A 144,179-nucleotide genomic window follows, 5' to 3' on the forward strand; every position below is an offset into this window, starting at 1 on the left:
TCAGAAAACCAGTGGAGGGCCACTCCTCCAGAATACACTGAGTTGGCTCTGATAGGAATAAGGGACGGCCGATTATGGATGGGATTACAGGTGCTGTACAATCTGACCCTCGTGCTGCTCCTCTACGCAAGTAACACTGCTTAGAGTAATGTGCGATACATTACTATTTTAAGTTTTAGATATGGCTGACTGTATGTTCTGCAGTCGAGGGGAAATGCAGTGTCCCTGTTGAAGCCAGCACACACACACAGTCTCCCACACAGAGGTCAGTATGCAGCAGACAGAACACCAGAAACATACTTTATAACAGTTATGCTTTATATTGGCCTACTTTTATTTATTAGGGTGGAGGAAATGATGAAGACACTCTGTCTGTGTTCTGAGACAGTTGCTGAGGTGAATGCACTGGGCTTTTTATTAAGGCAAACATTTGAATGTGTGGCATAAAACAGGGACTGGCCCTTACACATCTCTTTTATTGTAGGGTTTTTCACAACCTGTCCCAGAAACTGAAGCCTCTACCTCAACAGGCTTCAGAAGAAATGTGAAAAAGGTAATGATTTAAAACCCTTGACATAAATTACAGGTGTTTGTCAAGGAACTTTTTGTGATTTGATTAGCCTCCAGAAAACTTGTATTGATCATGTTTGTGGTGGAATTATGTTTCAGGCGGAAACAGACTCAGTCAGGGCCCTTTACAAAAGGAGCCTATATAACTAGACTGCACACTAAAGGAGCCTATGGAGCTAGACTGCACACTAAAGGAGCCTATAGAGCTAGACTGCACACTAAAGGAGCCTATAGAGCTAGACTGCACACTAAAGGAGCCTGTAGAGCTAGACTGCACACTAAAGGAGCCTATGGAGCTAGACTGCACACTAAAGGAGCCTGTAGAGCTAGACTGCACACTAAAGGAGCCTATAGAGCTAGACTGCACACTAAAGGAGCCTATAGAGCTAGACTGCACACTAAAGGAGCCTGTAGAGCTAGACTGCACACTAAAGGAGCCTATGGAGCTAGACTGCACACTAAAGGAGCCTATAGAGCTAGACTGCACACTAAAGGAGCCTGTAGAGCTAGACTGCACACTAAAGGAGCCTATAGAGCTAGACTGCACACTAAAGGAGCCTATAGAGCTAGACTGCACACTAAAGGAGCCTATAGAGCTAGACTGCACACTAAAGGAGCCTATAGAGCTAGACTGCACACTAAAGGAGCCTGTAGAGCTAGACTGCACACTAAAGGAGCCTGTAGAGCTAGACTGCACACTAAAGGAGCATATAGAGCTAGACTGCACACTAAAGGAGCCTATGGAGCTAGACTGCACACTAAAGGAGCCTATAGAGCTAGACTGCACACTAAAGGAGCCCATAGAGCTAGACTGCACACTAAAGGAGCCTGTAGAGCTAGACTGCACACTAAAGGAGCCTGTAGAGCTAGACTGCACACTAAAGGAGCCTGTAGAGCTAGACTGCACACTAAAGGAGCCTATAGAGCTAGACTGCACACTAAAGGAGCCTATAGAGCTAGACTGCACACTAAAGGAGCCTGTAGAGCTAGACTGCACACTAAAGGAGCCTATGGAGCTAGACTGCACACTAAAGGAGCCCATAGAGCTAGACTGCACACTAAAGGAGCCTGTAGAGCTAGACTGCACACTAAAGGAGCCTGTAGAGCTAGACTGCACACTAAAGGAGCCTATAGAGCTAGACTGCACACTAAAGGAGCCTGTAGAGCTAGACTGCACACTAAAGGAGCCTATAGAGCTAGACTGCACACTAAAGGAGCCTATAGAGCTAGACTGCACACTAAAGGAGCCTGTAGAGCTAGACTGCACACTAAAGGAGCCTATAGAGCTAGACTGCACACTAAAGGAGCATATAGAGCTAGACTGCACACTAAAGGAGCCTATGGAGCTAGACTGCACACTAAAGGAGCCTATAGAGCTAGACTGCACACTAAAGGAGCCCATAGAGCTAGACTGCACACTAAAGGAGCCCATAGAGCTAGACTGCACACTAAAGGAGCCTATAGAGCTAGACTGCACACTAAAGGAGCCTATAGAGACTGCACACTAAAGGAGCCTATAGAGCTAGACTGCACACTAAAGGAGCCTATGGAGCTAGACTGCACACTAAAGGAGCATATAGAGCTAGACTGCACACTAAAGGAGCCCATAGAGCTAGACTGCACACTAAAGGAGCCTATAGAGCTAGACTGCACACTAAAGGAGCATATAGAGCTAGACTGCACACTAAAGGAGCCTGACTGTGAGCTGAGGCGGCTCCAAATAAAAAAATAATAATTGGAGATCAAACAGCTGGATTAAACTGATCTCAGTATGTGAACTTATTTAACCAAGTAATACTTTAGCATGAATATTTATTGATGCAAATTTATCTTGCTCTCTTTCTCCCCCCCCCCCATCCCACAAAACCAATAAAACAGTTTGAGACCTATCTGCAGTTTCAATGTGCTTTTATTAAGTGTAATATTGTATGGTGATTGCATCTACATCTGCACCAGCTGGGTGGTCAAGTTTGATCGGGTCAGTTTCATCGGGGAGAAGCTGGTTTTGTGGTGGTTCTCGGCTCTCGCTCCTTTCTATGGTGGCTATATTGTGCAGAATGGCACATCCAGACACTATCTGTGATGCCCGCTCCGGTGACTCTTAAGCGCTGAACACAGTTGAAACGTAGGATGCCAAAGGTCATCTAGTACAAGGTACTGAGGGCCACATTGAAGCGGTTCTGTGGCCCTGTCTGAGGGTCATGATAGGGGGTTATTGTGTAGGTTGCAAATTAACAGTGTTTTGTACTGTACCAAATTTAACTTGCTTTCCTCAAAGTGCTGACACAACACAGACTCACAGAAAGTAGATAATTGTTATATATTTCATTTAATTTCATTTCATTTATTTATAAAGCACAAATAAACACAACAGAAGTTGACCACTGTGCTGTACAAATTAAGAAATATAAAACAAACCACACACAATACAAGAATAACAGACAATAAAACACTATAGTTAAGGTTTAAAGAACCAAAGTTAAGAATGATATGCAAGAGTAAAAAGATAAGACTGTAGCTTAGATTTAAATTCATAAACAGACGTTGAAGACCTAACAGATAAGGGAAGACTGTTCCATATCCTAGGACCGGCCACTGAAAACGCACGATCACCTCGCAACTTCAGTCTTGATCTTGGATATGACAGTATAATGCTGTCTGAGGATCGCAAACATCTTGTTGACTTTTTTACATTTATAAGATCTGACAGATAGGATGGTGCCAGACCAATCAAAGCCTTAAAAACTAGCAACAAAATTTTAAATTGAACTCTATAACACACTGGCAGCCAATATAGAGATAATAATATCGGAGTAATGTGTTCTCGTCTACGAACCCCAGTTAAAAACCTGGCAGCGGCGTTTTGGACCATCTGAAGCCGTGACATGGAGGATTTGGGTAATCCAATATACAGAGAATTACAATAATCCAAACGTGATAAAACAAAAGCATGTGTGACAGTTTTAAAATCATTAAAAGATAGAAAAGTTTTAACTTTAGACAGCAGTTTGAGATGGAAAAAACAAGACTTTACCACAGAATTTATATGTTGGTCAAACTTGAGAGATGAATCAAAAAGAACTCCCAAATTTCTCACAGTGGGTTTGATGTAAGATTTTAAATAATCATAGTCAGTATTCGCGTTTGCTTTTCCCACAGAGGGGCCAAAAACAATTACTTCAGTCTTACTCTCATTTAAGTGCAAGAAATTCAAAGACATCCAAGATCGTACATCAGTTAAACAGGCAAGCAAAGTTTCTAAGCCTTGCTTGTCATTATGTTTCAAAGGGAGGTAGATTTGGGTGTCATCTGCATAAAAATGAAAGGACACTCCATGCTTCTTAAGAATTGAGCCCAGTGGTAACATATATAGTGAAAATAAAATGGGAGCCAGAATAGACCCTTGAGGAACACCACAGGCAACCCGTGCTACAGATGATACAGCGCGACCAATACCCACTGAAAAGGTTCTATTACTGAGATAAGATCGGAACCAACTAAGGGCAGTTCCTTGAATGCCCACACACTTTTCAAGACGCCTTAAAAGAATTTCATGATCAACTGTATCAAATGCCGCACTCAAATCTAATAGCACCAAAATTGCTGAGTTCCCGGAATCAACGAATAATAAAATATCGTTTAAAACTCTTAGAAGTGCTGACTCGGTACTATGTTTTTTCCTAAAACCAGATTGAAATTTTTCTGCAATATTGTTTGTTTCTAAAAAACTCTGTAATTGCACAGATACAGCATTCTCTAAGATTTTTGCCATGAAAGGTAAATTTGAGATTGGCCTAAAATGTGATAAGATATTTGTATCCAGACCTGGCTTTTTCAACAAAGGTTTCACCATAGCATGTTTGCAAAAGGATGGTACAATCCCAGAAAGAATGCTCTTATTTATAATTGCTAGAATCCAATCCCCAACACAATCAAGTACCAATTTAAAAAATTGGGTCGGAACAATATCACATGCAGAGGTGGTAGGCTTCAGCTTAGCAACTGAATCCATTAAACACAGCAATGTGATCGGCTCAAATGAGTTAAAAAACTTAGTGGGAATTAAAAAATCAACAGGGTCATCAGTACAAGGAATGATGGACTGTCTAATTGTATCAATTTTATCCTTAAAAAATGTCAAAAAATCTTCACACAAAGTTGAGGACTCCACTAAACAAATTTTGCCGTTTGGATTAAAAACAGAGTTCAAGATATTAGATAAGGCCCTGGGACTATTTGTACTTGTGCGAATTATCTCAGAAAAATACTGAGATTTTGCAGCTTTCACTGCTTTTTGGTACGTCATTAAAGATTCCCGTAGTATGTCATAGGATACTTGAAGTTTATCCTTTTTCCACCTGCGTTCTGCCCTTCTGCAGGCTTTTCTCAAACTACGTGTATTGTTGTTTAACCATGGTTCTATTTTGTTTTTATATTTTTTTAGTTTCATAGGGGCAATAATATCTAGAACAGTAGTGCATAAATAATTAAACGTATTAAGAAGCTCGTCCACATTTAACGCATTAACAAGATAATCTGAGGAATCACAGGTCTCTTTGAATGCCACTGAAAAATTTTCCATCGAGGTTGGAGCAAAAAGGCCAACACGTTATATATGTTAATGTTACTATTAATTTAAAGATTCATCTCACAGAAAATAATAATTTCACATGTTCACATCAGCTCTACCTGAACATAAGGGTGTGAAAGGACGTTCTATTAACATAATCTGCCTAATGTTCTCCTAGAGAAGTGGAGATTGCAACATGTGTGCAGTCTATTGCTCCAATGACTCTAGGGAATCATATCATAAGATTAACCTAATAATTAATTTTTTTTTTAAATAAATCTTAACATGTAGGCTACTGTAGTACATTTGTGAAATTTGCTTTTTGAAAGAAAAAAAATGTTCATGTGATGTCACCCTATCAATATATTGTTGCGGCAATTTTATAAAAGCCAGCTCTTTTATGGACATGGTGGTCGATATGTCCGGGGAACATTATTAATGAAACAATTACTCCTGCAGAGCGAGGACCACCTTGCGAATAGTTCGACAAACCCCTAGATTCTGTGCATCACCGATCGTGCAAGTATGTACCACTTACAAAAAACGCAACACAGTACCATTTGCGGTACAGTAATTAATTTGACGTGTTAAATTCTTTATGTGCGGCTCAAGAAGTTCGCAAAGATGATATTCCTTCCGCAGAAAATCTGTATCTTTCATACAAGTAACTATCAGGAAAGGCAAGGGGATTTTGTCCGGCTAAAAACTCTCTCTACGATGTGCTCGTCTAACAATTTGCGCTGAGATGTCCACAGGATTTGGAAGAAAATGTAAAGCCATTGCAACAAACACTGGGAATTAGTTAAGTCATATGTTTCTTTGCTCACAAACTTCAGTCTGAGATCTCAAATCCAGAACTTAACCTGCCCCGGAGCAGGCTAGCCGTGCAGCGTAAGATACCATGGCAACGAACACCGATTAAAGCCGAGCTACTTTCATAGTACCTAAAACCCAGGGTTAGCAGAGACTAGCCACCTAGCCACCTAAACCGGCTTCATGGTACAGGCCCCTGGGGCCTCATTTATAACCGGTGCGTACGCACAAAACAGGCCCAGAAAGAGGCGTACGCCACTTCCGACGCATAAGTTGTGATTTATAAAAACAAACTTGACGGGAAAATGTGCGCACCTGCACGCAAACTCTGACCCATGCGTACGAACGTTTTGGAGATGGAGCAGTTTGGCGACACCGATGGTGAGCTGGAGTTAAATGTATTTTTGGTCACTTTTAGACAGAAAATCGAAATAAAATGATACATAGGCCTATACAGAAATATAGCTGCAAGCAGCAATCACCGGGGCCAAGCGCAAGCAAGACGACAAGACATGCCAAAGTGGCTGGGAGTGTGAGACCCACTGCAGCAAGGAGCAATTAAAGACATTTGAAGATGAATTTTGGCAAAATGGTTGAAAAATCACATACAATAACTAAAAATATGATTATCACTTTCGACCAATAGGTGGCGCAGTTACGAAACTGATGTGATGTGGTCAGAGTGAAGTGACAATGACACATACAAAGTTTGGTGTCAATATGTCAAGGCATTGCAGATATAAAGCCTGAATAGTCATTTTGGCATCATGCCTCAACTTTGCCACTGCGGTATACGAAAACGGTTTTGTCTATCGACACGAAATCCATAACTTTTACTCGGCACAGTCTGGAGATGACACGATCCGATTTTGGTGAAAATCGGACGTTCGGTCTAGGAGGAGTTCGAAAAAGTAGGTTTTAAAAGAAAATAAAGATGGCGGACAGGAACTTTGATTGACTATGGCAAAATTGGTATCTATGTTTTCAGCATAACCCAAGGAATCTATTGAGATCAGTGTCATTACTATAGGCAAATTTATTCAAAAGTTATTAGCATTTTTGGAAATTTCATTATAACTTTTGACCAAAAGGTGGCGCTGTCTCATAAATTTTTGAGTACTTTTAGGGCGTTGTACTGATGACCCATACTGAGTTTCGTAACGATACGTTCATGCGTTCATAAAATACAGCATTTTAGCACATAATTCAAAATGGCCGACAGCCAAAATGGCCGATATGGGAAAATTGGATATCAGTCGACTCAGCACGATGCCCTGAATCTAACGAGATTTTTGGACAAACCGTTCAGAAGTTATAAGCAAAAATATAAATTCTTCATATCTCCGGACCAGTAGGTGGCGCTGCGCCGAAACGCAGCATGTAGCCTCAGGTCATGCTTGTGATGACATGTACCAAATTTGGTCTGAATCCGATAAAGCGTTGTGGAGATACGGCCTTACGTCTGTTTTTGCAAGCGCTACGTAAAATTTATTTGCGCGGTATTCGAGAACAGTAATTCGAATCAACTTGAATTCCATAACTTTTTGTCGTCATGGTCTGGAGTTGATCTGGTTCAATTTTCGTGAAATTCGGAGCAACGGCCTAGGAGGAGTTCGAAAAAGTAGTTTTTTTGGAAAATTCAAAATGGCGGGAAAACTATTATGACGGAAAATGACGTCATAGGGTGCAATCGAATCGTCGTGAGCTCAGGAATCAGAGGAAAAAAGAATTTTGTTTCTAGCCCTTGTGGTTCAAAAGTTATTAGCATAAATATGAGTGAAACTTTGGACAGCTGGTGGCGCTAGAGGGAATGAGTTGGAGACTCCAAATTTGCTATGGTGATAGTTCAGGCTGTCCTCTATCACTGTGCCAATTTTCATAAGTTTCCCGCAAACGGTTCTATAGGCTGCCATAGACTCCCAGTTGGAAGAAACGGAAGAATAAATATAGCTGCAAGCAGCAATCACCGGGGCCAAGCGCAAGCAAGACGACAAGACGTGCCAAAGTGGCTGGGAGTGTGAGACCAACTGCAGCAAGGAGCAATTGAAGACATTTAAAGATGAATTTTGGCAAAATGGTTGAAAAATCACATACAATAACTAAAAATATGATTATCACTTTCGACCAATAGGTGGCGCAGTTACGAAACTGATGTGATGTGGTCAGAGTGAAGTGACAATGACACATACAAAGTTTGGTGTCAATATGTCAAGGCATTGCAGATATAAAGCCTGAATAGTCATTTTGGCATCATGCCTCAAATTTGCCACTGCGGTATACAAAAACGGTTTCGTCTATCGACACGAAATCCATAACTTTTACTCGGCACGGTCTGGAGATGACACGATCCGATTTTGGTGAAAGTCGGACGTTCGGTCTAGGAGGAGTTCGAAAAAGTAGGTTTTAAAAGAAAATAAAGATGGCGGACAGGAAGTTTGGCTGACTATGGCAAAATTGGTATCTATGTTTTCAGCATAACCCAAGGAATCTATTGAGACCAGTGTCATTACTATAGGCAAATTTATTCAAAAGTTATTAGCATTTTTGGAAATGTCATTATAACTTTTGACCAAAAGGTGGCGCTGTCTCATAATTTTTTGAGTACCTTTAGGGCGTTGTACTGATGACCCATACTGAGTTTCGTAACGATACGTTCATGCGTTCATAAAATACAGCATTTTAGCACATAATTCAAAATGGCCGACAGCCAAAATGGCCGATATGGGAAAATTGGATATCAGTCAACTCAGCACGACGCCCTGAATCTAACGAGACCACTTTTGTGATTTTTGGACAAACCGTTCAGAAGTTATAAGCAAAAACATAAATTCTTCATATCTCCGGACCAGTAGGTGGCGCTGTGCCGAAACGCAGCATGTAGCCTCAAGTCATGCTTGTGACGACATGTACCAAATTTGGTCTGAATCCGATAAAGCGTTGTGGAGATACGGCCTTACGTCTGTTTTCGCAAGCGCTACGTAAAATTTATTTGCGCGGTATTCGAGAACGGTAATTCGAATCAACTTGAATTCCATAACTTTTGGTCGTCAAGGTCTGGAGATGATCTGGTTCATTTTTCGTGAAATTCGGAGCAACGGCCTAGGAGGAGTTCGAAAAAGTAGGTTTTTCGGAAAATTCAAAATGGCGGGAAAACTATTATGACGGAAAATGACGTCATAGGGTGCAGTCGAATCGTCATGAGCTCAGGAATCAGAGGAAAAAAGAATTTTGTTTCTAGCCCTTGTGGTTCAAAAGTTATTAGCATAAACATGAGTGAAACTTTGGACAGCTGGTGGCGCTAGAGGGAATGAGTTGGAGACTCCAAATTTGCTATGGTGATAGTTCAGGCTGTCCTCTATCACTGTGCCAATTTGTATAAGTTTCCCGCAAACGGTTCTATAGGCTGCCATAGACGCCCAGTCGGAAGAAAAAAAAGAAAAAAAAGAAAAAGAAGAAGAATAAGAACGGGAACAGATACAATAGGTGCCCGCACCTTCAGTGCTTGGCCCCTAATAATAATAAGAACGCGAACAAAAACAATAGGTGCCTACGCACATTCTGTGCTTGGCCCCTAATTATGATATTCTTACATCTTTTGCCCGTTTTTGTTTAGCAGTGGTGGTTGTAATCCAGGGCTGCCAGGAGAGTTCTTGCCTCGTACACCATTGGTAAATAGCTGAACCGCTTGCTGGCATACATAAGCAAGTGGTTGTGGAATGCCTCAAGCTGACAGGCTGATCTGTACAAATTATTTGTATTTATATTCTCATACAGAGGGTTACTCAAAACATACTGTAACCTAATCAGTATGTCAAATAAATTAATCCATAATACAGAAATAATTACTGTAAATTATTACTCAATATCATTTTGAACATTGTTGAGTAATGGAAAAGTAAAACATCTAAAATCAATTTGTCAGTAAGGAGAGTGCTTCCTGTAGTTACCTGAAAGGTAGATATCGGTGGACATCTCTGAGCCACCTCTTCTTCAACACTATAGCTTCCAGTGCCTTATGAGCATTCGAACCACTCTCCAGTAGGGTTGGGTATCGGTTGGGTTTTATCCGATACCAGTACCTACTCTGTATTTTTTAAAACGGTTCCGGTGCTTAAGCGGTTCTTGAACCGGTACTTAAGAAAGCAAAACCGCACACACTTTGTCAAAAAAATAATACCCTCTTATTTACAGTGCCAAACTGGACACAATATTAACTTAAATATTTTCTGATTTCTGATTAAATGAAAAATAGCGCCGTTTAATAGGCTATTGATGTAAAACACTTAAGATCAACATTTTGTCTTCACATATTATGACTTTTACTTTAAGCAGAGAAATATCTGACACTGAGCAGAAATATTGAACACACACAGTATAGCCTCGTATAAAGTGTTGGAACTTTGTTAAAACATTTTGCACACGTTGTCACACTCGCTGTTGAATGGCAACGGTGTTTGCTATCCTACTTGATATGCAAGATTTGCAGTTGGCATTAAAATAGGCCTACTAGACTTACCCGAAGAGGAACGGCTTATTCTGTGATGTCAGATGACGGAATCATCTGTGATGTCGCAACTCGATCACACTAAATGCGTCTCTATAACACGCAGTGTGTTTATCGTGTAATTTTTTCCACGGAAAGTTTTTACGTGCATAGGATGCACGCGAAAACTGCATATCATATACTCGCAAAAATTGCACAATAAACACACTGCGTGCACACTGAGACACTGGCAGCTCTCTATGTACTCTATGCAGTGCTCTGAGAATTTTTTTTTTTTTTAAAGGTATAAAAGGTATCACCAGCATAACGTGTGAATAAAGACTCTAACATAGCACATCGATGCACATGAGTAGGTGTATGGACATTATATAATTTTTTTTTTTTTTTTTTTTTTTTTATGAAAGAAATTAGATAATATAGCTGCAAGCAGCAATCACCGGGGCCAAGCGCAAGCAAGACGACAAGACATGCCAAAGTGGCTGGGAGTGTGAGACCCACTGCAGCAAGGAGCAATTAAAGACATTTGAAGATGAATTTGGGCAAAATGGTTGAAAAATCACATACAATAACTAAAAATATGATTATCACTTTCGACCAATAGGTGGCGCAGTTACGAAACTTATGTGATGTGGTCAGAGTGAAGTGACAATGACACATACAAAGTTTGGTGTCAATATGTCAAGGCATTGCAGATATAAAGCCTGAATAGTCATTTTGGCATCATGCCTCAACTTTGCCACTGCGGTATACGAAAACGGTTTCGTCTATCGACACGAAATCCATAACTTTTACTCGGCACGGTCTGGAGATGACACGATCCGATTTTGGTGAAAATCGGACGTTCGGTCTAGGAGGAGTTCGAAAAAGTAGGTTTTAAAAGAAAATAAAGATGGCGGACAGGAAGTTTGGCTGACTATGGCAAAATTGGTATCTATGTTTTCAGCATAACCCAAGGAATCTATTGAGATCAGTGTCATTACTATAGGCAAATTTATTCAAAAGTTATTAGCATTTTTGGAAATTTCATTATAACTTTTGACCAAAAGGTGGCGCTGTCTCATAATCTTTTGAGTACCTTTAGGGCTTGGTACTGATGACCCATACTGAGTTTCGTAACGATACGTTCATGCGTTCATAAAATACAGCATTTTAGCACATAATTCAAAATGGCCGACAGCCAAAATGGCCGATATGGAAAAATTGGATATCAGTCAACTCAACATGACGCCCTGAATCTATCGAGACCACTTTTGTGATTTTTGGACAAACCGTTCAGAAGTTATAAGCAAAAATAGCCTTTTTTCATATCTCCAGACCAGTAGGTGGCGCTGCGCCGAAACGCAGCATGTAGCCTCAGGTCATGCTTGTGATGACATGTAGGAAGTTTGGTTTGAATACGATTAAGCGATGCGGAGATACAGCCTTATGTCTGTTTTCGCAAGCGCTACGTAAAATTTGTTTGCGCGTTTATCGAAAACGGTTTGACGAATCAACTTGAATTCCATAACTTTTTGTCCCCACAGCCTGAAGATGATCTGGTGCAATTTTGGTGCAAATCGGACAAACCGTCTAGGACGAGTTCGCAAAAGAAGGTTTTTTGGACAATTCAAAATGGCGGCCATATTTTTATGACGGAAATGACGTCATAGGGTCCAGTCGAATCGTCGTGAGCTCAGGAATCAGAGGAAAAAAGAATTTTGTTGATAGGCCTTACGGTTTAAAAGTTATTAGCATAATATAAGTGAAACTTTGGACAGGTGGTGGCGCTAGAGGGAATGAGTTAGAGACACCAAAATTGGTGCAATTACTGTTGGGAATGTCCTCTATCAGAATGTCAAACCGGAACAACTTTCCCGCATACGCTTCTATGGGCTGCCATAGACGCCCAGTCGGAAGAAGCAGAATAATAATAATAATAATAATAATAAGAACCGGAACGAAAACAATAGGTGCCTCCGCACTTTCAGTGCTTGGCCCCTAAAGATAATACAAATATCACTTCACTCACCAAGCCTATCACTTGAAGCAAATATCCACAGCTTAAATGTCCGCGCCAGCGAGCGCGTTAGTGAAACTGGCGCATATCTAACGGCAGATGAATTAAAACTGTACATCTTCATTAGGGGCCAAGCACTGAAGGTGCGGGCACCTATTGTATCTGTTCCCGTACCAAAAATAATTCTTCTTCTTCTTCCGCTCTGGGAGTCTATGGCAGCCCATAGAACCGATCGCGGGAAAGTTGTAATGGTTTGACATTCGGATAGAGGACAGTCCCAACATTAAATACACCAATTTTGGTGTGTCTAAGTCATTCCCTCTAGCGCCACCAACTGTCCAAAGTTTCACTCATGTTTATTCTAATAACTTTTGAACCACAAGGGCTAGAAACAAAATTCTTTTTTCCTCTGATTCCTGACCTCGTGACGATTCGATTGCACCCAATGACGTCATTTTGCGCCATGAAAAGTTTTCCGCCATTTTGAATTTTCCGAAAAAGCTACTTTTTCGAACTCCTCCTAGGCCGTTGCTCCAATTTCCATGAAAATTGAATCAGATCATCTACAGACCATGCCGACAAAAAGTTATGGAATTCAAGTTGATTCGCTTAGCAATTTTCGAAAAAACCCACAAACAAATTTTACGTAGCGCTTGCGAAAACAGACGTAAGGCTGTATCTCCGCAACGCTTTGTTGGATTCAGACCAAATTTGCCACATGTCATCACAAGCATGACTTGAGGCTACATGCTGCGTTTCGGCGCAGCGCCACCTACTGGTCCGGAGATATGAAAAATGGCTATTTTTGCTTATAACTTCTGAACAGTTTGCCCAAAAATCATCAAGTTGGTCTCGTTAGATTCAGGCCAACATGCTGAGTCGACTGATATACAATTTTACCATGTCGGCCATTTTGGCTGTCGGCCATTTTGAATTTTGTGCTAAAATGCTGTATTTTAAGAACGCATGAATGGATTGTTACGAAACATGGTATGGGTCATCAGCACGATGCCCTGAAGGAGCGTGAGAAGTTTCGAAACAGCGCCACCTTGTGGTCAAAAGTTATAACAACATTTCCAAAAAGGCTAATAACCTTTGAATACATCTGCCTATTGAAATGCCACTGGTCTCAATAGATTCGCTGGGTCACGCTGAGAACATAGATACCAAGTTTGCCATATTTGGCCGAACTTCCTGTCCGCCATCTTGATTTTCAGTCAAAACCTACTTTGTCGAACTCCTCCTAGACCGTTTGTCCGATTTTCACCAAAATCGAATCGTATCATCTCCACACTGTACCAACAAAAAGTTATGGAATTCGTGTTGATTCGTCAAACCGTTCTCAAATACCGCGCAAACAAATTTTACGTTGTGCTACAGCTACAGATTTAGTGCAAAAGTACTACATCGCCCATAACTCCTAGAGTCCGTTTGTCCTAGACTCAAGTGTCTCACACCACTGTGATCCCTGGCTCAAGGCGGACAAAATGGCTATCTCCAATTTCGATTTAGGCCAGAAAAATTTTCTGCTATGTCGAATTTTGTACGAAACCTACTTTTGCGAACTAGCCCTAGGTTTTTCACCAGATCGGAACCAAACCAGTCTAGGACATTTCTCTGGACTCCCTAGATCAATAATTATCAAAAAAAAAAGTTGAACTTTTGCATTTGGGCGGCTGTAACAGGGTCATTTAGAAAAGGGGCGTGGCAAAATACACTAAAAAGCCTATAAATCCCAAATGAAAACTCAGAACTTCACCAAAATTGATGAGCATATGTGTCAGAACATGGTGAGGAAGCATGCAGAGTTTCATGGAGATCGGACCATAGGTGGCGCTGTAACTGGCAAAAAGACTTCATTCTTATTAGGGGTTCAAGCATGAAATGCTGAAACCCTATTGTAATTAAGGATTCGTAAAACGCATCGTGCAGGCCAAACCGTAAGGCCTAGAGACGTGGCCAGATGGTAGGCCTCAATTTGGGGACAACCTATCAGAGTATAACCCCGAATGGCCCATAGGTGGCGCTACAGCAACCAAAAGTTCAAAATTGCTCATAGCTCTTAGACCGTTTGTCCCAGGATCAAGTGCCCCATATCGTTGGAATCCTTGGCTCAAGACGGACAAAATGGCTATCTCCGATTTGCCCTTAAGGCGCCAATTTCGAGTAAATTGCATTTTTTTTAAAAACCTATTTTTGCGAACTTATCCTTGGTCTTTCGCCCGATCGGAACCAAACCACTGCAATAATATTTTCTGGAGTCTGACAATAAATAATCATCCAAAAAAATAAAATTTTTAATTAACGGTCGATAAGGGGAACCAAAATCTTTGATGGCACCAGGGTCACTTTTACTAAAATGGTTATAAATTGTGAACCGGAAGAGATTTTTTTGCTAAACTTGGGACACATCTTCGTGAGGTCAATTTGAGATCACTTGAAAAAAATCGCAACAATTGGCCTCTAGGTGGCACTGTAAAACGGTTATAACTTGTGAACGGAAAGAGATATTTTCGCAAAACTTGGGACACATGTTCATTAGCTCATTCTGAGATCGCGTAAAAAAAATCATGACAATTGGCCACTTGGTGGCGCTATAAAATGGTTATAACTTGTGAACGGAATGAGATATTTTCGCTAAACTTGTGACACATGTTCATAAGCTCAATCTGAGTTGACATGAAAAAAATCGTGACAATTGGCCACTTGGTGGCACTATAACAGTAAAAAAAAATCATGAAAATAGCAATAAGCGCACCCAACCGTTAGTCTACTGAAAATTGGCACACAGTGTCTTTGTCCAGGGTGCCATGATTGTCTATGAGAACATTGGTGTATCTAAAAAAACTCAGTATACGTCATTGGCACAAAGCCTTGAAGGACCCTTAGAAGTTTCAAGGAAGCCCGTGTTTTTTTCACAGGAGTGACCTCCTAAGAATCCTTGCCGAGTCCAACAATACCAAACATGCAAACAAAGGAAATTTGAAAACATTGGTAAATAGCTAACAATAACGCCAAAATGTTAAAATTATGATAGGAACTGACAAAAAAATTAATTAAATCCAATCAATTTCACCCATGGATCATTTTGATGCTCTCACATATTTGAAACGAACAATGATTGATTGTGATGAAATTTGTTTTGAATTGGGACTGACGAATCCCCGTCCATACTGTCAATGACCGGTCGCAAAGACCCGACCACTTTAGTTACTGTTGCTATGTCTGACAAGCGACGCCACTCTCACACCACACCAAGTTCTCACGTAGTGAAAAATACATTGCGGATCAGAAAAAAGACAGACATGTACTTTTGATATGAATTTACAAAGTCTCACCTTTCAAATGTAGTCATTTTTAGAGACATTTAAACAATAAATACCGTTTTGTGACTCCTTAATGTGTCTGACAGATCACAAGGTACTCAAAATATTTTGAAACAGCGTCATAACAAAGTTATAACAAAATAACTAAAACAAAATATAAAAAGTTATAACACAATTTTGGAAATTTTGTTATAACTTTTTATATTTTGTTTTAGTTATTTTGTTATAAAGGCTAATAACTTTTGTATAAATCTGGCTATTGAAATGTCACTGGTCTTAATAGATTCCTTGGGTCAAGCTGGGAACATAGATACCAAGTTTACCTTATTTGGCCTAACTTTATAGTCATATTGAATAGTTAATGTATGTGATTTTTCAACCATTTTGCTAAAATTCATCTTTAAATGTCTTCAATTGCTCCTTGCTGCAGTTGGTCTCACACTCCCAGCCACTTTTGCTCCTTGCTGCAGTTGGTATCACACTCCCAGCCACTTTGGCATGTCTTGTCGTCTTGCTTGCGCTTGGCCCCGGTGATTGCTGCTTGCAGCTATATTTATGAGTCCTAATCATAAATAGGCTACAGTTTATTTAAAACAATGATTTAAACATTTAGATTAAATATGCCATTCCCATTAACGGAGTTAAACACTTAAACTACATGACATTTAGGCCTACTGAGAGTAAAAAAAAAAATATATATATAAAATATATATATATATATATATATACAATAAAGTTGTGGATGCATTGCTTTTGAACACTTTTCCTTTGGCATGCTGTGTTTTAATGTTTTAACTACAGAGATTGCTTATCATGATAATAGCAGATTGTGCAAATATAATGCACAACAAGGTCGATATCTGCTTCCATTAAAAATATAAATTAATTAAAAAGACTATTTGGTCAGTGGAAAAGATTGAGAAAAACTTTCTCTGAAATGTATTTTACACTATTTGATTTATTTATTCAAAAACAAGGCAAGGATAGTTTAGTAGGCAACTACTAAATTATTTTTATTAATGTAATGTGACGGCACGTATTTCATATTTTCCTAATGTCTTGTACCGTTAAACATGTTATCACGTGGATGAATAATCATATGCAGATGAGGATCTGCATAGTAAAACTAGGCGTTGTAAGCTCCATATATGGTTATTTCGGGGAGGAGACGCACGTGCTCACAATCTTCCGCTGTCTGGGATTTATTAAGTGAATCCTGCGCAGGTTCTGGCGTACGCACGCTTTTATAAGTCTGAATATTTTTTTGCGCACGCCATTTTTGGCTTTTTGGCGCACGTACACTTTTAGTAAGGATCCTACGCACAGTTTTATAAATGAGGCCCCTGGTCTCCAGCAACTGCAAAACATGAGAGTAATTTAACCACTAAAACGCAGAGAGGTAACATTCTGGAAAAACAAAAACAAAACAAAAAACTGCTTAACCAGTTTCTTAACTTACCCGTCTCTTTCTTTGACGGTCCTTTGCCATGTTCTTTATAGCGTTTCTTTTCTGGGCCTTTTCAGGCTGAGCCAAAGAATACTTCCTCCGCAAAGTCTCAAAATATGTCTTGCAACCTGGTAAATAAACCATGAATAAATTAATGCCAATATAAGAAAGTAAAACAGAGGACATTAAAATGATTACAACATCTTTAAGACTACCTTTACACATTCAGGGTCAATGTCTGTAAAAGTTGTCCTTAATTCTTCAAATAGGTAAGTGGTCACAGCCAGGTTATGTGATTAATTTATTCTGGGGGAAAAATTTATTTCATGTTTGGCATTTTAATTCCATATAGTAACAGGTTAAACTAACATTTACAGTATACAAGAAGCTAACTTACCCGGTTTGTGGGTCGTATTTGTGTGGGTTGTTTTCTGAATTATGGAGGCGCCTTACAGATTCCTGTAAAGTTTGAAATTAAAAAGCGTTTAAATGGATTCACAATATGCACGAACCACAAAACTGAATCTTCAGTTTGAATAAGATGGCCATCACAGTAAGTTAACAGCAAGAGACAAAACACATAACTGTTATAAGGCTAATTGTAAGCGAACTAGGTTTAACATCAGTCACATTATAACAATAACTGAACTTACCGCAATGCTCCCGTTATGTGCCCTTTTTATTCTTTCGAAGTGTTGTTAGGCTCTTCCTGTAGTCTGTGCTGCTCATACTTATGCTCAAGAGCATCAAGACGCTGGATAGCCTCTCGAAGAAGATCAGACTGTGCATGCTGTGCAGCCATCAGAGTAACTTAGTACGCTGACGAGACATGGCATTCTGGCCGGAGATCAGCTGCTTCATCATGTCATTCACGCTGACTGGGCTTGAGCCTGCTTGCTCACCTAGAAAAGCTCAGGTTCCTTCTACATGCCATATTAAATCTATAGAAGACAAATGTTTCCAAACGTTGACACCAAAAAAAAAAAAAGAAACAAGAAAATCCGATCTCTGTACTTCCGGAAAGAATGCTGGCATTTAAAAGTATTTTTCGCGCGCTTGAAGCAATACACTAACCTTATTGGTTCCACCTCCATTACGTCACCACCTCTGTTGTGAGTGGTGGATTTCAAACCTCAAAACGCCCCCTTTTCTTGAAGCGTGTAATGAACATAAAGAAGAGTTGTGAGAGAATGAGGCGCATGTGAGATCCGCGCTTAGAGGGACAGTAGCCAAATAAAGCTTTCTGTCAGTAAAGTTAATCAAAGAACAAAGGAAACAGAGAAAAACACTCACTGCTCTTGACTAAAGAACATTTGTAACTTTAATAAGGAATAAATTATGTATAATTTAACATTTATGTATTGCAAACTGTTTGATAATCTTTTAGACAAATATTTAAAATATACTGTATGTTTTGTTTCTACATTAATTTGGAGATTAAATGTGAAATTATGACATTATTAAATATATTAAAAACATAAGGTTTTTATCGTGAGTAATCACAGAATTTGACATTTTTAACCAAGCCATCTGACAAACCCTTTAAATGTCTATTTATAAATCTATTTACAATATTATCACCACTCAAACCACGCCCTCGGTATGATGCGTTGTATCTATTTAAGTTATCTATTTGTGGAATGTTTCCACAAATCCTTTTATTTGTTCCATTAAATTCCTTTGTTTATTTCATTAAATATTGAGATGTTTTTTTGTGAACGTATCAGACAGGGTGCTTATTTTGTACTGTTTTAATAAAAATTAATTAAGAGACTCTTTTCATACAATGGTTTTAAGGCCCTGACATATGCGACGTAAGCCAACCCCATTGGCTTTAGTCATTGCTAGTTCTTTGATTTACATTTACATTTATGCATTTGGCAGACGCTTTTATCCAAAGCGACTTACATTGCATTATCCTATACATTTACACATAGGTATGTGCAATCCCCTGGGATCGAACCCACAACCTTGCGTTGTTAACGCAATGCTATTACCACTGAGCTACAGGAAAGCAGGATGAAGATGAACCAGAAGATGCTGAACCTGCTTAGGAACAATACCTCCCTAAGGGCCGGCTTAGGTCCGTATTCATCCTCCTCGCCCGGCCGCTACGCCGACCCAGTGAGTCGGAGGGGGGCCGGAGAGGGTGTTTTGTGATTGCCATAAGATGATGATGATGATGATGGGTTAGGATTAGGGTCCGCGACATGCACACTTACGCACCATTAACAAAACGATAGCCACACAAACAATGTAGAATAGCTTGAATATAGCGTGCGTCTCCCTCAGACTGTAAACGAAGCTCGGGCGCACCAGATAACACGTCATCAGCGTCACTGTGGAGTCGTGAACGCGGATTGACAATAGACCCGGAAGAGAATACAATGCTGAATAAAGTCTTATTTTGTGTTATTTTTGGACCAAAAAGTATTTTCGATGCTTCAAAAACTTCTAACTAACCCACTGATGTCACATGGACTACTTTGATGATGTCATTATTACCTTTTTGGACATGGACAGTATACTGTATATACAGTTTCAATGGAGGGACAGAAAGCTCGGACTAAATCTAAAATATCTTAAACTGTGTTCCGAAGATGAACGGAGGTCTTACGGGCTTAGAACGACATGACGGTGAGTCATTAATGACATTATTTTCATTTTTGGATGAACTAACCTTTTAAGTGTGTACTTTTAAATTATCTAATTCAAAACTAAAACAAATATTCTCTGTTTATGTAATCTAAAAGAGCGAGTTCTCATTTCAGCTCATTATAGCTAGTATCTTTTAATGTGACCACGCCCACGGAGAGAGCGCGCTATTCAAACGCAAATGATCTGAGGCAATACATGCAAACATGCAAACCGGCCACATCAGCTCGATAAAACACATAGAGTTTAATCAGATGAATGTCATCTTGCGAGTGAGGAATAATCCTGGGAAACTTACCTCAGAAGTGCTGGTTTCACTTCGAGGAGCAATGGATCCAGTTGAGGATTAGTAGTAAGTTTTTTATTCTTATATGTTTTGTTGTAATCGCGATGTGGAATAGTGTCTGTAAACTGCAAAAATACTGTTTAAATATGAATCGCGTTTCTGTGTGTGATGAATGATCCACATATATTCGCGCTGTTGTGTCTAGTTTTGGATAAACTATAACGTTTTTACTGTAAAATAGACATCAAATAAGCTTTTGTTAGCCAGTTTCTGCTCATATGTTAAATATATAGTATGTTTTGTCAAAAATAAACTCATCAACTATAGATGTTATAGTGTTTGTTCCAATGTAACGTTAGGCTATATCAAACTAATGAATCCTTAACTTTGAAATATGTATGATACTTTAAAAAAAGAAAGATTACACTTGAAATATTGTTAAAATTGTAATTGTTGTTGATTTACATGTGAACACTTTTTAATAAAATAGCAAAAAATATATTTACAAGGTAGATGTAAAATAATCTTTATAGGTCAATATAAGCCTTCTCATTAAATTATTTATTATTGTTTTTTATTATTGACACATTTGGGCAGAGGATGTATTCCAAAACTTTCTGAAAATACAGTATGAGAATTAACTGTACAATTACTAGAAATGTTTATCTTGGATATTATACAATTTGCATGTTTAAAAAAAGATGTTTGCAAAAAAAAAGAAAAGTTTCCAAATCTAACTTTGAACCAATTCTGTAGAATGGCTCATATAGCCTATTTGAACAGGATTTGTTTCCAGGTATGACTGTGTACTAAAAATGTGCTTTTGACTTTAATTTATATTTGGATTATATATATATATGTATATATATATATATATATTTTATTTCTTTTGTCCTCACATTCTTTCTTGTGTGACACACCTGAATGAAAGGCTCATTATGCAGGGTCATTAAGCGGGTCATTGTCTTCTCAGGTGTGAACCACTTACTATACATGCTGGTGTGGATCAGTCACGCCCTGCGCATATTGCCTTCCCAAACAAAAAGTGTTTTACAAAATGTAAATCAATGGCTGCGTCCGAAACCGCATACTCAATGAGTAGGTACTTAATTTCAATAAGTACATACTTAACCAGCGATAAAAGAGTAGGTACTTTATAGCCAAATCTCGTTAAGTTTGAATGCGAACCGGACATCTGCCATGTTGACGTTATCATGTGACCTACGACGCGTTATCATAAGTGCAACAACTTAAAAGATTTGAACGACACGTTTAATTCATCTATCTGTAAATACCTTTATATTGATTAAACTTGCTCATTTTATGGTCTTTTTGAAGAAACTGCTGCCCATTTATTTTGTGAATACATTTAGGGTTGATTTAAGTTCTTATATTTAACCCTACTCATGTGACCAACCGTTTTATCCTTAACGATATTATTTATTTCATCCCTCAGGCCTATAAATAACAAAAAATTTATTTTTAAATGTATTATAATTAATTATTTAAGAAAATATTAAGATATTCAACCTTTTTCCTGTGTATAAAATCTCATATTATGTATGCAAACCCATGATATAATATATATACACACACACCTCATAACATCAGTAACTCGACAGCCCTACAGAACGGTTTTCCTCAGCGTTTGTATGTAATGTCTGCACAAACACGTTGGGCAGCTGTGTGAAGATTCGTCTTTGGAGAAAACTGTTAATTTTATTAAAAATAAAAAATTAATATTACCCCAGAATGAATTGCATTGCTATACCACCCCTAAACATACAATAATAACAACGATAAATGCTGACCAATACTTAATTATATTACTTTTTACTGAAAATGATATAATTCAATAAAACAAACAAAATGTAATGTATGTCATATGACACAGCTATGCATGAATACACTCTAGATGTGTATATAGTGAACATATCTACATTTTCACTCAAACAATTAATTAAAGCATTAATTAAATAATTGAAATATTAATAAATGAGTAAATAAATTAATGAAAGTCACCATCACACAATAAACAAATGCATATACAAGTCAACACATGAACCAAAGCTTTATTCAAACTACAATCATGTATGTAGACTACAGGCACTGAACCACATCTACTGCCATCTCAACACAGCGGTTCCCATTCTGCGGCTTTATTCTGATGAACCAGTGGATCGCCAGAGGTGAGCCGTGCCGGAGGTTGTTGCGTGATGTGTTGTGCTTCACAATCTGAGGCAATAAGGGCCGGTGGAGTGATGGAGGGACTCATAAGGGCCGGTGGAGTGATGGAGGGACTCATAAGGGCCGGTGGAGTGATGGAGGGACTCATAAGGGCCGGTGGAGTGATGGAGGGTCTCGTCCATGGCACCATCTCCTGGATTCAGCTCTGTGCTCCTCATCCTCAGTGCTCACACCAGTCTGCTGACATTTCAGATCCTACAAAAATGCACAAACATAACACAAAAGCAGTCATTTTAACAGCACAATGTAATTTCTGTATTATTTAGCAGACAAGAACGCTTTTTTTCCACAAATGCCGCCATCATCTTTCCTTGCAGGTCCTGCTCCACCACAACAGCTGTGCAGCAAATGCACAGAAATCAAGAATCAGAAAAGTGCTGTAATAGCTCTGTTTGACATTACAATAATTAAAATAAACTACAACTTAATATTTAAATTATTATTAATTTCTGTAGTATACTCACTCAACGCCTTTGATGACAGCATCAGCTTCATGAGCCTCTCTCCACCGGATACACACATCTGTTCATCTGTCCCTGCAACATCCAGACAAGACTCCCATAACCTCTGTGATTTATGAGCTCAACACTACATTTACATGTTGAGGTTGTCTTAACTTTTTATCCAACATACATGTTCCTCAATTTATCAACAGTACTAATGGACAAATAAAATAGATAACTTATGTTTAGTTACTTTATAGATTTGTTCTACATAATAGCACACATACCACTCAGATGTATATTTCATGTTGTGATGTGCTCTTCTGCAATACTTATAGAAGATGTTCCTGTCAGATGTAAATAGACGTTTAAAATAAGCGTCTTTAAGATGTTTATGGTTTATGTAAATCCACGTTAGAGACGTAACTTACGTGTCCTTACTGGAACTCCCCTCTCAGCTAGAGCTATACATAATAAAACGTGTTTTTACAGCAAAATCACAACTAGACTATACTGTCTAACTCCTTTACACCTTCAACAGTTAAAACGTTTACTCTATAGTAGTTTAACACATGCAATTTTAACACAAGGAATCGTGTTTACTCACTTTTTCGCTCGCCTACTCTTTTTCCCTACTATATAGTAGGGAAGTACGCGGTTTCGGACGCAGCCAATGTATTGTTTTATGTGAATGATTAGTCAGGATGATTTTCAGATCATTTTGAAGGAAAAACTGTAGGCGACAACATCCATTACTCAAAAAGTATTGTGAACGCATATTTACTATGTGTTTTGTGGCGTCATTTCAGACTGTAAGGGTGTAGCCAAGAACAGGCAGGACAGGCAGTGAATGGATTGATTTATTTCTTCCAAAGAATAAATTATATACAGGGGCAGATATAATCAAAGTAATTTCAAAAATAAAGTCCATATAAAAATCAAAACTAAAGCTGGAAGTTAACTGAAACTAACAAAAATAAATCTCCCCTGTTAACAAAATAACAAACAAACAAAAATACTAAAGGTCAGCAGATCATGATGTTACTGGGTCTGGACTGATCTGCCCTCTGATACTTCCACCACTGCTATATATACCCCTTAGTCTCTACCAAACAAAAATAGAGGTAATCATCAAAAGAAAACGTTCCCCAATTAACAATAATATTTACAACAAAGTATACACTGTATCGTACCTAACAAAATACCATCAAGTACTTAAAGCACAATACACAACCTACTCCAAACAAACAAAACAAAATGAAACTAAATGAAATCAAATAAAAGATCCCCCTCCGATTTGGATTACGATGGTACAGTCCAATTTCCTCTGGAGCAGTACAAGTTTGGAGGCTGATGCCCCGCCTCTCCCTTTGTTTGGTGACACATGGAATGCGGCCGTTCACTCCATGGACCAGAGGAATCTAGGACTCAGGTAGAGTTTAACAGCAAAGAATATTAGTAGTGTGCACCCTTCTATATATTCAAACTTTAATAAACTGTTAACTTGATAAGTTGTCCTGTGTAAGTTGTCTTATTTCTTATACTAGGGGAATTAATAAAATAAAACAAATTAAACATATTAAATTAAACTTCAAAATAACCAATTTAAATCATGGTAGAGTTAAATATGTGAGGTGAGCTACGCACCCGTCACACTCTCCCCCACCTCCGGTTCCTCGCTCACATGGCGGGAAAGGAAGTCAGCAGTAAGGTTCTCTCGTCCTGGCCGGTGGAGAACCGTAAATTGATAGGGTTGCAGAGACAAATACCAGCGGGTTATCCTGGCATTAGTGTCCTTCATGTTGTTCAACCATTGGAGTGCTCGATGGTCAGTCTCTAAAGTGAAATGCCTGCCCAAGAGATAATATCTTAAAGAGTCCAATGCCCATTTCACTGCTAAGCATTCCTTCTCAATAGTGGAATAGCGCACTTCCCTAGGAAACAGTTTTCGGCTAATATAAGCCACAGGGTGATAGTTTCCCAGTTCTCCCTGAAGTAGCACTGCTCCTAGTCCAACTCCTGACGCATCGGTTTGTAAAACAAATGGTTGATCAAACTTGGGACTGTGCAACACTGGGCTTTCCTGTAGCGCTCCTTGAATGTCCTGGAAAGCTCTCTGGGCCTGCTCCGTCCACTGAATCTGATTTGGGCAATTCTTCTTAATCAGATCTGTTAGGGCCGCAGCTCTCGAAGAAAAATTGGGCACAAATCGACGATACCACCCAACCAATCCGAGAAAAGACCTCACCTGTTTCTTGGTCTTAGGTAGGGTCCAGGACTTAATAGCTTGCACCTTCCCCACTTGTGGCCGGATGACCCCATTCCCCAAGACATACCCAAGGTATTCAGTCTCTTTCTTTGCCAGGGCACATTTACCAGGGTTGATTGTTAGTCCTGCTTCTTGTATGCGTCTTAAAACCATCTGCAAATGCTTCAAATGCTCTTCCCACGTTTCACTAAAAATCACAATGTCATCAAGGTAGGCTGAGGTAAAATCAGACAAGCCATGCAATACCTGATCCATTAGTCTTTGGAAAGTGGGCGGAGCCCCATGCAGGCCAAAAGGCATAGTCTTAAAATGATGCAGGCCCCAAGGAGTCCGGAAAGCAGTCAATTCCCTGGATCTGGAACTCAAAGGCACTTGCCAGTAACCTTTACATAGATCAACAGTGCTCAGATATTTTGCATTACCCAGGCGTTCAGTCAATTCCTCAATACGAGGCATCGGGTACGAGTCAAATTTCGAAACTGAATTCAAATATCGAAAGTCAATGCAAAATCTTGTAGTTCCATCCTTTTTAGGTACTAAGACCACAGGACTGCACCATTCACTTTTGGAAGGTTCAATCACCCCCAAAGAACTCATCAAGTCCAATTCCTTTTTAAGGGCTGGAAGTAATCTTTCAGGTACACGATAACTCAGTCTCTTTGGAACGGCATCTTCTTTCAAGATGATGTCATGCTCTACCAGCTTTGTTCGACCAGGCTCCTCCTGGAACAATTCAGGATGACACAGAGACTGAAGTTGCTGTTGCTTGGACTCAGAGAGATGATCTAAATTGAGCACTGCAGAATTCTGAACAGGAAAATACTGCTCTTCCACCTCTTCCTCATCCTTCACAGACCGAATCAGCAGACATTCCTTCCGAGGGGACCATTCTTTCAAAAGGTTTACATGCAGAATTCTCTTTGAACGGGCTTGTCCTGGAGTTGAGATCTCATAAGTTGTAGGTCCCAATTGCTTGAGTATTTTAAAAGGCCCTTGCCACTTGGCTAACAACTTACTGGACACTGTGGGCAACATCACAAGCACCTGTTGACCTGGAACAAATGAACGAGTTCTTGCAGACTTATCATACCAGGATTTTTGTTTCTGCTGAGCCTCTGCCATATGCTCTTGAGCTAAATTTGTCATTCCTTGCAATTTTTCATGCATTGCCACGACAAAGGATGCAACATCTATTTCTTCCCCCTCTCCCTTCTCACCGGCCCAGGTCTCCTTTAACAGTGACAGTGGTCCTCTCACATCGTGGCCATATAACAATTCAAAGGGTGAGAAACCTGTTGAGGCCTGGGGTACTTCACGATATGCAAAGAGCAAATAAGGCAACCATTGATTCCAATCTGCACCGGTCTCATTGATGAATTTACGGAGCATACTTTTGAGGGTTTGATTGAACCGCTCTACTAATCCATCCGTTTGAGGATGGAACGGCGTAGATTTCAAGCCCTTTATGCCCAATAACTGGTAGACTTGCTTTAAGAGGTTTGAGGTGAAATTGGTCCCACAATCAGTCAGTATCTCTCTAGGAAATCCTACCCGAGAAAACAATTGAATCAAACAGGTAGCTACTTGCTTAGCTCCAATAGTCCTCAAAGGAAACACCTCTGGATACCTGGTAGCATAATCACTCACCACTAACATAAACCTATGCCCTGCTCTACTTTTCTCAACTGGACCAACTATGTCCATAGCAAGTCGTTCAAATGGGACTCCTATAACTGGAAGAGGATGAAGAGGAGCTTTAGAGGGGAGTCTATTAGAGGTCAACTGACACTCGGGACAGGTTTTACAGAATTTTACAACATCAGCTCTAAGGCCAGGCCAATAAAAATGTTTCTTAATTCGAGCCAGCGTTTTCTGCCTACCCAGGTGACCCGCCCAGGGAATGGAGTGACCCAAACCTAGGACTATATTTTGAACTGCCTTAGGTACCACCATCTGTAAACCATCTCCCTGTTGTCGATACAGCACGTTCTCTTGAAGAACAAACCTCTCTACTACTCTACCCTCTACAGACTTCACACCTTCTCCCTTACCTGTCAAAATAGCCTGTTGATACAGTGAAGACAAAACAGGATCAGTTTGTTGCAACTCAGCCATATTACTGGGAATCTTAAACCCAACCAATTCATCCAGCTTTCCACCCTGTACCTGACCCTCAGTTTCCACATATCTGTACTTCTCCTTCCTTCTCTGCCTTCTCGATTTCCTTACTTTAACTGGACCAGCTTCCAGCTCAGCGTCAAAGAATGGAAGACTCTTGAAGGTTTCAGACTCATCCATAGACTGCCTAACCTGAGCTCGGGTCATCACCATACTACAAACAGGGTTACCAGGCAAAAGGTTCAACAGCAGAGGAAAATCTTGCCCTAAAATCACAGGATATGGCAATTTTTCTACTACTCCCACTTTCAACAAATAAGGTTGCTCTTGTACCACCACCTGCACTTTTACTGTAGGGTAAATCTGCTCCTCACCATGAACGCATCTAATGACAACACTACCTTCATTCTCTTCTGAATACTTTGGCACCAAATGATTTTCCACCAGCGTCTGCATACTACCAGTGTCTATTAATGCATTCACCTTTTTCCCATTCACTTCTACCGGAACAGTCAGGCTCTGCGGTGGAGTCCACTTTTCTATTGGTACCGAACATATTTGGGAACTCTTCACAGATAGCTTAGGACACATTGGCTTTTTATGCCCTTCCTGTCCACAATAGTAACAAATGGGCACCTGACTAGACTGAGGTAGAGGCCTAGAGAACTGACTATCTATAACCTTAGGCTTCTTACAAGAGGAATTAAATTTACCTTCACCTCGACCAAATGTTGACGAACTCCTATTTTCCCTATTCCCTCTTTGAGCAGAATACCAAACTTGGGAACGAGAGCGAGCAGCTACAAAAACATCAGCCAAGGAAGCCGCCTGAACAGCTGTATCAGGGTTGTGTTCCCTTACCCATACCTGCAATTCTGGTGAAAGCATTCTCAAATACTGCTCTAAAATAAGCACTTCCCCCACAGCCTCAACAGTCTTCCCCTTGGGCTGAACCCATTTTCCATACAGTTCTCGAAGTCGTACATAAAGTTCTTTTGGAGTCTCATCAGGCTCAATCTCTAATGACCGGAATCTTTGACGGTAAGTTTCAGGATTAATGGCATACTTGCTTAATATGGCAGATTTTACTTTGTCATAGTCTAACGTCTCCTCAATGTCCATGTGCACAAAAGCACTCCTAGCTTTACCAGTCAATAAGGGGACTAACCGAAGGGCCCACTCACTTGTTACCCACTTACAGGCCAGAGCTATTCGTTCAAAGGTGGTGAGAAAATGTTCAATGTCATCTGAATCTTGCAATTTCTGCAACTTGGGCTCAATCATACCTCGAACAGGATCTGGAGCAACGACCACTGAGGCATTGGACACATTCTCTGGCATCTCGGAAGGAAGATCAGGTCCTAACAAGCCTCCAGGATCAGGGGTAGTGCGAATATCCACTTCCTCCCTGAGAAGGTTAAATTGATGCTGCATTGTTTTCCAGCGTTGCTCCTGCCGAGCTGCCTCCCGCTCCATTTGGATTACGATGGTACAGTCCAATTTCCTCTGGAGCAGTACAAGTTTGGAGGCTGATGCCCCGCCTCTCCCTTTGTTTGGTGACACATGGAATGCGGCCGTTCACTCCATGGACCAGAGGAATCTAGGACTCAGGTAGAGTTTAACAGCAAAGAATATTAGTAGTGTGCACCCTTCTATATATTCAAACTTTAATAAACTGTTAACTTGATAAGTTGTCCTGTGTAAGTTGTCTTATTTCTTATACTAGGGGAATTAATAAAATAAAACAAATTAAACATATTAAATTAAACTTCAAAATAACCAATTTAAATCATGGTAGAGTTAAATATGTGAGGTGAGCTACGCACCCGTCACACAGACACTTAAATTTTTTGTTTTTTAAATAACCACGCATAAACATTATTCTCTCAAAAATACAAACATGTACATACATGTTGCTCACATATTATGGTAGCCCTGTTTGTGCTAAATAGAGTGTAATTACACCTTTGCCATGAATATGTTTATAAGCAACTGAAAAAAGCACAAATGTCAGGGCATGTCAGAATATCTCAAGGACCCCAAAAACACCTTGGTCCCCAGAGGGTTAATGCCTAATTACCCACAATGTGCCACGGTTTGTTGATACACAAACAATTGGGGTTTAAGATTATGGTTTTATCGCTGTTACTGTATTAAGTGAACTGTTAAATTCGGGAGCTGAAGAGATTCAGAAGTTGATCAATTGAATGTCCCTCTCCAGTTGAAATTTGTAGATATCAGATAAAAACCTTAAACTGGGCCTGAGCCGGATCGTACAGACTTTAACAACGTTCAGGATAAGAGGATAAGAGGGTAGGAAGGAATGCAAGAATATTGAGGGATTAGTTAATTAAATAGGTGTATGCTTCACTTGAAAACAAAAATCTTTAAACTGAGAGAGTGTGTCCGAGTCCTGAGCAGTGCTGGGAAGACTACTCAATGGTTTGAGACCATAGTGAATGTGATAGTATTGCACAATATAAGGTCACGTAAGTAATGAGGGGCTAGACAATTCAAAGCATTGCAATGGCTTAAAGTGAGGAAAATGCCTGTTGATGTGAATGGGCATCCACTGGCTCATCTGAACACTATGTGCTTTACGACAGATTCTGCGATAAACTATGCAAAATACAGCTTGTTCCTAAGTTTTCTGGAAGAGTTCATTCTCAATGTGCTGAGCAGTTGTTTTCTCAAACGAGAAAAAACATCTACTTTCTAAATGCTATGAAGCCAACAAACATGTGTTCCTTTTGCGTAGTATGAACTCCCCACTACAATGTTGCAATAAACAATAGGTTTTCTGAACAACTTACCAAGCATGTTGGTTGCACTCAGGTTGTCCTGGCCAAGCACTTTCAGGTAACCATGTTTTGGCATAATGTTTGCATTCTGCAGAATTTAATGTCATTAGCACATTTATCGAGTTTTCCAAAAAATTAATTTGACACTGGTATGGGATGCTGACATTCTTTAATGCTAGAGATTTCATGTGAAATCATAATTAAAAATGAATGATGAGCCAAGTACACAAAAGGTGTCTGTGAAAACTCTGAAGGATGTAATGTCATACAAGACCTCCTGGGCACAACCATTCAGTGAAGCAATGGAAGAAAAGGTGATTGCTCTTTAAAGGGAGAAATGCTATAGGCCTTTGAAGAATGAATAGTCACTCTGCAGAAACATAGTTAGGACTACACTACCATTACTATGTGGTTGATTTCGATGCGTGTTGTTTTAGTTAGCTCTTCCTGTTTCATAGCATCATATGATTGAAATAAGAACACATTTTTGTAAAATGCTATGACGCATGGTTGCATAATTCAGATTTGTTTATAACTATTTCTCTCATTCCATGATTTCTCAGACTGTGTTTTTACTAACTGGCCTGTCTTTTTTCTAAAACATAAGTTACGAAGTATTAATTTGTTCATACAAATCAAACGTAGCTAGATAAAAATTCAGAGACCAAGAAAATTCATCAGACAGTTTACTGCATATTAAACCAAACCTGTCAAAATGTCAAGCAGTCAGTGACAATTGCAAAAGATTTAGAGAAATAATAATAGTACAATAATAAATTAAATAATTAAACAATATTAGTGTAATGTTAAGAAGATTGATCAACAAAAATATTATTGTCATGCTAACGTTTGGAACAACTTCATTAGTAACATACATAGTTAAGGGATACATATCATCAACACTCTTCATTTATGATTGACCTTTACAAATAATATAGTCCAGTGTTTCTTAAGACCAGACTTGGTCATAATAGGAATGCCTGTACCATAGTGGATTAATACAATCAAAAGTGTGCCCTTTTTAAGACAAAAAGTGGTTCACTGTAAACAACAGAAAAACAAAATAAATAAAAACAAAATATATAACCTAGTTCAACCAAAACTGATGCATAAATCACTGTTGCATTATACATTAATCTTATAGATTTTGCTTAAGCCATTTTACATAGTTGTCCACCATCCTGTGTCCAATATCAAAGTCTGTGGGCCACATAGTGAGCATTAGTGCACCATGAAATCCATCGGGGTAATGTTCATGTGTGACATCAACTCCAGCATTACGCAGACGCGTGACATACATCAAACCATCATCCCGCAATACATCATACTCACAGGTCAACACATAGGCCTTAGGCAGGAAACGCAACATTGTGTCCGGCACCAGCAATGGCGATGCTCGTGGATCTGCAAGCGAATGATGGGGACTAATCGAGTGCACTGGACTTTTTCTAATGACCACAGGTGGAGCACTGTAATTGTATGTCTGGCGATAAGAATCAGGCAAGTATGAACTCCAATTGACAAATTTAAGCAAAGCAGCCGATTCATGGTTATTGTGTCTGTTTGCCATCATGGCTCTGAAAAATGACTTATCGCTGGTGAAGTACTCGCTCCAAAACCTCACCATCAGTGTGCGAGGCAGTATAGGCATGTATTGGTTCTGCTGGTAGGAGGGAGTGTTAAGATCCAAGGCTTGCAGGACAGGGTAGATTAGAGCCTGGACCTTTAGCTGGACATGCTGTTGTGGGTCCTTCTGCAACTGATTATACATACATAAATATTATACATTACTCTATAAAAATTAAACTTCTTTTTAAAGTAAACTTTTTTTTTTAGATTTTACCTGCTGAGCCACTGCAGCTGCAAGGTTGCCTCCGGCACTGTCTCCAGACACAGCTATCCGTTCTGGATTGATATGGTAGCCCTTCAGGACCTCAACATGAAGAAAGTACTTCAGCACACGATACACATCCTCAAATTGGGCAGGAAAATGATAAGCTGGGGCCAGACGATACCTGCACAGAGCAAATCATGCTGGAATTGTTCTTCTTAATCCTATTTTTCTGTCAGGATAAATCAATTCGTCAAATATTGATTAACCTAAACATGAGTAGAAGTGATGTTGTGGATAGCATGGCTGTTCATAGTCAGCACAAACTACAGTTGCAGTTTTAATATATTTTAATAAATTAATAGAAAGGACAAAAAAAAGTAGCATCCAATATGTACTAGTGCCTGAGCTTCCCCTACTGGCAACTGAGGTCACTAAGCTTGTTCTGTGTTTGTTGTTGGTTTGCATGCTCCGACAGACTTTTCGCTTCTTGCTAAACAAAGCTTAGTAAATGTCTCTATTACTTGTGGAATCTTTGTAATCTAAATAGGGAAGGAGAACTGCATACGTTCCTGGCGCACTGAAAACATCCCTAGGTGTGACAATTGTATAAAGCCCATATAGAATTTATTCAGTATGCCGCAAGCTAGTTATTTTAGTTGATTAAGTTATACATATGGATATTTTTCTTACACAAATGCATCACTGCGCTTTAGAAGGCCTTTATTAATATCATGGAGCCGAATGGACTACTTTTATCATGGATGGATGCACTTTTTTGGGCTTCAAAATATCATCCTTCATTCACTGCCATTATTAAGCTTGGAAGAGCCAATAGATTTTTTTTAATACAACTTCAATTGTATTTGTCTGAAAGAAGAAAGTCATATACATATAGGAAGGCTTGAGGGTGAGTAAATCATGGGGTCATTTTAATTTTTGGGTGAACTATCCTATCCCTTTAAGACCCGCAGACTAATAGATGAATGAAGAAGCAGAATCAAGGGTTTCAATCAATATATGAAAATTTACTTAAAAGAAAGTTCTTTGCAATATCAAGACCAGCAGTCAACAAGAGTTTTTAGGTCCGATTGTACAAAATTAATTGAAATAGCTCAACATAACTAATGTTTCAAGTGGTTTCCGCAAAATCAACTAAAGAATGCACATTTTAATGACTTATGCAGTCTCAAAATTATTCAACCCCCTGAATTGAATCCTTCACAACAGCACAAATCTGCAAAACAGGTGTTGTCTCAAGCACACCTGATGCAACTAATCAAAGGCTTCATTAGTTACACCAGGTGTGCTTGAGCTAGAACACATGAAATATCTGAACTGGCTAGGTTGGTTGAGAGCCATATTTCTAACATGCAGTCAAATGTATGGTCCAAAAAGTTAAGAGCAGATATCATCACCCTTCGCAAATGAGGAGGCACTAAATGTCCCTAGAGACACCATTGGAAACATAGTTTGCAAGTTCAAAGGAACAGTGGTTACACTACCTGGAAGGGGCAGAAAAAAGGAAGCCATCAAAGGCTGCAACCAGGTTCAGAAAAACCCTTGAGTGACTGCAAAAGACATGCAGCAAGACTTGGTGGCAAAAGGCAAGAGGTTTCAGCTGTTCTAAACGCATGCGTACACCACTACTGAACCAAAAGCACAAGAAAAGTCAGCTCCAATTTGCTCAAAATCATATAAATAAGCCACATAGGTTTTGGGATTCTGTTCTGTGGGGCGGTGAAACAAAACTATCACTTTTTCTAGTCTTATGGATCAGCGTTATGTCTAGAAGAAGAAGAATGAAGCGTATGTTGAAAAGAACACTCTGCCTGCAGTTAAGCATGGTGATGCTCTGGGGCTGCTTTGCGTCTTCTGGCAATGGAAACCTGCATCATGTGGAAAACAAGATGGAAACATTGAAGTATCAGGAAATCCTAAGAGACAACGTCATGTGGTCTCTGAGGAAGCTGAAGCTTGGCCGTCATTGAACTCTCCAACAGGACATTAATCCCAAGCATACCTCAAATTCCTGGAGGTGACTGCCATCCCTGACGCGCCGCCCAGGCATCCTGCTCTGCTAGCCCTGCTTGCCCTGCCGGCCCCGCTCAAGCTGCTCGCCCTGCCGGCCCCGCCCCAGGCTGCTCGCCCTACTGGCGCCACGCCGGCGGACTGGCACGCCTGCCGAGCCTGAGCTTCACGTCACGCCTCTCCCTCGTGAAGATCCAGATTGAGCAGGGGGACCTTGCGTGCGCTGTAGGATTTTAATCCATGACGGCGTAGTGTGTTACTAATGTTTTTCTTTGAGACTGTGGTCCCAGCTCTCTTCAGGTCATTGACCAGGTCCTGCCGTGTAGTTCTGGGCTGTTCCCTCACCTTCCTCATGATCACTGATGCCCTATGACACGGGTCGGCAACAGGCGGCCCGCGGGCCAAAACTGGCCCGCCAGCAATATTTTCTGGCCCGCCGGATTATTTTGGAAGTCCGTTTTTTTTTTTTTTTTTTTTACTATAACGGTTTACAAATAGTGTATCATTATTATCATTCGTTCAATCGTTTTTTTTTTCTAATTAAAATAAAAAAATGAAAAACAACTTGTTTTTGAGATTCTGAAAACGAGATCTAAATTTTTAAAGCAGGTGAACACAGAGTGTATTTTAAGCGGTTGCTGAATAGAACCTTGTGGGAGCGGGACGAAAAAAAAACAGTCCCGCGCAGACCTGCTTAGGTGTGTAGCCTAGCTATGTGTGTCCCGAATAAATAATAATTTTAAAAAAAGGAATAAAGTTCAAAAGTTGGACTGTAAGCGAATGAGGCATGATTGCTATTCACACCTTTATTAAAATGGCTGTAATCTGTTACCACAATAGTAGGCCTACTACTTGATCTGTTTAAAATGATTTCATTGATATATATGGCATGCTTATTACTAAGGTGTTAAATTAAAAAGCAAAATTAAAATTTGACTAATCCAGTAATTAATTTTTTCTATTTTTGATCTGAGCACACAATCAGAAAATCATAAAACCCGTCGTTATTCGTTTTAGTTCAGGAAATAAATAATGGAAAAACAAGTCGTTTTTTTATTTTATTTTTATTTTATTTTATTTGAAAAAATTATTGTGAAACGAATAAAAAATGAACGAATGATGAACGAATGATACACGGACACATCATATTCCACGATTATAGGCCTACTGCGGGCGCAAACAGACAAAGAAACACCAGAAACACCATTTTTGTAGCAATTTTTAATGTCGTCTTTTAAATCTGAAATAAAGACAATGTTGCTTGACAAAAGATTGGATAGCCTATACTAGGCTAATTCAAAAGTTGGGGTAATTATTGAACGAATAAGACACGTATGTGTGGCAACAGCAGCTTAACAGTAGCACATATTTTGGCCACGGCGCGACACACATGAACAGAAACAAAACTATTCGGCCTAAAAAAACGGAACATGGATTATCCAGGTCTATCCACCTGAAACGACATAAGGAATAATATTTCAGAACAATTATAGTGACATTTCAAAATGCAATCTGACAATTAAATATAATTTGCTATCGATAGTTATGGTGCGTTCACACCGGACGCGAATAGCGCGTCAGGCGCGAGTGATTTCAATGGTAAGTCAATGCAAAGACGCGTTACGCGCGTAAAACGCCTGACGCGCTATTCGCGTCCGGTGTGTAGGGACCGTTAGGCTACTCACTTAATGTGAAAACTGGCATCCTTGCCTGGCATTCGTCACAATGCTTCGGATGTCTGGTGTTACAGTTGTCACTGAAATCCGCAGGCAGTTCTCGAGGTTTTTGTGCGTCAGTCGATTCCTCTCATACGTCTTTATTGCATTCATTGATGAGAAGGCAGACTCACATGTATAGGTGGAAGGGAACATTGTCAACACATAAAACGCAAGGTTCTTGATTGTGCTGTACTCCTCTGAGCATGCCACCCAAAAGGCACTCAGGGACTCTGCCGATCTGAATGCATCTTTGATCAGAGAGGTTGTTTGGAAATCAATTAACTCCATCTCAAATTTAGCCTCATCCAAGGAAGGGACGATTGTTTTGACCAGGGTGGAGAGTTCTCCGCTAGATCGGGTTGTGAGAGGGTCACGCACAAAAGCAATTACTTCATTCGGGACGGAGAAGTCCTCCAACCTAGAAGAGAAGTTGGCTCGGAGTTGCTTGATGAAGTCTACCATCAGTCCCGTCACTCGTCTTGCCTGTGTTTTTAGAGTACTAAAATGTAGGAGCCTGCCAGTTGATATGTCGGTCTCTAACAACCCCAGCTTGACGGTGAATGCTTGGAGCTTTTCAACCATGTCCACGATGGTTTTGTCTTTTCCCTGTAGCTGCATGTTAAGGTTGTTTAAATGGCCAAATATGTCAGCTAAAAATGCAACATTGGACATGAACTTCTCGTCCTCCAGAAAGGCAAGGTGATCTGCTGCTGCCTTACTCTTGCTAGATATAAGGAATGCCTTCACCTCACCCAGTAGCGCACAGAAGCGCTCCAACGCTTTGCCCTTGCTTAGCCAGCGCACGTCATTGTGCAGCAGCAGGTCGTCGTGGGTGGCCTCCTCTGAATCTGCCACAAGCTGTCGGAAAAGCCGATGCTGGGTGCTTGATGTACCCCTGACAAAATTGATGACACGCATCACTTTATCCATAACTACCTTCAGCTCACCACTGAGCTTTGCACAAAGTACACTCTGGTGGATAAGACAATGCAGCCCATGCATTTGGGGGGCGATCTCCTTTAACCTGCTCACCAAACCTCTGTGTTTACCCACCATAGCAGGGGCCCCATCTGTCACGAGTAGGTTGACTTTCTCAAATGACAATGAAAGCCGTTCAAACACTTTTGACAGTTCAGTGAATATAATATCTCTAGTGGTGTTCCCCTCCAAAGGAATAAGAGACAGCAAATCTTCTCTAAACTGCTTCCCATCAAAATACCTGACAAAGACACACATCTGGGCAACATCTGTGTTGTCAGTGCTCTCGTCTACCGCTAAGGAGAAGTAATTAGCCTTATTGAGATCACTGATAACGACTCCCTGCACAGCATCAGACAACGCCTCTATGCGGCGGGTAGCGGACCTTGCAGAAAGGGGCACCTGTTTGACAGAGGCAATGATTCCATCCATGGACTTGTCAACAGCCAATTCCTCCAACACTGCAACCATGACTTCTTTAAAAAGCTCTGCGTCGGTGAAAGGCTTGTTGTTTTTTGCGAGCAACCAAGACGCTTTTAGAGACGCACTTGTCGCTTTTTGTTGCGAGGTGAAACCTGCTGCCCTGAGCATAGCCTTGTGCCAGCGCTTCGATTTTGCGCTTTCGTGCCTCTGTTTGAAGTGGATAGGCAACCTTGAAGCTGCCATGCTTTGTCTCATGGTGCCGTCTTATGTTATATTCTTTGCAAACAGCGACAACTTCTTTGCAAATCAGACACACCGGCTTTGCATTTTTGAAATCCGGTAAAACGAACGCAAAACTCTCTTTCCATTCCTCTCTAAAGACTCTATTTTCATCGTCAACTTTCCTCTTAAGACTTTTGGACAAAGACATTTTATCCCAGCTACCTCTTAGCTAACTTGCCTACGTAACAACCAGGGTTCGAATTATAATATAATCTTTGTGGGGGTCTCTTAAAAAAAGAGAAAAAAGTAGCCTATGAGCAGGCGCGGTGTGTGTGAAAAAATAAATTGCTTAACACTGACGTAACTTTGTTTTAAAAAGTGAGTGAGTGAGTGGGGGTTGGTAATACAATGCTAAATCAGATATATGTACAATAACATGTCCAACAATCGATTTAAATAATACATGGGGTTTAATTTATCGTTAATGAGATGTATTTGTGGCATTTTCCGCGGCATTTTCTCGTGTGCTTAAATGGGCCAGTGGTAGAACTTTCGTCAAGTGTTTAAAAGGTTCAGGATTCTAATCTGCATTCATATAGTTTTTTTTTTTTTTTCATCAAAACCGATTATGCTCATCAGTGGTTGTATATCAAGTAGTAGGGACACGTTTGTGTGCATTATATTTTGTGCTTTCACCGTAACGAATAGGCCTATTCCATGTAGCTGGCCCGCCATCTACTGGATAAAAAAAATATTGGCCCGCGGCCAAAGTTACTTGCCGACCCCTGCCCTATGAGGTCGGACGCTATTAGTCGGACGATTATTTTATCGATTAGTCGACTAATCTAACGACTAATTGGATGATTAATATAACAATTATTTTTCTGTTGCTCGATTAATAAAAACCCTGGCCTGGACATTGCTTGGCTCCATTAATTGACATTGGTGAACTAGCGTACTGAATTATGATACTATAAGCTGGCTAACGTTAGTCTAACATTATGTATTTGACTCGTAAACGATCACAGCATGAGTTAACGCATGACTCGTGAGTTAGCTAACGCTAGACAGATAACGTTAAAAGCTACTGCAATCTGCTTGCTACCGTTAGCTAGATCTAGCAGCTGTGCACTTTAGTGGTGCTGGGCTAACCAAGGCATCTTAGCTCTGTGCAGTTTGTTCGTGCTAGGTTAGTAGCTACCGTTCACATTAGTTCAAAATCTGTTGGAACTATTTTTCTATTTTATTTAACTATTTGAAAAAAACAAACATTCAATTCAATTACTTTACTATTTATGACAGTAATCATAAGTAAATAATACATTGAAGGTTACATGCTGTAAAACGCAAATATTGAGAAATATTGCCTAAAAATAAGCAACCTTCTATGCACACATTATTATTATTATTATTAGTAGTAGTAGTAGTAGTAGTATTTTTAATACATGGAGATGTAGCTAAATCTATTGTACAGTAGTAGACTACTATCATTATTTCTGTAAAAAAAATTAAATTCAAAGTTAAACAGAACTTTTATTTTGACGGGTTACCGTGAAGACCTTTGAGTTTCTGTGTGTGTATGATATGATGATAGTTTTTCTCAAAACAGTAAAATGCTCATGAAACGACTCTCAGAGTGGCTCTGGAGATGAATTTCATCATGTCATCATATCGTGAGGCACCAGAGACTGAAAACAGTCACTCGCTCTGCGCCATTTATTCACACAGAGACAAGCAGAACATGCAGGGTTAATATTTAAATAGACTTTTTGCAGTTTAATATACACAGACACTATATCGTGGTATATATAACGGCTACAGTGCTCATAGTAAAAAAGTTTAATGCGACAACATTGACTGGGAGACGTGCCAAAGTAAATATGCCGACATACTGACCCTCTTTTTAGAGCACTACCCCAACGCATCTACCGATGGTTTTCCTCATCAAAAGGAGGACATTACCTGTGCCGTCCTCACAACCAAGCTAAAGGCAGTTCGGGTGAAATACAGAGATGCTGTGGACACAGGCCGTAGGTCTGGGCATGGAAGAGTAGTCCTCCTGTATTTTGAAATGTGCGAGCAGGTATGGGGTGGTTCGCCGGCCACCACCACTTTGCCCACCGGTGTCGAAACTAATGACCTGGAGCCCTCGTGTCCCAAGCCTCGCCTCAAGGCTCGTCAACATTGGATGTCATTGATTTCAGCGTAGAAGTTGAAGAACATCCTGATGTTTGCAGCGTAGTACCACCAGTGAAGGAGAGGAGAGATCTTCTAAACGTATGTAACGTTATACAATTGTCGTTAGTAGCCTAGTTACCTCTATGTCTGACCTCATCAGACGGATGTGTATATTGATGTGATGTGATAAGTTTGTGTCATTGTGGCCTACACTTATTTCTACATTCATTTGTTGTAAAAAAGCCTTTAAAAAAAAATGAATACTAGAATAGAATGGAAAAGTAATGTTTGTAACACTGTATTTTTTTACTGCAAATTATGCTGTTGTAATTAATTTTGATCTACTTTGTAAGGCCAAACTAAGAGGACACCGCCAGGAGCGTCTGAATAAACGGCTTTCAGCAGAGTCTCTGCAACAACGTGCTGTTGAAGAAGACCAGCGTATTAAAAGACAACTCCTTAACGTCATTGAGGCCTCAGAAAAAAGAGCCGCTGAGAACTTTTCTAAAGTTTCCAATACACTGGATAGGCTTACAACCTCAATTGTTCATGGGTTTTCTTTCCTGCGTGAAACACTCCATACACCACCACTAGCACATGTGTCACCACCACACTACCCCACAACACTAGCCCAGCAAGGTCCTATGCCATCACAACATTCATATCTGCCAAATAAAATACATCAGGTATTCCCACAAAACTCCTCAGGCAATAGAACACACACACACACAATGTAATGCCTATTACTATTAACACTGCAGATTTGTCCTTCATACCTGTTGAGGGCCCAGGGCAGTTCTCGTACACCCAAGCACTTTTCAAGAAAGATTGAAAATCTTACGGTTGTTTCTGCAAGCTACGGTTACTTTTTGATTGTAAAAAGGCAAGTATAATAGCTTGTCTAATGTACCTTTGGAATGTTTTATTTATATTATTGAGGTCAGTTGAATTCCGAATTGAGTTCATTTGAACACTGTTCGTATGCCCTATTTTTGAACAGTGATACAATTTGTTTATTGTAATGTGCTAGGTAACTAGGACTACAGTTTAAAATTAGCCAACTGGCTAACACTGGTGCATTTGTAGAAATGTAAAGTTTATTGTCCTAATCAAATAAAAATAAGCTCAAACACAGCTTTTGAAGCCTCTTGGAAATTTCATTTTCAATGCTATTTTATTTATTGTTTTGTAATATGTTAGTTATAAGCAGTACAGAGGCTTTTTATTTGTACAGTGTTTGTTCTCTTTAATGCCGTAATGACAAACAATTATTGTGTCTGACCAGAATTAAACTGGTTGAAAAGCATTCAGACTTGTGTCTGTAATTGTGTAAGACTCACACAGTGAAGTATGCTGGGGCAACTATAAAACCACTGACAATTTGTTACTGTAAACCTGGCCCACAAAACTATTGAGTATCAAATACAAATAACAAAATTGTAAAGAAAAATGCTTAAACACAAACATTAGCCTGTACTAAAATGTATAAATTTAAACAGAATAGGCTACTTCAACATGTTCGTTAAACCAGTTTAACACACACACACACACACACTTGAGGTCCCTTTATGGCTCAAGAAACTGTGTCAGGACTCTCTTGACCCTCTTCCCTTCAGCTGACATTCCCTCTCTGACAGTTGGTGGATTATCAGGTTGGTTGTCCCGGTCATATTGAATAGCCTCTGTAACCCTGGTGTCATCCACAGTGTCCATAGCAGCCTCACAGTAATTATGCAGGACGAAGCATGCATATACGACGAAACGAAGGTCATTAAGGTTAATGTCCATTGCTCTTCTCAGGGCTCCAAACCGGCCTTTCAGCCTCCCAAACGTGCACTCGATAACCATCCGTGCACGGCACAAAGACAGTCCAAAGTACTGCTCCTGAGCACTGGTCCCCCCCATTCGCATACTCTTTCATTAGGTATGGGAGCAGAGGATATGCAGGATCTCCAAGTAAGTACACTGGTATGGCCTCTTCATCCTCAACTATTTTCCTGGGACATGGTGGGATTTTTCCATCTTTAAGATAGCCGTTGAGTGTGGAATTTGCAAAAAATGCGGGCGTTGTGAACGCTCCCAGGCCATTTTACTACCACATCAATGAAACAATATTTATAGTCGCAGGTAGCCTGCACGTTCATACTGAACCTCCCTTTTCTATTGACATAGTCTGTGGAATTTACAGATGGATGCTTTATTTCCACATGTGTGCCATCCACAGCACCTATGCATTGAGGGAGTCCATGCATTTCTTCAAATTTCTGCACTAGTTTCTGCACAGAATTTTCGGATGTGGGCAGTTGTATGTACATAGGACCTAAGTGGACAGCTATTGCCTCACACACTTGCCTTACTATTATTGACACGGTCGATCGAGAAAGACTGAAAGCGTTGGTTGTCTTGCGCAGTCTACCCTCGTCGGTCAGGTAATATAAGGTGCAGGCAACTTTTTTTATGACACCGACAGGGGAGCGCATGCCGGTCGTCTCAGTCTCGACGTAGCAATTCGGAGAGTGACAGCAGCGATGACCTTGACTTTTCACGCCACTCATTCAGGACAACCACTTCATTTTCGAAGTTCTCCCACCAGACAGCAGTTCGCCCAGGTCGGACCCAAAACCGGCGGCGCTGGCAGTGACGCGGACTGGTTCTTTGTGTTGGAGGGAGGAGAAGTTGTTGCAAAATTGCTGACCTCTGAGCACTCATTCGTCTCTGCTCCTCGACATAATGGAGCAGCTGTATTTGCAAATGCAAACACACGAAAAGAGTGTGCACCAACATAAATGTGACAGCTACTCTGAACGCTTCCATGATCACCATAGCCGAATGAAAATGTAAACATAGGTCGCACTTTTTATGTAGGTGCGAGCTCTAGCGCAATCTGTGACGTTGGCTGCCTAAAATCCGTTTGTCTCAGTTCACATGCAAACGAAGATTTTCAAAATCTCCACTCTGGCCGGAGTTTTTAGAAAGAATCGTTTTCAGAGGAGAATTCTCCGTTTGCGTGTAAACGAGGGGCACAACCGAAGGGAAATGTCTCCGTTTTTCAAAATAACCATGTACGTGTAAACGGGGCCTAAGATTCCGTCTCTCACAGTTGAAGTGTACCTATGATAAAAATTGCAGACCTCTACATGCTTTGTAAGTAGGAAAACCTGCAAAATCGGCAGTGTATAAAATACTTGTTCTCCCTACTGTATATAAATCTACTTCAATAAAGGACAGGGAAAGATGGAGACAGAGGAAACACACGCACACTATTTTTTTTCCTCCAAGCCAAGGTGACGTTCGTCACAGAGCCGCTATTATCTATCTTTTTCACAAAACATTAGAGACAATTAGAAGTTTGAATTATATTTTTTATACTGATTCCTAATTCGTATTAAAATTTGAATTTTTAACATGAGAGGGACTAAAGAATACCTCCTTGACCTATGCAATGGATCAGCTAACAGTACAACAATTTTCATGTACATGCAGAAAGGGACATGTATGCTAGACAGGAACATGGGAGCCAAAATTACTTAAATCATTTGAAATCACTCTATTCTATATTTATTTTGATAAACTTACTTACTGACAATTACTGTTTAATATTGATTAACAAGCAGGTAGTGGGAAGATGATTGAGCACCCTCCCCTTTCAAACATTTTAACCAGGACTATTAGATACAAATTTTCATTACTCAACTATGTAATCAGGACCTCTATACTATATATATTATCCGTATCAATAACAAATCCAAGAATCAAGAGCCTTGACTGTATCAAGGTTTAAAGTATTTGTCTGGAAAACTGAGTTGAGTTCAAGTTAGTTCATTATCTGCATTCCTAGATATCTCCTTGTAATTTCAGTCACTATTTTTTCCAACATTAATTGGCCAAATAATGTTGAAGAACAAACAAAAATTAAAGCTGCAAGCAGCGATGAAAGGGCCCTCGCACCCGTGCCACCGCCACCCGGTGGCTTTAGGAAGACAGAGCACGGTGGGCAATGTGCATTTAAGTAGGTAAAAATAGGAGGAGTATGTCAAAGTCAGTTACAAAAATGTCCTTGATTACGGGGATAATAGCATGCGTTATAACTCAGATAAGTGTTGCTAGCATGTTTTAGCATGCTTCTAGCATGTTTAGAACTCAATAGCATATTAAATATGTCGCTAGTAATGCATCACAGTGTAAAACGTGTCACTTCCTGTCGACAGTAGGTGGCGCTACTACTTTAACTTAAAATTGTCATGTAGATGTGTTCAGGGCAGGACTCTTATCAAACGTGTGAAGTTTGGGGCAGATTGGACATTGCCTTCTTCAGTAACACCAACTTCCTGTTTCATTGCATTAGCGTGCTTTAGCACTTAGCTAAGAATTGCTAGCATGTTTTAACATGTTTCTAACATGTATATAACTCAATGGCATATTTAATATGTTGCTAGTACTGCATCACAGTGTTAAACATGTCATTTCCTGTTGCCAGTAGGTGGCGCTATTACTATAACTGAATATTCTCATGTAAATGTGTTAAACATGAGAATATTCAACCGTGTGAAGTTTGGGGCAGATTAAACATCCAATGCCTGAGTTACAGCAAATTCCTATTTAATTGCATTAATAGCATGATTTAGCACCTAGCTAATGTTTGCTAGCATGTTTTAGCATGTTTCTAGTATGTTGTTAACATGTTTAACACTTGCTGGCACTTTTTTGTATGTTATTAGGAGTCCAAAACAGTGTTAAACATGTCACTTCCTGTTGCCAGCAGGTGGCGCTATGACTTTAACTGAATTTGAGCATGGTCATGTGTTCAGGACAGAACGCTTATCAACCGTGTGAAGTTTGGGGCAGATTGGACATTCAATGCCTGAGTTACAGCAAATTCCTATTTAATTGCAGTAATAGCATGCTTTAGCACTTAGCTAATGTTTGCTAGCATGTTTTAGCATGTTTCTAGTATGTTGTTAACATGTTAAGCACTTGCTGGCAATTTTTTATATGTTATTAGGAGTCCAAAACAGTGTTAAACATGTCACTTCCTGTTGCCAGCAGGTGGCGCTATGACTGTAACTGAATTTGAGCATGGTCATGTGTTCAGGACAGAACTCTTATCAACCGTGTGAAGTTTGGGGCAGAATGGACATTGTTTGCCTGAGTTACAGCAACTTCCTGTTTCAAGGCGAAACATCAAAATTTGTCAGGCCGCCGAGGACACGCCCTTCGACGAAAACTCAAGATCTTCGCAATTACACTCACCAAATTTGAAGATGATCAGATTAAAACTGTAGGAGGAGCTCGTTAAAGTACGAGGCCTGAAAATGGCAAAAACTGCACAAAAATCAGAGAGGAAGTTCAAAATGGCTGACTTCCTGTTGTGTTTAAGGCTATGCTCCAAGAGACTTTTTTGTAGGTATTGGGTCATTACATGTATGTACCGAATTTTGTACACATACGTGAAACGTAGCGGGAGGCGCACTCCGTTGAACCTTTATAGGTGGCGCTATCGAGCCATTTTACCCCGCCCAATTCTGAAACGCATATCAGATGTCAATTTTCGCCAGTTCTGACGCGTGTGCAAATTTTCGTGAGTTTTCGTGCATGTTTAGGCCCTCAAAAATGCGATTAAATGCGGAAAATAATAATAATAATAATAATAATAAACAGAGCAATTCCAATAGTGTCCTCGCACCATCGGTGCTCGGGCCCTAAAAAGTTTAGTGTGTCCTGTTTTGTGCATCCTGTAGTCCACTATATATTCCACTATAGTTTCTGACAGTTGTACAATGGGCAACGGTACAATGGTACAAATTGTTTAGTTTCACAGCAGCAGGCAGTTTGGCAGCAGAAAGCCAAGTCTACGTGTATATGTATATCGTCGCTGTCGGGCGGAATCCTCGTATCTCCAAAACCATTATTTTTCAGGAAATTGAAAAAAACGGCATATTTTTTTAGTTATTAAACATTGTATCGTTAAAGTTGGTATTACACCTTATATTGCTATCGTATAATGTTGTGTACTAACATTAACACAACATTTCCCCAAAATCATGTTTAATCGGAGATACGAGATTTGTGACTTCAGAGCAGGGAGATACGAGATTACACTGTCATTGATAAGAATGGTACGGTACGGACACAGACGTCGCTGCTGCCAGCAGTGTTTTGACAAGAGACAATTCTTTAGGAGCTAATTAAAGCTAATGATTGTGGTTATATACAATACATCTTTCTTAACTCTATTTTAAAGGTTTAAGAGATTTAAGTGATGCAATACAAAAAACGATGAGCTGTCTAATAGGCGGACATTAGCCTAATATATGCAAACTTACCTTCATGGCTCACAGGCTTCCTTCTGCACCGAAGCATTACAGCGATTTTTAACAAAACAGGCCTACTCAAATGTATCTAACCTAACTATTTTCACTCGTTATTGTCTAAAAAACAGACAGAGTTTAGATAGGCTTACTAGTAGACAGCCCTTTTTTCTACCATAAATACAAACCTTGCTACTTAGGGTATTTTACATGCACAGTGCCAAGAGAGAAATAGTCTAGAAATAGGCCAAACAGCTGAACTTTGAGTCAGTAAAATAATAATAAAAACAATAATTTAATGATGGTATCCAAAACATTCAATTCAAGTATTATATTAGATACATTTTAAAACTTCAATGCACATGTATAATAAGCCTAGTAATAAGTAGATATTTAAAATAATTCAATAACTGAATTCAAGTATTAAAGGCGTTGAACAATTTTTAAACTAAGCGGTTCATTGAAAATAAATGGTTGACAGAAGAAGGTATGTTTATTGGGCAAGGGTAAATAAATAGGGTGGTGCTTCAGTGAGAACAGGGGCAATGGCAGGGTTGTATTAAAAATATATTTTGAAGAATGTCAGTAACCAAACAGTTAACTGGAGCCATTGACTTCCACAGTATTTATTTTTTTCCTACTATGGAAGTCAATGGCTTCAGTTAACTGTTTGGTTACTGACATTCTTCATAAAAGTATATGTATACAAATATCTTCCTTTGTGATCAGCAGAAGAAAGACATTCATACAGATCTGAAACAATTTAATTTAGAAGTGAACAATCCGTTTAAATAAATAAATAAATAAATAAATAAATACATTATGTCCCTTTAAGGCTTGCTTTACTACTGAGTGTATTTCCCAGCTAACAGTCTTTTGTCATAAGAACGTTCTCCAAATATTCAGTGCTGGTTCTGGGAACGTGAAAAATGTCCAGTTTTCTTGACGTTACAGGAACTTGTTTAAAAGGTATAATGTTCCTTTATAAATGTTCTTTCAACTTAATTTTCATTTCAACATTCCAAGAACATAAAAATGTCCAGTTTGCTTAATGTTAGAATGTTATTTAAAGGTTAGTGTGATGTTAGTAATAAGTGAAGCTGGTAATGCTGTTTGTGGAGTAGTTTAATCAGATCTTGAGAGGGTTAATATCTCCAGTTCATCTAAGGCTGTGTCTCAAGAAAGTTGTAGTTTGTGTTCTTAAAGGGTTAGTTCACCCAAAAATGAAAATGATGTCATTAATGACATCATTTTCATTTTTGGGTGAACTAACCCTTTAATTCTCTCTCTTTCAGTGCTTGTTCACAGCAGGTGTTTGAATGATTGAAAGAATGTTTCAGGAACATCACACTAACCTTTAAATAACATTCATGAAACTGGGCATTTTTATGTTCTTGGAATGTTAGAAGTCAATGTTCCTAGAATGTTTAAATGAAAATTAAGTTTTAAGATTTTCCATGTTCCCAGAACCAACACTGAATATTTGGAGAATGTTCTTATAACAAAAGTCTGTTAGCTGGGTTGTGTTTGTGAGTAGGCTGAGCCGTTGTCTGTGTGCATGTGTATGTGATGCTCTGTGTGTGTTACATTGCCATCATATTGACCGTGTTAATACTAATACTGCATCCTAGTGAAGCAAATTGTCATAAAAGCTGTGAAAGTCCTTTGGGATGACTTCCTTCAGGTCTTGGAGGTGTTTGAATTTCAGCTCTTTGATCTTCAGGCGGTCTGAATAGAGTGGGGTGACTGTGTGGCTGTCTGAGGTGGAGTTTCGGAGTTGGTGACTCGGATGTGGATGCCAGGCATCAGAGTGGTTGATTTTGAAGTCCATCGTTCCCATTGTTGTTGTACCTGCACAAAATATAACACAACAACATAATCACTGTAAGATTTCATAAAACAACATGCAACATCATAATGTCATGCCTACAGTATATTGTAAGACATAAGATTTACATTGGTAATTACCTGATGGCTCTGATATCATGGACAGTGGGGTCACCAGGCCCTACTCCAGGGCGCAGAGACTTGCAGAGCCTCAGCTTGGTGAAGTCTTGGAAGAAGGTGTGGTCGATGTACTTGACTTCATATGGATGAGGCTTCACACGGGCCCTCTTCATCAGGTTAACATACTCCACTGGGAGATACACATCCTGGTCCCTCAGACGCCTCTCGATGACGCTGTGAATGGAGTCGCATTCCATTTGAGTATGCCCCTTCTCAAGGTACTTCTGAATGACGACTTTGTTTTTCTTCATGGAGAAAAGAAGAAGTGCATTGCTTAGAACTGCATTCCGGTTCTGATACCCGCAGCCTTCACTCCACAGAATAAATGTGTCAGGCTCAGTCTGTGCAGAGAGGTAGTCGACTATGCATGTAACAAACTCACTGGCAGACAAGGATCCCTCGCCTTCATGCCAGACATAACATGTGGCACTGTGTGTCAGCATGTTGTACACAGTAAAATTGTGAACTGCAAGCTTTGTTTTGTAATACAAGGCAGAGGCTTTTAGCTTTGGGCACAAAAGGAGGGCTTGTAAGTCCATACATACAACCATGATGTTGTTGCTGGCCTTGCTTTTGTCAGACAACTTTTCGGCGCGGGCCTCTTCTTTTTGAAGGAGGTGGTGCTGCCACTCATCATCAGGTAAGTTGCCGGTCTTGAAAGCACAACAAATGTTGCACTGGTCCTTTTTTGGGTGGTAAAGGCCTAGGTTGAGACGCTTGAACTCATCTGTGAACACTTGCCTTGACAAAGGTGTCACATTCTTCTCTGCTGCAGCGCGACAATACACTGCATACAGATCAGCCATCGACTGAAACACAGGTTCCAGATACTGTTTGGATGTTGTGGATCTGCAGTAGTGTGAGGGCACCTTTGGGAGATCCTGCAAAAAGCTGTGAATTAATTCATGGCCAGCCACTGAACGACGTGCGTTGCTGTGTGTTTGTCCCTCTGTGTCTGCTTGCATGTGTCCCTCCTTTGCCCAGTTAAGGGCAGACCACTCGCCTATTCCTAGGGTAGACAAAAACATACTTTTGCAGACACGTCTTCTCTGCCCACTGACCCGTAAAAAAAAACACAGGGAATTTGATCTTCGTGAATTTTCAGCCCCCCTTCTCCTTTGCACGGGGACCACATCAATTAGACCATGCACATAAACCCTCTTCTCCTCCCAGGTCATATGTTGCCAAAAGTCATTGAAAATTTTATTCCTCTCAGGCTCGCCGATTGCACTGCAGTGATGTTTAGCTGACTTGGCACATGCTGCTGATGAACATCTAGGCCCTATAGCCCGTGGCTCCCTCATTATTTCCTTCTGCTTCTGTTTTCCAACATATGACTTCCCAACCATTCTTCTTTTCTTGTTGATGACTTTCTTCCAGGTGTTTTCAGCTCTCAGTCTTTTCCTTGGAGGTGCGTCTTCCTCAGCATTTGAGCACGAATTCTCTGCTGCATCTTCATTTCCACCATGGAAAACATTAAAATACACACACAAACCAAACGTGCATGAATGAGTTGCATCTTTATAAACTGTCAACAGTGAAGGCTATAGTAGAAGAACCTTATCTAATTTAATGAGAAATTGTAGAAAAGCATCTAACCTACCTGTGTCAAACTGCACCTGCTCTGGAGCCAGCAGTGAGGCCTCCTCTAACTCCAGACCACCAGATAAATCTTTTTAAACACATGATACAATTAGTGTGAATATTTTTTTTTAACAAATGTCTATTGTTGTGAAATCCATTTGCATGAAACTCATCCATTTTGGTATGTAAAATCATGATTATCTCTCATGATTATTATAGAAAATAACTATACCAGCATGTATCACTGTGTCCTCCATCTCTTCCTCTCTCTCTACACTCTCTCCATCAGAGCTCTCACTCTCTATTAGGGCCCTTGCCTGATCATATGGCACATTGACCATTTTGCATAGTTCCTCTAATGACACAGACATGGTTGCTGCAAAACATGAAATAAATAAAGGTCAAATGATCAACTTTCCCTAAGTTATACAGCATGTTTACGTATGAAAACGAAGCAAGAAGCCACACTGCAAAAAATGCTTTTCTTACTTAGTATTTTGTCTTGTTTCCAGTCCAAATACCAAATAAAAAATGATTAATTCAAGATTCCAAACACAAACACAGCTATTTCAAGGATATTAATTTTGATTCATTCCCCCGGAAAACAGGACATAATATCTTATAGTATTTTAGTCATCTAGTAATGCATCTTGATTTAATAATTTTTAGATATTTGGACTGGAAACAAGACAAAAATAGAAGAAAAGCATTTTTTGCAGTGCAGCATATAGCTTGCTTAAAGTGAAGAATATGACGGCAAAGGAAGCTACTTGTTGAACATGACGGCATGCCTTGACATTGAAAGCTACAATCCTGACATAGTACATTAAATTAACGTTATTATGTTGTTCCTCAGACGAGTGCCAGAACTAGCGGGGGTCGAGATTTTTTTCCTTTAAGCCCCACGAAAATCACGTTAGCTATCTCACCAAACATGACGACAAAACCAGGCTAACTAAGTCAACGGCAGGATATTTTTGTGCTTTAAATTCATTATCCTCGTCAGAAACAAAAACATGGAAGATTTAAATCAACAAGATAGCTAACGTTAACGTTAACGTTACAGTCCAATGCTAGACCTAAACCTAGAAAACCTAGAAAAATCTAGCATCCTCAGAAACGATAAGCTAACGTTACATTAGGCTTAGTAGCACTACCATTACTTCAAGATCGAGATAAAACTGTTATATATACTTATTAAAATTCATATAACTGAATCATGAATAACCAGTGTTTTGAGAACATTTACCTCAGGATGTGTTGCTCGATGAAGTGTTGCTCGTTCTTTCAATCTTGAAGAAACAAAATGCCGCGAAGCTCCCTCCCACGGAGTGAAGAAGAGGTGGAGTTACGAGGCTTCTCAGACAGTTGAAGTGTCCAATGGAGTTACGAGATTTGCTCTCAAGCTATTTTCAACACTTTAGATTGGTTAAAAATGTGTAAAAATAACAGACCCACGTGGGAACTGACCAATTGCATCGATTTGTGAAAAAATCAGAAATTGACTAAATTTGGACATACGAGGTTTCCGCCCGACAGCGACGATATGTATATGTAAAGAATGCATCAGACTTTTGGTCTGAAGGTTATCACTAAGTTTGTTTTGGGTTTTATGTTTGAACCATTGTTTCTGCTGCAGTCCATGATAATACAGGGATTCTGATTTAGAATGCTGAAGCGTTGTCACGTGCAGAGAGGGCTTACTCTCACTGCAGATTCATTGTTCATGGTTATCAAATCACAGCTGTCATCAGCAAATTCATTTCTGCCATTCCGACTTCCAGCTGCAGTAAAAATGCTGACCTCCGTGCACTCCTTCGCCTCTGCTCCTCGATATAGTAGAGCAGTTGTATTTGCAAATGCAAACAGGCCAAAAGCGTTTGCACAAAAGTAAAAATGAGTACCATCTTAACAGCATCCATGATCCGTAGACAAACTGTAAACATAGGGCGCTCACATGACGTTAAGCATTTTCTGGCGGGGGGCGGGGTGGAGGGCCAGGTCCATGGAGTGGAAGAGCTGGACACAGTCCCTGCGTCTCAAGGTCCATACTTTCTAGGGATGCACCGATCTGATACTCAGTATCGGTATCGGCTCCGATACTGCCATTTTTGCCGGATCGGGTATCGTCAGACGAGGCCGATCCAAATCCGACACCGTGCAGGAAGAGGACCTCTAGTGGTTACCCAGGAAGCACAAACCAGACACTGTGACAGTTCCTTCATCCAACCAAGAACCAGTGGATTAATTTCATTTTCTCTGGAAATGCGCCGACACAACTCCCCAAAGTTTTGCATGTCTGCGGCAAACATTTCACCAACGACTGTTTCCTCAACTTGGGCCAAAACAGAGCTGGCCTCGATGAACGTCTGAAAATACATCGACCGAGCTACCAAGCAACACTTTCTGATGTGTAATTGTTCAAGTTCAGACAGGTAATCTTTCTCTCAAATCGTTCAATACTGTTTATGCATCAGTAAGTCAAGCAGTGACTAAAATATCAACTTCACATCGTTTATTTTAGTAGGACAAAAATAATCGTATTTAAATTGTGAATAAATTATATACAGAAAGCGATCAAAGAACAATCTTTCACCACAGCGCGAGTTTATCTGGACACTTGCCAAACTCGTTATGAAATCAATGACACACGTTACACTCCTATTTTTTACAGTCTATGGTTACACTGCACAACGAAGCTCTTAGCTACTGTATTTACATCACCGTGAAAGCATGAGAGAGAGTGCAGAAACTGCATTGCAATGATAAGATCTTCATTCTTGCGATCAAAAACAGACTGTCATCTGCTCAATGCTCATCACGGCAACATTTTATGTGATGGGAATAGATCTTCTCAGCCTCCCCGGGAAAGTATATGCCAGGGTCCTGGAGAGGAGAACCTCGGATTCAGGAAGAACAGTGCGGTTTTCGTCCCGACCGTGGAACACTGGACCAGCTCTATACCCTCTATAGGGTGCTGGAGGGTTCATGGGAGTTTGCTCAACCAATCCACATGTGCTTTGTGGATTTGGAGAAGGCATTCGACTGTGTCCCTCGAGGTAGTAGGGTAGGAAGGGGGGATTCACCTGCACCCGAAAGGTATATTTTTTTAACCTATTTTTTTTGTAATCCTTAAGGTGTCTAGAAAAGGAATTTTGATGTTCCCCACGCAAATTTTTGTCCCATATGTGATTTTTTTGTATCATCTTTTGTGTCCGTGCTTGATTTTCGGCTGTGAAAAATGAAAACTTTAAATCTACATAGAATCTGAACAATACATCCTACAGACACAATCACCCCATTTTCTCTTCGTCTTTTCATGAGGAATTGATAGATATGAGGATTGTCATGATTAGATGATGTATAGTGCATAAAAACTCAAATAAACACCAAAAAATTGTGACATTGGATCGCTGGAACTCCTCCCCTATGGACCCTATTGATATATGTTTTCTAACTTTTGTATTTTTACAGTCTGTAAGATGTCTAATAAACAAATGTTGATGATCCTCACCTGAAATATTGTCACATGTATGTCTTTTCTGGCTAAATTGGTTGCCACCCTGGATTTCCAAAAGGAACACTCCACCGTTTTTTGAAATAGGGCTTATTCAACGTCTTTCCTACATTTAGATAGGTGGGCAAATACATTTCTGTCTCAGTGCATGCATTGTTTTAGTTTGGCAAGGTCGCCGCTAGCTTAGGTTAATGAATGGAATCCTTTGTTACCAGCTAGCATGTCCTGAGTAAAAGTGATAAATAAATAAAAAACCCACCTAATTACTTCTTGTGGCCTGCGTATTCACTACAAGTACAAATAGTGATGCAGATTAAGACTAGGCAATTTGCTAGGCAGATATTCACTTGGGACTATATTAGGGTGAAGCACAGGCGAAGCACTGCTACATGGGCGCAGAGATATCACACAGCACCTGAAATCCGTCAACATACCGGCGTATGATATATATGATAGCCAGTTGTTTCTAAATTGGCTACAAGACTCTCTGGAATTTGATTGCTCCTGTCTGCCCTACTGATGCCGAGTTGCTGAGCTGCTAAGTTGGTTTGAGTCTGTAAGCCTCGTATATATTTCTGTTTTGAATCTCTTTTTACTATCATTCAGCGTTGTTTAAGCTAAATATAACTTACTCAACATCACATATTAACCTGTGATCGCTAGCTTCAATCTAATTCATTGCTAGCACAAAACGCTAGTATTACGCGAGGATAGTAAGAATGCAAGGGCTTTAGATACTGCTTTGGATGTGACTAGTTTAGTGAACACTGTACATTGTTCGGTTCCGGCTGAAGTAGAGCCTGTGTAGCAGGGCAATTGGGTGACGGTACGACGCTATAGTCGCGGGACAAAACACCGCTCTTCCATTACGATTACCACAACAAATTAATTCTCCCCACTCAGTGAAACACCCACTGAGAATTCTGTTGAATGTGTCCTAGTTATTGGCGATTCTATTACACGGAACGTGAAAATAGAGACACCAGCCACCATAGTCACATGTTTGCCGGGAGCCAGAGCGCCTGACATCAAAGCAAATTTAAAAGTGCTGGCTAATGCTAATCGTTTTAAGATTTAGCTAAGATTATTAATCACGTCGGCACTAATGATGTTCGACTCCGCCAGTCGGAGATCACTAAAATTAACGTTAAAGAGGTGTGTGAACTCGCAAGTACGATGTCAAGCACTGTAATTTGCTCTGGCCCCCTTCCTGTTCGCAGGAGTGATGAGATAGTTAGCAGTTGTGTTCACTCAATGGCTGGCTGTCTAGGTGGTGTCCGCAAAATAATATAGAATTTAAGGGTGTAACGATTCATTTACTACATCGATGTATCGATTTAAATTCCTACGATCCAACTATATCGATCTGTACTCGGCAATTTGGCCTTCCGGACGTCATATATCGATCTAAAATCGTTTTAAAGGTAATAAATCGATTGAATCGATACTAGGAAATAATGCATTGGATTCAAGCACCTCAGACTTTATATGGATGTTTTTTTCCGTAATACTTTTAATGATAAAAGTGTTAAACGTTACTCGATTCAGGCTGCCTTTATGTGACGTCAACGTCACGCGCCAGCAGAAGCGCGAAGACAAAACAACATAGCATGGCGGATAGCAGAGGAGAAGCCAACGAGAGCGAGATTATCAAGCCACCATACCGGTCCAGTGTGTGGAAACACTTTGGCTTTTGTAAAGACGGGGGTGTTCTTAATAAGTCGCTTGCTGTTTGTAGGATATGCAAAGGTAAAATAAAGTACAACGGCAACACGACAAATCTCTCCAACCACCTACTAAGGCGCCATGGGATTTCGCACAACACCGAGCGTCCAGGCACCTCTTGCAGCGTTCCCGCTTGCACTTTGTTCAAATAAAACGTGAATGCATTCGCCATTAATTGTTGCTTACTTTCTTTTATTTATATCCATAATTCATTGATACCTGATTCCCTTACAAGAAACAACAGGAATCTTGGAAACTTCACCTGCACTGTCAGTATCCAAGTATTCATTTCAGTCACACTGATTAAAATTTTTGTCTAAAAAGTTACTGAATCGATATCAAGTCACTGAATCGGGTCGGATCGTATCGTTCTTAATGAACCAATATCGTCCTTGAATCGTATCGACAACCATGAATCGTGATACGAATCGAATCGTTGTTAAAACGAATCGTTACACCCCTAATAGAATTCATAGACAATTGGAAAAGTTTTTGGGGCAAACCTGACCTGTTGAAAAGAGATGGTATTCATCCCTCCTGGGATGGTGCTGCTCTTCTCTCTAGTAATTTGGCTCATAGTCTTAGAGATAAAACATGACAATCTGGGCCTCAGGTCAGGAAGCAGACATACTGGCTTAACCCTCTGGGGTCTAAGGTGTGTTTGGGGTCCTTGAGATGTTTTGACATGACCTGATATTTGTATTTTTTTCAGTTGCTTATAAACATATTAATGGCAAAGGTGTAATTACACTCTATTTAGCACGAACATGGCTATCATAATATGTGAGCAACATGTATGTACATGTTTGCATTTTTGAGAGAATATTATTTATGCGTGGTTATTCAAAAAACTCAAACTTACATTTTCTGATATAAGACCACATACGACCAACTTCACATATTCCCACAATACTTTTGACTAATGGATGTTCTCGGCTAGAGTTTTTACTTCAAAATTATCTGAAAATCATCCGGGCTAATCGTTCACATTAAACAATAGTTTGATTTAAATTTTGTAAGACACTTTTTGTTTGGAAAGGCAATATGCAGGTGGGCGTGAATGATCCAACAAGGTCATGAATAATGTCCTAATTCACACCAGAGAGAAGACAAAGACCTGCTAATGCTGCATACTAATGAGCCTTTCACTGAGTGTGTCACTGAGCCACAAGAAAGAATGCAAAGACAACACACATACACATATATTACTACAGAATTGGTTCAGAGTTTCCACAAACTTTGTATGCTTGCAAATTGTATAATATCCAAGGTAAACATTTCTAGTAATTGTGCAGTTAATTCTCATTCGTATTTTCAGAAAGTTTTCAGATAATTTAAAGAGAAGACTTATATTGACCTTTTAAGATTTTGTTTGCACCTTGTAAATTAGGTTTTGATGTGGCAGTAAAAACTTAATAATCTATCCAAAACGAAATGTTGTCTTTCATATTTCGTCTGTAACATATCGTCTTTTATAATATATATTAGGGCATAAATGTTAATTTGCAGTTTAATATGTTGCTTATACAAAGACATTTTATTTAAACGTATTCAGCCGATTTTTACTCATCTCAGTAGGCAATATAGATAGTTTGCTAAAAGCTAAACTAAGGGTTAACTCATTCACACACAGACACGCGCGAGCTGTAGTAAACAACAGCATGCATCTGTGCCGTGCATTCATTCAAACACAGAAACGCGATTCAAATTTGAACAGTCTTTTGCGGTTTACAGACACCATTTCATATCGCGATTAGAACAAAGCACTTACTGATGATCTGCAGCTGGATCCGTTGTTAGGCTACTCCAGCCCGTTTGAGGTAAAATTTCCAGGATTATCACGATATTATTATTCCTGACTACAGTGTGTTTTCCAGCTGTTGTGGGCGTTGACTGGTTTGCATGTGTTGCCTCAGATCTGCGTCTGAATAGCGCGCGCTCTCCATGGGCGTGTCACATTAGCAGAGTAATGAGGTGCCAGACCGATAATTAGAGTGGCTGATCTCTCGCTCTTTTTATATAGAAAACATAAACAGAGAATATTTGTTTTAGTTTTAAATTAGATAATTTAAAACTACACACTTAAATGATTATAGAGATATATAGCTCATGTCTGAGTGAATGGTATTCGCTGAGTTTTGTTTAAGTTTAGTGACGTGCACTAGAAAAAAAAGTTCACGGAGACGGAGAGGCAGAAAGCACTCCCTGTTTAATTTCTTTATTTTACAAAAGCACAATGTTTTATTTCGATTTTAAGTGAATCCATAAATAAGAAGACATTTAACAGTTAATTTTTTTCATATTTCTTAAGCCTGTATGACAAAAAATGACGGGAGTATTTTAAGTCTATTTTGCTGCTATGTGAAAAAAAACGAGGAAAACACACCGGCGCGTTTTTGGTCCCCAGAGGGTTAAGAGTAACTGCATTTATTTTTATCCACAGGCTTTGACGCTTATGGTTGATCATAAATACAAGGCCAGAGAGCAGTTGCAGAAAGTTGCGGCTATAAGCCTTATCCTCTGACAGGTGAAAATCCCTAAACGTGGATGCCTACCAAGCAGTAACTTGCTATTTCATAGATGACCATGACAAGCTCTACACTATTTTACTAGGTGTAGAGCATTTCCCTAAGAGCCAAACCGCTGAGAGCTTGGATACTGGACATATCAAGCTCATGGAGGAGTGGGGCATAAAAGATGAAGTGAAGTGCCTGGTAACTGATGCTGCAGCCAATATGATAGCATGTGTACGATCATTAAATGTTAGGCATGCCATATGGATTGCACACGCACTAAATCTTATTGTGAAGAACTCATTTGATGACATCAGTAGCTTCAACGAAATTCAATCCAAATGTAGGAATCTTGGTCAGCAAAAGAGAGACTTGCCTAAGTACATGAGCAGATGTGGAGACCAGGTCTGAAGTTGATCATTGAGCAGATGTGGAGATCAGGTCTGAAGTTGATCATTGAGCAGATGTGGAGACCGGGTCTGAAGTTGATCATTGAGCAGATGTGGAGACCAGGTCTGAGGTTGATCATTGAGCAGATGTGGAGACCAGGTCTGAAGTTGATCATTGAGCAGATGTGGAGACCAGGTCTGAAGTTGATCATTGAGCAGATGTGGAGACCGGGTCTGAAGTTGATCATTGAGCAGATGTGGAGACCGGGTCTGAAGTTGATCATTGAGCAGATGTGGAGACCAGGTCTGAGGTTGATCATTGAGCAGATGTGGAGACCAGGTCTGAAGTTGATCATTGAGCAGATGTGGAGACCAGGTCTGAAGTTGATCATTGAGCAGATGTGGAGACCAGGTCTGAGGTTGATCATTGAGCAGATGTGGAGACCAGGTCTGAAGTTGATCACTGAGCAGATGTGGAGACCAGGTCTGAAGTTGATCATTGAGCAGATGTGGAGACCAGGTCTGAAGTTGATCACTGAGCAGATGTGGAGACCAGGTCTGAAGTTGATCATTGAGCAGATGTGGAGACCAGGTCTGAAGTTGATCACTGAGCAGATGTGGAGACCAGGTCTGAAGTTGATCACTGAGCAGATGTGGAGACCAGGTCTGAAGTTGATCATTGAGCAGATGTGGAGACCAGGTCTGAAGTTGATCATTGAGCAGATGTGGAGACCAGGTCTGAAGTTGATCATTGAAGTAGACACCGACTGGAACAGCTCTTGTAACATGCTGGAACGGCTCTATCAGCTGAGAGAGCCAGCACTGGAGTATGAGGCAGTCCAAGATGTTCTTGCCCCTTTTCACTAGGCCAGTAGAGCTTTCTGGGGAGAAAAGGGTCTCTACCTCCAAAGTGATACCTTTGATGAAGATGCTTAATCATGCTGTAACGGTTAGGCTAGAAGGCCTCAAGTCCAATTTAACAAGGCAGCTGAGTGAGGCTGGTCCGCAGGGTCAGGGAAAACGCAGTATATTTAGAATCATTAAGTGTGATGACTATACCCATGGTAAAATTAATTGGATTCTTAAAGGGATAGTTCGGGCAAAAATGATATTAAACCCATGATTTACTCACCCTCAAGCCGTTCGAGATGCATATGTCAATCATTTTTCAGGACGGGAGATGTTTGCCGGCGTAGGACGTTGTGTAGGAAAGCGCTGTGACGTAGAATGAACGTGACAGCGCAGCCAGAGAGCAGAGCAAAACAAAACTCCACTCAGGATTTCCGCGATTTAAAAAATGTGTATTTAAAAGAAAATGTCGGAGGATTTTCATATTAGAGAAGAAGATATTGAGTTCTACGTCACGACGCTACACTACACGCCGGCAACCATCTCCCGTCGTCGGGAGTTCCGCGTGTTGACCGTTGCCGGAAGCCAGTTATTTTCATTTATAAAGTTTTAAATATGTATATTTTTACGACAAAACCACACGGATTACCCTCAGAAGGCCTTCGGAGCCGGGTGGATTACTTTTGTGAAGGATGCATGCACATTTTTGGGACTTGAAGGAGGTGGACCGCATAACTTGACATTATAACCACTGAAAGATCTAAGACATTTTCTAAAATAACTGAAAATGTGTTCGTCTGAAAAATGATTGACATATGCATCTCAAACGGCTTGAGGGTGAGTAAATCATGGGTTTAATATCATTTTTGGCCGAACTATCCTATCCCTTTAAGTCAAGGGAAACTTCAAGAAGCGATATTGAGATTAAAATCTGAATGCGCTACTGTAATCAGAAGTTCTGGTCTCCATTCTGCTTCCACCAATACAACCACAGCTCAGCTGCCAGCCTCTTCAGAAGGTGGTCAATCTACAAAAAACAGTAAGTAGTATGTTTCTTTGTTGTGTGATTTTTCACATTATTAGGGGTGTAACGATACACCAATGCCACGGTTCGGTTCATATCACGGTTTTGCAGCCTCGGTTCGGTTCGGTTGTTTGCTGTGGGGGCAAGGTTCCTGACAAGGCTCCAGCAAGAATAAAGAACACTATTCACTTTTAACTTAAAAACAACAATAATTTAACTTATTAACTATCTTTTTACTGTATTATTTATTAATCTTTGTTAATAAAAATACAGCTGTTCATTCATGTTACTTCACAGTGCATTAGGCTAACTAATGTTAACAACTTTTGATTTCAATATAGCTACTAGTAAATGGTGAAATTAACATTAACAAAGATTAATAAATGCTGTAGAAGTGCAGTTTATTAATAGTTAATGTTAACTAATGTAGTTAACTAGAGTTTAATAAATTTAACTTTATTGTAAAGTTTTACCGAATTGTTATACACCGATTCAGACGTCTGGTGAGTTCAGTGTTGGATAGATCAGCTGTTATAACCATTCATTAAATGGAATCGGTTCAAATGAGTCATTAGTGCGCGAATCGGAGGTGTTAGCGGACGTGTACGCGTTTGTGTGATTATCCCGGCAGTTTAGGACATTGCACAAGATTTGTCTCAACACAGAGAACATTTATTCACTGGATAGGTTTTTGGGTTTTTGAGTGTGGTTTGTCTCAGCTGAATGTGCGGAACGCTTTTCAGAGAAGATAAGGCAACGATTTTTTAGCACAATTCACCCAGCGGTAATTCAGGAAAAAAAAATCTTCCAATGGTCCACGTGAAACTTTAGTCTTCCGACCTTTTACCATCGTGTCAATTTTCAATTGACTCTGATTAATATGCGCGAGGGAGGGAGAGCAATACAGTTTGAAGACGGTGAGAGTGCGCGCGCGTGGCCGGAGAACTCGCTCGCTTGCTCTCTCTCTCTGCTCGTTCTTTCAGTATGCGACCTGTCACAAGCGCAGCAGCAGTCTGTCATCTTAGCGATCCAATAAAGCTTTGGTGGGATAAAAATTCACTTTGGCAGCCGCCAAAAAACGCAATATGTGGCGGCCGGTGTTGATTCTGTGGTGCACCAGTCTATGTGTGGGAAACGGTGCAGGCTAGCGTGATCGATCACCAAAAGTCACATGACATGCACTTGGAAGACAAAAGTTAGCGTATATTTAGTAAATAATATTTAGTAAAAAATACAGCTTTCATTTGTTGTTAGTGTAGGCTACTAATTACTATTTAATCAAATGTCAGAAAAAATAGTTTTGTGTCATAAGGAGAAGTGAGAGCTGGGGGTGGGGCAGCAGGGGGTGGGGCAGCAGGGGGTGGGGCAGTAGGGGGCGGGGTGCTTTCGGTTCAAAATGAGAGTATCGCGGTTCGTACCGTAGGTGGTGAATCGCCTTTTTTCGGTTCGGTTTGAATATCGTTACACCCCTACACATTAGTGATTAGTACTGTGTGTGAACCATTGTTAATGGAGTTTTTTTCTCTTTGTACCTCTATTATTAGGTGACCTTTGGCATCTGCTGCATAGCACGATTGATCACAGTAAAAGGAGCTCAAGTGCAACAGCAGATGCTACCGTTGAAGTAGCATTAGTATCCTCACTTATACCAGCGGGCACTGGCATTTTTATGTTGCCCTGCATCCTCTGTTCTTTGCTAAATAATCTTTTCCAAGTGTGGAGAGGTTTTGTCCAATACACTTCAAAAAATAAATTATAATCATTTCTTCACCTACCCCAAACCGCTTTGTTGCAGTTTGCTCCATATCCCCAGTGCCATAAGCACTGCACTAAAACTAGTAACAGTTCACTGCACACACAAAAACCCAGTAACAGTTCACTGCACACACAAAAACCCAGTAACTACTCTTAACTGTACCCACCACAGACTGCTCTGTTGCAGTTTGATGTATTACACTATTACATAAGCACTGCACTCAACTGTCTCACTTTTGTTGTTTATTCATACAGTCCCTATCCAAACAATTTATGAATAATTAATTAACTACTTGTGTAGAGAAAACGGTCACACACACAGTCAGACAGTGAATGATACACATTTTATTTTATACCCAGGCAATAGACAAATGTCTGCTCAGGTCATTGATTCAGGATTAATAGATTTGTTTGACATTTCTTTTGCACAGTGCTAGGCGTCACTAGTGAGCAATGCAGAAAGAATGTTCAGGTAATGAACCTTTTGGTAGGGATGGCTGACGCGAAACAGTCGTTCCGAAGCTTTGCGAGATCCCGAAGCGCAGATGTTTCGAAACACTGATCCGAAGCGTGATTCAAAACACCCATGACACGTGACTACGGCTAAATGAAGCTTCGTAGTGTTTCACGAGTGTTTCATCAGGTGTGATCCGCCGAATCAGCGCTTGATTGACACGGTCGGGAACAGACCACAAAATCGCACATCTGTATACAAGTGAAGTCAACGCATCTTGACCTCGTGGGTTTTTGTGAGAGGAGTTTGATTTTGAGATAGCGGATTTTTGGTGATATAGTGACATTTATAGTGCGATTTGTTTAGTTATATTTAGGCTTACATTTAAATTTACACAACACATTGACTGATAGGCTAGAGACACAGAGTATACATATAGTGACACATTAATAGATACATAGATATAAATATATATAGATTAAAGATAGGCTACATATCTAAATACATAGATAGATTATAGATACATATTATATATACATATCTAAATACATAGATAGATTGTAGTTACATCTAATTACATAGATAGATTAGAGATACATATCTAGATAGATAAAATGGAGCCTCCCCAGAAGAGATGCCGTACATCTGTGGTGTGGGAGCATTTCCATTTAGAAACCCCAAATAAAGTGAGATGTGTGTATTGTGATCGGCAGCTTGCCTACTGCAACAATACATCATCCATGATGCGCCATTTGAGGAGCACTCATCCTGCCATTTTGCAGGGTGCAGAGGATGGCATTCCCCCTGTACCTGGGCCTGCTACTGACACTGCTGGGCCATCTAAGCAAGGTATGCATTGTTTTAAATATAATTATTATTGAAATATAATTACAAACTTTTGGGACCAATCACAACTGCAGTGCCAATCATGTTAAAAATAGCTTTAATGTGAATATAGTATAATATAATATTGTGTGAATATAAATTTTATAGATCTACATACGAGTACCCAATATACTGCCAGTGACGACATCATTTTGGTTTTCGTAATTGTTGTAGTTCTACATTCCATTACATTTTTCTCTGCACACTGAGCATAAACGTTCATAACATAAATTTGTTTAGAAAGGTTTCCAAATAATGAACCAGTATGCTACTTTAGCTGTGCACTATTTGAAGCTGTATTTTTTCAATGTATTTGTCTGAAAGTATGTTTTATCTTCTCTTTTAAAAGGCAGACAGAGGGAATTGGATGAGGCTCTTCAAAACATGGTGGTGAAGGATCTGCAGGCCTTCACCATCGTGGAGGATGAGGAATTCAGGGCCTTTGTGAAAAATCTTGATCCAAGCTCCTCCCATCCCGGAAGGTGCTTAAAGCAATGGTCAGCGAAAGGTACGACAAAGCCAAGGAGAAGACAATGGAGGACCTACAAAAGGCCGAATTTGTTAGCCTTACGGCTGACATGTGGTCCTCCATTAATATGGACGGATATCTTGGTGTGACTTGCCATTACATAACACCAGAGGCAAAAATGGCAACTGTTGTACTGGGTGTAAGGAGGTTTTACCAAACCCACACAGCCCAGCATCTCATGGTAATGGCTCATCCCTTGCTAATGGCTGAGTGGGGAATAACCTCCAAAGTTCAGTGCATGGTGACTGACAACGCATCCAACATGATCCTAAGCACCAATTTACTCCACCTTCGCCGTGTCCCATGTTTTGCTCATAATTTAAATTTGATTGTGACAAAGGCCCTAGATCAGCGGTTCTCAAAGTGTGGTACGCGTACTACTATTGGTACGCGGGCTCTCTCTAGTGGTACGCAGAGGTACTAAATTTCGATGAGTAGAACGTGATCAACTGCTAAATTCTTATTTAAAAAATAAAATAAACTAATGTAATCATCATAAATATCATCATATCAATGCTATAGCTAACAAATTTGTGATTATTTGTAATAAAAAAATAAAAGCAGATAATCAGTCATTGAGTGTTTGTGTTCGCATGACACGCTTCACCATGGAAACGAATATATATAACGGTCGCCTTGAAACACGCTCTTTTTTTGTGAACAGGTTAAATATAAATTAATGTTAGGTGGATTAAACTTTAAACTATGAAAAGTTCAAAACTGTTATTGTGGCTTCAATCTGGCAAGAAAAGTTTGGATCAGGAGGAGAATGTTTCAAGTACAAGAACTGAAGAGAATGAGAGTGAACCGAGCACAAGTGCTTACGTTAACAACAGTGACAACTCCGGTGAAGGCAGCAGCAGCAAACGCTACAAAACAGTGAGAAAATACGACACGAATTATATCAAGTTTGGATTTATTTGGAGCGGAAGAGAGGAAGAGCCCAGGCCACAGTGTGTGGTATGCGGCAAAGTTCTTAGCAATGAATGCATGAAACCATCGCATATCAAACGGCATCTTGTAACGTTAACTAAACACACGGAGCTTAAGGACAAACCAGTGGATTTTTTTTTGCGAAAATGTGATGAACTGAAGCAGTCAAAATCCATCATTCAATCCTGTGGTACACCTATACTCAAAGCACAGGAAGCTTCATATCGTGCCAGCCTCCGGATCGCCAAAGCTGGTAAGCCGTACACAATAGGGGAACAACTGTGTCTACCTTTAGCAAAAGAAATGACGCGCATTATGTGTGGAGAGAAAGCTGCAAAAGAGTTAAACTTGGTGCCGCTTTCAAATGACACGGTGTCACGGAGAATAAAAGACATGGCTGACGATGTTAAAAAGACTGATTGAGCGCATTCAAAGCAGTCAATATTTTGCCATCCAGCTTGACAAGACTACGGATGTCGCAGATTTGGCCAATTTATTGGTTTATGTGAGATATGAAAAGGATGGTTCAGCTCAGGAGGACTTTATGTTCTGCCAGTCACTTGGGACCAGAACTACAGCAGAGCACATATTCCAGGTACTGGACGCGTTTATCCAAGAGAACGGACTGGACTGGAAAAAGTGTGTGGGAGTGTGTACTGACGGCGCGAGGGCTATGACAGGTCGTCACAGTGGAGTAGCAGCTCGCATCCGAGAGGTAGCACCTGAGATGCGCTGGACTCACTGCAGCATCCATCGTGAGGCGCTAGCAGTGAAGAAGATGCCTGGTGACCTGAAGTCCGTGCTGGACTCTGCTGTGAAAACTGTGAACTTCATTAAGGCCAGGCTGATGAATTCTCGTTTATTTTGTGTACTCTGTGAGGAAATGGGCAGCGAGCATGTCCAACTCTTGCTTCATACTGAAGTGCGGTGGCTTTCAAGAGGAAAGGTGCTTTCGAGGCTTTTTGAATTGCATAAAGAGGTCCATATGTTCTTACAGGACACAAGTTTCCCCTTGTCAGACATTTTCGAGGATACTGTGTGGCTCAGTCAGCTGGCATATTTGTCTGACATTTTTTCACGTTTAAACTAACTGAATTTGGGACTACAGGGACTCTCCATCAATGTTTTTAATGTGCAGGACAAAATCAATGCACTGCTTAAGAAGTTGGAATTATTTGAAATAAAAATCAAGACAGGTGATGTTTCAGCTTTCCCTGCTTTGGAAAGTTTTCTGTCTGACAATGACCTGACGCTTGATGGAAGACTCAGGGAGAACATCACTGCACACCTCGTGTCACTCAGACAACAGTTCCTTGATTATTTCCCAGTGATGCCTGAAGCTGAAGCTAGCCGCTGGATGAGAAACCCTTTCAGCATCGACACCTCTCAGATGGCTTCACAGGACTTAACTGTTGGTGAGCAGGAGAGTTTAATAGAGTTGTCTTGTGACGAAACATTGAAGGCAGCTTTCAGAACACAGACACTGCTGGACTTGGATAAAGCAGCACAGTGAATACCCTGTGCTTTCTGACAAGGCAGTGCGTTTTCTGCTTCCTTTTGTGACCACGTATCTTTGCGAGAAAGGATTCTCTTCACTAGTTGTCATAAAAACAAAGTACAGAAGCAGGGTGGATGCTGAGCCAAACCTGAGCTGACCTCCATTGACCCAGACATCTCAGGACTGTGTTCACAGAGGCATGCGCACCCATCACATTAAGCTCATGTTTTGAAACAAAAATTGACGTAGTTTTAAACAACATGTACTTGTTTTAAGTACAATACATTTTCATTTAATCTGTACACTTTTTATTTCACTTTTAAGTACAATACATTTTCACTTAATCTGTTAGTTTATTATTTCACTTTTAGGTGCAATGCATTTTAATTTAATAATTAAAAAACTACCTGTATGTAGGCAGCACACAGTGCAGTGTTGATGTTAAAACTGTGTTGCAACAATATGTTTAAAGTGGCTGACAATAAATATTCTTATTATAAATAAAACTGCCTGGTTTTTGAGCTGTGCATAAATGTAGCTGAATAGTTAGGCCTACTATTTTACTGTATTTTAATATTGGTCATTATGGTGTTACTTATTTTCTGAGGTGGTACTTGGTGTAAAAAGTTTGAGAACCACTGCCCTAGATGAATTCCCAGTCCTCAATGAAATACGCCAGAAGGCCAGAAAGATAGTGGGGTTGTTCAGATCCAGCTGCAAAGCAAAGGACAAGCTTGTGGAGATGCAGGGCTTGATGGGAAGACCAACTCTGAAACTGATACAGGAGGTTGAGACAAGATGGAACTGCACATTCGACAATGCTTGTATGACCAACGTGAGCCAGTGGCTGCTGCACTTTCCAACTTAAACAATGATACTGCTCCCCTGACAAGTCTTGAGTATGACATTATTCAACAATCATTGTCACTACTGCAACCATTCAAACTCGCAACAACAGAGATGTCAGAGGAAAAGAGAGTGTCTGCTTCAAAGCTAATACCACTGTAAGGGATGTTGCAGCACAAGCTTGCACAGAAAAAAGGAAATGCAACGCAGGAATCAACTGTACAATTAGGTAGGCCACAATGACCATACTACACATGTAATTGGCCATAACTGTCATATTATTGTCATTATTATATCTTTTTTTCCTCCTGTTTTGGCTCATAGGCTCACATCTGCAAGAAGGTCTGCAGTCCAGATGTGGAGGTTATGATAGTTTTGGCTACACTGCTGGACCCAAGGTTAAAAAATATGGCATTTGGAAATGCTGCCAAAGCCCAGGACGCTGAAAAGCACATGACACTGGAGTGTGCTTCACTGATGCGTTCAAACACAAATCCTGGTGAGCAGTTTCAATCTGTGTTATGTTATGTAATCTGATTCATGTAATATATACTTCATATGTGCCGTCAGTTTAGCATTTGTTACTAATTGCTGTTTTCATTTTTATTCAGAGCCAGAAATGTCAACATCAGACCCATCATCATCATCACCATCACCACCAGTAGAAACACAGGACAGTTTATGGGAACTTTTTGATACTCGTATCCATCAAACCCAGATGATACACAATGCTACAGCTGATGCCACAGTGGAAGTGAAAAATACATCAACGATGCGTATTTGCCCAGAACTCATGATCCATTAACTTACTGGAAAGAGAGAGCAGTAATCTTTCCTCATTTGTATGTCCTAGCTAAAAAATATATTTGCATGCCAGCAACAAGTGTCCCTTGTGAGAGGATTTTTTCAAAGGCTGGAGAAATTATCTGTAAAAAAAGAAGTAGGCTAAGTCCTTCCACAGCAGAGAAATTAATATTTTTTGAATAAAAATATCTAAAAAAGTGAGACATTGTGGCTTGATTTATTTCATTAATATTCATTTTGCAGGACCAAAATAACATTATGCACAGTGAGGAGCCTATAGGTTACAAGATTCACATATTAGAAAAGTACGATAATAAAAGAACAACAAACATTTTAATGGCTCGTCAAGGTTGTTTCAGATCAACACCTGCAAGTGACCACTAGGTGTCACCGTTGAGACGGGTGTCGGATTGATTCGAAGCCTCGATCTGCCCACCACTACCTTTTGGTGAAGCAATGGGCTGCGAAGTATCAGTGGTTCAGATAGCCTCATTTTGCCATCACTACCAAAAAGCCAGTCGAAGGTCAAAATACAGATAATGGGCACAGACAAAAAAAACAGGTAAAATCCAGAGAACATGCAAACGAACCAAAACCCAGGATATGGGAGAAACAAGATTCAAAGGCTCAGCATTGCAGCCTAAAAGACATAGCAAAAAAAAAGTGAGTGAGTGGATCAGGCTTTTATATACAGAGCTAACAAACTAATGAGAAACAGCTGTAGACAATCAGTGATAATGACACTGGGCAGAGGATGATGGGAAATTAGGTCCAATACTGAGTGGCAATAATCTGTGGTAGAGTGCCCTCTACTGGACAAACAGGGCACTTCATCTGGTGATCATGACAATATATTGTAAACATATTGAAGTTTTAGCATCTACCTCGTATTATAATAAATCAGAAGGGGTACTATTGTATTTTTGAAAACAGTTAGGCCTATACCTGCAGTTGAAATGTTTTTTACATATGTATTTGCACCAAATGTATATAAAAAAGCCAATCGATTGTTTGTAACCACTTCCTCCACCTGTTGGATGCTGGAAAAAAAAATCATAAAGTGATCTCAAGGTTTATTTGAAAGTGAAAGCGTCAAGAAGGTAACTTTACAAATAGTAAAAATGAATCAGGTGGATTGGACTTGCACAATCTCAAATTCTATACATAGGGATTCATGTTATGTTTTGGTTGAAAACATCGACCCACTAGTTGAGAAACACTGATAGACTATAGTGGTGCCACTCTCTAAGCTGATATCTACCAATAGTAGAAGATACCCACGCCTCTATGGACTATAGCAAGAGAAGTACCAGCCTTTTTAACCTTCCTCCCAAGAAAAATCTTGAGGACATGTCTGAAATGCTGAGCATTGTCTGCGGAGGGTTTCAGAAAGAGGGCAAAATGTATGTTACTGATGTCTTTTGCTGAAAAGCATAAAGTATAACAAATTATAGGTATCGGAAATATAAGTTATCCGATCCGAAAGAACCAGCTTGCGGAAAAGTATCAGGCTTCCCATCACTTTTGAAAAGAATATATGATGGATTCAACTGATGTTGCTAAAAATAACCATTTGTTGCCCATCACATTTTTTGCATATTTACAGTATGTGTATGTGTAGTATTAATTCAGATAAAGCTACTAAAAGGATCTGCTTAAAATGAAAGGGAATTCTATTACGAAATATTACTATTTTATTACAAACCGGGTTACAGATAATATGTATTGAGTTGACGATTTTGTGGCTGTAATAAACAACATTACATACTTACTCAACAGATACAATAACTGCGTTGAGTTCTGTAACCATGTGCCTGGCTAGGAGATCATATGGGCCCATACCTATGGTGAGAAAGAAACAAATCTTTTTGACTTTTATTTAATTTAGCCCATGAAGAAGTACTCAGGGATTAAAGCAAATATCTTCTGGATGTTAACCTTTTCCAGACTATGTCATATTCCTTTATCCATCACTTTATTTTAATATTTGAGACCAACAGCATTTTAATAGAAGATGTTTTAGAACAGCTTATCTACAGGTTGTACAGTTGTGAAGTGTTTTTTAATCTATGAAATAAAACTGATATTGCAATATTTGACACTTTCTTAGTTATACAAATAATCAACATATAGTTTGTTTTCAAGCATTACAAAAGCAAGATTTCACATTAGTTATCTTAGCAGCTTGAAAAACAAAAGTCATTCAAACTGGAAATAAATTGTATAATGAAGAGAGAAGAACGTTCTCATTACTGAAGCATTTAGTGACTTCAGTTCTGCACACGCACAGAAACTCCTGTTCTAATCCCAGTCTAACATGTCTGGTCTTTCCTGTGTTTTCATTGTGCTTTTAGGGTAGGTTTACACGACAACGATATGCTTAAAAATGCGTACACACGACACCATTGTCAAAACGGTCCCCATTCACACAGATCCACTAAAACAACTAAAAAACAACCATCGTCTTTAGCGTTTCGCGTTGTTGTTGTTTACATGGAGACCGTTTTAAAAAACATGGACTTTGAAACCATTTTTCAAAGGTTTGCATTTTTAGGCACCCACAACACTGTTGTCATGTTAACGAGCGGCAAAAACGCTTACAATGTTTTAGTTGAAAATGTGTGTACATTTGAAAACAGTGTCATATAAACAGCCCCCTAGTTCTGCCCTAGTTCCCCTGTTGTTAATTTGTCTCCACCTGTGTTCATTAATTATTTTTATCAAGCTTCTTTGTTAGCTCCACGTATTTATTCCCTGTGTTCTCCCTCAGGCCCCCGTTTACACATACATGTTTATTTAGAAAAACGGAGACATTTCCCTTCATTTACACGCAATTAATTCGCCTCTGAAAACGATTCTTTCTAGAATCTCTAGAAACTTAGTTTGCATGTAAACTTGAGTAAAACTGAGTTTTAGGCCGCCGACATCACAGTATGTGACTATTTTGGGAATCTGATTGGCTAACGTGGGCTTGAGCTTCTCGTGACACTGCCACCTACAGGTTTGGCATGCTCTAGACGGCATATACACGGGTTCGTGTAAACGAACACTTTTCTGAAAACTGACAGGTATACACAATGTTATTTTTGAAAACGTAGAGGGGTGAAATGTCCGTTTATGAAAATAGCCGTCCACATGTAAACGTAGCCTCAGTCTTCGTCTGTTCTCGTCAATGTGTATAAGGGTTTTCCCCTGCGTTTATCTGGTGTTTTTGATATTAAAGCCTGTCTACTTTAAGTATTCCTTGTCGTGAGAGTTTTACGTGACACCCTGAAGCTGTCTACACTGCAAAATGAATCATGTACATCATACCGGACTTTGTTGATTAAAATAATAGAATTTGCGAGAGAGCAGAATTCAGTCAGTGAGCGTGGTGAGCATACCTTCTTTGATGCAACATATGAAAAGTGTTAATTGCAGCATTAACATTTAGATCATATTTTCACATTTCACTCCAGTCTCGACAGTCATAATTTTTTTGCATCTTGAATTTAGGAGGCATTGGAATTTTTGCCCCAAGACCCCGTTGATTTCTAACCCTGATCTGCGCTGATCTTATACAATCCAAGAAATCGGTCGCAGCAACAGGAGAACTTAAATCCCTGAGTACTTAAATGACTTGAATAGAAATACATTTACCTTACTCTTAAGATATGAAAGCTAGAACATTGCGTTATACAGGAGTGTGTGGTTAATAATACTCACGGGAGCTGCCAAGACACCATCCACCTCCATGCAGGTAAATGATGGCTCTTCTCAGCTCTCCAGTTTCTTCTTGCTGGGTAGGCTGATACACAATCACCTCTACACCATCAAAAATCTCCTCTGCCACTTGCACCCTCTCATCTGACACAGTTACTACTCGCTCTGCAAAGGTGATGAACATCATAACTCTCCAAAAGTCCAGAAGTCCCACCTGCTCACTAAGTTCTGCCTGTGAAGACAGAAAAAAAAAAAATGCATTGAAACGGCAGTGTTTGGGTTATTTAAAGCTTGCCACATGATGCATGGCTGTATTTTCCCACAAAGGTTTTGTGTAAGTCAGACGCATGGTTGATCAGCTGAGATCATCTCACTAATAGCGAGAACAACCTAAACCTTTGGTTCAATGCACAACAGCCCTTTGTTAAGCCCCTTAATGTTAAATAATGTTACTCCAGCATGTTCACAGAAGTCTTTGATGCAGAGTTTGAGTCAAATCTCAATGGGGGTGGATCGTGAGGTTTCATTTCTCAACCCAGGAGTTTTGTTAAATGTTTTATTTACATTTGGTTGATTGAATTCCTCTTAAAGGTGCTGTATGGAGTTTTTCTACTAAAATGAATCAATTTTTTATTACCTGTGTGTGAAGGGGTTGTAATCTCACAATAAAATGATCCACTTGGCGGGTTTTGCTATTACCTCTGAAAGCAAGTATTCCTATTTCTATGTGAAGTCTCCGGGTCGGATCTGCCGCGAAATCCAGTGACGTGACTGAGACCTGCATGCGCGCTCCCGAGCGTCTCGCCTCGTCTACTCACTGCACTCAACAGCAACGACACTGCAACTTTATGACATGGGAGTCTGCTAATACTAGGAAACGACTAGCACAACAGACTCCAACACAAACTCCACATAATAATAAAAAACTAAAGAAAGCACGCGCACAAGCACTCGCTTGTAAACGTATTGGTTGCAATCTGAAACCTCACCGATAGATGCCGCTGAAAACTCCATACAGCACCTTTAAGTGTTATTTTGTTAACACTCTTGTGGTAATTGGTGCCTACGACAAGACTTTCTTTTTATTTTGTAAGTTACTATTTGTTATAATATATTCGTGTTATTGTTTGATCCCTCTTATTTATTTATTTTTGTCAATTCTTTGGGTAAGGGAACCTAGGCTGTTCGTGGGAATTTTACCATTCATGTAAGTTGCCATTGTCAGCCTAGGCACTCGGAGGTCCGCGCGCTCGAAATGGACGACACGAGCTGCTATTTCAGTGGTGCTGTAGACGTTTTCTAAAATCGCATATAAAGTAGCCAAAATTACCTTATAATAACATAGGCTCTCTGTGGACGCCTCTGGGGGTTCCAGCGCACTACGTGGAGGTCCACCAAGTGCTTTTGGGGTCCGCCAACTCTTCACCATACTCCTCCTCAGTACCAGGAAGAGCCTATTATGACCCCTAACCACCTATTTTCTCCTTCATTGCCACAAAGTGCCTATTGTGCCCCCTGACCACCTAAACTTCACCATAGTCTTCCTCATCGTCCACGAAATTGACACACACGTCCCGCCACGGGCCCCCGGGACGGGTCCTAGAGTTACGTGCCCAAAGTTGCTTGTTTGGCCAAAAAAGACCCCCTTGACCTGGAAGCGCCTGTCTATGTGTGCAAGAGAGCCACCATTAATTGGGCCATGTGCTCGGTGAAGGGTGGACAGAAAGGTCCGAAACTGACACACGCGTCTCGTCACGGACCCCGGGGGCGGGTTCTAGAGTTCCGTGTCCCTCTGACCTTTTCTCACGCTAATTGGCCACCAACCAATTGGCATTGAATAAGTTGCACGTGTGACGTCACATAAACAGGGGCCAAAAGGTCGCAGCAACCCCAAGTTCGACACGGTGGTAGTCCAGGGGCCGCCGGTTCTAGATCCCGGGTAGCAGGGTTCTAGATCGGTTCCAAGTGTGTTTTCAGTTTGACCTTTCAAGAGGGTATGTCAGTCTATGAGTTCACAATGAGTGCAAGAGGCCTGTGAGAGAAACTTGAACAAGGGTTGCAAAAAAATGATCCCTGAGTTCTAGTGACTCGTCCTCCTAATATGTAGTTTGGGGGCCCGAGGACTACCGACACGCAGTGTTTGGGGCCCGTGGGACCCCCGGGGGCCGAACAGGGGGCCCTGACACATGCAACTTATCCCATTCATTTTCATAGGTGTTACTTAAGGCATCACCTCCGGGTCGCAGCATCACATTGAGGATGGGGAGGAGCGAAAAGTTTTGTTGCGACTGGCAAGGGGCCGCATAAAGCTCCGGAACACAAGGTGTGGGATAACATATGAAAATGTGGAGCGCCATTTTAAATCGGGCCATCCAGAGCTGACAGTAAGTATAGTCTCAAACTAGCATACTTGTTTTTGTGAATTCATTTAAAAAATTTTTTTGAATAAAACTCTCTCTTCAGGGAAAATTGGTCAAGTTGTTGACCAAGGAGTTAGAGACAAAGGTAGCAGAGGAACAGATACAAACACTTAGGGACAGGCAACAACTTGACCCTCCAGTCCTGTCGGCTCTGGATGTCCCTGTTGAGAGCCCCCTGGCCATTCCAGAAGAGTGCCTTCAGATGGGTGCTGGGTAGGTTTTGAATGATTTTTTGCAATGGGAATATAACAGATTTTTTGCAATGGGAATATAACAGATTTTTTACAAGATGTTGAACAAACTATTTTGTGTGTGCCTGTGTGTTTATTGTAGAGGAGTTTGATATGGAAGGGGCTCCAAGCTTTCTTGGTAAGTGATCAACATGTAATTATGCTATATTGTTTATACAAGAACAATACATTAATAACCTTTTTTTATTGTAGCCCTTCTTATGGAGAGCAGTAAGCCTCAGCCGGAAGTGCAAAGCCTTGATAGGTATCAGGTGAACACTTGTTTAAACTTGTACTGTATTGTTTTTTCCATGAACAGGACATTCATTTAAAAAAAAAAAATACTTTTTCTTGTTCTTCCTAGATGATTTATTCAAGCAAATAAGCGAGGATGAACAGGTGTCTTCAGGTCCACAAGGTAAGTAATAGGTGATAAGTGTACATGCATGAAACCAAGTTTTGTTGTTGTGTTATTCATTTTTTTTTTGTTTAATTGGTTTTCTTTGTTTCCCTTTTCCTTTTTTCATTTGCCAAGTTCTGCAGGAAAGCACAGACCTGTGCACCGTAGACCTCAGCGACCTGCTTTATTTGTAAATAGTTTATGTTAATGTATAAATGTATATAGTTCAGATATTTTATGTCAGTTTTATATTTATTATGTCGTTTTATATATTGTATTTTTAAATATCATCTGTTTTACTTTTCTGTGTTCTGTTCGTTTTGTACTTTTATAAATCACGGTAAATAAATGTTGTTAAATCATGGTTCAAAAATTAAACATTTTAAATTATGGTTTTGTCTGTCTCATCTATTTCACCAACACATACCAACTATAGCTTATTTAACTTGATCCAGATAGGCTTGCCGTAGACAATGCATTTGTATGGATATCCATAATTTTTTTAAGCTGAAATGTACATGAACTTGTTATATGGTGTTTCCTGTGCATTGACCCATAGCTTTTCCTTAATAATATCATTATAATTATGAATTATGACCTATTAATGCATTGACCCTTCCCGTGCCCAACTGTAACTTATTTGACAGGGTCCCTATAAGCTGTTCATGGACATGCCATATTAAGTCTAATGATGCATAGTTCTGCTGATGGGACACATAGGCCATTTGTGGTCACACAGGAGGTCAGGGGGATGATTAGGCTGTTTGTGGTCAGTGTGCAGGGCCACAGGCTGTCACTTAGATTGGCCGTGGACGAACAAGCCGTTTGTGGTCACACAGGCGGTCAGGTGGACGAATAAGCTGTGACTTTGGTTTTATTGTTAAAGTACTGGGGTTGGGGATTGAACCTTACTGCCTCCACACATCAAACCATTTTATTCTGTTACATGTTCCTTCAAACCTAGGCTAAATAGGGACGTAACAGTTGGCGATGTCACTTCATAAAGAAAGACTACGTGCCCACACACATACAGTTGGTAGCAAGCGGCAACCTCCCTGTCTCTCTCTTGAAACCAACACGGAAGTGAATTAAACAGCAATTCATCGACTGGCCGCTTAATGCTGGCTGCAGAAGTGAGTCAGGTCAGTATCTCCCCCATGTTAAAATGCCCAACTTTACAGCAGACAAAAACATGTTTACAGCCTGGTTCTCTATGTGGTTTTGGTCTATACAGCTAATTTTGCCCTTCATAACAACTGTGAGGGGGGTGAATTTTTTTATAACTCACCCGTTTAGTTGATTAATATTGAAAGTTCTAGAAAATTAAGTGTGTGTCCACTTTTGAGTGACATGTGGATTCCCAATCATGTCAATGCTAGCCGGTTAGCCGTCACTTCACCTCAGCAAATTCCAGCTGCTGAACTTGCCATCTCTGCCGTGTTTGTGCTTTTATTCGGGTTTATTTCATATAATTTAATACACCCATTACTACACCCATTACTTCGCCCACGCCTTTGGATTCCGCCGTTGTCGTCGAGTGTCGTTCGAGAGAACCAGCGCTGTATTTCAGTGGTTTTCCTCTGTGAACATGCACTACTGGATGTCTGACAATTTCGTTGCTTTTAGTAGTTTTAGCATTTAGCATTAGCTCCCAAGCCTGCGCTAACTCCATAACGTCGTGCTAGGTGGGCGTGGTTTCAGATAGCCAGGCTCCTCAGCTCCGCCTCTTTGCCCATATTCTGTTATCCGGGATTGACGAGCGGTGACGCGAGGCCAAGATGGCGATGGCCGACTCCGCCCACTTTAGGCAGGTGGCGCAAAGGGACATTTTGCAAAACAGCAGCAATTGCCTCATTTTGAAATGTAAGTGGGGTTCATGTCAATTAACAGTAAGGATGAAATACTATCAAGTATCATGTTACACTTGCCATCTGAAACGTCGCGCATGCTTAAAGGGTTAAATTCTCTTGCACAGATGGGCGAACGCGAAATATGTCTTAGACTTTGAAAACCCCTGGTTTAAACAAACGATACATACATATAGACTATTATTTCACCGAACAGTGAACTATTATATATATCTGTTAGTAGGCTATCTGTTTATAAAAATAAAAAAAACGTTTCAGACTAGAACAAACTTTTAGAACAGAAAAAGGCAATCAAAAGTTAAAAATAAAGACGACAACAATATAGCCTATTGTGGCGAGCAGGACGAGGTCGAGGGACGTGAGAGAGCGGAGCGAGACCGGTGACGTGATTACTGATGAGCGACACCTGCGCGACCCACGGTCTCGTATCTCTCACGGAGGAGCGGAAGCATAAAAGGAGGAGCGACGACTGTGGAGATCGAGAGAGGAACAGGCCTGAGTTTGTTATGTTTTGTTTCTGTAGCCAGTAGTCGTCCGCGAGGGGCTGCTGGCTTATACTTTCATTTTGTATTTGTTTATTTTATTTATTAAAGTGTTGAATGTTCGCCGGTTTCCCTCTCCTTCCATTAACAACATACCTCTTTACACCTATATTTCATATTGTAGACGTCGATGGGCAACAAAATTACACCAAAAGACCATCATATCTCGCAGTTAGTGAAAATAAATTAGGTGCAATGACGCTAATTATTTTTACTATTCTATTGAGGAATGAAGAGCGCAAGGTGTGATTTGCCAGGGGGACAGGGATTTTCATTTGGTCTAAATATTTTTATAAATACAAGGCAAGGCAAGAATGCAAATCTTGCTCTAATTAAATGTAAATCGCCCTGAATTAAAATGTAAAATCAGATCAAATAATTTCTGTCGAAATGTTGCGATATTGTTTAATTTAGGTTCAATAAAAATAACCGCCCTCTGCTTAATTCGCCTTTGGCTAAGCCACACCCTAGAATGTAGATTGACCAATCACAGCACAGCCAAGAACGAGCTCCCACAGCGGTCCGACACTTTCTCACAGCGCTCCATTGACTTTAACACAGACTTATTTTTGGTCTCGGCAGGCTATTACCGTCGTAGTTTTATCAAAAATATGGTTAAACGTTGTGCCTGGGGCATTTGTAACACAGATACGTGTTTCCCAGAGAGGTTGGAGGGGGGTGTCGGTTTTTTTCCCTTCCCAAAACCGAAGTCAAATCCTGACGAGTGTCGTCTTTGGATTAAACTGTGTGGACTATTTGTATAGTCACAGAGTGTACAAAAAAATAAAGTCACATGAGACACAGACATATTTTAACCGTATAAATACTGGGAACTATATTCTCTGAAGGCAAAGCACTGCTACTTGGGCGGAGTGATAACCGCAGCACCTGAGACACGCCATTGTTTCTCCTGTCAACAAAACCAGCGTGACATCTCAGGTGCTGCGGTTATCACTCCGCCCAAGTAGCAGTGCTTCGCCTTCAGAGAATATAGTTCCCAGTATTTATACGGTTAAAATATGTCTGTGTCTCATGTGACTTTGTTTTTTGTACACTCTGTGACTATACAAATCACAACATGTAAATAGGAAAATGTTTGCGTTATTTTGTCACTTATTTGGATTAGTATGCTAGCTGCAACCATTTACATCCAGTCTTTGTGCTAAGCTAGGCTAGCGGTGGGTGCGTCAAACAGACTTATAGCACGCACGGAGATGAAAAAGGTATGTATGGACTTATCTAACTCTGGGGGATAAGGTGAATAGGCCAAAGTCCCAAAAAGTCGGAGTGTTCCTTTAACTGGGAGTATTAAGTTACACTACTAAAATAGCTATGCAAAAACAAATTCAGGTAATTTAGATTCCCCCCAATATGTTAGAATAATTTTTGTGCTTTACTTTTTACCTCATCAAAGCTTTTATTTTTAAACAATGACACTTAGTAACAGTGCACTTTATTTTTTGGACTCAGACCCCTCTAATTAGTTGTGTATAAATATAAAGTTGTTGTTTTTTGTATGCAAGGAGGGAGTGATTGTTGTTATAAATAAAATGGTTTGTTCAGTTCATTTGTGTTGTAATAATTGTGTCAAAAACAGAAGTATAACAGTAAATAAATATCGGTTCTGCATATCGGTTATCGGGCACATAAACATGCAAATAATCGGTATCGGTTATAAAAAATCAATATCGGTCGATCACTAGTATAGATATAAAAAGCTGTTTTCTTTATGTTTGACGCATATACAATAATTTTCTTCAAAATATGATCATTTTGAGCTTCTGGTACGACAATTGGACATTTCCTATCTGGCAACACTGATCGTACGTCACTTGCAAGTGCAGATATACAGTCGTGTGGAGAAAGTCCTCATAGTTCTGTCCGATGATGCTGAAGTTGTAATAAATTTCTTCCATGTTGAATGAAGAAGCAATGGAAAATTTGACGAGTTAGTTGACTATGTTCTGGTCGAGGAAGGTTCACATGGCTCGATGCGAGGCCAGATGAGGTCTCACATGAACAGCAATCAGGAGCAGAAGCCAGCGAGCGCATAGACTGAAGAGGGAACTTTGTGTTGCCTTTTAAAGTTCCAACGAGGTCACACCTTGAGTTTTGGCTTGACCAATGAAAGAGGTGCATCTCTCAAGCGGTAAAGTTCCTTTGTTTGCATGATTGGAGTAATCTGCCAGTTTGTGTGCATACTCTGATAAATGTAACAAACACGAACGGCATTCAATGAAAAGGCGATGTCCACCAAAGTGCGAGTCATTAAATGAGGAATATTTTGATAGGAGACAACACCTAGAGTTACAATCAAAAAGAGTAGCCTACATATTTTTTTGGGCGTAGTACAGCAAATTGGGATGCAGCATAAAAAGATATTGTGGCATGTTACTTAGTCCAGGGTATCTGCACATTTTTTAAAGTCCAATTTAAGGCTTTTTAAGACCTTTTTAAGACCTGAAGAAATCAAAATTAATACCGTACATTAGGGGTATGGCAATATTAACAAAAATATATATCGATATTTTCAAAGTTTTGTGGATAATAATTAGATGATATTTTACTGATTTGGTGGTTGGTACCAACTGATGGCTGGTTTAGGCCTGTTGTTGACAGCAGACTCACTAAGATATTCACATTTAACATTATATGCAGTGGTCAGTTTGGAAATTATTTCTAAACGTATTTAGAGGTATGCATCACCTTTTATGTCAAATTCTAACATTCAAATTAAATTCTATTAGAATAACACAGTACCACTGTCAAATTAAATAATTAAATTAAAATCCATCCTTGCAGTGCAGAGGTGACACAGAAACCCCATCCGAACTGACATTAGGCCTACTACATTTACACTTAATTTGCAATTGCATAAATAAAGCTATTCAATATTTAAATATGAAATGATTTATAATTTTAACATTTTAATTAAAGGGTACTTTAAATATGAAACTAAACCCGCCAGTAGGTGGCAGTAAGTCACTGTCTTAAAAAGCGAGTTGTTGGAGTCATTTATTCAACCGATTTGTTCAAACGGCCGATTCATTCAAAAAAAGTGATTGTTCATTGAATCAAATGATTCGTTCAAAACGCGGATTTCAGTTTTTAAAAAAACATCGCTGTCTGTTGGACTACAGTTTCATTATGAAATTCTCGTCGGCGAAATAAAGGGGGAAACAAACAATATTGACAATATAACACACAATGTTAACTTTATTGTTAATTTAACTGTTGTATAAAATAAATAGCACATTTGCAATTGTGCACAGGAAAACGGCACTCTTGCTCGTGATATTCTAATATAACAACATAATATGATAGAAATATAAGACAAATACTCATTTGGGGACATATCTATAACTGCACTGACACATCACGCAGTGAAAGGAGCATGAGAGACAAACGTGTCAGCTCGCACTCGTAGTGCCTCGTACGTAGTTTAAACAATGATTACAATATCATCATAGTTCATAGACAATCCTAAGCACAAAGAATGAACTTACTTTTGAACTGACATTTACTCGTTCTCTTATCCTCTCCTCTCTCGCGTGCAGGAGACAGACGCAGGCTAATACGCTGCCGAAAATGACGCGAATTGTCACGTGAGCAAGCAAATCCACAAAGATAGAATAATAAAAAATAATACGTACGCTAATAAGATCGTTTTCATTTGGAAAGTATTTAGATGCGTCTAAGTCAAAGTGTCATCTAAAATTTAAAGGGCACCTATTATGGAATTTTGAAATTTACCTTTCATGTAGTGTGTAACATAGATCTAAGTGAACAAAAACATCCTGCAAAGTTTGAAATATGAAAGTGCACCGTATATAAAGTTATTGTCTTTCAAAAGTGAGAGTCGACTCTGAGTCATTTTTATGAATCGTTAGAAGACCGAAGCTTTTTCTCTGACTAGATGACGTCAACTTGTCAAGTTATTTGAATACGATACGCCCACTTATTGCGCTCCCAAGGCCAGGGAAAATATCATGGCGACGAGACGCTGTGTTCTGAAGTGCGGCTCAAAAGCAAACTTTTTTCATCTGCCCAAGGAGGAGCATTTGAAGACTAAGTGGCTACAATTCACTATACCACAGAAGTATAGTCCGAGCCTTGTGCTTTGTTCGCGTCATTTTGAAGACGATTGCTTTTTAAATGCAATCAAACTTGGATTCGCGAGCTGGCTGATATTGAAGGAAGGTTCAGTTCCAAGTGTATTTGCATCAGCTTCCTCCTCCGTATCACAACCTGTAAGTGTTATTAATAATTTTTGCTTTTATATTTTATGTAGCATGCTTAATAATTATTTTGTTTGTTGTGTAAGCACCGTTTAGCTTCTAGGTCTTCAATGACAATTGTATTGAGATATGTGAAGTGTTTGTCGTTGTTTTCGGCGTTGTCTAAAGAATAGAGTAATACCTCGTAGTAACGTAACTGCATTTTTTTTTTTTTGTAAAAACGTTATGTTTATGCATCAGGCTAATGCAAACAAAGACTGATTGTGCTTTTACAATATGAACTCTGGGCTATGCTCGCTAACATAACATTAAATTCTTTATCTTATGTTTCGTTTTTTACTACAAACTATAAAGCAGTGGACTATAATCATTATTATAATACAATTTAATTGATAAAAGCATCATTGCACTCCGTGTTAAAAATAAGTATTATCTCTGTAAACACTGCTGGGTCATCTGACCAATCACCGCAGATTAGCGTCGCGCAGAGGAGGGGTTTGAAAAACGAGTCGTTGAACGATTCATTTGGGAGTCGGTGAGCAAATCAGGTAAAAATAAATGCATATTATACGAAAACAAAAGTGTTTTTTGTCATTGCATGCATGTAAAACTGTTGTTGGGGACTCCCTAAACAACATTAGGAACATTTTAAATGTCATAATAGGTGCCCTTTAAGACCTTTCATAGGTAAAAATAAGACTTTTCATAAGTAAAAATAAGACTTTAAGACTTTTTAAGGCCTTAAAAGGTCTTAAATTCGATATTTAAAATTTAAGACTTTTTAAGGATCCGCGGGGACCCTGTTAAGGCGGGCGTACACGGTGCGATTTTTTGCTGTTTTACGAGCTCGCAGATTATTTTTTCACTCGGGAGAAATCGAGTGCAAATCGGTGATGCTCGCATGGTCGCGGCTCGCAGCGTGTGAGAGGAATTACGAGCCGAGCACGTTATGAGCACCTCCCCGACCTCCCGATCATTTTTAAACATGTTTAAAAAATTCGGGGAGTCGGCCCGATTTTCACCAGCGTATAGGCTGTCCCCTATTGCCAAATCATACACAACCGCCTCACAGGCTAGATCGATGGGGCTATACCTCAGTGGCAGCAACCACACAGCGTGCGCATACACTGTCACACACACACACACACACACACACACACACACACACTCTCTCTCTCTCTCATGTTTTTATGTTGAACGGAATGGCTACTGTCACAGTATCTGCATTTGCACACACATTTCTGTCATTTTTCTATCTGAAGCTATTGCCTGAAACATTGAAAGCTCTCACAGAGACTGTGTTTAACCGCCAGCTCGGGATAAAATTCGTGCAGGAGGACAGTCGTGCCGTGTACCAGCTGCTTTGACGCGATTATCAGTTTAACTGACTCGTAACGTGTGCAATATCTCACGACCTCCCGAGTGTCCGAACTCGCACCGTGTACGCCCGCCTTTAGTCGTTAGCCATGTTTTTATGCGTTTGTAGAATATTACTTTTTTCAAAATTGTTTACAATTTAAATGTTTCCTATTTGTTTACCTTTTTAAATGGAAGTGTTTATCTACAATATATGCCATTTCTTTTTCGCCACTATGGGTCGCTGACCTCATACAATAACAAAGGCGTAGATTATTGACGCAGTGACTAAGTGGAATCATGGAACTTGTTGTCATGCCGATGGATCTAATAATGATTATGGAAATAAATGTTTATGGATGAGTGAATACATTATTGTTTTTTAACATGACTGTGGTGTGAAACAGGTCGCGATTGCTAATGACAAACAGATATCAGCGCCACACGCGAGTCCCGCGGATATAAAGGAATATCAGAACTAGCCGCAATTGCTGAATTAATGCTCAAACTGGTCAGTTTGTGTAACAAATTAAACTTGAGGTAACAGCGCTGTTTCACTTGGTCTACACTATCATACTAAACTTCATTTGAGTGTGTTGAAAGTTATTATTGTTATGTGTTAGTTTGTTGGCTGTATGAGACTAGCAGCAAGCTAGATCAACATTAGAATAACATACTGATCATATTCTAACATGTCATCATGTTGAGCTATAACATTGATGTGTTTTATGTACATTTGCTCACCTGTCTAATACAGTACATGCACGCTGATATTGATCCTCGTTTTAGTTCTCCTTTTGTCCCAAAGTCTGCTTGCCATGGTAAATAATGTTTGAACGAAACAACAACAGCGTGCCGCTATGCAGTTGTCCACATCTGTCGCCATGGTTACTATGGCAGTACTATCGGAAACCAGGGATAATGCGGATATTACGTCATAGACAGGCGACAAGTGACGGGCACTATTTAAAATGGTGAATTTCTCTGAATTAATCAAATTCTTGGAGACATTTAGGGTATTGTACACAATTGAAATAAATATATAACACTGTGCAAGTGTTTTTTGGATATTTTGATACAAAATTCTTACATATTGTACCTTTAAAATGAAAACTGGAGACTGTGATGGGGAATAGTTTTTAAAAAAATCATGAATTTTCAGTTAATTGTATAAACAAGATTAATGTCACTTAAAAATGTAAACTGATGTCCATATTATTATTAGTGTTACAACTCAGCCAGTACTTGTAACAACAGTGATACTCATTTACAGTAAGTAGATTTCAAAAGACAAACTGAGACTGGAAAAAAGCAGCAACAACACAGAGTTAGACAAGTAAATAGTGTTACAGTTGCCCCTATTTAAGGTGCGTACACATTAAGGTATTTAAATGGCATTTCCTGCTATAATTTCCATCTATTATTAGCCACAAAGCTTACTTTAATGGTCAGATTAAGAATTGACATAATCTGTAAACTGTAAATCTGCCTGACTCTATTGACACACACTCCTGAGCAGCAGACACGGTGGTGTCGTGCCAAACACTTGTGAAATCCAAACAAATTATCTAAGGCTTGAAACAACAAATAGGTTACAACTGCGATTAGTTGCGTAATCGCACTCTTTGATCAATCCAGCCGAAAATAACAACACGATACGAAATATATGGCAGTAATATCGCAATACACATGCGTTTAACTGGCATTAAACTTCAGAATGATGTCTGTCAGTCGTTTAGGCAGCTCAATCCACTGTAAATACAAATGCAAGCAAACTTACCAAGTGACTTAAAGTTTTGAAGAAAGAGTCAGTGAGCATTAGTTTCCATCTCTCCTCTATGTTATTCGGGATTGGTGAATAAACGTAATACGCGGTTAACGCGCCCAGTAACACAAGCACAAACACTCCTTTAGACCTCATTTTTAGACCTCGCCTGTGTCTTCCGTTTATTTTATAGTCTGTTTGCTTTAGAAGTCCTCGACAAGTGAAAGCTCCGTCAGCTGCGTTTATTAGTCATTGAGTTCTCTCTGTGTTAAAGTGTAATCCTGGATTAATTTTGGACTGGAGCCAGCGAGATATGACAACACGTGTTAGAGTCATCTGATCGTGATACTGTACGCGTGCATGTGGAAAGATTTGCGCTTGAGCGCGCTCTGGTCTTCTCAGATCTGCTGCGCAAAGAATTTATTAAATCGTAATGAAACGCAGCTGGAGCTCCTCTCAAATTCCTCAGATAACTCTGTGGGTCATCGCACGGTTTGTGTGCCTCCCTCTCTGTTGAATGCCTCCACTTTTCTTGCATGCTTTGTGTTGACATTTCTCCGAGCTGTGTGTCTCGTGTTAAAGCAGCTGTTGTCATCGTGATGATGATATGCTGCTGCGCAGGATTACACATGGGGTAACGGGGCTAAAGGCCTTTTGGAAATGTGCTTTTCACTATTCTCATGGTGTATTGGTTGCAGAATGATTGTATGATTCATGTTTTTACTGAACAATAATGGAGCAACAGATTTTGTGTGAAAATAAAACATAAAAGTGGTTTGTTTAAAACAGTGTATTCAGTGTCTTTTACCCCACAGACAGACGGGGTAAAACCAGCACGGGGCAAAATGGATACAAAAATGTGATACTGATACAAATACTGCAGCCTAAATAATGTTTTTTAATAATGTCGAAGTTAATGATCAAAACAATCACTTTAGCAAAGTTGCACTATTTTTGGATATTTTGGTTTGATTTATCATTAGAAAAATATTTTTTGTCCAATAAATATACTGTCATTAAAATGTTCATTTAAAAAATACAGAAAGAAAATTATTTTAAAAAGTAAATATTCTGCAAGTATTGAAGGAGATCCCTTAATAAATCTTTACAGTAGTAACTATAAATTATATTTCATAATTTGATTAATATTATATTTCTACATATGATGGTTTCACTGTAAATATGGTGGACACCCAACTTGTATGATATTCCAGTGCTTAAAGGGGGGGTACAATGGTGTTTCATGTATTCAGAGTTGTTTACAGTGTTAAAGAGATGGATTCTCATGCTAATAATGGCCAAAGTTTGAAAAGTTATTTTGAACGAATAACAAAGAATTTCTGTGCTGAAAATCATACTTCCGGGTTGCAACACGTTTCGGCTGGTTTTTTTCTATCGTAGATCTAATGACGTAGACCAGAGTGGAACTCCTTATATGAGCATTGCTCTCGGAAAAGCGCGTTCACGCACACGTCGACCAGAGGAGAGAAAGGCCGCGCTCATCGACGCGCTACTACCGGAAATCATCATCATCAGCAGCGCTAAATAGGAATGGTTGATGTCAAGAATGTCTCCAAAAAAGTGTGTTTTGGGATGTGAGGGAAAGTTTACCTTGTTCAGCTTCCCAAAGAACCCAGTGTTACTGGAACAGTGGATGCAGTTTGTATGTTGTGGATGCTCCCGCTTGACTCTATAGCTCCGCCCACGCCCAGAATCAAGGACCTCGGCTTTTTCCGGATAGAATCGGAAAGCTGTATTTTTATTTTATAAATATGATGAAACTAAAGACTTTTTGGAGATATGAAGGACGCACTATTACTCTATAGGTACTCAAGATTAACATGAGATTGACTGAAACTAAGTATTTTACCCCCCCTTTAATTTGTAAAGTGGGAGGTCCCGGAGCGCAGAGGGGGGGGGTGGATCCGGCGACTCAAAACGGGGGTTGGAGGAAACGGAATATCATATTTCCCATCTGAATCTGACCATATCATGCCAACAAATGGAAAAGTCAGGTATTTATTACCATTTTAAAGGGATAGTTCACCCAAAAATTAAAATTACATTACATATATTATATTAATTATTATATTTACTCACCCTCAAGCCATCCAAGGTGTATATGACTTTCTTACAGACGAATACAATCAGTTATATAAAAAATATCCTGGCTCTTCCCAGCTTTATAATGGTAGTGAATGGAGGACAAGATTTTGAAGCCCGAAACATACATCCATATATCATAATATATATATATAATACATCCATATATATAATACATCCATCCATCATATAAAAATTATCAATACGGCTCCTGGGGGTTAATAAAGGCCTTCTGAAGCGAAGCCATGCGTTTGTGTAAGAAAAACATACATATTTATGACTTTATTAGCTATAATAACCGGCTTCCGGCAGACTGTGGTACGAAGCGAGTGACCTCTGACCTGACGCATGACATATTGACGAATGCGGGAGCGCAGAGGATAGAGCAAAACAAAGTCTAATACGCGATTTAGCCATTTGTTCATCATAAAGTGAGAAATATTATTACCATCACACACAATATGAAAAATCGACACCAGAAAACATTATATCAAAATCCACTTGAAGGTTGATCAAGTGCCTTTTTCATAAATATATATTTTTTACCCATTCCTGAGCTCAAAACCTATTCAGAAAACTCAAAGGATAACTCTCGCCAAAATTGAACCTAGGCTCTTTTTGTTAATCTACCCGAGTCAAACATTTGTTTAAAAGCATAATTAGAATGAAAACGCCACTTTTAAGATTGACCGTATTTTCGTTTTCGGTCAAAATGCATTTTGAATGGGAGTGCTAGGGGCACTACAATGATAGCATCAAAATCGCTATTTTTAAAACACTAAGAAGGCTCGACACAACATGAAACTGTGCTGAAAGTGTCACCAGCGGCTCTACACATGAACTTGAGCATTGAAAACATTGTTTGTGTACACAAAGTTTACTAAAAAGAAAGGTTTTGTGCGACTCACTTTATCAGTTAGTGTTTCCGGTGGCTGGAATTTTGTCAGTCAAAAGTAGTCGATATCTGAATGCAACGTAACATGAGAGTAAAGATGGAAAGCTCCTAAAGCTTGTTTCCATATAAATTGTGAGCCAAGTGTCTAAGTTATCATGCTTTTCATTGGAATTACAAGTTCATGACATTTCCTCATATGGAGTCGGTTCATTACGTTGCATTCGGAGATCGACGACTATTTTTTTTATTGCAAAAAACAAACAAAACAAAAACAAAGAAATGGAAAACAGTTAAATATAGATATCGAAGTAATAAGATGGTAAGTAATTAAATATTTAGTGATATAGATCTAGATAGAGGCAATTTAATACAATCTTAATAATAGTAATAGTTGTATACAACTACCTACTACCCCTATGTATGTAGTAACATAAATATGCCAAGTGTTAGCAGGAAGCTTGACGCATGCTCGTGTGGCGACCGGCGGCAAGACAGCATTTTAAATTATTTTGTTTGTTTGTTTAATTTGCTTGTGGGTTGTTGTTTTTTATGTTTTTTACGCAGTTTGATGAAATGTATACTTAATAAATACCCTTTTCAAGAATCAGATGATAAACTGTTTTTGTCCACGTTCTGAGAAACAAGCATGGAGCTGATGGCTTTATTGTTTTTGTGGATGGTGTTTTATTTTGCGGACTCTCTGGGTGTGTAGTCTAATCCACTGATTATCAGATATAGTAGAGACTTTCTACTACGTGAAATATTCCTCAGGTCAACAAACCACCGAATCTAGTTCTACCCAACTTAAACTGCTACAAAGATCTATGGTGTGGAGAGAGTAAATCCACTGGCGATCATCCACACAGACTCAGGACACGCGGTTAGCGGGGTGGAGTTCATGTAAGGCTGAGGAAACAGACTCTCTCCTGTATTCCATTGCCGTCCATTATTCTAACTAATGTGCAATCTCTGCGTAACAAAATGAATGAGTTGCAAGCTCATGTTTAATTCCAGCGGGAATTTAGAGATTCATGTCTATTGGCCATCATGGAGACATGGCTCTCGGACAGAGACAGGGACTCTGACATGACTATGGATGGGTTTGGTGCTCCTGCACGCTTGGACAGAGATGCCGGTGTTACGGGCATGTCGCAGGGAGGAGGAGTTTGCCTATATGTAGATTAGGGCTGGGGGAATTAACGCGTTAATCTTTGCAATTAATTTGAAATGTTTAGCACATAAATTTTTTTTTTTTTAAATGCAATTGACCGTTCGCAAAGACCCCTTTATTTACTGTCGCTATGTCCGACAATACTTTTTTTGCCTCGTTTTAATGACTTCCTTTTGCGGCTGCTATTGTGAGTGAGCCGAACCAAATCACCCTGTTATGATGGAGAAGGACAAGGATGGAGTTTTAGGAGGAATGTTTGCATTTAAAGGAACACTCCGACTTTTTGGGACTTTAGCCTATTCACCTTATCCCCCAGAGTTAGATAAGTCCATACATACCTTTTTCACCTCCGTGCGTGCTATAAGTCTGTTTGACGCACCCACCGCTAGCCTAGCTTAGCACAAAGACTGGATGTGAATGGTTGCAGCTAGCATACTAATCCAAATAAGTGACAAAATAAAACAAACATTTTCCTATTTACATGTTGTGATTTGTATAGTCACAGAGTGTACAAAAAACAAAGTCACATGAGACACAGACATATTTGAACCGTATAAATACTGGGAACTATATTCTCTGAAGGCGAAGCACTGCTACTTGGGCGGAGTGATAACCGCAGCACCTGAGACGCGCCCCGTTGTTTCTTCTGTCAACAAAACCACGTGAGTGACTCTAGCTCCGCTCAAGTGTTACTGGGACGACAGAGCGCGTTCGAGGCAACAATACTAACATTACAGGGGATACATGGAGCCCGTAAACAACTGCAATAGTAGTTACCACCCTATTCATATAATAGTGTCACTAACGTTACATTAGATCTAAGTTAGCTAATGGCACTGTTACAGTAACGTTAGGCTAAACATTTAAAAAATATAACGGAACACTTACCGCAGCCGCTCCACTTTGTCCTGTATGTGATCGATGGGATGGCTCGCTGTATCCTTCAGCACACGTTTCATGGTCCTTGTGGCAAATTCAATTTTTTTGAAAATAGTCGTCCTCAGTGAAATGTACCGAGCAAACATAATGTCCCTTGATAATCTCATTAGGTGTGTTTTGATCAATATCCAGAGCAAGTAGCCATTTCTTCATCCGGTCAGCGTTTTTAGTTGGAATTCTATGAAACATCATGGTATTACCTGGTCTCCCTGTTTATTGTCACAGTTCTATACAATACAGCGAAAATCCATGATTGTAAACTACGCTTTTACTATTTATAAATTGCTGACTCTGTTACCCAAACTCTGAACGAACTCTCTGCTCCTCACCACGGCGCGTCTCAGGTGCTGCGGTTATCACTCCGCCCAAGTAGCAGTGCTTCGCCTTCAGAGAATATAGTTCCCAGTATTTATACGGTTAAAATATGTCTGTGTCTCATGTGACTTTGTTTTTTGTACACTCTGTGACTATACAAATCACAACATGTAAATAGGAAAATGTTTGCGTTATTTTGTCACTTATTTGGATTAGTATGCTAGCTGCAACCATTTACATCCAGTCTTTGTGCTAAGCTAGGCTAGCGGTGGGTGTGTCAAACAGACTTATAGCACGCACGGAGATGAAAAAGGTATGTATGGACTTATCTAACTCTGGGGGATAAGGTGAATAGGCTAAAGTCCCAAAAAGTCGGAGTGTTCCTTTAAAAAGTTGGCTGATGGTGCGTTTGACAAAACAATGATGCTGTGTACAATTAGCAAAGCTGAATTCAAATACCATAGAAGCTGGATGTACCGAAAACATTTTTTTAACGTGTTAAATAGGATAACCAATCCCCCTTAACATACTGGCATTATTCCTAGTGCCATTCTGTGTGACAGATTTTGTAAATTCTTCACTGATAAGGTGTCCAGTATTCTGGCATTAACCCGTTGTGTTGCGCCAGATCCCAGTATCATACCCTTATGTTCAGCTATTTTTGAAGATTTTAGGCCAATACCTTTTTCTGATTTGTCAAAGACGGTCCAATGTTTAAGACCTTCGGTCTGTTCATTGGACAGCCTTCCAGCAAAGATTTTTAAAGATGTTTTTGACACAGTTGGGCCTTATATTTTAAATTTGATAAACATATCTCTTTCAACTGGGTCTGTTCCAGTAGCTTTTAAAAAGGCCATTGTACAACACCTCCAAAAAAAAAACCCACACAATTTGGACCCCTCTGTTCTGTCCAACTACAGGCCAGTTTCTAAGCTGCCTTTTTTATCTAAAGTTCTAGAAAAAGTGGTTTATACGCAACTTCTACTGCACCTCAATTCTAACAACATCTTTGAAAAATTCCAGTCTGGTTTTAAATCTTGTCACAGTACGGAAACTGCTCTTTTAAAAGTATTTAATGTCCTTCTCTTAATTTCTGATTCTCGTAGCTCTGCTGTGTTAGTGCTTTTAGATCTGACTGCAGCGTTCGATACGGTTGACCACAAGATTTTATTATCAAGACTCGAGTCCTGTGCAAGCATTAAAGGCACAGCTTTGAAGTGGTTCCAGTCATATCTGACAGACAGGTTTTTTTTCTGTAAACCTCGGGCCTTTTTACTCAAGTAAAGCACCGATTAACAGCGGGGTGCCTCAAGGCTCAATTTTAGGCCCAGTCTTGTTTTTGTTGTACATGTTGCCCATGGGATCAATTTTCCAAAAATACAACATTTCCTTTCACTGCTTTGCAGATGACGTACAAATTTACTTACCTTTGAAAACTAAAACAAATTCAGTTGAAGCACTGAAAAAATGTCTACTTGAAATAAAAGATTGGATGTCACAACATTCTTTACACCTAAATGAAAAAAAAACTGAAGTGGTAACTTTTGGGGAGCCTGATGTCTCTGGTTTTAACAGTGCTCTTGGCCCACTATTCTCAAAATGCAACCCGTGTGTAAAAAGTCTTGGTGTTGTTATTGATAGCTCGTTTAAACTCGACAAATAGATTAGCTCAGTGGTAAAAACAAGCTTCTTTCAGCTCAGACTTCTTGGGAAGGTTAAGTCTTACCTACCCCATAGTCAACTGGAAAAAGTTGTGCATGCCCTGATCACAAATCGCCTAGACTATTGTAACTCTTTGTACTATGGCCTGGAGCAGTCTTCTGTTCGCCGATTGCAACTAGTTCAAAATGCAGCTGCACGCCTGCTGACAGGGAAAAAGCGCTGTGACCACATCACCCCTGTACTGTCGTCTCTCCACTGGTTGCCTGTCGCTTTCAGAATCCATTTTAAGATCTTATTATTTGTTTTTAAATCTTTAAATGGATTGGCACCATCATATTTATCTGATATGCTGATTTTACATACCCCGGTCAGAGCACTTAGGTCCACTGACCAGTTGCTTTTATACTGTCCAAGATCTAGACTGAAAACTAGAGGGGATAGAGCTTTTCCAGTAATAGGTCCTAAGCTCTGGAATTCTCTTCCTCTCAATATTAAAGCAGTTAGCTCTTTCGAAAAATTTAAATCACTTGTAAAAACTCATCTTTTTGCACTGGCTTTTAACTCAAGATAAGCTGAGATATTTTTATATATTCTTTTTTCTTTCTTTCTTTCTTTTTCGGTTAATTGTTATGCTTTTTATCATATGTTTTTCATCAGATATCAGCACTTTGGGGCAGTAGTGACTGCTTGTAAATGTGCTTTATAAATAAACTTTGACCTTGACCTTGAATCGGCCGAAAATGGCATTTTTGTTTTTTGGCCGAAAGAGAAAAAAGGCTGAAAATATAAGCATTGTAAGAATGTCATTGTGAGAGAAAGACTGTGTACTCAAGATGTTAAACTGCTGTCTGTATTATTACGCCTTTCATATTTGCCACACGAGTTTCCTCAAATATTTATTACTGTTGTTTATATTCACCCGAGAGCAAATGCAGATAGAACCTGCGAGAGTATACTACAAATTACCCAAAGACTGAAACTTATTTCTCCCGATGCACCAATATTAATCCTGGGTGATTTTAACCACTGTTTACTGTAGGCCTATAGTACGCTGTGTTATCCTGATTAAATTTATGACTTCACGTCTGTATATATATATATACTGAATCTGAATCTAACTCATTTGTGAATATTCTGAATTAAAAAAGGAAATATGAATTAAAAAAATGGTGGGTTCAGGTTCACTCACTTGGGTCAGCTGCCGCTGCTCATCCCGGACCCGGCGGCTTTTTGAAAAGAAATTTGATATCCGTTTTTGTGTCATTGTGTTGCTTTCTTCAGATGCTAACCAGATTAAAACAATCGTTATTTTACCGTTATTTAGAATGTGTTTCTTTTTGGTTTCCATGGTGACGCGTCATTGCATGGTCATGTGACACCGCAGCAGCAACAGCGCTGAATGAATGATGATCTGCTTTTATTCTTGTATTTTTTTTATTCATATTTCCTTTTTTAATTCAGAATATTCACAAATTTTCCACATGTAGTCTCCCTGAGGGAAATTTTGATTCATTCATTGCTATAGGAGAGGAAGAATTTTGCAAACTCGTCAAATCATCTAAATCGACAACTTGTATGTTAGACCCTATGCCTATACCGACTAAGCTGCTGAAAGAGATGCTTCCAGATGTCATAGATCCTCTTAATATCATTAATTCATCTCTGTCTCTAGGATACGTACCAAAAACCTTTAAGCTAGCTATGATTAAACCGCTTGTTAAAAAAACGCAACTTGATCCTACAAAATTAGTCAATTACAGGCCGATCTCGAATCTGCCTTTTCTGTCAAAGATATTAGAAAAAGCAGTATCCTCACAACTGTGTTCCTTTCTTGAAAGAAATTCTATTTCTGCGAGCATTTTCAGTCCGGATTTAGACCGTACCATAGTACCGAGACAGCTCTCGTTAGAGTCACAAATGATTTGCTCTTATCATCCGATCGTGGTTGTGTGATGGGAGTGAATTATTGATAAATGCATTTTTGATACACATTTTAATGTTATATGATTGACTCATCGATCAAATGAATTTTGAACTATGCTCATTTCCTAACACCTGTGCATAGACTAATCAGTGACCTAGTGTCATAGGCTGGTTAAGAAAAAGGTGGAGACTGTTGCCCTTTAAGACCGTGTGCTTGAGAGACTGGAAGGGCGGTGAGTTGTCTGGACTGCGTCTTTTACGTGCAAGTCGATATCCAGTTGAGTGTTTTAAACAGGTGCTGGCGTCTGAGAAGAAACGCTGAACAGTGATAACCAAACATTGAAGACCGTCTGATGAATATTGTGTTGATCATTTTGCATCTAATTCATAATAGAGACAATTCATAATAGAGAATTCATAATAAGAGACTAGGAACTAATTTCCAGTATAACTTACAATCCATAGCTCTTGTTTTCCTCTTTTGCTGTGGTGTGATTTATTTGGGGTTGCAGTGTGTACTACATAGTGTGGGTATTTGCGTGCACCAGTGAGAGTTGTAGTTAACTTTTTCTTGCATTGGACTGGAGATACTGGTAGTTGTTTCTTATTCTTTTCTAGTACCTTATAAATCTCTGGATCTGTGGAGACCTACATGCTGTGAGACCAACCCAGGACATTTGTTCATTCACAATAAGGACATCATACCAGACTGGGCTGAGGACTGCATTCCTTTGATAACTGCTTTTAATATTGAGACCATTTTATAGTCTAATAAAGTGTTGTTGTAATTCAATCTATCTGTTGAGTGTCAATACTGTCCAGCCCTCAGTGAATGATTAACTTGGGTCCTGGGTCCCATTAAAACAACCTAGGTGGCGTAGTCGGCTACTGGTATTTAATCGGGGTTAATACAGAAGTGCTGGTTTGTGCAGAAATTATTATAAAAAAGCCCCTTTAAATTATTCTTATTTCTCTGCGCTACAGGGCGCAACAGTTGCATCTCTCTATTAGTATTACTTGATCTTAGTGCTGCATTTGACACCATTGACCACAACATCCTTTTAAATAGACTCGAACATTATGTTGGCATTAGTGGAATTGCACTAGCATGGTTTAAATCATACTTATCTGACCGTTATCAGTTTGTAGCAGTAAATGAAGAGATGTCTTATCGATCACAAGTTCAGTATGGCGTACCACAAGGCTCAGTACTAGGACTGCTGCTGTTCACTCTGTACATGCTACCATTAGGAGATATCATTAGGAAACATGGAATTAGCTTTCACTGTCATGCCGACGATACTCAGCTGTATATTTCTTCAAAACCTAACGAAACCTACCAATTCACAAAATTAACGGAATGCACAGCTGATATAAAAAATTGGATGACTAGTAATTTCCTACTACTAAATTCAGAAAAAAACGAGATTCTAATTATTGGACAAAAAAACTTCCACACGTAATAACCTAGAGTACTGTCTAACACTTGATGGCTGCTCTGTTAAGTCTTCGTCGTCGGTTAGGAACCTGGGTGTGCTCTTTGATACCAATCTTTCATTTGAAAGTCACGTGTCTAGTATCTGTAGAACCGCATTTTTCCATCTTAAAAATATATCTAAATTATGTCATATGCTCTCATTGACAAATGCGGAACAATTAGTTAATGCGTTCATGACCTCAAGGCTAGATTATTGTAATGCTCTACTGGGTGGTTGCCCTGCACGCTTAACAAAAAAACTACAGCTAGTTCTTTCCTGTAGCTCAGTGGTAAGAGCATTGTGTTAACAGCGCAATGTATAAATGTATAGGATAATGCAATGTAAGTCGCTTTGGATAAAAGCGTCTGCCAAATGCATAAATGTAAATGTAGTTCAAAACGCAGCAGCTCGAGTTCTTACCAGAACCAGGAAGTATGACCATATTAGCCCCGTTCTGTCAACACTGCATCATTGGCTGCCTATTAAACATCGTATAAATTTTAAAATATTGCTGATTACTTACAAAGCACTAAATGGTTTAGCTCCGCAGTTCTTGAGCGAGCTCTTAACGCATTATTGTCCTTCATGTCTATTGCGATCTCAAAATTCCGGCCAGTTAATAATACCTAGAATATCAAAATCGACTGTTGGCGGTAGATCCTTTTCCTATTTAGCACCAAAACTTTGGAACAGTCTTCCTAACATTGTCCGGGAAGCAGACACACTCTGTCAGTTCAAAGCTAGATTAAAGACACATCTCTTTGACCTAGCATTCACATAATGCATTATAGACTTCTATAACTCATCTAGGCTAATTTTAGTGTCTTTGTTTATCCCGAGGCTTACCGCAGTCCGCCGGATCCAGGCCGTATCCAGATCTGACGAAGGACCTTCGCCTGGACCCAATGACAACGCAGTGCTGAAGTGCCAACTAGCCTCTCCCTATGGAGGATCCCTTTACCACTCTAGTTTTCACTTCACCCTTTAGTTTTATCACATTTGGATTATTGTTCAATTATTTGGTCAAGTACAACTGAAATGAATTTAAGAAAATTGCAAGTTGCTCAAAATAAAGCAGCTCGGGTAGTTTTAAGTTGCCCATTCAGGACTAGTGTTAGAGACTTGAATACTAGGTTAGTTTGGCTAAGTGTAAAAAGTAGGATTAATTATTGTATTGTTAACTTTGTTAGAAAAATTATTGTTACAAAAATGCCAGAAATACTATACAGCAGACTGTCTTTTTTTAGTGCTGTGCATCAATATTCCACTCGTCAGTCAACAGAGAGTCGCTTTTTGTTACCTCCGTGTCGAACTAACCTTATACAAAGGACGGTGCTGTATAGAGCAATGGTGGCATGGAATTCTCTTCCGCAGTTTTTGATTTTGGGAATGAATGCAATGAATTTTCGTAAAAGACTTTATTTACACTTGAAATAGTTGTTATTATTTATATGTGTTGCTTTTTTGATATGAATGGTTGAAAAGAGGAAAAACATTGTGAAAATTATGAACCCTATAGTAGTATTGCTGTAACTGTGTATTGTGATAATGAATAATGTAGAGCTGTTGTTTTATTGTTTTTTTATTTATTATTATTATTTAGTATGTTGCTGTATTGTTATGTATGAATGTGTACACTCCATTTTTGTCTATATAATGTATGGTTTTATGTTATAAGAATATTTTTTTGTGTTGAAGTCTATAGACCCCCAGGAAGAATAGCTACTGCTTTTGCAGCAGCTAATGGGGATCTTAATAAACTAAACTAAACTCTACAATAAAGCATTCTGGAAATTTTGCGTATCTACCCCGTAGTGATAAAATTATCACTACAAAAAAGTAGTTTAAGGCTTGGTTTGTAGAGAGTTACAAACATGCGCACATATATTCAAACGCACATAACTATAGAATTAATTCTTGATGCGCACGTGAGCGACATCAGTGTTTATCACAGGTTCAGTTTAAAGTCTGTGTAGAGAGAACGATGTCGTCTTAGCGGCCCCTAATTTATCCTTTCGACGGAAGTGAATCAATCAAAACTAACTTTAGCTGGAAAATAACATTATTGAAGAACCGCTATAAAGCCAAAACAATCTGTTACCTTAAATTGTACGTTTATCTCTGTAAAGCAGCTTTGAAACAATCTACATCAGTGGTTCCCAACCTTTTTTTGTCTGAGACCCCCTTTTTCCCAAGAAAATATTTCAGGGCCCCCCTTCACATTTAATAATATTATCACTCTTGTAAGCTTGAAGCAAGGATGACAAAAACATTTGTTTTCAAACAAACGGTATGTTTATTACTATAAACAGATATATTTATGCAAAAATAATAGCCTGTATTGAACATACAATAACAAAAACATCAGTAGGCCTTTTGTAATTATTTATTTACCCCTAAGTAGCCTATAAATTGGCCCTATTTTAAATGAAATAACAAAAATATCAGTATTCACATAGGAAAAAAAGAACGAATAGGCTATTTCAAAATGAACGCTTTTTAGATGCACTGTTATTTGACGTTGAATGATTTTAAAATTCAAATGTCTGTCTGCAATAAATGCATGGGTGTGCTCGAACATGTCACTGATTCCGGAGGAGACACGGGTTTTCCACATGTGTAGTTTTCTTTTGAAAGCCTCAACTCGTTCATGCTGCACCACAGTGTTTATGTTTGCACCTTGCATTGCTCTGTTAAGCTTGTTCATTTCACCGAATATGTCTGAAAGGTAGCTGAGTTGAGCGAGCCATTTGTCATCGCCCAAAAACTCAGCAAGGTCTGGTCTCTTGTCCGCAAGAAAATCCCGTAACTCCTCCCTAAGCTAAACAGACGCATCAGCACCCGCCCTCTGGACAGCCACCTCACGTCAGTGTGCATCAGCAGAGTATGGTAATCAGCGCCTACCTCTTCGCAGACACAGTGAATAACCGGGAGTTGGTGGCTCTGGCTTTCACAAAGTTCACGATTTTTACGGCCACATCTAAAACTCCATGGAGACTGGGTTCCATTTCTTTTGTAGCAAGCGCCTCTCTGTGCAGAAAGCAGTGCGTTGAAATCGCAAGGGGTGCAACACCTTTGATACGCTGAACTACCCCGGACTGCCTGCCAGTCATCGCAGCAGCTCCATCAGTACAGACACCAATACAGTCGCTCCAGTTTATCTCATTTGATCTCATGAAATCATCCAAAGTTTCAAAAATATCGTTTGCCGTCGTCGTGGTACTCAGCTCTTTACAAAACAAAAAAAATCTTCTTTTATTTCGTTTTCCCATTCATAACGAACGTATGCGAAGAGCTGTGCCATTTTTGACACATCAGTAGACTCGTCTACTTGAAGTGCAAATTTATTACCACGAAGTCGCGCAGAAAGCTGATCCCTCACGTCTTCTGACATTGTTGCGATGCGACGTTTGACTGTATTATTTGATAATGGTATCTTAGCCAATTGTTTTGATTTATCCTCTCCAAATAATTCCTTGACAATCTCTGTTGCGCATGGCAAAATCAAAGTTTCTGCAATTGTATGCCCTTTCTTTGCTTTGGCGATTTTTTCAGAAACTGTATACAATATTTTTTTAAAGTTTATTGTCAGTAGCTGTGACTTCCCTCATCTCATTTTGTGAGAGTGTCAATTATTTTGCTTTGCGTTAAAAAAAATGCCCTGGGCTTGTCGCGGTATTGGGGATGAGTTGTATGAAAATGTCTTTAGTTTGGACGGCCTCATGCACTCGTTTGCAAGGACTTTGGCGCAGAAAATGCACTGTGGCAGGGACTCTTTGCTACGAGAAAATGAAATAAAACCATAGTCCAGGTAACTATCTTTGTATTTCCTGCATTTCGTGTTTCCCATATTGCTAGCACTGCTAGCACCACGACCAGACGTGGTGGGAGCTGAGGGAAATTACAAATTTGTCGGTTTTGTGGAGGACGAATTACAAATTTGTAAATTTTTTGGTCAGCTAAAATTAGCTAATCTAATATGATCGTTCTCCTTAATGCTCACTGCTCAACACTTTTCAAAATATGCCGCGACCCCCCACAGAGCTCGCTGAGGCCCCCTTGTGGGCCGCGACCCCCCTGTTGGGAACCTATGATCTACATTGTTAAAAGCGCTATATAAATGAAGATGACTTGACTTGACTAGAAGACTTTTACATTGAAAGGACTCAAACTTGTGATCACGGAGAAGATGCGACTGACACGGAAAAAACCCTTAACGTTAACTGTTAAAAGGACAAGATATCGCAGCAGATATTCAAACGGATTTATTTATTATAAATATAGGACTGGAAAAAGAAAAAGAGAGATAGCTATATAATGAATTAGGGGTGTCACGATTCTCCAAATCCTCGATTCAATAAAATTTTCAATTCTAAGGTCACAGTTTGATTCGATTCTCGATTTTTACATTTCTTTTTTTTAAAGCATAGATTGCTATGCCATTTTTAGACCAGACTTTTATGCATAATATCTGACCTTCGTTCGCAATGTACCACACTACATTGTCAAATAAGTTACAGGTGGGATGCTGTGTCGAGTTTCTCCAATCTCTTTGAAATTCACACCATGGGCAGGGCACGTCCAGGTGAGAAGAGGAACACAGGTTTCATCTCCAAATTCTGTCCAGAGGCTGAGATCTGAACGTCCCACCTACAACCTATCCCATTCAAAAATTTAGGCTGTTCGTGGACAGTGTAATTTGGAGGTTTTGAAGGCTGCGAATCGCCCAGGGGGACCCGAATATGAACGTAAAATTGATATTTAATCCTTTTTATGCATTTTTATCAATCATGACATCAAAATGTAAAAAAGATCCCACCTGTAGCTTATTCGACTGGGTTCCTGTAAGCTGTCCGTGGACGTGTCCATTTAAGGCTAACTATGCATAATTATGAACTGTAAAGTACCCCAAACTTGTTTGATTGTCTTTCCTGTGCACTGTAATGCATGTTTTAAGCAATAAAACATTTACAATATGAATTGTGACCTGTTAATGCATTGGCCACGGACAGCCTAAAGAGGTCCCGTCAAATAAGTTACAGGTGGGCCCTTCCCGAGCCCACCTGTAACCTATTTGACAGGTCCCCTATAGGCTGTCTGTGGACGGTTGAATTTAATGCAAATTATGCATAATTTATGTCTGTAATGTACATCAGTGTGCTGTGTTGTGTCCCCTGAGTGGTGTACAGTAGGTTTTACCTCATAAAAGCACTGTAATTATGAAATATGACCTTTTGATGTATTGGCATCCCACCTGTAACTTAATAAGCTACTCACTGGACTTCACCACATGTGATGAAATCCCCAATTCTTTACAGGGATTCACCCGCTGAAAATTTCTAAGTCAAAAACAGCATCCCACCTGTAACCTATTCTACAGGGTCCCTGTAGGCTGTCCGTGGACATGCCATTTTAAGGCTAACTATGCATAATTATGAACTGTAAAGTACACCAACATGTTGGATCGTCTTCCCTGTGCGTTGTACTCTGTGATTTAAGCAATAAATCATGTGTAATTATGAATTATGACCTATTAATGCATTGACCACGGACAGCCTAAAGAGGTCCCGTCAAATAAGTTATACTTTTTTGACAGGGTCCCTGCAGGCTGCCTGTGGACATAGGTGTTATAACAAATTAATTACACATGGTTTGATTACATGATCCGATCAATTAACCCTTTAACCAGTTTTAACCAATCTAATAAAATGTCTAATTCAGTTTGAATTATTGTCACAGTAATACTTGAAAAAAAGGCAGACAAGAAGTAAAAATTTCAATCAACAAACACAACTTTATTTAGAACAACAAATATATACAGAAAAAAAGTCAAATATCAACGAAAACGGGGATCTGGAAAAAGGAACTCAAACAAAACGAACACTGGAACAGGATGGAACAAAAAAAAATTCTCTCAAAAAACAAACACTGGAACAGGATAGAACAAAAAAAAAGTCTCTCAAAAAACGAACACTGGAACAGGATGGAACAAAAAAAAAGTCTCTCAAAAAACGAACACTGGAACAGGATGGAACAAAAAAAAGTCTCTCAAAAAACGAACACTAGAACGTGAGATGAAAAAAAGAAAAGTCTCTAAAAAAACAAACACTGGAACACTGGAACTCGAGCTCAAAAAAGGGAGCAAAAAATGAATGCGACGCCTATCTCTTTTGTCGCCGGTTCTTCATGGCCTTCCTTACTCGCTCGGTGGCCTTTTTTCGGCGGCTCATGCCAACAAGCGTGGTGGAGCTCGGGGAAAAGACGGCCTTCTTCACCTTCAGTGGCGAAACGTGCCTCTGGCTCGAGGCCAGCGACTTTAAGGGAGTCAGCAGCACCGTCGCCTTGCCCCTCCGGTCCGGATACTTCCTTGGGGGGGTGCTCGGTCCCTGTGGCTCCTGCTCTCGTGGGGATCCCACAGCTTCTTCCTCCGACCCTCCCACTGCTTCTCCCTCCGACCCGCCCTTCTCCGAGGCCTCCTCCTCGTGCTGGTAAAAACAATTACACACAGACAAAGACAGGGTGAGCGATCAAACGTGATGTTGCAAACAGTTATGACGGTGCAGTCAAAGGAAGCCAACTTACGTCGCTTGGACTCGGGGCTGGACGTCCCAGACTCCTGGTACTCCAGGCGAGTCCTCTCGGGAGTGGTGCTGCCCGACGAGAGCTCCTCTTCCGGGGACTTGGGAGCTCTTGCCTTAAGCGGTCGCTTCCCCTTGCCCTTCGCAGGCCGCTTGCGCTTCCCCGAGGACGGCTCCTTCGTTGGGGAGCCCCTCTCCGGACCCTCCAGGGCGGCGTCGAAGAGCCTGCGGTGCTCCATGGCCTGCGAAGGGGTCAAGTTGGCCACGTAGAATTTGTCGGCCGTCCGCGTGTCGTGGCACATGAACTTCGAGAGCTTCACCCGGTCGTCATTGGTGTGGCTGAACTTGATCTGGAAACACAGAGGCAGAGAAAAGTCAAAACCAATGCTGCCGCCAGGGAAGACCGCCGGAACACCCGAAATACACTTACGTGACTGGCAATGGACGTCCGGACGTCGGTGAAGGTGGGGCAGCCGGGAAGGTCCATGGACTTCCAAGCCTCCTGGAAGTAATTGTTCAGATTCTTGCAGGGGTTCTGGGAGGAGGTGAAGAACAAGTACTTGGCCGTGGGTCCGCCCGGCAGCTGGTCCTTCACACTGAGGAACCGCTGCACCCACCCAAACTCCTCATAAGTCAGTAGGATCTGGGCCGACCCGAAAGCCATGTTTGTCTTGTGATGAGCAACCTGCGGACACACAAGGGAGAGAGAAAAACGCACACCTGTTACTCAGGGGAGGCGACAAACAAATAAGGCACACGACAGATAAAAGTCAGACGCTCACATTGATGAGGTGCGCCTTCTCCGAGGAGGATTTGTGGGCCCCCAGAACCTCCTGCATTGAGATATTTTGAAAAACGCCCCCTCTGTGGCCGTAAACGCAGGAGAGCAGCGCCGCAAAGTGCCCGTAAAAGCGCCACAGGTTCTTCTGGACGGGCTCCTCCTCCAGGAGGGCTAAAGACAAAAGCACAACGTCAAGGTTCAAATGTCAGTTCGGCAACAGGTGAGTACCGGGGAGAAGGTAAAAAGACAACTTACTCAACAGCTCGGGGATGGCCTTGGCCGCAAGCTCCCGGCACCTCAAAAGGGTGGCCTTGCTAATTATGTTTGTCTCCTTTCCCTCCTTGACCGCGGTCTGGTGGACGGCCACGCCCCTCTTGAGGGACTTTCTCAGGCTCCCCATCTCCCTGCGAAGGCCGACCAGGGCTTTGCCGGATAGGCGGCAGGACTGCGGAGGGGTTTCGGCAAGGAACCGCATGAAGCAGCCGACGTTCAGCACGTAGTGCTGAATGGTGGTGACCGCCATCTTGGCCTGTCGAAGGGAGCTGATCCAACTGCAAGAAGACAAACATGGTTACAGAGGCGATAGATTATTTTCAAACCGAGCCCATGACGGGAGGACAAAGTTACTCACCTGTGTATCCTGGCAGTGTCGTTTAGGAAGCGGAAGTCGGCCAGGTTTGTCTTGCCCCTCGACATGACAGCCAGAAATTTTTTAATCCGGTACACCTGACACCCAACGTTCTCCTTCAATTTGTTGCCAGGGTCCGGGCCTTCCCTGTGCCGCCTGTACTGCAAAAAAAGAAAGAAAGAGAGAGAGAGAGAGAGAAAGAGAGAACAGAGGAAGAGCAAAGAGTTAGTGTTGGCACAGCCACAAGTTAAAAATGATAAAAACAGTTAAAAGCGTCACACTCACTCAGCACGGCCACGTGGTCGGGGTAATGGGGTTGGTCTTCGTCGACATCCATCTTACTGGTGGAAGGCTTCGCCCCCGTCGTCCACGTCAGGCTTCTCCTCGCCGGTGTCGGGCAAGTCGCGGGGCGGCTGCTGCGTGTCAGAGGGCACCTCGGGGGAGGACTTAACGTCCTCTTCCGCAGGGCCGCCTTCCTCTTCTTCCGGGCCGAGAGAGGAGAGAAGCCTTTTCGCCACCTGCCCGATTCGGGCCGAGCCCAAGGAGGTCGACCTCCTCTTCAGGATTCGATAACGCCTGGTGACCATCCTGAGCGTCTCGCTGAGGGTGTCGACCTGCCTGTTCAAGTCGCCCACCTGCGTTCTGAGGAGCTCCTTATGTCTTTGGCAGCCCGGGTTGACGCACTCCTCCTCCTCCAGGTCCTCTGGGTCTTGGGGCATAGGCGCATCCTCCTCCATGAGCTGGGTCTGCTCCAGGTCGAGGGTGGACACCATCGGTACGGCCGGGTCGGAGGCCCTCAGGGCAGTCAGCTTGGCCAGACACACCCTCCTCTTGCAGAAGCGGAGTGCTTCGTCCTGCACCCCCACCGAGACCTCAGAGTGGGTACGGATGTGGCGGTCGAGCCGGTTTGAGAATTTCCCGCACGCCGGAATCGGGCAGAGGCCTGCACGGGCGTTCACTCGCCCCGACTCCATGGCCAGGAGCAGCTTCCTCTCCTCCGGGTTCTTCACGCTGTGCACGGTGACCAGGTGCTGGCCGAGGCGGGCGTATGAGCGCAAACACAGCGGGCACGTTTCCACTGGCATCTTTAAACTAGACTGGAGACGGCGAGCTCACGGACTGTCTCGTTCGGTGGTCCAGTGTGGAGTGACTAGGGTCGACTCGCTGCCTAGAGCCTCTAACTGTACACTTACCTGTAAACGGAGTGCGATTTAGAGTAATTTACTGTACGCTTACCTGTAAATGGAGTGCAATTTCAAGTTATTTACTGTACGCTTACCTGTAAATGGAGTGCAATTTCAAGTTATTTACTGTACGCTTACCTGTAAATGGAGTGCAATGTCAAGTTATTTACTGTAGGCTTACCTGTAAATGGAGTCCAATTTAAAGTTATTTACTGTACGCTTACCTGTAAATGGAGTGCAATTTACAGTAATTTACTGTACGCTTACCTGTAAATGGAGTGGATCGTCCCACTTACAGCTTAATAGGCTTTCCGTGGTACGACTGGAAACATTACAGGTTGGAATTACAGTTTTTATTTTAATAATTATTTTAATAATATTTATTTTATTTTAAGATGAATGTTTCATTGTAAATAAAAATGAAATAAAAAATTATACCTGTTATAACCTGTTATGAAAGCATTAAAATATGACTCGCAAATGCCCTGTCCACGGAAAGCCTGTGAGTGACACTTGTAACTTGTTTGACGTGACCTAAAAAAGCTTTCCATGGACAGGTAGTATTAATTATAATAATGCATGTCATTTTTTTCCTGTTATTAATACATGTTCTTGTTTAATATATTTTTTGAAAATGCTATTATTTTTGGAATATGTAAAAAGCGCCCCTAACCCTCAAAATTCATTTTTAAGAGACGGTGAAAGCAGCTAAGATTCCACTCCAACGGAGCCCTTCGACAAGGTAATTTACAAAGTGATATTTTGAGAATATTTCAGCCTATGTTTTATGAATTATGACCTATTAATGCATTGACCACGGACAGCCTAAAGAGGTCCCGTCAAATAAGTTACAGGTGGGCCCTTTCTCTGCCCACCTGTAACTTATTTGACAGGGTCCCTGTAAGCTGTCCGTGGCCATGCCATTTTAATGCTAATATGTCATTTTATTCCTGTTATTAATACATGTTCTTGTTTAAAATATTTTTTGAAAATGCTATTATTTTTGGAATATGTAAAAAGCGCCCCTAACGCTCAAACTTCATTTTTAAAAGACGGTGAAAGCAGCTGGTCGAACCACAAAATATTCAACAGACACGGAGCCCTTCGACAAGGTAATTTACAAAGTGATATTTTGAGAATATTTCAGCCTATGTTTTATGAATTATGACCTATTAATGCATTGACCACGGACAGCCTAAAGAGGTCCCGTCAAATAAGTTACAGGTGGGCCCTTTCTCTGCCCACCTGTGTGAACTAACTTTGTTTCCATTTTTTAAAGATGCTGCTGACTTGTCCTCTGTGCCCGGCCAAGATTAAACACTTGCGCCATCACCTCCGGTCGCAGCACAAAATAGAGGATCCGGAGGAGCGACAGGTGTTACTGCGACTGGCAAGGGGCAGAATCAAGCTCCGCAACATAAGGTGCCCACAGTGTGGAATAACTTATGAGAATGTGGAGCGGCACTTTCAATCGGGCCATCCAGAGCTGACAGTAAGTATAATCTCAAAACTAGCATACTTGTTTTTTGTGAATTCATTTAAAAAATGTTTTGAATAAAACTCTCTCTTCAGGGAAAAATGGTCAAGTTGTTGACCAAACAATTGCACCAAAAGGTAGCTGAAGAACAACTTCAAATTATAAAGGACAGGCAACAACTTGACCCTCCAGTCCTGTCAGCTCTGGATGGCCCTGTTGAGAGCCCCCTTGCCATTCCAGAAGAGTGCCTTCAGTTGCTGGGTAGGTTTTGAATGATTTTTTGCAATGGGAATATAACATATTTTTTTACAAAATGTTGAACAAACTATTGAGTCTGTTTGTGTGTGTGTGTGTGTGTGTGTTTATTGTAGAAGAGTTTGAAATGGATGGGGCTCCAAGCTTTCTGGGTAAGTGATCAACATGCAATTATGCTATATTGTTTATACAATAACAATACATTAATAACTTTTTTTATTGTAGACCTTCTTATGGAGAGCAGTAAGCCCCAGACGGAAGTCACAAGCCTCGGTAGGTATCAGGTGAACAATTTTTAAACTTGTACTGTATTGTTTTTTCCATGAACAGCACATTAATTGAAAATTAACCTTTATTTGTTCTTCTTAGACAATTTTGTTAGATTGCCTGTGGACAAACAGGCCGTTCGTGGTCACACAGGCGGTCAGTGGGACGAATAGCCTGTTCGTGGTCAGTGGGCGGGTCCACGGGCTGTCACTTAGATTGCCTGTGGACAAACAGGCCGTTCGTGGTCACATAGGCGGTCAGTGGGACGAATAGGCTGTTCGTTTTTTCCATGAACATCACATTAATTTAAAGAAAATTAACCTTTATTTGTTCTTCTTAGATGAATTATTCTAACAAATTGATACCAGTCAACAGGTCTCTTCAGGTCCACAAGGTAAGTAATAGGTGATAAGTGTACATGCATGAAACCAAGTTTTGTTGTTGTGTTATTTATTTGATTGTTAATTGTTTTTCTTTGTTTCCATTTTCCTTTTTTCATTTGCCAAGTTCGACAGGAGAGCACTGACTTGTGCACCGTAGATCTGTGACCTGCTTTTCTTGTAAATAGTTGTAAATGTGTAAATGTATATAGTTTAATTATTTTATGTCATAGTTTTATATTATATTTTTATATTTATATCATGTCCTTTTATATATCGTGTTTTTAAATATAATCTGTTCTGTGTGTTGTTCGTTTTCTAATTTTATAAATAATAAATGTTGTCAAATCAAGCTTTACATAATTAAACATTGTAAATTATGGTTTTGTCTCTCTCATCTATTTCACCAAAACATACCAACTATAGCTTATTTAACTAGCTTGCCGTGGACAATGTATTTGTATGCACATTCATCATTTTTATGAGCTATTTCAGGGAATAAACTTTTAAACTACATAAACTTTTTTATATGGTGTTTCCTGTGCATTGACCCATAGCTACTCCTTAAAAATATCATTACAATTATGACCTATTAATGCATTGACCAAGGAGAGCTTATAGGGACCCTGTCAAATAAGTTACAGGTGGGCCCTTCCCGTGCCCAACAGGCCGTTCGTGGTCACATAGGCTGTCAGTGGGACGAATAGGCTGTTCGTGGTCAGTGGGCTGGTCCACAGGCTGTAACTTAGATTGGCCATGGATGAACAGGCCGTTCGTGGTCATATAGGTGGTCAGTGGGACTAATAGGCTGTTCGTGGTCAGTGGGCTGGTCCACAGGCTGTCACTTAGATTGCCTGTGGACGAATAGGCCGTTCGTGGTCACATAGGCGGTCAGTGGGACGAATAGGCTGTTCGTGGTCACATAGGCGGTCAGTGGGACTAATAGGCTGCTCGTGGTCAAATAGGCGGTCAGTGGGACGAACAGGCTGTTCGTGGTCACATAGGCGGTCAGTGGGACGAACAGGCTGTTCGTGGTCACATAGGCGGTCAGTGGGACGAATAGGCTGTTCGTGGTCACATAGGTGGTCAGTGGGACGAATAGGCTGTTCGTGGTCACATAGGTGATCAGTGGGACTAATAGGCTATTCGTGGTCAGTGGGCTGGTCCACAGGCTGTCACTTAGATAGCCCGTGGACAAACAGGCTGTTCGTGGTCAAATAGGCGGTCAGTGGGACGAATAGGCTGTTCGTGGTCAGTGGGCGGGTCCACGGGCCGTCACTTAGGTTGGCGGTGGACGAACAGGCCATTCGTGGTCACACGGGCGGTCAGGGGGACGAACGGGCACTTTGTGGTCACACAGGCGGTTAGGGGGACGGATAGGCTGTTCGTGTCAGTGGGCGGGGTCAGGGGGTGGTCCCGGGCGGTCAGGGAATCTGGCCGAAGTGCGGTCAGGGGGAGGCAAGTGCGCTCCGTGGACGCCCACCTGCAGCCTGTTCTGCGCGCGTCGAAACGACCCCTTCCCTTAGGCGGTGGCCTAAAGAGCGTAAGAACTTTTACAGTAAAGATGATGTAGCAGACCTTGAATAGAGTGTGAATCATTAGCCAGGTCTGTGTTTCCCCAAAGTAATGTAAATAGATTGTATAATCCAACTTAGAATTCATTTTAGTTTTACACCGCGGTCATGTGACATGTAAATCCAAATCCTTATGTCTCTGGTTCTTCTTCAGAACTTCAAATGAAGAAATTTGAATAATGTTGTCTGCTGTACAATGAGGGTGAATAGTGACCAACAGTTTGATGCAAGTAAAGGAAAAGTGTTCTGAAGATGAACTAAAGTCACACAGGTTTGAAATTACATGAGGGTGAGTAAATTATGACCTTTTTTTGTTTGTTATTGCTATATCTTTAAGAATGTTTTCCAGCATCCATGTTACTGTGTTATTTGGAATACGCAATAACAATTGTTTGTTAAATCACTTGTAGAAATCACCCTTAACTCCTAACCTGCTCTGAACCAGCTATACCCATCCTAACCCTGCCTGCCCCAAATTCTCCAGTGGACCTCACGGACAATAATCCAGAGCCCACCGCGACGGACGAGCCAGACAAAAGGACATTGCCCTGGAGTCCGAGCCCCATGCTGAGTCTAACCAGGTGTGTGAGCCGGCAACATGACACCGTGGGAGGGCTAGTGGAGTTTGAGGGAATGGAGGAGTGTGAGCTGATACTGGTTATTTTGAGGAATTGGATTTGGACATTCTGCTGAATCTCCCACTGGTCCCGCCCAGCTCTAAGTCTTCTGTGTCTTTATTGCCGCTGGTCCTGCCCAGCATAAAGTCTGTTTCTTTGCCCTGTATCAAGTCTCTGGATGTGTTCGAAATCACCCCATATACCCTCATTCACTATTCCCTACATTACTCCACTGAAATCGAGCCAGAAGGTGCTGCTGTTTCTGGATAGTTTGTGCTTGCTGTTTAATAATCATTTGAAACGTAGCAAACTGACAGCTCCAGTAGTAACGAAAAGGTTTATCTTGAACTCTGTCATGGATAACATGTATAAACTTTAATTAAGCAATTTAATAATCAATTAAAATTAATTTATACCTGTATGATATTACACTGTACCCTCATTGGACCAGTGGTTTGGGTAATGGATGGATGGATGATTCAGCTGCGGCGCCATCTTTAGGTCAGATGCGGGAATTCCTTTAGCACAACTCTCACAGTGCATTATGGGTATTCTTTAGCCGTTGAGCGTACATCAGTTGTACACTCGTTATTGTGGGATTGAATGAGTGCACTCGATAACGCTAGAAAAAAAATCCACAGAAACGCATCCCTGCTCTTGATTTAAAAATCCTCTACGCGAGGAACGGTTTGGAACCCAAAACCTCTGGCACACTTATCAAAAGATTATTACCATTAGAACTCACAAACACAAATAGCAGATCTATGTATTTATTCACTAACGAATATTGTATTAGTAGATGTAAGGATGAAACTATCACATTAAACGAGTTCTGTCAAAAAATTAAACCCAATGAAAATTATTTCTGGACATCGTAATGTAATTTTTTGTACACACACACACACACACACACATCCACAAAACGCACCAAACATAGGCTTCATGTTTTTACTCCAATCTCATTTCATAACGTCATATCGATGTAACGTCATATCGATGTAAACATTTGAAGTAACATATGATAATAAATATATTTTTCTCTAGTGTAGTGTTACTGATGTGTTCCTTTTTAACGATGCCTGCTATAGCCTACTATTGTTATTTTATGAAGCCCTGCATGTATGCCTACAAGGCACAACAAACCTGGTGTTCATTTTATATATGTGTGTGTGTATTTTATAAAAAGCGATTTTAACCAGAACAAATCTAAAATGTATTCCCAAAATCGTGCAGCCCTAGTTTCTCTTGATATCAGCATGTTCACAGCTTTTTTTTTTTTTTAGGTATAGTCCTACTGACTTCAACATGAGCAGAACATTCAGGGTGTCCGCGGAGTCATAAAAAGTCATACATTTAATAATAAGAATATTTGGCCATAAAAAGTCATAAAAACGTCCGGATTTTCCGTACAAGGTCATAAATTACATTTAGCCACGTCTTAAATTCATATGCTCGTTCATTCATTGGTTCTAGCATTGCCTTTTCCCCCCGAAAATGCGCTGGCGGCATAATGTTAAATGCGGCAAAAGCGGAACGAAAAAACTGATTTGAACCGCGCGCCACACGGACCGTTTATTCGCTCGGCTCAAAGTCCAAACAGCAGCGCAGTGCGAGCTCACTAGAGCAGACGCGTTTACTCTGATCGGTCTCGGTCACGAGATCCAGTGAGAAGCGCTTGAATTCAGCAAAGAACACGTCTCAGTGATATAAACCGGTTTAAAGGCAGATGAACAGCGCTGACCAGGGCCGGATTAAGAGTTCAGATTAAGAGTTCCCCCCCCCCCCCACCCCTTAACTTAATATACAAATGAAATAAACATATTTATTTTTTCAGCTACAGTATGTGTATTTAACAGCATTGAAGAAAGTCATTAAATGATATGAAATATGAAAATAAAACACAACATACACTTATAAATTGTACATTGATTCTTATTAAAGCTACTATTAAAGTTCTCAGTCAAGAGTGAGGGATTTGCTCTTTGTATTTTGTTGTTTTATTAACAGGGAAATTTTTAATTGTCATCATTTACTCTCTCAAGCCGTTTCAAACCCAAATAAGTCTCCCTCTTCTGTTGAAAATAAAAGTTATTTGGAAGAATGTGGGTAACCAAACAGTTGATGTACCCCAGAGACCATAATAGTTTTTTTCCTACTATGGTCAATGGGGACCAGCAACCGCCCGGTTAGCCACACTTTTGTGTTCAGCACAAGAAAGAAATTAATACAGGTATGGAACAACATTAGAGTGAGTGAGTAAATAATGACATAATTTTTATTTTTGGGTAACTATCCCTTTAAGGACAAGCGGCAGCATGTTTACTATTAGGGCTAATGTCTCTTTAAGATCTGCCCGCGACGAGTCTAATATACACGCATTTGACAAGCAGATTTTTTTTCTTATTTTTTTTTCTACTGTTCTTTCACTTTAGATATAACCAACTTTGTTTATGTAAACCTTGTGTGTATTTGACAGTATTAGAGCAATAAGACTCGAAAGATAACTTAGTCCAGTAACAGACGCTGTTAGACAGGTTTTTAGTGCATGTGCGCGTCGGGTGTAACGTTATTGCGCTCAGAAAAGCGCCCGTTAGAACAGCGCATCAGCAGCGAATGACATGTTTAACCGGCAAGGCTTTAAAGCACATGCAAATAATTCATTTGTATGAACTACAGTGTCCCGTTTCTCTGCATTTCATGTGGATATACGTCGCGCTGTACAGTATGTTGAGACGGAGGCGCCAGAACTGCAACTGATAGAACGCACGATCCTACGATATCTCTTCAAAAGCAGATCGTGGAGACATTTTAATCATAATATTTGACATAATATTTGACGGTGCCCAGGGCCCCTTAGATGTCCTGGGCCCCTGGGCAATTGCCCAGTTGCCCTAATGGTTAATCCGGCCCTGGCGCTGACGAACAGGAGAAACACTGTGCGCAGCGATACAGTCAGAAGGCTTTTCCGTCGACACATTCCCATAATATCCCATGGATTTACAATAACGTTAGCCTATTAATATTAACTGCACCACCATGTGGGATATACATATTGAATTGTATTATATTATTATTGTAGACAATGTATTAAAGGACTAATGGAATATAATTAGGCTACAGTATTTAATAATGTATTTAGGCTACTGTTTCTCATACATTGCATGAAGATATCAAAGTCAACACAAACCTGTTTCAAGACTTGACCCCCATTAGCACATGCAGAAACTAAGAAATTAGTTTTCCAATAAAGATATTTATTTTGTTAAGGACCTAATGTCAAATGTATGTATGTTCTACCTTAGATTTGTGAATGTTCCCCTGTTTGGCAAGTGTTTGTCATGATATGTTCTGACAATAAAGAGTAGTTTAAAACCACAATTAACGCTCTACAACTTTCACTTAGGAGCAAAAATATGCCTTTAAACTTGAAAGAAATAAAGATTTGACATTTATCGTGATAATTATCTTTATCGACTAATATAAAAGTTATTTTTCGTAATTTGTGTAGGTCATAAATTTAAATCATAATGGTCATAAAAAGGTCTTAAATTTGACTGACTAAACCCTGCAGAAACCCTGGGTAAAGTGAAAAATCAAACACCTGGGAAATGACAGGTATGCACTATGTTTCAGGAATGGCACAAATGTGTGTGACTGGTTAAGTCTCTGTTTTTAGTTCAGTGTGTTAAATAATGTGGGTTTTTTTGCCATTTGTTGTGTATCTTTGGATTATGTTGTGTTGTAAATAAATCCAAACAATCAAAAAGCCATTATTTTTAAAATCTCCTCATTCTTTGTTCAAAGTTCCTCATAGGCCCTGAGAGCTCCTAATAGGGCTATTGTGGCCCTATTAGCCACTAGAGTGGCCATTAGAGTGGCCATAAAGCCACTCTTTGTCTCTCTCAGGTGTGAAACACTCATGGGTGGTTTACGCATACTCGCATAAAGCTTTCTTACACAAGACATGTCTTACAAATTTTAAATCAATATATTGACTGATCTGAATGAGTAGTCAAGGTGATTTTCACATAGTTTTGGAGCAAATATTATAGGCTACGTGATACAATTTTCAAAAGTCTTGTGAAGAAATAATCAGTTTGGGTTTCATGACCTTATTTCAGTGACTTTTTTTTTTCATTTTCACAAACCATGCATAAATGTTATTATCTCAAAACTACAAACTTTTACATACATGCTGCTGACATATTATTGTAGCTGAATGCAGTGTAATAAGACTTTAGCCATGAAAATGTCACAAGTAACAGAAATAAGCACAAATGTTAGAGCATGTCAGAACACCTCCAGGACCCAGACAACACCTTAGACACCAGAGGGCTAAGCATGCTGAATTGCAACTTCTAAGTGATTTAGGATTATGCACTCCACAAATGTAAAGTTTTTCACAAAGTTAATTTAGGAAATGCCACACCGATGTTGATCCTGGTTTTATTTATCTTTTTGTCCCAAATTCTTCTTAGGTCGCTTGGTTGACCCGTAACGTTGACGCTTACATTTATGGGACTTGTCTTTGTCGACAGAACCAGCTGCAATCGGTAAAGAACAATTGTGTTCCATAACGACTGCTAACATTTGTTGCTTGATAGACGCTACAACTACAACTTCTGCATTTTTCCAGGACTCCACGCAGTACGAGCGGAAACCGAGGGTAACGCGGATATGACGCCACTGACTGGCGACTCCCAGCTCACCCCGGCTCACACGCCCCATTTCCTTGGTTAAAATCGCAATTTTCTCATGATTTAAACATAGTTGGAAACATTTGGGATATTGTGAGTAATCAACTTAACAAAATATATAACACTGGCCTTGTTATTTTGGGATATTTTAATGCAAAAATATTACATATTGTACCTTTAAGCACATAAATAGGTAATTTCGCGCAAATTCATCTACAAGCACCAAATTTGGCACAGATGTAGCTCAGGTCATACTGCAATGATTTAGCTAGGGCGCCAGAGCCAGCGACCCTCGGGGCCAAGATGGCGGCCAAATCCAATATGGCCACTGCCTGAAAAGGGTTCAGGCTATAACTTTTTAACCACATGAGCTACAACCACATGAGCTGCAAATACAAACTTGATATCTTTTTCAGCTTAATTGATCATGGGAAACACATAGGAATGTTAATATTTATAGCCTGTGCATCTGGACCCCTTATTCCTTCAATTTCAATATGGCCGCTGCCCAAAAAAGCAGTTTTGACTGTAGTATGGGGCCTTACATCCCATTGTTTGCGCAAATTCATCTACAGGCACCAAATTTGGCACAGATGTAGCTGAGGGCATACTGAAATGATTTAGCCAGGGTGCCCGAGCCAATAGTCCCTGAGACCAAGAGGGGATTCGGCTATAGCTTTTGAACCAAATAAGCTACAGATTAAAACCTAAAGGTTGTATCAGCGATTTCAGGCCCACAAATAAATGATCACATTCATCTAATCTCTCCTAACGATCCGCTAGCTGCCCGCCCCATAAGCAGGCCGTCAAAAAAACACGTCTCTGTAGGCAGCCTAGGCTCTGAGATCTGCACACAAAAATAATTGGTTTCACCAACCACTCAAAACAAAAATAAATAGTGTTCCAACCAATCACCGACAGGGGCTGTGTGTTGTGAGGTTTTGCACTCGTGCACGGCTGCACGCAAATTTGGAGCTGAAGAAGAAGCCATATGTGTCTTGGAATAAACACCCTCGCCCTAATCCTCCTCCTCCTCTTGGGGATCATAGACAGTATGGTTTGACTCAACCATGTTCAATTTCTCTTGTTCATTGATAGACGCTGGCTTCTTCAGCTCCAACTTCGCGTGCAGCCATGCATGAGCGCAAAACCTCACAACCCCCAGCATCTGTCTGTGATTGGTTGGATTGGAACACTGTTTTGGTTTTGAGTGGTTGGTGAAACCAATTGTTTTGTGTGCAGATCTCAGAGCCTAGGCTCCCTACTAGGGATGGGAACCGAGAACCGATTCTTCTTCAGAACCGGTGCCCAGTGAATCAATTCCTTGGAACCGTTAGCATGCCTGCTTAACAATTCCGCGTATCAGTTCCGCTCGTTGCAAATGTGTCATGATGTCACACACGCGCTGCGTTGTTTTGATTCAGAACGTGGCAAACATGGCAGAGGCAGAAGTTTGAGGCAGAAGTATAATGAGGCCTTTAACGGGACGCCACGTTGCTTTCCGACCAGCCATCGCGTGCCGTCTCGCACACATTCACTTGCGCACATACATATGCACTCTCGCTCTCGCACGCACGCACGCACACACACACGCACACACACACACTCTCTCGCGCTCACTCACACAAACGTGCGCGCACATACACACTCACTATAGCGTTCACACTCACTATAGTGTTCACACACACTCTCGCGCTCACACACGCACTCTCTCGCACTCACTCACACACACACAAACGCACACATGCTCACTCACACACACAAGCTCACACACACGCGTGCACACACTCTCACTCACTCACTAGCGCACACACGCACTCGCACACACGTTTTGTTTCAGGTTGAATCCAAATGAGCACTGTTAATATTCCAAAAGGCACAAGCTCTTCCTTGACTGTTTTCAGTCTGTGTTTTTAGTTTTTATGGCAGATAAATGGCAGTTTTATTTATTTATTTTGTCTGGACCAATGAATGTGAAGGCACTAAGGCACTCTTCTTTATAATATTTCAAGGAACACACTAGCGTGCCATGGCATACTGGTTGAGAAACACTGCCCTATGCTATAGGTCCCTGGACTTTCCTTTGAGAAGTAGCTCACCTACTTTTAGGTTTGTTCTGAGGTTGCTACACATAATTTGTGTATATGTGCTCTGTGCTGTGTCTTCTGATCAGATATTAAAGCGAGTTAATACAAACAAACAAATTTGTACTTATTCCCTCACCCAATGAGAATCGATAAGAGAATCGATAAGGAATCGGATCAATAAGCAATATCGATAATGGAATCGGAATCGTTAAATTCGTATCAATTCCCATCTCTACTCCCTACAGGATGCATTTTTTAGACGGCCTACTTACGGGCAGCTAGCGGATCGTTAGGAAAGATTAGATGAATGTGATAATTTATTTTTGGGCCTGGAATCGTTGATACAACCTTTAATGTCTATTTAATTTTTTTTCCATGACAAACACACGGGAATGATTACATTTGTGATTGCCTATGTTTATACCCCACATTTGCATTTTCAAGAAAGCACATTAGAAAGCTAATGGATCCGGTATCATAGAAACACTAAAAACACCCAATGCTTAGTATCATAAACGCTGTAGAAGCTACTGCAGTAGTTCTCGTGTTAAAGGAACACTCCGACTTTTTGGGACTTTAGCCTATTCACCTTATCCCCCAGAGTTAGATAAGTCCATACATACCTTTTTCATCTCCGTGCGTGCTATAAGTCTGTTTGACGCACCCACCGCTAGCCTAGCTTAGCACAAAGACTGGATGTAAATGGTTGCAGCTAGCATACTAATCCAAATAAGTGACAAAATAACGCAAACATTTTCCTATTTACATGTTGTGATTTGTATAGTCACAGAGTGTACAAAAAACAAAGTCAGATGAGACAGACATATTTTAACCGTATAAATACTGGGAACTATATTCTCTGAAGGCGAAGCACTGCTACTTGGGCAGAGTGATAACCGCAGCACCTGAAACGCGCCGTTGTTTCTTCTGTCAACAAAACCAACGTGACTAACTATCTATTAGCGGACGTGAATGGTGATCATGGCATAATGTCCCTTGATAATCTCTTTAGGTGTGTTTGGATCAATATCCAGAGCAAGTAGCCATTGCTTCATCCGGTCAGCGTTTTTAGTTGGAATTCTATGAAACATCATGGTATTACCTGGTCTCCCCTGTTTATTGTCACAGCTCTTTACAATACAGCGAAAACCCATGATTGTAAACTACGCTTTTACTATTTATAAATTTACCCAAACTCTGAACGAACTCTCTGCTCCTCACCACGGCGCGTCTCAGGTGCTGCGGTTATCACTCCGCCCAAGTAGCAGTGCTTCGCCTTCAGAGAATATAGTTCCCAGTATTTATACAGTTAAAATATGTCTGTCTCATGTGACTTTGTTTTTTGTACACTCTGTGACTATACAAATCACAACATGAAAATAGGAAAATGTTTGCGTTATTTTGTCACTTATTTGGATTAGTATGCTAGCTGCAACCATTTACATCCAGTCTTTGTGCTAAGCTAGGCTAGCGGTGGGTGCGTCAAACAGACTTATAGCACGCACGGAGATGAAAAAGGTATGTATGGACTTATCTAACTCTGGGGGATAAGGTGAATAGGCTAAAGTCCCCAAAAGTCAGAGTGTTCCTTTAAAGGGGGGGGGTACAATGGTGTTTCATGTATTCAGAGTTGTTTACAGTGTTAAAGAGATGGATTCTCATGCTAATAATGGCCAAAGTTTGAAAAGTTATTTTGAACGAATAACAGAGAATTTCTGTGCTAAAAATCATACTTCCGGGTTGCAACACGTTTCGGCTGGTTTTTTTCTATCGTAGATCTAATGACGTAGACCAGAGTGGAACTCCTTATATGAGCATTGCTCTCGGAAAAGCGCGTTCACGCACACGTCGACCAGAGGAGAGAAAGACCGCGCTCATTGACGCGCTACTACCGGAAATCCTCATCAGCAGCTCTAAATAGGAATGGTTGATGTCAAGAATGTCTCCAAAAAAGTGTGTTTTGGGATGTGAGGGAGGGAAGTTTACCTTGTTCAGCTTCCCAAAGAACCCAGTGTTACTGGAACAGTGGATGCAAAGGAGTTCGGCAAGTGCGGTTTTGTGTTCTGGTCATTTCAGTGACGAATGTTTTATTAACAAGGCCCAGGCCGTCGCTGGATTTGTAAACCGGTTGCAATTAAAACCTGGCGCGGTCCCAGTGATAAAACCCTCTTATATACTGTCTATGGATAAAACACCCCATTCATGTAAGTACAACGGTATCACGCGCTCCCGCTTGACTCTATAGCTCCGCCCATGCCCAGAATCAAGGACCTCGGCTTTTTCCGGATAGAATCGGAAAGCTGTATTTTTATTTTATAAATAAGATGAAACTAAAGACTTTTTGGAGATATGAAGGACACACTATTACTCTATAGGTACTCAAGATTAACATGAGATTGACTGAAACTAAGTATTTTACCCCCCCTTTAAAAGAGTGCGAAATGATGATGATGCCCCGCTTTTAGTGAGTCCAAAAAAACTTAAATTATGCCAGCCTAAAGCAGGTGGTAGGCCTATTCATTGTGTGATGTGTGAAGGGGAGGATACAGATTACCTTCACAAGGCAGTAGCAGATAATGTTGATTCTAATCTGAAGTCCTGGGCAGAAACCAGTAAAAATGTTAAGCTTCTTGGAAGACTCCTTACCCAAGCATCCGATGTGCATGCAGCAGACGTTTACTATCACACAAAATGCTATGTTAGATTTGACCATCTAACCATTGCACAAATAGTTGCCCTAGTTGAGCATTCAAACATCCTCAGCCATCTCCCTGACTGGACAGAGTACCGGAAAGGCAAGGACACGTATATTGCAAGCAAGGAACATGTGTCTGAGAGAGTAAATATCGCTCACGATTCCAACCAGATAAACCAGAATAAAGCATTGCTGTTAATGAGGGCTGCCTTGATCTTACACAAGTCTTGCTTACAGTCAGGCTACATATTTGATGGCTCTTTCCCATCCAACTGTAACAACATCTGTTGCTGAACCCTTACGAGTGTTCAATGACATCATACTTCAGGGACCAGCGCTCCTCAAACCCAGTGCAGCAAAGATAGAGGATGCCAAGCTGAAAATAGCATGCCTCATCACCCAATGTCAGAAGTACAATGCATATATCGGTAACAGGCACCTCTCCAAGACTGATGTATAACGCCATAGCAAGGACCGAGAGATGCGATTTCCACTTTATTGTGGCCTCAAATGCATGTAAGTGGACGCCGGACATCGATGAAGCACATGCACAAGTGCTCTCGGTGTCAAATAAACAAATCATGGAAGTGAAGCAGTCACTGGCACGCGCAGTATGTCAACAACACAATGAAGACGGCATTGTTCTTCCTACTAATCTTCGTCAGCATGTCTTTATCACTTATGATGTTGACAACCTTGATGGCCAGAGCAAAGGAAACTTCTCACAGGACGAGTTCCATGGAACTGCAAATCACAGTGCTACAAATCACCTCTCTCGTGACAATTTGGGACTTAAGTGTCCTCAAATAAAGGTAGACTCTGAAGATTCATCCACACCCAAACTTCCAGACTCATATACACTTGTGAAGCTAGCAGAACTCAATAAAGGAGATATAATGGCACCTAGAAGTGGCACTAGTCCTATCCAACCATCGCATAATCTTGTGAATGGAGCCAAAGTGAAAGATGAGAGTTGGTTTTAACTCGCACCTTTTGAATGATGACACAGGAATCCCCTATTCCCAGACAATGCAGCCTCTACATCCATGATGAAGCATGCAATGGAGCTAGCACAGGAAGGCACATCATTCCTGTATCCCGGCCCTATTGTTGTCCTTGGTGCTGATCAACCATTGTATGCCATAGCAAAGCAGCTCCAATGGCTATATCCTGAGACACTTGGTGAAGATAAGCTCATCTTGATGATGGGAGCGTTACATATTGAAGACAAAGCTCATGTTATGGTGGGGAAGCTGCTCTCCGTGATTCAGGTTGGACCACCATCCTTTCCCAGGCCAAGGTCCTGACTATAGGATGTGCTCAATGAGCACCATATCAAACGAACACGGTCCCACCAGGTCACTCTCATGTCTCTTTATATTCTCAAGCAGAAAGCATACATCTTCTAGGCCAACTGGAAACATTCGAAATGTGGGACCAACTATCTCAAGCCGAGTTCCCACAGTTCAAGTACTGGTCTACCATCATGGAGGTGGTCCCTGTCGATTCATTCGGTCACTTCGGGAAGGACACTTTCAGCTTTATGTTCAAGTTTGTGATGAACTGTGTGCTTGCTTTCATGTGATGGATCACACAAACTATGCCCGTTGGTTACCCATCCATGTGCGAGACATGGTTTAGCTGCCTGAAAATCATCCTGCCGTTTATGAAGAGTTCATGAAGGGAAACTTCATAGTGCAGCAGTCAGAGCGCAAATTCAGCTTGATTGCGAAAGATCAGTCCCATGAGCAGTCAAACTAAATCCTGCAATCCTGGGGTGGTGCAGCTGGACTCTATGAAAACCATATATCTGTATCAGATATGATCCCTCGGGCAAATATACTAACATTTGCTATATAAATATACTGACATCGACCTGACACCATGCTGTACTCTCCAACAGACCAGGGTATGACATGTCTGCCCTTAAGCCTTGTAATAACCTAGAAGCAGATACAAGAATAATCCTGCATCTTGCACATGCTGGGGCCAATGTGTCGAACTGTCGACAGCGATGTTGTCATCCTTGCCATCCGCTTCAACACTTTTGGCCTCACAGAGCTCTGGATCGGCTTTGCAGGTGGAAAAAACTATAGGGGCATTCCTGCTCATGAAATCAGCAAGGATCTTGGTCCCCAGAAGTCACTGGCCTTACCACTCTTCCACGCTTTAACAGGCTGTGACACAACCTCAGCCTTCCTGGGCCATGGGGAAAAGAGTGCATGGGCAGCTTGGGAGGCAACACCAGATCTCACAGAATCCCTGGTTACCCTCACCTTGGACCCTGAACAGATCAACAGTGACCTCCATGTCCAAAGACTGGAGCAAATGGTCGTCATCATGTACAGCAAAAAGCTGTGGTTCCAGCCGAGTAGATGAAGCTGCACATCACCTTTTACACACGGACAGTGTAATTCCCTTCACTCCCAATACTTTTACGATCTTTCGGTACTACTGTCTGTCTGAGCCTTCACAGTTAGCTCACCTGTTCTGATCTGGCGTTTTCACTGGACGTCGAAGCGGTTCAAATCTTCATCTACAATGTGGGCCGGTAGGACATACATCTTGTTTGTCTGTGTCTGGCTCTTTCTACTGCCTGTTCACCTGTTGGTGATGGGTTTGATTCAGTATTCGGCCATTGACCTGCTCCGCCTGCGCTGTTACCTGCCTGGACCTGCGCCGGAGGCTTTCTATCTTTATCCAGACATCGCCTTCCAGCCTTGTCCGAGATACATTCACCGAGGGTCCCGCCGGAATTTCAACCACAACAGCTCAACAGTAATAAAGTCCATCTGGTAAAGCTCTCGTCGCCCTCCACGCTCCACCAACCGGGCTGTCGACCACAGTGTGTTAGCCCGCCTAGCTCGGTCGGCTAGCACCACTACCAGCTATGACAACACTGCACTCAACTTCGCTCTGCTGAACATCCGCTCACTGACAGACAAGGGACATCTCATCCAAGACCTCATCTCTGATCGTAAGCTAGACTTTCTCTGTTTAACCGAGACATGGCAACAGCCAAACAACTTTTTTCAGCTGAATGAATCCACTCCTAGTGGGTATGTTTACATCTGTCAACCCCGTGGCTCCGGACGGGGAGGAGGTCTCGCGATAATTCATCACAATAAGTGGAAAGTCTTGCCGGTGTCATCCTCTCTCTCACCAAACATAATACTGCTCGGTGATTTTGATATCCACATGGACAATATCAATCTGCCCCTTACTAAAGACTTCACTTCCTGCTTAGAGAGTTTTGGATGCCAGCAATATATCACTTTTCCCACACACTCCAAAGGACATACTCTGGACTTAATCTGCTGCTCTGGTGTCACCCCTTCTGATCTTACAGCTGTTGAACTCCCCATAACTGACCATTTTCTCCTCTCATTTACAGTGAAACTTACTCTCCCCATCTCTACAATACCACACCTTATTTCATTTCGGAATATAAAGAATATCAATCCTGCCACTCTCGCTTCAAGTATCCATTCCTTCTGCCTCCCTAAAACTCACAATCTATCCACCCCTGATGATTTGGTCTCTCACTATAACAATGGACTCCATAATATTCTTTATTCCCTTGCTCTCTTTAGGCCGCCACCTAAGGCCAGGGAACCGCGAAGAGCCTGCTAGGCACTAGGCACTAGCTAGGTAGGAGGTAAGTGGACCGCCTCGCACTGCCCCCCCCAGGTGATTTTTCGGGGCCCGGACGACCGCGCCTGTTCGTCCCCCTGACCGCCTATGTGACCACGAACATCCTATACGTCCCCCTGACTGCTTATGTGACCACGAATGGCCTATTCGTCCATCTATAATCTATGTGACAGCCCGGGGTCCAGCCCACTGACAGCCTATTCGTCCCCCTGACCGCCTATGTGACCACAAACGACCTGTTCATCCACGGCCAATCTAAGTGACAGCCAGTGGCCCTGTCCACTGACCACAAACAGCCTATTCGTCCCCCTGACTGCCTATGTGACCACGAACATCCTATTTGTCCCCCTGACTGCCTATGCGTCCACCTATAATCTATGTGACAGCCCGGGGGCCAGCCCACTGACAGCCTATTCGTCCGCCTGACTGCCTATGTGACCACGAACGGCCTGTTCGTCCACGGCCAATCTAAGTGACAGCCAGTGGCCCTGTCCACTGACCACAAACAGCCTATTTGTCCCCCTGACCGCCTATGTGACCACGAACATCCTATTCGTCCCCCTGACTGCCTTTGTGACCACGAATGGCCTATTCGTCCCCCTGACCACCTATGTTACCACGAACGGCCTATGCGTCCACCTATATAATCTATGTGACAGCCCTTGGCCCAGCCCACTGACCACGGACAGCCTATTTGTCCCCCTTACCGCCTATGTGACCACAAACGGCCTGTTCGTCCCCTGGACCTCCTGTGTGACCACGAATGGCCTATGTGTCCAATCAGCAGAACTATGCATCATTAGAATTAAATTGTACGTCCATGGACAGCTTACAAGGACTCTGGCAAATAAGTTACAGGTGGGCACAGGAAGGGCCCACTTGTAACTTATTTGACGGGACCTCTTTAGGCTCTCCGTGGTCAATGCATTAATAGGTCATAATTCATACTACATTGTATTACTTAAAACATAATGTAAAGTGCACAGGGAAGACAATCAGACATGTTGGGGTACTTTGCAGTTCAGAATTATGCATAATTAGCCTTAAAATGACATGTCCACAGGCAGCCTGCATGGACCCTGTCGAATAAGTTACAGGTGGACAAAGTAAGGGCCCACCTGTAACTTATTTGATGGGACCTCTTTAGGCTGTCCGTGGTCAACGCATTAATGGGTCATAACCCATAATTACAATGATATTATTTAGGAAAAGCTATGGGTCAATACACAGGAAACACCATATAACAGGTTCATGTACGTCAGCTCATAAAAATGATGAATATGCATACAAATGCATTGTCCACAGAAAGCATATCTAGATCATGTCAAATAAGCTGCAGTTGGTATGTTTTGGTGAAATAGATGAGACAGAAAAAAACATCATTTAAAAAAATGTATTGTTCAATCATGATTATTAAAACATTGATTTTCCATAATTTATATTAGTAAAATAGAATATTTAAACAGAACATTAAGATATTTATAAAACAGTTAACATTATAATAATTTTCTTATAAACTTTAATCAATATAAAACTATAACATAAATGACTATATACAATTTAATTTAAATTTAAAAAAATTACAAGTTAAGCAGGTCCGCCATGTTAATGGTGGACAGGTCTGAAAAAGGGAAATAAAGAAAAACTAAATTATTACCAATAAAATTGTAATAATTACCTGTAATTGTTCCAGTCTGACCATGGAAAGCCTATTAGGCTACAGCTGGGACGACCCACTGTCCCCCACCCATTTACAGGTAAGTGTACAGTTAGAGGTTCTAGGCAGTGAGTCGACCCTAGTCCACACTAGACCTCCAACGAGTGAGTCCGTGAGCTCGTCGTCTGCTGTCTCGTGTAAAGATGCCAGTTGAAACATGCCCGCTGTGTTTGCGCATGTACGCCCGCCTCGGCCAGCACCTGGTCATCACCCACAGCGTGAAGAACCAGGAGGAGAGGAAGCTGCTCTTGGCCATGGAGTCGGGGCGAGTGAATGCCAGCGCAGGCCTCTGCCCGGTTCTGGCGTGCGGGAAATTTTCCAACTGGCTCGACCGCCACATCCGTACCCACTCTGAGGTCTCGGTGGGGATACAGGACGAAGCGCTCCGGTTCTGTTAGAGGAGGGTTTGCCTGGCCAAGCTGACTGCCCTGAGGGCCTCCAACCCGGCCGTACCAATGGTATCCACCCTCGACCTGGAGCAGCACCAGCTCCTGGAGGAAGACCCGTCAAACCCCCTCGACCCAGAGGACCTGGAGGAAGAGGAGTGCGACAAACCGGGCTGCAAATAGGCAGGTCGACACCCTCAGTGAGACGCTCAGGATGGTCACCAGGCGGTATCGCATTCTGAAGAGGAGGTCGACCTCCTTGGGCTCGGCCCGAATAGGGCAGGTGGCCCAAAGGCTCCTCTCCTCTCTCGGCCCGGAAGAAGAGGACGTTAAGTCTTCCCCCAAGGTGCCCTCTGCTATTCAGCAGCCCCCTGCCTTGCCCAACACCAGCGAGGACAAGCTTGATGACGACGGGAAGAAGCCTTCCACCAGTCAGCAGCCGCAGGACGAAGATCAACCCCATTAACCCGCCCACGTGGCCGTGCTGAGTGAGTGTGACGTTTTATCTCTGTTTTTTTTTTTACTTGTGGCTGTGCTAACTCTTTGCTCTTCCTCTGTTCTCACTTTTTTCTTTCTTTCTTTTTTGCAGACGAGATCGTGGAGGAGTAGAGGCGGCACAGGGAAGGCCCAGAACCTGGCACCAAGTTAAAGGAAAATGTAAGCTGTCAGGTGTACCGCATCAAGAAATGTTTTGCGGTCATGGCGAGGGGAAGGAAGAACCTGGCCGACTTCCTCTTCCTTAAGGACACTGCCAGGATACACAGGTGAGTAACTTTTCTCCCGTCGTTGGCTCAGCTTGAAAATAATTTAATCGCCTCTGTAACCGTTTTTGTCTTCTTGCAGTTGGGTCAGCTCTCTCCGACAAGCTAAAATGACGGTGACGACCATCCAGCACTACGTGCTGAACGTCGGCTGCTTCATTAGGTTCCTGTCGGAAACCCCTCCGCCGTCTTGCCGCTTGTCCAACAAAGCCCTGGTCGGCCTTCGCAGGGAGATGGGAAGCCTGCGGAAGTCCCTCAAGAGGGGCGTGGCCGTCCACCAGACCGCGGTCATGGAGGGCAAGGAGACGAATATCATCACCGAGCCCACCCTTTTGAGGTGCCGGGAGCATGCAGCCAATGCCATCCCCGAGCTATTGAGTAAGTTTCCTTTTACCTTCCCCCCCAAGGTACTCACCTGTTGCCGAACGGACGTTTGAACCTTGACGTTGTGCTTTTCTCCCGTCTTTAGCCCTCCTGGAGAAGGAGCCCAGCCAGAAGACCCTGTGGCAGTTTTACGGGCACTTTGCGGTGTTGCTCTCCTGCGTTTACGGCCACAGAGGGGGTGTTTTCCAAAACATCACAATGCAGGAGGTTCTGGGGGCCCGCAAATCCTCCTCGGAGAAGGCGTACCTCATCAATGTGAGCGTCTGACTTTTATTTGTCGTGCCTGACTTGATTGTCGCCTCTCCTGAGTGGTACGTGTGCGTTTTTTTCCCTTGTGTGTCCACAGGTAGCTCACCACAAGACGAACATGGCGTTCGGGTCGGCCCAGATCATCTTGACGGAGGAGGAGTTTGGGTGGGTGCAGCGGTTCTTCCAAGGTGAAGGACCAGCTGCCGGGCGGACCCACGGTCAAGTACCTCTTTTTCACCTCCACCCAAAACCCATGTAAGAACCTGAACAACTACTTCCAGGAGGCCTTCATGGCTGCCCCACCTTCACCGACATCCATTGCCAGTCACGTAAGTGTTTTCCGGCGCTCGGGCACTTATTTCGGTGTTCTTCCCTGGTGGCAGCATTGGTTTTTACTTTTCTCTGTCTTTCCAGATCAAGTTCACCCACTCTAATGACGACCGGGTGAAGCTGTCAAAGTTTATGTGCCACGACACACGGATGGCGGACAAGTTTTACGTGGCCAACTTGACCCCCCAGCAGGCCATGGAGCACCGCAGGCTCTTTGATGCTGCCCTGGAGGGTGCGGAGAGGGGCTCCCTGTCGAAGGAGCCGACCTTGAGGAAGCGCAAGCGGCCTGCGAAGGGTAAGGGGAAGCAACCCCTGAAGAAGACGAGGAGCTCACGTTGGGCAGCACCACTCCAGAGGGGACTCGTCTGGGACGTCCAGCCCCGAGTCCAGGGAGGTAAGTTGGCTTCCTTTGAACGCAGTGAACCTAACGTGTTATAACCGTTTGCAACATCACGATCGATCGCTCAGCATGTCTTTGTAAGTATGTATTTATTTTACCTTGCACAGCATGGGGAGGAGGCGTCGGAGAAGGGCGGGTCAGAAGGAGGAGCTGTGGGATCCCAAGTTAAGCAGGAGCCACAGGGACAGAGCACCCCACACAGAAAGTACCCGGACCGGAGAGACAAGGTGACGGTGCTGCTGACTCCCTTGAAGTCATTGGGCTCAAGCCAGCGGCACGTGTCGCCGCTCAAGGTAAAGAAGGCCATCTTTACCCCGACCTCCGCGATGCTTGTCGGTATCAACCGCCAAAAAAAGCCTCCGAGAAGGTCAAGAAGGCAATGAAGAAGCGCCGACAATGGAAATAGGCATCGCGTTTATTTTTAGCTTCCTTTTTTTGAGCTCGAGTGATTTTGAGTTTTTATCCTGTTCCAGTGTTTGTTGTTTGAGATCTTTTTTTTATCATGTTCCAGTGTACGTTGTTTGAGAGACTTTGAGTTCCTTTTTCCAGATCACCGTTTTCATTGAAATTTGTTGTTCTAAATAAAGTTGTTTTTGTTGATTGAAATTTTAACTTCTTCTCTGCTCTTTAAGTATTACTGTGATAATTTAAAAATAAATAGACATTTTATTGTTTTCACTTGTTAACAAGTGATCCGAGATCGAATCTCACTGTAGCCTACATGCTGTTGGCCGATAGCGTTTATGTTTTACCATTCTTGATGATTAGATAGGTAACTGTTTATTAAAGTCAAGCGTTTTGCTTAGATAGGTAACTGTTTATTAAAGTCAAGCGTTTTGTTTAATTATCAATGGCACATTACAACATAAATTTGCTACATTCCAGTGTAGCTGCACAGACGACAAAACTGATGAAGGAAGATTGTCAGCCGATCGCGTCAGAAAATGAAAATGATGAAGCTAGTCTTTAATCTGCTTAATTATTGTTTTGTGAATCATTCACGAAATTGAGATGACTGACATTGATACCCGCCATATAAGGAAGAAATTTTAAAAAACAGACGCCGGGTCTCTCTCGAAATTAAACATTTCAGGGTTAAAAAACATCATACAGCTGATAATACTGTATATGTTGCTGTGTGTCATCCATAGTACAAATCACGAAAAAACACTGTAACAAATGATTTAGCCTTTGTTGCATCAAAGAAACAGAATGCCTCATTTAAAAAACGAGGTGAATCGCGAATAAAAGAGCTTTGTATCTGCTGCTCACTCGCATTCGTTTAGTTGGCAAGAACGCGTTTCGTCGATAGTTCATGTTTAGATAATGCCAGATTATTGACACACACACTGCTCAAACATGTTAAAATTATACAAAACCAGTTGAAACAAATGGATTGAACACTTAAACTGAAATTTTGTGAGAAAAACCTTTAAATACAATACATAAAACAATATTTATAATTTAATAAGATATAGGGCCTACATTTGGACACATCGAGAGATTTATCTTTAAAAGTATTTTGCCTTTGCCTGGTCATCAGGCTCACTCTGCATATGAAAGACAGAACATTAACACCTCCTGAACCCCCAACCCCCCACAGGCGATCGGACTTTGAGACCGACTTAAAACAAAGAGAAGTCGCAATTCACAGTTAATTCTAGACATTATTAGGCTAGTAAAGTGTTGATAATGAAATAATTTAATTATTTAGGCTACATGTAGGCTAGTAGGCTAATATTTCTGTCATAAAGTTTATTACTAAACATTTAATTATTTCAATAATTGAAGAAATAAAACGCTACCTCGGTTTGGGCCAGCTTTTTCCAAGCAACCTATATACAAACGCATGTTCATTTGTTGTCATGAATACAATGTTCAACTCAATGTTAAATTCCACGGGGATCTTTGGATCCTTACAACCTGTATGCGATTTGTGAATTATTATTATTTTTTATAGGCTATATAAATCTCTAACCACAGTGCTTCGTGGTGCTGCTAAACTAAATAACATTTATAGAATAATTATGAACTTAAATGAAACAATATCGCAACATTTCGACAAATAAATTATCTGATCTGTTTTTACAATTTAATTCAGGGCGATTTAGCCTAGACTACATTTAATTATAGCGAGATTTTCACCCTTGTCCGTTCATCATTGGGAAGCGCTCACATAATAGTTTGAGTAGATCCTCTGCACCTCTCGGTTTCATACGGATTACCTAATAAGATAACATTTAATAAATAGGCATTGAGACATTTCTTATCGTGACTGAGCGGAGGAAAGTGGCTTTCGGTTCATTTTTGTGACGCGCAGTTCCCGGAGACAGAGACGACAGATAAACTTTTGTCGTTAGCCTAATATGAATAAAAGTTTTGAACGATGTAGGCTACTCTACTCCAATCTGTATGACAAAAAAATTACGTAGTAGCCTATTAGGGCCTAAGTTATTTTAGCTGAACATGAGAAAAATAAATCCAAATGAACGCACCGCTGCATCTTGTAGCGACAATGACTGCTGCTGTGCGATCAATGAATCCCAATCAACAAAAAAAACAAAAAAACATTCTGTTTAACTGTTCTGCTGACCAAGATGTTCGAACAAGCCACGATTGTCTTCTTAACATCCCCCTCTCTGGAATGTGCGCACATACAAAGAGACACGTAACATGACACCCACGTGCCTTCCCCAAAGAAGCACACACACACACACCAAGAGACTTTATTCAACAGAATCATATTTAAGACCTTAACAAATGGACTTGATATTTTTCTGTGTTGCCATTTATGTGTCATGACAGATTTGGGATTTGGTTACAATTACAGCATGTATTAATCAAACCTTAAATGCCTATACTAATGCATAATAATTTAAACTTTGTATTCTTATAATCTTAACTGATGTGTTTGATGTCTCTGTAATTCTCTAAACCTAACGGAGTCGAATTCTGATAGCAGAATGCAGCAATGTACATTGTTTTACACATTTCATATTTCTGGAGCCGAAAGGTTTGTCACACACTTTTGTAACCCAAGCCAGAAGGGGGTCTTCTCGACAAGACAAAGAAAGGTTCCCGCTCCCATATCACTGAAGGTGATTGGCTACTCGCGCCCAAGAAGGCGGGAGCCATACATTCTTTAAAAGCCAAAGCTCCCCCAAAATCTCCTCTTGCTACCCGACCTCGTCATGTGAACAGTCTGCGATCGACTCCTCTGGAGTCCGTCTCTTTTTATTTTCTTTATCTAAGTTTCTTTTGTTTCATTTTCAAATTCTCCTTGGTTCGCCTTCACCTAAGAGTGAACGAATTTAGCGTGAATTATTCCTTCAGCAACTTCACTTTCAAGAAGCCTTCAAATATCCCGCAATCTGCGCGTCCCGAAGACACGAGAGCACGCACTGTGTCTGAGAAAAATGCTTGTAAAAACACTAAAGTCAATGAGATTTACGACCCGAGCTACCAGTGCTCAGTATTTACTACATTGAGTAGTTTTAATTTTATAAACACAGGAAAATTAATGTTCACGGCCAGAAAGTTGATATTTCTTGGAGTTTATGAGAAGGGATGACCTTATTGAGAAATTGATGAATTCATATTTTATGGTCTTTGCGGGACAAACACCTATTTGATCATTACATTAATTTCCCTTAAAGGTTATCTCATAATCGAAATGAAATAAGATTATTGATATATGAATGAGGAATTATAAGATGTTGTGATCGATTATTAATATATTCATATAATCCATTTTCACTTTCGATAATTTAAGGTAACTGTAATATGCAATATATTAATCATATTCATGATTAGTTATTAAAATTCCCTATAGATCATTTGAGCTAATTCATACGGACCCAGAGTCCGAGGCATTTACCCTACAGTCTGTCGAACAGTAATTCAACATGCTAGAATAAAACCCGACTTTAGAACAATGGATAGCGCCACTCGGCGTGGTGTGCCAAAATACTTAATTATAAACTTCAATATTTCATTTCAAAATAATCTCAAAACGCTTGGTGACATTTTGAAAAGCCTTGGGTAACGCTTTAGATTACAGCCCAGAAAGTACTGCGTAATTAAAGTGATTTTACAGAGTAACTTTCTGTAATTAAAGTGTACCTATAAAGTACTTGCATGTAAGTATAAGGGAACACTATGTACATTTTGGGGAATAAAGGGGTAACAACCAGGAGAATTAAAAAAAATATTTATACTGTAAGTATTATAGAACTAAGGGGTACTTATTCTACTTTCATGCAAGTTATGCAATTTAGCAAGAACATACCTTTTTGTAATATTGGTGCACCAATACATACTGTATAGGCTTTTAAAAAATTACAGGGTACATATCTACGCATTTATACAGTAATCTTTTTAACAAAAGTGCACTGAAAACTCAAACTATTGCAACTTTTGCTTAAAAATTGGGGAAAGATACTCTTGTTTCATGTAGTGGTGCTTGTTACCCTCTTGTTCCATGTAGTTACAGAGTGACTGTGACATTGCGGGCCGTAAATTAAAGTGGTGCTTGTTACCCTCTTGTTCTATGTAGTTACAGGGTAAGTACAACAAATATACATACACACACAATCTAATATCACTGACTCGGAAACCTTTATTTGAAATGAAATAATTAATATGATTTATTTATTATGAAATAATAAACATTAAACAATATTAATTTAAAGCCATTATGTGTATATAAATCAACACTTCTTACAAATATCGTTGTAATCTAGATTACAATTTTCTGCTCATCAAATATGAAAATAAATGGTCAGGCAAATGAAAGTAATAAGTATATCAATAGCTCCCACATGATCCACACCTGAGAGGCACTTCAAGTACTTCAAAATAATCAAATACAATTGAATGTAAATGAACAATAACAATAAAACATACCAACGAAGCTGTCAAAGGGCAAGAATGAATGCAGAAGGATATGGATTCACTGTTTTCTGACTCAGGAACAGAATAGCTTCATGGAAGGCACTAGGGGTGTAACGGTTCACAAAATTCACGGTTCAGTACGATACAGCAAAAAGAAAGAAATGCCAGAGAAATTTCCTTGATTACATTTTTTTTATTATATTTTTATTAAAACTAAAATCATAAAGTATGATTTTTTTTTTTACTTTGAGCAATGATGGAGCTATACTTGATTTTTCTTAGGAGCATATAAATCAATACAGCTCCTTGGACAAAATGAAATGTAATATTGTAGTAGTTATAAACAAGGGTTTATTTTAGTTCAGATTAACATTTGAGGGCAGCAGTTGTATTCATAATGTCAAAATAAAACCGTCGTAATGTTACTTGAAAGCATTATAGCCTACTATTCCTCCATTCTCGCTGTGTAGTTACAGTGCTGCTTGATCAAGATCGGCTCGCGCTGCATTGGTCCAAACTGATAAACGGTCCGTCAACCACACAATAACGAGTAGCTCAGTTTTGTTCCACTTGCATTACATTTGCCATTTGATGTTGGGCAATGTTGTGGTCGCGCCAGTAGCCGCGTTTCCATTACAGATTTGCGCAAATGTTTTGCGCTTTTATCTAAATATCGATACAAAACTATTGCGAAATAACGGCGTTTCCATTAACCGATGTTATGCGACTAAAACGTCCTTTTTTCTCTCGCGATAAGTCATTCCAAAAATCACGGCAGCGGACGTTGGTTTATATAATCTCACAGCCACCGCATTAGACATTATTATTAATGGAAGGAGACGAACGTGTTATCCAAGCATTAATGGCAGGGAAAGACCCTTATATTCCAAACGAAATATAAGGAGTTTCTGGGTGTTTCACCCTCATTTCTGCGCTGAGGTTTTGATGGCATTTCTTTGAGGTTTAGAATCCAGTATTCCTATAGGCTAATTATTGTTTATTTTATTAATTTAATAAAGAACTCTGTCTCCTATTCCAAACGATCCATGTAGGCTACTTTTGTGTCCATTCGTTTTTTCTTTTTTAAACCCGTAATTGAAAAACGAAAAATAAACGGTTGTCTTTTTAAAACGCAAAGTTGAACACCACAATTTTAATTTGAACTGGCTACACCAACTGCTGCGCAAAAAAGTAAATATCGACGAATTTTCAGATGTTTGTTTAATGACTTTTTTCCCCTTTATTAAACATGTAAAATATTCACAAATTAATATGGAAAACTTGTTGATTTTACTGGTTTTCTAAGGCCAAATTAGAACCTGGAATTGACATTTTTCCTGCAGTGCTGAATAAGAGACATTAATATTATTAAACTATTGTTTTCGAAGTCGGCTAAAAACATCTCCATCTCCGCTGTTGCTCTTTTAGAGAGAAATGCACCTTTCATACGGATTACTTAATCAGAACAAAATGTATTAGCTTTCGATTCGAATTTGTTCGTTTTAAAGTGGACATTTCAAGCTTTAGCCTATAGGCTATAGTTTCAGTTCTCGCGCTCCAGTTCACGGAGATCATGAAAACGCGCCTGATTGTTTTATTTTATTTTACAAAAGCACAACATTTTCTTGTTATTATTTACACAAATAAAAGTAGTTACAAATAATGTATTATTTTCTGTATGACCAGAAATTATAGAGTAGCCCTAGGCTATATTAAGTTGTTTCACTGTTAATAGGAAAATGCAAGTGTTCACGCCCGCGCCTCCGTGCTCCACACTCCACACATGCGTCAAAATCTTGTTTATTTGTGATAATCTCAGCTCTGTATTATTATTGTCTAACCCGTATTATGAATGACATATGACGAATTGCTTTGTTCCTTTTTTGGATAAAAGCGTCATCTAAATATGTAGCCTAGTAAATGTTATAATAATGATGATAATTATTATTATTTGCGTACACGGACCCCAAACACACCGCGTCTTCTAAGTCAGGTGACTGTAAATGCGCAAAAACTGTTTCCATTGCAGTTTTGCGAAATATTCCTTTTTCGAATTGGCTGAAAAACCTCCTCATGCGAGCGTAAAAACTTTTTTGCGATAAACGATCGTTTTTGCGAAATTGACGTGTTTCCATTGAGCGTATTTTCAATTCGCAATTTCAATTTGCGCAATTTGAAGGGTAATGGAAACGCGGCTAGTGTCTCTTACATTATGAGCGGGCTTGCCACGCGCCGACATTTGAAATAACTAAATTTTGGTCGGCAGGACAAATGGTCCAACGAACCGTTCGGTTTGAAAATGCGTACCGAAAACCAAACCGAAAGCCTCGTACCGAACGGTTCAATACGAATACGTGTATCGTTACACCCCTAGAAGGCACTAATTTCCTTGTTTGAGTTTCAGATGTGGGCATTTCTGACTGTGGTATTTCATGCTGTTTGTTCTTATATCCATCCAATCTCTTCTCAGCCTTTACATTATGTTAGGTCCATTAATTCTACAACTGCAAACCTTTTTTCAGAATTGTATTTTTCGCATGTTACAGACAAAGCCTTTGGAGAAGGACATTGAAGCGCAGGTTGAGGTTTTTACGAAGTCATGTACTTCTGCTTTAGATTGTGTTGCCCCTCTTAAACTAAAGAAACCCAAGGGAACCTCTCAACCTTGGCTAAATAATGTAACTTGCACTTTTAGACAAGAATGTAGAAAAGCTGAACGGAAGTGGAAGAGAGATAAACTTAAAGTTTCCTCTGAGATGTTGAACAAATCAGAAAGTAGTAAAAGAGGAAAAAATGAAATTTTACTCTAAGGTAATTTCAGATAATGCAAATTGGCCAAAAGTACTATTTGACACAATTGATTCTATTTTAAATCCCTCAAGGAATGTAATGAGAGATGCCACACAAGAGACTTGTGAAGATTTTTTATTGTTTTTTACTCAAAAAACTGAGAAGATCAGAGGTGAAATAATACCTGTACATTCCTGTTCATTAATTAATCCTGCGCTGTCTAATATTTTTTCTAATTTTGAACCAGTTTCACCAGCGCAGCTGGCAGATATTGTCTCTAAAATGAACGGAGGTAGCTGCAGACTGGATGTTCTACCTACTCATCTTTTTAAAGATGTTTTTCCAACTGTGAGTTCTAGCCTAAAAGCTATAATTAACAGTTCTCTAATAAACAGAGTGGTACCTAATAGTTTTAAACATGCAATTCTTCATCCCTTGTTAAAAAAAAAACTAACTTGGATCATACAGCACATCACAACTATAGGCCAATTTCTAAATTGCCTTTTATTTAGAAAATTTTAGAGAAAGTGGTCTATTCACAGCTATATTCATATCTGAGTACTTGTGATGTTGTAGATACATTCCAGTCAGGCTTTAGAACCTGTCATAGTACAGAATCGGCACTGCTCAAGGTCACCAATGATATATTATTATCGTTGGACTCTGGATCACATGTTGTTCTGGATTTATTGGATCTGAGCGCTGCCTTTGATACAATAGATCATGAAATTCTTCTCAATCGTCTGGAGTGTTGGGTTGGTGTGCAGGGTATAGCTCTTTAGTGGTTTGCTTTGTATTTAACCCTCTGGGGTCTAAGGTGTTTTTGGGGTCCTTGAGATGTTTTGACATGCCCTGATATTTTTCAGTTGCTTATAAATATATGAATGGCAAACGTGTAATTACACTCTATTTAGCACGAACATGGCTATCATAATATGTGAGCAACATGTATGTACATGTTTGCATTTTTGAGAGAATATTATTTATGCGTGGTTATTCAAAAAACTCAAACTTAAATTGTCTAATATAAGACCACAAACGACCAACTTCACATATTTCAACAATACTTTTGACTAATGGATGTTGTCGGCTAAAGTGTTTACTTCAAAATGATCTGAAAATCATCCGGGCTAATCGTTCACATTAAACAATAGATTGATTTAAATTTTGTAAGACACTTTTTGTTTGGAAAGGCAGTATGCAGGTGGGCGTGAATGATCCAACAAGGTCATGAATAATGTCCTCATTCACACCTGAGAAGACAAAGAAGACCTGCTAATGCTGCATACTAATGAGCCTTTCACTGAGTGTGTCACTGAGCCACAAGAAAAAATGCAAAGACAACACACACACACATACACACACACATATATATATTACTACAGAATTGGTTCAGAGTTGGAAACATCTTGAAAAAAAGTGTATTTTTCCACAAACTTTGTATGCTTGCAAATTGTATAATATCCAAGGTAAACATTTCTAGTAATTGTAAAGTTAATTCTCATTCGTATTTTCAGAAAGTTTTGCAATATGTAGGCTATCCTCTCCCCAAATTTGTCACTAATAAAACACAAAAATAATTTAAAGAGAAGGCTTATATTGACCTTTTAAGATTTTGTGTGCACCTTGTAAATTAGGTTTTGATGTGGCAGTAAAAACTTTATAATCTATCCAAAACGAAATGTTGTCTTTCATATTTCGTCTGTAACATATCGTCTTTTATACATTAGGGCATAAATGTTAATTTGCAGTTTAATATGTTGCTTATACAAACACATTTTATTTCAACGTATTCAGTCGATTTTTACTCATCTCAGTAGGCAATATAGATAGTTTGCTAAAAGCGATATTCATTCACACAGACACGCGCGAGCTGTAGTAAACAACAGCATGTGCCATTCATTCAAACACAGAAACGCGATTCAAATTTAAACAGTCTTTTGCGGTTTACAGACACCATTTCATATCGCGATTAGAACAAAGCACTCACTGATCATCTGCAGCTGGATCCGTTGTTAGGCTACTCCACCACGTTTGAGGTAAAATTTCCAGGATTATCACGATATTATTATTCCTCACAGGAGTGTGTTATCCAGCTGAAGGGCGTTTACTGGTTTGCATGTGTCACATTAGCAGAGTAATCAGGTGAGAGAACGATAATGAGAACGGCTGATCTCTCGCTCTTTATATATAGATTACATAAACAGAGAATATTTATTTTAGATTTGAATTAGATAATTTAAAACTACACACTTAAATGATTATAGAGATATATATCTCATGTCTGAGTGAATAGTATTCGCTGAGTTTTGTTTGAGTTTAGAGACGTGCTTCAGAAAAAAAGTTCACGGAGAGGCATAAAGCACACCCTGTTTACTTTCTTTATTTTACAAAAGCACAATGTTTTATTTCGATTGTAAGTGGACACATAAAAAAGTAGACATTTAACAGCTTATTTTTCCATATTTCTTAAGGTCTATTTTGCTGCTATGTAAAAAAAAAAAACGAGCAAAACGCGCCCGCGCGTTTGCCGACCCAAGAGGATTAAAAGACAGGACAGTTGCTGTAAATCTGGGAGACTTTTCTTCCACATTGGCCCCTTTAGCTTGTGGTGTCCCTCAGGGGTCGATTTTGGGACCGTTGCTTTTTTTGCTCTACATGCTTCCTTTAAGCAGTGTTTTTCGAAAGTATAGCATTTCATATCATTGCTATGCAGACGATCTCCAATTCTACTTTCCAGTGAAGCTAGATCAAACATGCTCGTTGGACAAAGCACAGGAATGTTACAGTGACATTAAACTCTGGCTATCTAGCAGCTTTCTCCAATTAAATGAGAGTAAAACTGAGGTTTTGATCGTAGGCTCTCCCGTCTCATCTGGCTTTCCTGATCATTTGGGTTCTTTATCCCTAAAGAATGAGAATCATGTTAAGAGTTTAGGGGTAATCATGGACTCATCACTTAACTTTAAGAAATAGATTGGTGCCGTTGTCAAAGGAAGCTTTTTTAACCTGAGATCAATTGCTAAAGTAAAGAATTTTTTATCCAGTAAGGATTTAGAATTTGTAGTTCATTCTTTTATTGCATCTAAGCTTGATTACTGCAATTCTTTATATATCGCTCTCCCCAGACTCTGCTTGTCCGCCTGCAGTTAGTGCAGAATGCGGAGGCAAGGCTTTTAACGGGGGTGCGAAAGAGAGAACATATTACTCCGGTACTGCAATCCCTACATTGGCTTCTGGTCAAATTTAGGATTGATCTTAAAATTATCTTGTTTGTTTACAAGGCATTGTCAGGCGTTGCCCCCCAGTACATCAGTGATCTTATAGTTCCTTACTCTCCTTTTAGAGTTCTCAGGTCCTCCGATCAACGACTTTTAAAGGTACCCCGTTATAATTTAAAATCAAAAGGAGATCGCGCTTTTTCCGTGGTAGGTCCCAAACTCTGGAATAGTCTCCCTTTCCATGTGCTCCATCGATTACAACTTTTAAGTCTTATTTAAAAATGTATTTATTTTCTGTAGCTTTTGAATAAATTACGTTTGTTTTGTTGTATGACTTTCATGTTATTATTTTGTAAAGCACTTTGGGGCAACGTCTGTTGTTTAAAAAATGTGCTATATAAATAAAGTTGCTTGCTTGTCATCTGATCAGTCACATGATAATGACAGCGCTATAATTACTGTAACAGTACAGACACCATTCACAGCCATGCATGTTTTTTTGTCCCTGTTCGTTTAAGACTTTGAGTGCACTTCATTGGCATTTGAAAAGGCACATCTCCGCAGATAACCAGACAAGCAATGACCTTATGTTATTCTTATGTCCATTTTTTTTAAGTCCCCCCCCCCCCACACACACACATTAGACATCACCTAAACTACAAAGAAACTGTCAAATGTGTTTTCTGTGGTTGTGATTTTCACATAAATGTGTATGGGACATTTGCAATTCATAAAAGCAGAAAGCATGCATCTCATTCGGTGACTGGATTTAAACCCGCTGTTCTTTTGAAAGGGCTGAAAAGAACACAGGATCCTGGCAGAGCTGTTGATTTATGTAAATGACACAGAGGAACGCGGAAACAATTGTTCTTCACTGGATGAGGAGGTTGACTCTGTACCAAATACTGCAGAGAAAAAACTTGGTTCTTTGCGGCTATTGGAAAGCCTCTTCCATGTTCCAGCCAAGCTCAAGCATTCAGAAATATTATTGACCAAACTGTAAAGCAGCATAATTGTGCTATTGACCCTTCAGTCACAGAATTGGTAAAATAACATTGTGAAACAGGACCATTAAGCACAGCACTTGGAAGTGATGGCCCCTTTTCCATGTGCTCTGAAGGAAAAAGCATTTTAAATACAGCTTTGATGTTGTTCAGCCTGCAGAATGCATCATTGATGGAGGCAGAAGAGAAGTTTCCAGTATGTTTCAAGTAATTGTAGGATTGGTGCATGTAGATTCAAACAGAGTTTGCATCATCTGAAGTCCTCAGAGTTGGAGTTTCTCGATTCATCTCTTCACAGGTGTTAGGTTATCTGTAAGTCTTCATAAGACCACACAAGGTCTTTGATGCTGTGTGGGCAAATAGACAAGGGAAATCAAATAACTAGTCAGTAAGACCTCGCTGTCCAGGTCAAATCCTTAACCCTCTTAACTTCCAAAGTTTTACCTCCCTGACATTATTGGTCAGCTGCTCATCTCACACAACACACAATTATTGCCACTCGTGACATTCACAAACATTCCTGTACACACTTGCGATATACAGGTTTCATTTGATTTAAAATATAATCACGGGCTTTCCTGTAGCTCAAACAGTAGAGTGATGGCGCTCACAACGCCAAGGTCATGGGTTTGATTCCCAGGGAAAGCAAGAACTAATGTAAATGTGTACCTTGAAATAAACTAAGTCGCTTTGTATAAAAGCGTCTGCAAAAAATAAAATAATGCATAAATAAATGTAGTATGTTTTCAATGTAAGAATTAACTATTTATTGTTTATTTCCTTGTTTTTTATTTTATTTTATTTTATAAATACTTCTCTCAGTCTATGGTTTGTTGAGCCTGTTGAATCTGCCGAGGTCTTAAAGGTGCCATGTGTAATTGTCTGGCAAAAAAAATCATCAAAAGTCATACTCCACATTCCATACCATATGGGGGCAGTATACCTCACATATCAAAATATGTGATGTAGGATATGGTATTTTATAAATCACACACTATAAATATGATAAAGAAGCAGAAACAGATAGTTGCAGTAAAGTAAGATATTTTAATAAGTTGAAGAAACAATAATGATTTGTGACACACACACACACACGATTTGCGCATTGCCATCATGTGTGTATTACAGGTAACGTTATTACATTGCTTCCTGATATCACGTGCGCAAACACAAATAACCTATATTTATATATACTACAGGGCAGTTGAATGCTTGTATCTGATAACCGTGAAGCTCTTGTAATTATTACTTTACCCAACCTCTCCATGTCGAGTGATGCAGTAAACATCAGACAGCGCACGTGAAACGATCATCTCTACTATAGTAAAAAAAACACGAACACTGTTGAAAGATACAGTAGGCTACAAATGACCTGTTCGCGCCACAAATTGTTCTCCGTCCTTAGCGACCGAGTCATTGAATGTGAAACAGCGGCTGCTGTCGTCAGCGAGCAGCACTCTTCAGACAACGAGGGCGCGCGCGCCGCGTTGATACCTCCGTTTCAGTTTCTCGAGCCCGCGCAGTGCGGCGGTCAGAACACGGAGACCATTCTGCCCCTAGCTATGCGTGCGAAAGCATGGGGAGCGATCCCGGGCGTGTCAGAATGGGTGCTGAACGTTGTAAAACAGGGCTATGCGCTGCAGTTCGCTCGCCGTCCCCCGCGCTTTCGAGCCCGGACCGTGACGAGCGGTCCTTTTCTTATCTGATCTGTGCTTTAGAGCGCGTGGTTGTAGGGGTCTCTTGCCAAAGGCTTCAGCCATCCTTCCGCTCTCTTCAATGAATTGAAATGAAGTAGTGGGCTATACTTTCCACACGATAGACATCAGGTTCAAGTACGCCCACAAGCCGTGCGAGTTATTCGTGTCGTGTATTGCAGGTTGGCTGGTGGTTATGTGCCCCGCATACCGCCTCCCATGGCCGAAACTGGTATTACGACACCTGTCGGGCCGTGGCTAGTAATGCTAATGCTAATTAAGGTTGATATCTCTGCAGCACTATAACTTGACATTTTTTTTATGACATCATTGCCCTTATTTCTTCTCATTCTTTTGATGCGTGTAGCTCATTTTTTGGATATTTTTATCTCAATTTTTACACATGGCACCTTTAAAGATCGGTGATACTTCTACCTCAGACATTTTTCTTAAAGGGGGGGGGGGGGGGGTATAATGCCCTTTTGACAAGATGTAAAATAATTCTCTGATGTCCCCAGAGTGTGTGTGTGAAGTTTTAGCACAAAATACCCCACAGATATTTTTATATAGCATGTTGAAGTTATTACTTTAAGGTTTGCAAAAATGCACTGTTTTGTGCCTGGCCCTTTAAATGCAAATGAGCTGCTGCAGAGGGCGGGGTTTCAAGAGCTTGTGTGTGTGTGTGTGTGTGTTAGCAGCTGTGATTACCTCACGCAGACACACTGACATGACAAACTGTTCTTTCTGCCTTAAATGTTAAAGGTATAGCGGAGGATCTTTCCTAATTTTAGAAAAGACCCGCCCTTTCCAATTTTTTTAAAAATGCACATGCGCAACACTATATTTGCTCCCGAGAGGGAACGCTTACATTAACTTTTACTAGGATTTTTACTTATAATTTTACTTATTTTTATAATAATAGATTATATGTATAATGTAATGCTAATCGGTATAGACTTTACAATAGTGCAGAATAATATCAAATCATATATTTTCTGTCTGATTTTCTTTTCTGAAGCCAAATAAGCTCATAGAAGATTATTTAAAACACTCGACTTGCACTATAAAGTAAGTTTGGAGCACAAAAAGGGTTTTAATCTCATAAATTGTCGTGTATTGATGGTGTGCTAAGCTAACATGCTAGCTAGCTCTCTAGTTGCACCTGCCATCTAGCTGTTATTTTTTATGATTTTTTTTCTAAATCGGAATGCTTACTGAAATATTTCTTTATTTAAGAAAGGCATTTGATACAGTTTCAAATGTGAAGTGAAGATTATGAAAGAAATTAGGGGGTGAAACACCGTGATTAGCCAGTCGTTAGCGATTATAATGGAGACAAAGGAAAAGAATATTTATGGCCATAACCCAGGCTGGAGAGGTGTAAATGTGTGCAGGAGAGACTGACACTGAATGGGGCTCGTTTGCACCACAAAACAATAGAGACAATAGACTGAATAGATGCTAATAGATGACAATAAACACAAGTTTGCATTTTAGAGTCAATTCAAAATAAAGTCATTTGAGATGATCTTGAAAAACATTTAACAAAATACAGAGTTTTAGACTTATCACCTTCAAATTTTAAATATAACATGGTCAGACATGTGTCTTTAGCTGGAGTGCATTTCTAGAGTGCTGACGGGCCAACTTCAATTTAATTTTCATGAAGATGTTTCATAAAAATAAATTTCTAATAACTTACACAACTTTGAAGCTATTCATAATTTTTTTTTCATTATGACAATAATTCATTCTACATTTCCAATAAAGTGCCAGGTGTCAGCTTTCAAATGAGACCGTACTTGAGCTTTTAGGACAAAGGGTCAATTAATTGAATCTTTTTTAGGTTGGGTATGCTATTTCTGGGGATTTTTCAAAAGTGGCGCTGAAGGCTAACAGGTTAAATGAAACAATATCGCAACATTTCGACAAATAAATTATCTGATCTGTTTTTACAATTTAATTCAGGGCGATTTAGCATAGACTACATTTAATTATAGCGAGATTTTCACCCTTGTCCGTTCCTCATTGGGAAGCGCTCACATAATAGTTTGAGTAGATCCTCTGCACCTCTCGGTTTCATACGGATTACCTAATCAGATAACATTAATTAAATATTTAGACATTTAAAGGCTTTAGATATAGCCGATTTCTTATTGTGACTGAGCGGAGACAAGTGGCTTTCGGTTCATTTTTGTGACGCGCAGCTCCCGGAGACAGAGACGACAGATAAACTTTTGTCGTTAGCCTAATATGAATAAAAGTTTGCAGTTTTGAACGATGTAGGCTACTCTACTCTGATCTGTATGACTAAAAAACTACGGAGTAGCCTATTAGGGCCTAAGTTATTTTAGCTGTCTGTTATGAGAAAAATAAATCCAAATGAACCCGCCGCCGCATCTGCCGAACACTAATTCAACATGCCAGAATAAAACACGACTTTAGAACAATGGATAGCGCCACTCGGCGTGGTGTGCCAAAATACTTAATTATAAACTTCAATATTTCATTCAAAATAATCTCAAAACGCTTTGTAACATTTTGAAAGCCGTGCATGCATTAAGGCCACTGGAACGTAAACTGGTTCTGATTTTATTGTTTGTCGTTTAAACGTGCCTGTTGCATATCTTTATTTTATATATTTTATATGGTCTATTGGTGAAGTAATTTATAGCATTGATTACTGTGGAGGGAGGGGGGATTAAAATAATTCAGCAGAAGCAGGGATGTTTAGACCAGAAGGAAATCCCCGTCCCCCTGCAAATCACACCTTATTAAAACCATGTTTTAAAAAAAAAAATGTATAGGCTAGGAACCAAAAAAAAAAGGCTATCCTGTATAAAAAAAATGTTTTGTTTGTTTGATTGTCTGCTTTAATAATAGGCTATGACATGCATTAATAGGCTATTATAAAATGCATAGTATATGTTTGTTCGGGATTCGAACCCGTGTCATCCAAATGATCGATACGTAAGTTCTACCACTCGGCCATGAATTTACTCATTCGTCTCATTCCTCAATAGCATAGCCGTCGATTTCGGTGGGGATGGTGGGGACGCGTAGGCCTACCCACCAGATTTCGTCATGAGTCATTTTGTACCCACCACTTTTTAAGGTTGCTAGTAGGGCTATAAGTGACACCAAACCCACGATTCGATTCGTATCACAATGTTTGACCCACGATTCAGTTCGTATCACGATTTTTTGGGGGATAAAAAAATAAATAAAAAATCGGTGCTGATGCAGTGGTGACCCGTTCATGTAACATATAAGGGTGGCGCTGCCAATGAAGCACCTAAAAGCTGTCACAAAGAACTGGCAAAAGTAATCTGAATATGTAAAATATAGCAAGGAGACATTTTTATTAATAAACAAGTGTTTTCTGCCTCGCTGCTGTAAAGTCCCGTCTGAATTCGAACCAATGAGGGCAGTCGAATAGCGGGGAAGGTCTTTGCGCGTTACTGTCTTCCTTTTACGCAACAAAACAAGATTAAATGGAACACAATTCTCATATGTATTTTCTCGTTATTTCATCTGACTCCATAAAATGAAAGGGTTTTAATGATATCTGGGCACCATTAAAACATGAACGAATGTTTGATTACTCTTAGACTCTTGTTTATATTTTACCCGTTTAGATTAGGAAACTATATCGCTTTGAGTTCCTAACCAGGTCTCCGACACAAGTGTTCAGTCCTGACGATCAGGAGCAGAGGCAATGGCTAAATATCTAGGATTTTGCCGTAATCCCTACACGCAACAATCAAAGATATATTCAATAGCCCTCATGGGTGTCCTTCAGGAACTTAATTCAACTGTTTTACTTTAGTAGGTTTTGGCCACCATTAAAGACGCCAGTAGATTAACTTTACTTCTCTTTAATGACTTTGTATTAGCCAAGCCCGTGATGGTTCACGTGCACTTACTTACGGTAACATTAAATTAGAACAGAAGTCGTCGGAAGCGTCCAAGCTAGATTAATCAACCAACACCGTGCTGGTCCTAGGCGGACATACTCATCCTCTCACCCAAGCAGCCTGCAAACTTTCCTGATATCAGTTTTTAGCCGTCGCTAAACAGCCTTGTGGTAACATACGAATCCGTTAATCTTATTTGGGAAAAAACAAGTCTCAGAGTCGTTCAGAATAATATCAAACGTTTACGATTTATTGACCAGGTAATGAAATAATAGTTCAAAGTCCAATTCAAAAGGATAAAATCATTAAGCATATAATAACAATATTTCAGAAATCACGGAATTTGTAGAGATTATTACCTGTCAACAAAATTACACACATCGCTTGTGTGGGCAGTCAACCTACAGACTCCCAGAATCTTCTGCTCCTTTTCCTTATAAACCCAGAAATCCACCAAATGGTGGTGTTTGTCATTATAATTAGATTTCAGACCCCTATTGAGGGGTTCGCCAATGTGAGATCAAAATTAGCAACCAAATGGCTTCTTAGTACTTGTTACTATTCACTTGGTAGTGAATACTTATTTACATACAGGAGGTAGTTTGAATGGAAGATCAGGGGGATGCACACACCTTCAGAGGATACATCACATTTTTTATATCTTAGAACTTCTTTTAGCTTTTCATTATGATTGAGAGAGTTGGACCATTTTACCAGGTGCACTGAGACACTTTAAATGAGACCAAACACATGAAGTTACATTTTTCATACACACATAACATTGCATTGGTTTTCAGTGTATTTCAGGTGAGGAGGACGGGGTTGAAGGGAGAGATGGTGTGTGTGGGTGTGTGAGTGGTGTGAGCTGTGTCCTGTTGCATATGCGAGATTCAGTTCAAGTGTAAATTCCCAAGAGAGCCTTTTGTTTCACCTAGGGGGCGCTCAGACGAACTGGCACCAGCCTTACACTGCAAAGATGAAGTTGACGATGCTGACTCGCGATCTTAGGCTAGTGAACACGGCAGAGAGAAATGCACATTTCATACGGATTACATAATTTTCTTTCGTTTTGAATGGTTCTGTTTAAAAGTATGATTTAAAGCGTTCTGTAGATAATATATATATTTCTCAGGTCTGTGAGGCATAGGCTGTGCTGAGTTTCTGTTCATTTATGAGACAAGCTCCACTTTATGCGCCGGCGCCTCCGTGTCGTCGTGATAGATATCTATTATTTGCTTTACTTATTATTTATTAAATCCAGGCAATTGGTTGATGAAACATTGATTAAAATTAAGATACAATTAATACAAAACGAAATTCACTTTAAAGAAAGGCTTTGTGCTTTCTGATTGAGGTCTGTGAATGTTTTAAAGCATATTTTAGTGCCGATTTCAGAGCAGTCACGTCCGTAACCGAGAACTGTCACGTCCGTAACATCGTTTTTTCCTCATAAATGCGAACACGAAAAATAAAATAAAATGAATATTTTATGTTCTGTGGAGCTTG

General features: G+C 40.3%; 1 protein-coding gene and 2 long non-coding RNA genes across 3 annotated transcripts; all 3 read right to left on the minus strand.

Moving 5' to 3' along the window:
- Nucleotides 1-16,562: 16,562 nt before the first annotated feature.
- LOC306997158 lies at nt 16,563-18,536 on the minus strand. The gene is made up of 4 exons (XR_013797283.1): nt 17,880-18,536; nt 17,624-17,685; nt 17,442-17,532; nt 16,563-17,354 (listed from the first exon to the last, which is right to left on the minus strand). It is a non-coding gene; the product is annotated as an uncharacterized lncRNA (long non-coding RNA).
- Nucleotides 18,537-30,107: 11,571 nt separating this feature from the next.
- On the minus strand, nt 30,108-84,140 carry aadac (arylacetamide deacetylase). The gene is made up of 5 exons (XM_079609399.1): nt 83,583-84,140; nt 70,752-70,980; nt 68,819-68,888; nt 31,889-32,060; nt 30,108-31,804 (listed from the first exon to the last, which is right to left on the minus strand). Exons 1-5 carry the CDS (start codon nt 83,721-83,723, stop codon nt 31,184-31,186), a joined length of 1,233 nt encoding a protein of 410 aa, XP_079465525.1. The 5' UTR covers nt 83,724-84,140; the 3' UTR covers nt 30,108-31,183.
- Nucleotides 49,345-50,598, minus strand: LOC306996664. The gene is made up of 3 exons (XR_013797141.1): nt 50,575-50,598; nt 49,558-49,701; nt 49,345-49,413 (listed from the first exon to the last, which is right to left on the minus strand). It is a non-coding gene; the product is annotated as an uncharacterized lncRNA (long non-coding RNA).
- Nucleotides 84,141-144,179: the final 60,039 nt, after the last annotated feature.

The sequence above is a fragment of the Phoxinus phoxinus genome (genome assembly GCF_949152265.1).
Source record: "Phoxinus phoxinus genome assembly, chromosome: 4".
Classification (NCBI taxonomy): domain Eukaryota; kingdom Metazoa; phylum Chordata; class Actinopteri; order Cypriniformes; family Leuciscidae; genus Phoxinus; species Phoxinus phoxinus.

What these genes read in the sequence shown, in the direction of transcription:
- aadac (XM_079609399.1), bottom strand. Translation starts at nt 83,723, where the DNA reads ATGAGGTCTAAAGGAGTGTTTGTGCTTGTGTTACTGGGCGCGTTAACC. An exon ending in TCAAAACTTTAAGTCACTTG is followed by an intron (nt 70,981 to 83,582) that starts GTAAGTTTGCTT and finishes CTGTCTTCACAG; the next exon opens with GCAGAACTTAGTGAGCAGGT. An exon ending in CAGCTGCAGTGGCTCAGCAG is followed by an intron (nt 31,805 to 31,888) that starts GTAAAATCTAAA and finishes ATGTATAATCAG; the next exon opens with TTGCAGAAGGACCCACAACA.